At 40.3% G+C, this 124,601-nt stretch overlaps 5 protein-coding genes and 2 long non-coding RNA genes across 12 annotated transcripts; 3 read left to right on the forward strand and 4 right to left on the reverse strand.

Moving 5' to 3' along the window:
• Positions 1–4,047: 4,047 nt before the first annotated feature.
• LOC120725035 lies at positions 4,048–24,445 on the reverse strand. Its single transcript, XR_005694035.1, has 3 exons — positions 24,157–24,445; positions 20,746–20,750; positions 4,048–4,059 (listed from the first exon to the last, which is right to left on the reverse strand). It is a non-coding gene; the product is annotated as an uncharacterized LOC120725035 (long non-coding RNA).
• Positions 24,446–26,570: 2,125 nt separating this feature from the next.
• Positions 26,571–39,812, reverse strand: dusp10 (dual specificity phosphatase 10). Its single transcript, XM_040017653.1, has 4 exons — positions 39,536–39,812; positions 37,622–38,451; positions 32,341–32,709; positions 26,571–31,044 (listed from the first exon to the last, which is right to left on the reverse strand). Exons 2-4 carry the CDS (start codon positions 38,403–38,405, stop codon positions 30,779–30,781), a joined length of 1,419 nt encoding a protein of 472 aa, XP_039873587.1. The 5' UTR covers positions 38,406–38,451; positions 39,536–39,812; the 3' UTR covers positions 26,571–30,778.
• A 4,798-nt stretch (positions 39,813–44,610) lies between these two features.
• LOC120725303 lies at positions 44,611–45,933 on the forward strand. Its single transcript, XR_005694085.1, has 2 exons — positions 44,611–45,459; positions 45,543–45,933. It is a non-coding gene; the product is annotated as an uncharacterized LOC120725303 (long non-coding RNA).
• Positions 45,934–72,976: 27,043 nt separating this feature from the next.
• taf1a (TATA box binding protein (TBP)-associated factor, RNA polymerase I, A) lies at positions 72,977–79,677 on the reverse strand. 2 transcript variants are annotated; one of them, XM_040018093.1, is made up of 11 exons: positions 79,446–79,677; positions 77,851–78,024; positions 77,380–77,543; positions 76,981–77,094; positions 76,690–76,888; positions 76,362–76,483; positions 75,292–75,450; positions 74,925–74,991; positions 74,561–74,684; positions 74,313–74,467; positions 72,977–73,773 (listed from the first exon to the last, which is right to left on the reverse strand). In XM_040018093.1, exons 2-11 carry the CDS (start codon positions 77,975–77,977, stop codon positions 73,691–73,693), a joined length of 1,314 nt encoding a protein of 437 aa, XP_039874027.1. In that variant the 5' UTR covers positions 77,978–78,024; positions 79,446–79,677; the 3' UTR covers positions 72,977–73,690. The 2 variants fall into 2 exon arrangements, with proteins under 2 accessions (XP_039874027.1, XP_039874026.1); XM_040018092.1 differs by having other exon boundaries at positions 79,450–79,676.
• Positions 79,678–81,513: 1,836 nt separating this feature from the next.
• mia3 (MIA SH3 domain ER export factor 3) lies at positions 81,514–102,961 on the forward strand. 2 transcript variants are annotated; one of them, XM_040018225.1, is made up of 28 exons: positions 81,514–81,711; positions 83,340–83,473; positions 83,556–83,642; positions 83,730–86,592; positions 88,245–88,553; positions 89,263–89,393; positions 94,427–94,558; positions 94,776–94,797; positions 94,887–94,975; positions 95,067–95,144; positions 95,262–95,372; positions 95,461–95,532; positions 95,635–95,739; positions 95,835–95,957; positions 96,072–96,159; positions 96,273–96,337; positions 96,441–96,531; positions 96,696–96,834; positions 97,025–97,187; positions 97,297–97,332; positions 97,440–97,507; positions 97,842–97,927; positions 98,191–98,304; positions 98,822–98,881; positions 98,968–99,014; positions 99,128–99,196; positions 99,632–100,010; positions 101,735–102,961. In XM_040018225.1, the coding sequence occupies exons 1-28, from the start codon at positions 81,591–81,593 to the stop codon at positions 101,992–101,994; spliced, it is 6,042 nt and encodes a 2,013-aa protein (XP_039874159.1). In that variant the 5' UTR covers positions 81,514–81,590; the 3' UTR covers positions 101,995–102,961. The 2 variants fall into 2 exon arrangements, with proteins under 2 accessions (XP_039874159.1, XP_039874160.1); XM_040018226.1 differs by lacking the exon at positions 99,128–99,196.
• An 873-nt stretch (positions 102,962–103,834) lies between these two features.
• Positions 103,835–113,698, reverse strand: aida (axin interactor, dorsalization associated). 3 transcript variants are annotated; one of them, XM_040018238.1, is made up of 11 exons: positions 113,382–113,698; positions 112,581–112,647; positions 112,429–112,482; positions 110,884–110,938; positions 110,475–110,538; positions 110,063–110,166; positions 109,889–109,897; positions 107,281–107,403; positions 106,995–107,117; positions 106,159–106,276; positions 103,835–106,062 (listed from the first exon to the last, which is right to left on the reverse strand). In XM_040018238.1, the coding sequence occupies exons 1-11, from the start codon at positions 113,486–113,488 to the stop codon at positions 105,963–105,965; spliced, it is 924 nt and encodes a 307-aa protein (XP_039874172.1). In that variant the 5' UTR covers positions 113,489–113,698; the 3' UTR covers positions 103,835–105,962. The 3 variants fall into 3 exon arrangements, with proteins under 3 accessions (XP_039874172.1, XP_039874171.1, XP_039874173.1); XM_040018237.1 differs by having other exon boundaries at positions 109,889–109,900; XM_040018239.1 differs by lacking the exon at positions 109,889–109,897 and having other exon boundaries at positions 113,382–113,696.
• A 1,017-nt stretch (positions 113,699–114,715) lies between these two features.
• Positions 114,716–121,502, forward strand: rnf8 (ring finger protein 8, E3 ubiquitin protein ligase). 2 transcript variants are annotated; one of them, XM_040018229.1, is made up of 10 exons: positions 114,716–114,954; positions 115,176–115,304; positions 117,404–117,858; positions 117,964–118,171; positions 119,174–119,236; positions 119,350–119,439; positions 119,530–119,637; positions 119,758–119,962; positions 120,085–120,120; positions 121,090–121,502. In XM_040018229.1, exons 1-10 carry the CDS (start codon positions 114,829–114,831, stop codon positions 121,290–121,292), a joined length of 1,623 nt encoding a protein of 540 aa, XP_039874163.1. In that variant the 5' UTR covers positions 114,716–114,828; the 3' UTR covers positions 121,293–121,502. The 2 variants fall into 2 exon arrangements, with proteins under 2 accessions (XP_039874163.1, XP_039874164.1); XM_040018230.1 differs by having other exon boundaries at positions 119,758–119,969; positions 121,090–121,175.
• Positions 121,503–124,601: the final 3,099 nt, after the last annotated feature.

Below are 124,601 nucleotides of genomic sequence, written 5' to 3' on the forward strand. Positions count from 1 at the left end.
TTAAATGGCGTACACGTGGAGAGAGAATGATGCATATATATGCTGAAATGTGGAAAAGAGAAGCCACATATGGTGGCATAATCCACAAAAGTACAGCCTGTTCTAGAAAGTTTGAAGAGGGAAAAGTATCTGTGGCAACATTGCAGACTATCTTCTTTTGTCATTAATGGCATCATGTAGTTTTTTACAGTTATAACAAAGTGCAGCAATGAAATCTGGGGTTTTTTGTTGTTGTTTTATTAACCACTTCCTTTTATTACTTGCATTTGAGAGAGGCTGCGTGTGGCTTTGTTCACTCACTCATCCACTATATTATATCATGAGAGTATACAAACTAGTGAACATGTGCAGCTGCTGCGTAATTATGTGCTGGATCTTCCTAATGAGCTCTGTCTGTAAAACAATGGCAGAACATCTGCACCACATTTTAGGATGTGGGCACCTCATTGTTGCTATTTTGGAATATTTCTGATTAATTACATGTTGTAATTGACAAAGACAGTCACCAAAACTAAATGTTAAAAAAAAAATCCTCCTGCCACTATATCTGGTTTTATTTGTTAGATTTTACCTACTGAAGTCCCTAAAATATATATTTAGATTACGCTTCACTGAACTTTTTATTTTTTGAATTTTAAATTTAAATGAGCTCCTATTTTTGTGTAATTTTGTTTTTTTCTGAGCTAAGTTGTTTTCAACAATTCAATTTTTGAGATTAATAACATCTTGTTTTTAATTTTCAGTGCTGCTGCTGCTGCTATTTAAGAACTGCTTGGATTAAAACTTCCCTGCACAACGTTTTACTTTTTTATTCCTCTTCACTGGCTTTTTAGATAATCTGAAAATAAATCTTATTTTTAACACTTGTCTGCACACACTTAATTATATTTTGAAAATACTTTGTCCATAATTATATCCATCTTAAAAAAAACGTGATTTAAGAATCTAAAGCATAATAATTGTGAATTATTATCACTCCTTCAAAGCAAATACGCTTAAATAACTCTTAATGCAGCAGCAGGAGCTTTATTGTTGTTATAGCTGTAATGTGCAAATATTTCAGGAGGAGGAGTATTATGCAGACCAATCTCATCAGAGTTTTCTCTTTTGGTTTTTCCTGTGAGGATTTTGAACTGGATGCTTCAACCACAACCTTAACTGTACCTTCTGCTCTTTGCTTGGCCAGTTTTTCACACCACCTGTCACTAATTGATTAATCTGTCCACCCTACATGCACCACCTGTTTTGCAACTCGCTGTTGCCAGTTTGACTCGTTGTTCAGTTATCTATCACGTTTGTGTTCCACCTGACTTCTTTTTTTCACGTTTTTTCTTTTTTGGTTAATTTCTTTGCTCGTGTCTTGGTGTTTGTATCTGCGGTTTCCAACGTTAACTTTTTGGACTTTTACTTTTTTTTTCTGGTGTCCTGTGTTCAGGTCCTTTCCACTTCCTGCAAGAATCAAACAAATCCTCTTAATCCACATCTCGTCAGCTTGAGTTGTTTGTAGTCTTCTGCTATAAACTTGACCAAGTAGTTCCTCAGAGTTTGTTTTACATCCTTGGTGATCTATAAACATTTGTGTTGAGCCCCGGGACTTGTACTTTTTAAGATCTTATTACTATTTCTAATAATAACCACAGGCATCTCCATAAGGTATCAGTACTGTTACGCATATGAAAAGAGTTGTATAAAGCCTTTTGTCACTCCAGAGAGAGCTGAGCATTGATGCTAACCTTAATTAAGATACAAGTTTGAAAACTATCCACTATCCAATGCTGCTAAATTCATGGAGTGCTCTTTTAGGGATCAAAATCTTAATGATGTTGTAAAATAAGCAAAGCCACAGTAATTATAGCACAATGCCTCATACGTGTAGTTATTCTAAATCTGAGAAGGCCACAGCCTTGAGAGGCTTGTTGCCTAAATGAAAAAGGAGCAGTGAGTTATTTGCTGCCCTAATGAGCTCTAATAAAAAAAGCAGGATAGCCTGGATAGCCGCCACCATCACCACTTCCACTTCTCTTGTGTTAGCACACACGCACACATCCATCCTCTGTACCTCACTGCATCTGCTGCAGCAGGATCCCATCGGCTATCCAGTTACGGCTTGCCTGGCCGGGGGCTCGCATTAGTGGCGTAGGAGAGCTGTGAACAGGGAGTATCAGATGCTGTAATATGGAAATTCCTCTGTAATGCAGAGGCTGCGGGATTGTGCGATTACTTAATTCATTTAGCTGAGTAAATGTTACCGGTCTGCCAGGGCGCAGAGGGGATGTGGATTTAGCTTGTGTGTGTGTGTGTGTGTGTGTGTGGTGTTGGGGGGGGGAGTGGAGGCTCTGTCTCAGGGAAGGATGGCAGGAGTGTGTTTAGCTTTTCTGCGAGCAAGTATTGGCACGCATGTGCGGTTGCTGGTACGTGTGTGTTACGGGTAGATGGGAGTACAAATGGGGCCTCAGAAACAACAGGTTGGGTTTAAGGCTCCAGTTTCATGCATCCAGGGAACAAACCATTAAGAAAGAGCACTGAGCCCACACTCCTCCTCCAGTACCCACATGACCTATCCCAGATGCTGATTTGTGGCTCCTGACACTTTAATTCATCGGAAAACACAAGTCAGGACCCAGGAGTTAAGTAAGTCCATTAACACTATGCAGAAGTAATGTTTTCCAGTGCCGTGCCAGCCCTGCCACCCAGTATGATCAAGCACGGAGACTCAGTCATTTCACAGTGGGTGAATATTTCCTGGAGGTTTTACACTAAGGCTGCCGACAACATAATTTAAAGCAATGGTATTAGTATTTTATGAACAGTAAATTATCGTGTTATCATGGATGTTATACAACTCTTCTGGTCATTTTTTTCATTTTTTCTTTTGTGCCATCATAAACTCTTGGTTCTTTGTTAGATAGTTGTACATAAAAGTAAAATAAAGAGTTTCTGTTTTACTTTTATATTATATATATTTATATTATATTGATTTAATATGAAGAAAGTACAAATTTGGAAGGGTTTTTACTGAGTATACTAGCTGCATGTGTTTATTATTTAATATATAAACCTCTTGGATGGATTTGCAAGACCTGTAGCTATAAAGAGAATATAATTCAGCTTGCAGCCAAATTACGGTCATACCTCATTTAAAATATTATTTTCCTAAAATGAAAAATCTCTGGATGCTGAAATTTTGGACGATTAATGAACTGGTGCTGACAGTGCACAACATTTCAACACTTTTATTTTTCCTCTGAATAGCCATGATTGATTTATGAAGATGTGATGCGACCGCTCCACTCAATCTCTTTCCAGATTTTCAACACAATGTGGAGTCAATGAAGCATTTTTATCAGCTGTTGTATTGACTGGATTCAGCAATTCCCCATAGTTGCCCCAGAAAAAATGATTTCATTGTCCTCTAATCCATTATTTAACACAGCGATGTCAGCTGAGCTGTAAATGACTCAAAACACAGCTGCTGGGGAATGGAAAACTGGGGGCCAAACTCAACTCGAGCAAAATGGAAAAAGGTGGAGCCGAAAAGCTGTTAAAACTATCTGACAGATTCGATACGCTCTGCAATGTGGAACAGTATTATTAATTTGGGAACTGGGCCTGTTAAATCTATCATTCCATTATTCTAAGAGGAATCCAAAGGACATTTGCAGCCTCCAGTGCAGCAGCCAGCGAGCCCTATCTGTTGTTTTAACAGTTAAAAGTGAGTTTATCTTCCATTTTAAGGTGAGGAAGCGTTTGCAGTGCCACCCAATGGACATTTGGTACATTTTCAGGACTGGAATTAACAATCACGGGCTTTTAAAAGCCACATCGTCATCATCGTTGCAGTACCTTCCTGTCAGTTTGATATATCCTTTTTACACCTCAGTCTTTGACAAGGATTTTGCTCTCTTTTATCTAATTTTCTTCAGGAACAGCCAAGTTCCCTTACTTGTTTTTCTTTCTTCTAAATAAAACTCTTGGAAGAATGAATACTGGACCCAGAGGATTATGGAGACTTTGTTATTTCATCCATGAAGCATAAAAATGACTTTAGGGCACTTCATACTGGAAAGAGATGGTTATTAAAGGATTTAGTTTAAAGTAGTTGTACACCTCAAATAGTCTTAGGATTAAACCTGTTGCTTGTCAAGATATCATGCGTGATTTGTGTAGCCAAACCCTTTTTGGTTCGGATGCAGCCTGACTAATATCCTGAATTGACTAACCATTATATTGCTGTATCTCTGCAGTGTATGTCAGTGTGAAGTGTATTTATTTATTATTATATATTTATCTATTTAGTCTATTTATGTGATTTTTTTTTAAAGTGCAGTGTTTAAAAAGTGTTGTTCATACATCATCATAATATCAACATTGCAAAGGACCAGTGATGTTGTCTGAGCACTCAGTTAGCATTAGCCTAGAAACTAGCAAATAAAGTAGTTGCTATTAAAAACTATCACTAGCAAACCGACACAAGGAGCCTAAATCTTGCTAACAGCAAACTTAATTTGATAATGTATTTATTATATTGTAAATATTAATAAAGAAAATACTTTTGTTCACTTGTTCTAGAAGAGCTTTTAACATCAATAACTGTATTTTTTTTTTTTTTTTTTTTTTTTTTTTTAACCCCACATTGCAAAGCTATGACATTACAAAGACATCAGCTGGAGTGTTTATCCTGGACCAACATTATGATAATGCAGGAGCAACAACAACACAGGGATATCAGATACACCCACCCGGCGACAGTCTGAGATTTACCTGTAAATCTACACATAACCAAACCACTATCAAGTGCTTTGAGTGCTTAATATAACCATAACAAGGTTTATTCACACATTTGTTGCTAATAAAAATCATTATGAAAGCTAATTCAGTCATTGCCATGTTTTTCACCTTGATAGATACATTAACAACTTCATTTCATTAAATTTAAAAACTGGAACTATCTAAAAAAAAAAGTATTTTAAGCCTTTTTTAATATCTTGCTGGGATTTAGTTTGTGTTGTTACGTTGGAGAATTTTGTTGAATATGAAAACACCTTATGACATCCCTGGAAGTTTTACATTACATGTCTCAACCACCGGGCCTGCATCCTGCCCATTTGTCAAAAACAATTAATAAAATATGAAAAATGAACAGAAAGTTTGATTCCGTGCAGATAAAAGCATCAATAAATCTCCATAAACGTTTGTCTGTGAAACTCTTTAAAAGCTGATGTGGAGAACAGCGCAGCCTCTGCCAGTCTAAGCTCTGGTGGCCACTCTAAAGGAAAGTCTTCCAGGGAGCGTTGGCCTGCTGGTGTCCCCCTTCAATCTAGCTCCTTGCTTTGTGTATTGTGGTTCAGACTGTAAAGTGGTGGGGTCTCGCGGCAGTGCCAGCGTGAATCGCAGGGGGCACAGAAGTCTTGGAGGTCCTGGTTTTACAATGCAGCAGTTCACAATGTATACACCAGCCCCCACTGTGGTGCAACTGGAGTTTGTCACTTGCAGATTTATATTCGTCTCCATTAAAGCTCTTTTACAGGCCCACCGAGAATCCCAGAGAGGCAGAGAGTGAGAGAGAGCGGGAAGAACATAAGGAGAGGCATGAAATGTAAGAGTAAAACGAGGGAGACATCAGGAACAAAGGCACCAAGAACCGATAGTTTAATGACTGTGCGAGCTGGAGAACGTGTCCGTTTAACATGATCCTTATAGATCCATTTAGTGGCAGCCCTGTTACTGTGGAACCAAATCATTTATGCCTAAAGATTTCACATGTTCTCCTGTAAAAGTGAAGAACACCGTACCAACCAAATCTGTGATTTTAGGGAGGCATAAAAGTAATAAAAGTGACTATAAATCTGACAGCAAGAGAAAGATGTCTGATTGTTACCACTTTTACGATTTAATACAAAACCAGACAAAGAAACTGTGCACAGCTTTCTTGTCTTTTTATACTCCAGCCACTGACTGTTATTTGTCATTACAGGAATTTTCATGCAAATATTCATGTATTTATAACAAAAATACACTAAACTACATTATCAAAGAGGAAACTTTCTGTTAGTCAGACGTTCAGGCCTCAGACTGCTCTATGTGGGATATCATAGCAAGTGGACATCCCTAATATGGTCAGCTGAGGCACACTGCTCTGAACACAGAAGCCCCACCCACCTGCTGTTTAATCCTTCTGTTTGTGATGTGCATCCAATTAGAAGAGGGTTCGCTTAAAGGATAGGGGTAGAGTCCAAAATCTAATCTATGGAGATGCAAAAGAGCAAAGTAAACACATACACACATAAAAATACACACTTTTTTCTTATAGCACCTTTTATATTTTTTCTATTTAGTGGGATTGATTTTTAGTCTACTGCCTTAGTTAACTCTTTATATTTTGCAAACTACAATATTTCATGAGTTGTCTTTTTACTGCATTTGAGCTTTTGCAGCAATTTATTGAAACGTGCAAACAAACATAGAGGTAAACAAGGCAAATAGTAAATGAGGCCTAAAACCAAGTTTGTACGATTCTAACAAAGTTAAAATTCAGCATATGGCATCACCACCTTTGTTCTTCGACACAGTCTGAGCCTAAGAAAAGTTTTCTTGTCATTTCTTTAAGAAGTCTTCAGGAATAGTTGTCCAGGTTTCTTTAAGGACATTCAAAGCTGTGTCGGGTCTTTGCTGGATTTCTTTTTCTATTTATAATTAAGGACATGACTTTCAGAAACTTCATCTGCAGTCATGTGTTTTAGGCTTTCTTCTTTTGTTCTCCACTTGTCTGTTTCCTCAGATTTTTTAGGGGCACACTGCACACCATGCCACAATATAAAAAAAAAATTTTAGCTAAAAGTTTTTGAGGAATCACCCTGTTGGTGCAAAAATAGTACTTTATTCCTGTTAAACTGTGTTAACTTAAGCATTTTACATAGATTCAACAACGAAAAGGGGGGGGAAATATGTTTTTGTTACAGTCCGCCAGTAACAATGTGCCTACAGAAACCATTTAAAATTGGTTCTTTGCAAAGTTATCTGTTATGTGTAGACACAACTCTGGTTTATCCCTTGAGTTTATGTTTGTATAATTCATATATCTGTGTTAAGGGGCTTAGCAAACAGATAAACATTAGTCTGAAATGGTCGGGTGCAAAGACTGGACTGAACATTAGAGAAAAAGCAGCCAACGTCCAAAGAAAGCCTTTCAGGAAGAACTGTTGCTCACACCTATCTTTACAAAGCAATATATTCTACAAACAATGTTCAATGCTTTGTACAAATACTATACAAAATATTGAACTGTAGTTTATTGCCTTGCATTTTGTCAGTAGTTATTGGTAACATAATAAAAGTATGTAATTTTCACATTAAGCATCTGTAGGAGTTCCATGTTTTGCCAGTACTTATGGATGCCCAATACTTGTGTGCAATGAGAAGGGTTTTTTGCCAGTAGGCCCTCCTCAAGGCTGACTTTCTGGGTTTGCTGAATGTTAGGCTCCTGATACACAAATGAAGTTTAATTTATGTTGTCTTCTGTGGTAGCTAAAAGCCATAAGTATCCACATCCTCATAAAATTACCCTGGGAGCTTTCACAATCCTGTTTTCCATCCTGTCCAGTTATTTCTCAGTAGCCCTATATGTCTCTGTCATTACAGACCAAAGAGGGGAAAAAGCTTCTTTCTTACAGAACAGAACACAAGCGAAAGCTCAGATTTACTCTTTTAAAATTACAGATTTGTTCCTTTCAAATGTTTAATAAAGGTAATTATACCGTGATCACAAACAGTGATCCTAAATTCGTGCTGAAGTTCTAACTTAAAATGACCGGGACAGAAGAGGAATGAGCTTTTTATCAAGACAGGGTAAAAAGACAGCTTTTTTCAGCATAATTACATTTAATATTTTTCTTTTTATGGATTTGTAGTAAAGTCTTGGTCTACAATAAGTATATGATGCATGATTTTCCTACTGTATAAATATATCAATTAAAGACTCAGAAATCTATGTGTGCGTGGGGTCCTCTACCAGAGGCTTGAGAGCTTGAGGTTTCTGCACAGTATCTTAGCTGTTCCTAGGACTGCGCTATTCTGGACAGAGATCTTCGATGTTGTTCCTGGGATCAGCTGGAGCCACTCGCCTGATGTATTCATGGCTGTTTGTTGCCTCATCCTGGACTGTGGTGCTGACACTCACTAGTCCCCGGCCTCCTTCCTTACGCTTAGCGTACAGCCTCAGGGTGATGGACTTGCATGGTCAGGAGCTTCCAGGTCTTCATGTCAGTTGCTTCTATCTCCTCCTTTGGCCAACTTATTATCTCAGCAAGGTACCTGATCACAGGCAGGGCGTGGGTGTTGATAGCCCAGATCTTGTCCTTACCGTTCAAGCTGACTCCTCAGTACTTGCATGACCCTCTGCCATACTTGGTGGATGCAGTTTTTTTAGTGGCCTCTTCATGGTTCCCATTTGCCTGTGGGATCCCCAGGTACTGTCCTCTATGTCTGCAATGTTGCCTTCTGGTAGTTCAATCCCCTCAGTTCTGACTACCCTCCCTCTCTTTGTTATCATCCGACTACATTTCTCCAGTCCAAACGACATTCCGATGTCATTGCTGTATATCCTGGTGATGTGGATCAGTGAATCGATGACTCATTCACTCCTGGCATACAGCTTGATGTCATCCATGTACAGGAGGTGGCTGACAACTGCTCCGTTCCGTAGTCGGTATCCGTAGCCAGTCTTGTTAATGGTCTCACTGAGGGGGTTCAGGCCTATGCAGAACAGCAGTGTGGACAGAGCATGTCCTTGGCAGATCCCGCACTTGATGCTGACTTGGGTAATGAGCTTGAAGTTGGCCTCTAGTGTTGTCTGCCACATCCCCATTGAATTCCTGATGAAGGCTCTTAGAGTCCTGTTGATCTTGTATAGTTCTAGGCATTTCAGGATCCATGTGTGGGGCATTGAGTCACAGGCCTTCTTGTAATCAATCCAGGCAGTGCACAGGTTGGTCAGCCTAGTCTTACAGTCTTGGCTGACTGCTCAGTCCACCAGTAGCTGGTGTTTTGCGCCTCTGGTATTCTTGCCAATCTCTTTCTGTGCCCCGCCCATGTGCTGATCCATGTGACTGTTCATCTTAGCCGCTATGTACCAGATACTGGACCCCCCTTTTTTGTATATGAGACAGGAAAGTGTAATGTATGTAGACATGGTCGAGACAACCTTCTGGTGTTCAAGTGGAGCATCAGAACAGGGAAGAAAGGTGATTTAAGTGACTTTGACTGTGGCATTGTTGCTGGTGTCAGACAGGCTTGTCTGAGTATTTCAGAAACTGCTGATCTGCTGGGATTTTCCCACACAATCATCTCTAGGGTTTACAGAGATTGGTCTGAAAATTTGATAATATCTAATGAGCGGCAGTTCTCTGAGTGAAAATGCTTTCAATCATGCCAGAAGTTAGAGGTGAATGGTCAGACTGCCTCGAGCTGATATAAAAGCTGCAGTGACTCAAATAACAACTTGCCATGACCAAATTATGCAGAAGAGCATCTCTGAATGCACAGCACAGAAAACCTTGAAGCAGATGGGCTACAACAGCAGAAGCCCACACCGGCTGCCATAAGTTAACTGAAACTGAGGATACAAATGAGCTGCCCAACAGTGGACAACAGAAGATCAGACAAATGTTGTGTGGTCTGAAGTATCTCGATTTCTACCATGACGTTCAGATTGTAGGGTCAGTATTTAACATGAAAGCACATCCATCTATCCATGCTGCCATGTATCAGTGCTTCAGGCTGCTGATGGTGTAAGACTATGGGGAATATTTCCTTGGCATCATTTAAACACCACGGTCTGCCTGAGTATTGTTGCTACCCATGTCCACCCCTTTATGACCACCTGTACCCACCTTCTGATGGCTGCTTCCACCTGGACAACGTACCATGTCACAAAACTAAAATCATCTCAGACTGTTTTCTTGAACGTGATGTTGAGTTCACTACACTCAAATGGCTTCAACAGTGACCAGGTCTCCATCAAATAGAGCACCTTTGCGATGTGACTGAATAAGAGAAGACAGCTGACAAATCTGTAGCAACTGTTTGATGCTATCATGTCAATATGAACCAAAGTCTCTGAAGACTGTTTCCAGCACCTTGTTGAATCTGTGCCATGAAGAATGAAGGCAGTTCTAGATTTTACTGAAGAGGAGTCAAGTGAAGCTTCAAGTTATTACAGCTTTTTATCCTAGTACACTGTAAGTAGCATTTCTTTTTTTAAAAAGCCACCAAAGACTAATGAAAATAAAACCTAAAAAAAAGAAGCTATGTAGCAATTCATCAACACTGACTTTTTTTTTATGTTAACGCTGTGTTGTAATTATAAGCTTTTATAAGCATAAGCTAATTATAAGCAGCTATAGGTGTATTGTAAAAGTTTATCAATGTACAGTATAACTTTTAGTAATATTTCAGTCTGCAAACACAATATACTGAAGCGTGTGTGTGCAATGATTCTTTGTTACACAAGAGGGCGTTGTCTCCCTTTGTGAACTAATCATTGGCCTGTTACGGCCTCTTCTCCATGCAGGAGATTAATGAAAGGTGTATAAATTCACAATGCATCCCTGCTGCTTATGTGAAGAGGGGGGGAAAGAAAAAGTGGACACAAGCTGCATGCATATGGCGTACTGAGCATATGGAGGGGAGGTGTCTTCCCAGCTCTTCCTCCTCCACTCTTTCTGCTCACTTGTTCCCTCTGTCCTTTCTTTCTCTTGAAGCGAGCCACCTGCATTATGACAAAAATCTGCATCTCCATCTGAAGGGCAGGCGAGCTCCTGCAAAGGTTGCAGCTTAAGAGAAGATGGACTTCAAGTCAAATGAAAAGCAGGCAGGTTGTGTAGGAACGGCATGGGAAACTGGCTTTACAAAGCCCGCACTATCATCTGAGTCACATCAGACACATTTCCCCCAATTCCTGCAGACATTCTGCCTCCGTCCTGTCGCGATCTGAGACTTCATGCTGAATCACTGCGTCTAAACATAGATGCTCATTTGTCGCAACAGCATGGGTCAGGCAGTGCAGGCGAAAGGTGAACAAAGAGTCACGCAGTGGAGTTAAAAAGTTCAGCTGCCTGTTTTACAAAGCAAAATAGGCAGCCATATGGATGCCTTGTCTTTTCAGCTCAGCCCCCCTGAGAAATGGTGTTTGTCAGAGTAATAAAGCTGTCCCATAACCCCATAACCTCTGTAATATTCATGATCCAAAGTTTGTGCCTTGCAGGACAGCTTGATAAGTGTTAGACCTGAGTGTGTTCCCATGCTCAGCCATAACAAGTACATCGTCTACCTGGGTTACCACGGGCCGAGCTAGTCCAGACACCCAACAACGCACGGCAGTTTGTTAAAACACACTCCTCATTGGTTCATCTCAGGCACTCAGCGAGAGCTGTCTTGTCTGTTTACTGATGTCACAGGCTGGACGGAGCCCATAATAGGCAATGGCTCATCTCAACATTACGACCTGTTTATAAACGAGGTGAAAAATGACACTTTTATTGCCCCATGCAGCATCCCTCTGTCCTGCCGTGCCCCGGCCTGTTCTACCTTGTCCTGTCATATCAGTGGAGCACTTCTTAAAATAAGGATAAGTCAACGAGGGGACGGAGAGAGGAGCCTATACACACACACACACACACACACACACACAGTGGAGAGAACGGAGGGAGGGGATCTGGACAGTGACAGCTTTAATGCGGTATCTCATAAACATGCATTAATCAGAGCAGGGGGCTGGTATAACCGCTGTGGCATACAAAGAAGCAAGACAAAGAGAAGAAGAGACGGGTCCACCGGTGATTCACGCTTTGTGCCGTGGTCATCTCGCGTCCTCTCCAAAAAAAAGCCAGCGGGGTTTTGACAGCCACGACGAGGATGCGCGCAGCGGCAGCAACGACAGGCGTCATCCTCACCATCAATCAAACAGACTCAGAGATGAATGAGAGTTTATATAATGTATGGACATCAAACAGGACTCTGTGACTTTGAAAAATTACAATAATAATTTGTAATATATATATATATTTACAATATAATCACAGTTTATGATAGACCCAGAAAGATTAAATACTGAGTAAAGGTAAAGAGGTGGGGCAAAGAAGCTCTGCAGAGACAGCAGGTAAATACAGTGATAGCAATAATATAAAAGAAAACAGCATGTCCCTTTCAGGCAGTACGGTGGTTCAATGGTTAGCATTGGTGATGTGCAGAAGAAGGTCCTGGTTCAAATCCAGTCTGGGGCTTTCTGCATGAGGCTTGTGCACGCTGTATCGGCGAGCTCTCTTTAGGTAATCTGGATTCTGCCCACAGACCTGAGGTTAGGCTAACTGGTGGTTCTAAACCTGAATATGAATCGCTGTTTGTGTTAGCCCTGCAGTAGATTAGCAGCTTCTCACCCTATGAGAGCTGGGATAGGCTCAACCCACCGAGCCTCGCCCCCGTGACCCTGGATTCAATAAGTGGAAAAAGATGGATATGTCCATTTTGCATGTATTGATATACTACTCTCCCTTTATACTCAATATTATCTAAAATTAACCAAAAATAATATGTACATGCTTCACGTGATACTTACTATGTATTTAGGCTTCTCATGTGATATTATCCCATATTTGATATGATACAACCACCAGTCACAAAGGAAAAATCTGTATTTATGTGATTTGGCATGTTCCTGGAGGTGAAACCTTATATTTGCTTTGGTCTCTAGCAGATTGCTGCAGTCGCCTGCAGTTTGCATGCAAACACTCACCAGCAACTAACATGCAGTAGCAAAACTTGAGAAATTGCGACTTCAAAGTGAAGCTTGTGCCTCAGTGCTGCATTTCTAAAGACGTAACATTTACTCTAAAGCAAACAGTTTCTGTCACCGGTTTGCGCTGTACTTTTCATAGTTTTACTACAGTAGCTGGTGAGTGTTTGCAGTCAAGTCAGTATGCAAACTACAGGTGAAGGCAGCAAAATGTTCCCAATCAAAGCAATTGCAAGGAGGTTGATGCCAACTTGTGAGGAAGCAGTGACTAGTACTGGTCTGTAGGCCTTATTCACTTGACCCATGATCCAAAATGGCAGACAAGTTAGCGATCAGGTGTGTGGAAAACTTCAGTAGAGAGCATCTATACACCACCTTGACCTTTGCTCAGAGATCTGTATTTTATATCGGAAGTTCTCTAAATTCTTTGACTCCTTTGTGTCCTAAACCAGAAAGGCAGCAGATTTCCAGACTTTATTTCCTGAAACAAACACCAGCTTTCATAAATATACAACAAATGTAAACCACCTCATGAGAAGACGAATGCTTAAAATCACATATTTTAAACATATGGTGTTACACAATATTATATAAGAGCACAATCATAATTAAATTACTTCACATACAGATTTGCACTTTCTTTGCTAGTGCAAATTTCACACACAAATACACACACACTGCATTGGATAAGTGTTTTTTTGTTTTGTTTTTTTCAAAAGCTGTACTTTAGGCCACTTCTAACCAATGAACCATATTTCAATTTCACTCCTGCAGCGCAAACTGTTAGGAGTTGTCAGAGTTGTGTCAATAATGTCAGGTGCAATTTTATCAACTGAAGCACTGGATGCAGTAGTATTGTTGATCCAAGACTGTGTAGCACTAAGAAAAGGGTACACTTAGTTAAATTCACATTATTGTGTGCGCTTTTTGCTAATATTAAAAATACGTTTGTCTTAATGTGAACTCAATCACTCAGTCAGCTTCAGAGCGGCACATGCAGCAGCTGTTATTCAACCACATCTGTTAGGATGATTCAAATTGCAAATATCAGACTATCTAAGTTCAAAATCATCTAAAAAAAACCTGTCAGGAAATCCTCTACGGGTGTATTCGTGGTATTAAATTTGCACTACCCGAGCTGAGATGCTGTTTGCAGTTAGTGGCAGGTCAGATTAAAGTGGTACAGCTTAAAGTGAAAACAGGAGATTCAGAGATTTCTTTCCTAAACATTTACCAGCATATTTTGTGCAAAGACATACCGCTGGAATATTTCCCCTTTCTGTCCACCAGAGTGCAGCAGTCTCCTCTCTCATGTCTGTACAGCACAGAGTTTGGCTGCAGGGAGCTTCAGCAGCCCCACTGAGGAGCTCTGTTATGTTATCACAGTTTGGGCTATTTATAAAAGTCCTGATTCAGCTCCACTGATGTTTCCATCAGAACAAAAAAGAGAACCTAAAGGAATAAAAGACTGCTCAAAGTTACTCAGTGTAAGCATCCCTTAAAGACTAGTTCCTGCAGACTTTTTTGAATGGATGTTCATGGAGACATCATGGAGCACTGTATGATGTCTCCATAAACAGCATATGGCTCATGTGTATTTATGTTGTCATTGTGTTTCTCTCGTGTTGCTGATGTAAAAGAGTTCCGCTTAGAAGGCGTGTGAGACACAGGATCGAGATAGAGTCTGACGCTCCGTTGCTCAGTGCTGCTGTCTCCTGCCCCCTCCACTTTGTCTTCTCATCTGTGTCAAGCCTGTCCATCTTTCACTATAAACCAGTGCAGCTGTTAGAATCAGCGCTCTTCTTATTTCCTCCCATGTGACTCAGTCTAATGATCATATATGTTCTCCCCGCTGAGTCACAAGTTTGATTAATGCGGTAATATAATCTATATTTTCCCTATTACCAACAAGTCCAGTGAAAACACCAAACGCCAACGTGATCATCTTACCTACAAGTCAAGTTACAAGTCTGATAAAGCTTCTGGAGCCACAGAGCTTCAGTGTCTTGGAAAAAAACATTGCTCCGAGTTAAATGCTCCTTAATTACAGAGAACATACACACTGCATACACCAGCCCGCTGCTAAATCATAGCTGGCACACCATATTTGTAGCCTAAAATAACGCTTAACAAATGTAATTTCATAAAAACTAAACAAAGATTTGTGCCTTTGATGACTTCAGTTCTCTGAGGGGATGACTGGGCTTGGAGCAGGGAGCCACAGGCAGGTTGGGAAAGTTGGGAAGAGCTTAGAGTTGGACTAACATTCACTTTCACATACCTCCCAAGTTGCAGCCGAGTATGTCCTCTGTAAAACAGCCACACACAGTAACCTAGATGCACTCTTTACTTTTCTCAGTGCACACTTGAAGCAGTAGTTAGAGCTCATCCAGCTGTTTGTGGGTCAACAGCAAAAATTAGGAGGTGAAAATATGCTCCATGATGCATTCAGTGTAAATATCATTGCTAATTACACGTGACAGCCGAAGCCCCGCAGATGGACCAGAATAATATTTGATGTTGTCAAGTTCTAAGGTGGGTCTTTTTCCAGCTTTGTCTCTTTATTCTTGGACTGTAGTGGAGCAGTTTTCAAAATAATCATTATTATCCTTCTCTTGTTATTATTATTATTATTGTCATTATTATTATTATTACTGGCCTATGCTGGGAGTTGATGTAGCCAATCAGGTCATCTGTCTAAATCACGCTGTTTTATCTCCTCTCCCTTTAAGGTGACCTTCATCTGCTTTTAATTTTCCCATTATCAGCTTGTCAGTCATGTGTGAAGCACTTTCAGCTGCACTAAACAAACATGTTTTGGTGGGGTCTTTTCATGCTGAAGCACTTTTATAGTTCATCACTGAATCTGACAAAAAAAACAACGTCTAAAAATGAAGTTTCAAGTACAAGTTTAGTCTGGTTTCAGTCATGGTGTAAAATAGGAATCTAATCTGCTACATCACTGCCTAAGTTTAGCTGTAGATATACAGTGTGATCGTCTGCACCATGTCTGGAAGTGTTTTGGAAACACCCTCTGCTTCCTGTCCCCTTCATTATATAAGGAAATCGCTGTGACCTCGTTTGACTGCGGCCTCTGCACACCGGCACATATACAGTTATTATTATTGCTCTTTATGGTTTCTTTTTGCATTCATGTTTTCCTATTTCTTTGCCCCCACCAAGCCCTCCTCTCCTCCTTTCCACCTCGGTTTTGCTTTGTCTTTTTTAATCTTGTATTTATATTCTTTTTAGCTGCGCAAATAAAGTAAATAAAGAGCTGAGCGGGCGCACGTGTCTGAACCAGTTACTTCGATCTAAAAGAAGAGAGGAGCTCTATTCAAGGACGGGGCTATGAATGAGTTTCCAGTTACCATGGAAAAAATGTACCTCTGTCCCATAACCAAAAATGAAGCCTGATGCAACTTAATCCAGCGACAGCATGCCTCGATGCCAAGCAACATACCGTGTTACGGCGTGTCACTTCAAAAACAGAAGTGGCCTCGATTGAAAGAGCCAATGAATGATGAATTTCCTGTAAGTACGGCACTTCTGAAAGGGCACAAATCTGGATCGCAGATAGCCAGACAGATAGACAGGAGCGACGACAACAAAACGGCCCTACTTTCATCATCCTGCTGCTTTTCAGGCTTCGTGATATTTTATCCCATGTGATTGAATTGCATGGCTAGTTTATTAAACTCTGCAGCTGTTGTTTGTGAAGGCACCTAGGAAACAGAGGTAATTGATGGACCTATTGAGTTACACTCGCCGCATATGAAACCTGCATGGCTGAGAAAGTCAAGGATACTAAAACAAGCTCAACTTTGCACCTTAGCTCACTGTCTGCAAACAGAACCTGCTGAGTTACTACGAGTTGTTATGAGATATTCGGTGTGTGTATTTGCCCGTGCGTGAGTACCGAAAGGTCACGCTCTATTAATACTCAGATTCTTGAGCTTGCTGCCTCTGGTTGCTCTGCGAACAATGGGCTGAATTTTGTCAGTGCGCGAAAGATTTGACTTCCACATGCTTGGGGAAATTATGTATGTTTTTAAAGGTTATGTTAAAAATAACACCTCGTGGGAATAAAAAAGCACTCAAAGGTCATGAAAATGGAGAAAACGTCCAATTCAGAGCTCCTGTGTTGGAATTTCTGTCCCATTTTTACACCAAAGGCATATTTAATTTGTAATTTTGGTGCCCAGACCACCAAATGGAAAGTTGGTAATTCAACTGATATCATCGTCATGAGTGTAATTATGGAGCAAAAGCCTCCAAACAGGAAGAAACAAGACAAAGGAAACTTTCTGGAAAAAATTCCAACATACGTTTGTGTGTCTTAAAAACCAAAAGGTTGCGTTTAAGTAACACCTGTAAAGTATAGTTCAAATCTTAAGCTCTCCAGATATTCATTCTCTAGACAACTGTGCAATAAAATCACTTTCAGCGGTAGCACAAGCTCAAATGTGAGCCTCGAACATGAGTCAAAAGTCGTCAACATCACAACAATGCATCTCTGAGCACTTAGAAGATAAGTGCTCCAGTAAAATAGGGGTCTAAATTACTGTTTTGGCTTCCTGGGCCCCCCACATTGCAACATAATAGGTGGGTTGAATGTGTCATGAAGACTGTGGCGGGGGGTTTCCCGGGGTAAAAAGTAGAAGGAAAGATGAGGAGGAGGAAGGAGGGAGGTAGGAGAGGGGGATGCTTTCTCTCTATGGTGGTAAGGGGAGAGGAGGGCCACGGAGCAGGACCAGACAGCTTTCAAGATGCTTACAGCAGAGATAGGGAAGGTTCAGACTTGCACTGGGTTTAGTTGGAGAAGAAATTACATTGAATATATAGGTTTGGGTTTAAGTTTCTATTTTACATAATAAAAACTCACTTAATCCTGAGGGCTTGTTTTAATAAAACATACTTAACTATTTAAAAAAAACGTATCTTATCTGTAATGTAGGAAGTTGCTTCATTTTGGTCAATGAAAATAGATCAGGGTGTCAGCGGTTGCCTGGTTTTTCATGTGTAAAGCTCATGCTCTATTAATAATCTGGTGAAATTGCACGTTTGGTCATTCCCCCTCGAGCCGCTGCTCTTCATGTGTGTGCCCGCTGACATATCGCATCTAAAGCGGGCACAAGAGAAGAGTGGCCATGTAGAAAGAAGTGATAACACAGCTGCAAACGCCACGCACATTTCCTGCTTTAGATTTTGGGGCTCGCTCTGCTTTATGTTACAGTCATCGTGGTATTATCAGTGCAACAAAATAGTCCAATAGTGCTTCTTAGAGGCTATTTTTGCAATCCAAATTTCATTTACGTTATTTAAAATTGACTGTACTCAAAAAGGAAGTGAGCGATTGAATGAATTTCCCCACACTGCTTTAATTCAGGATAAAGCTTCTCTCCCTGCTGTTTTACCAGCCTTATATTTGAACAGTTACAAAAACTGGATGAGTAAATTTTTGCAACACAATACAAATAATAAAAAAGAAAAGATTTGACAGGATTTACAGGAGTTGTACTCTCCAGAAAACCACTTTTGCGGCCTTCTGTTGTAATCCGGAGAAAATGAGGACTCATTATGAAGCACACCAGCAAGAAAAGCATGTGTTTGTGAACTCATTACGTTGTGAGGCAACAGCCATCCCACACACCGCTATTGTTTGGTTTCAGTCGAATTCCACATTGTTTACAACCGCAGTTCAACAATTCCAAATCCCGATGTGAGGTCACGATTTTCCTCCTCTCATCTGCAGTGTCATTCTTAAAGTTAAATAAATGATGACATAATGGTCCCTTTTTTTTCTTCTGCTTTTTTTTTCAGCCCTGTCACTTTGTCTTAGATGACATCACTCACGTAACAGTTTAATGCAAAATGTTCATGCTGAGCTTTACTTTGGAAATAAGTAAACAAGCAGGGGGTTGCCCACCAGCTACAGACCTCTTTATTGTATTACCTGAAGTATTTGAAATAACTAAAAGCTGCAATTTTAAACCGTTAATTTATTATTTTTGTTAATATCTCTGTCGCCAAAGTGCTTGCTCATAGGGGGACATATGATTGTTGGGTTTTACTCTGTATATATTATTGTAGGGTCTTACCTTACAATATAAAGCACCTTGAGATGACTGTTGTTGTGATTTGGTGCTGTATAAATAAAATTGAATTGAATTGATCATCTAAATAAACATATCTATGCTCATTGGCCACTTTGTTAGGTACATCTGTTCAGCTCCTTGTTACAAATGTCTAATCACCCAGTCACATACTGTAGCGACACAATGCATTTAGGCATGTAGCCATCATCGAGACCACCTGCTGAAGTTCAAACGGAGCATCAGAATGGAGAAGAAAAGTGATTTAAAGGTGGTTGGTATCAGACAGGGTGGTCTAAGTATATAAAAACTGCTGATCTGCTGGGATTTTCCCACTCAGCCACTCTCTCTTTAGGGTTTACAGATAATTATCAGAAGAAAAGAGAAAATGGCCAGTAAGCGACAGTTCCCTGGCTGAATATAATGGTCAGAGGAGAACGGCCAGACTGCTTTAAACTGATAACAGCTTCTTGCAACCAAGGTGTGAAGTTCCAACATGTTGAATCTTAAAGGGGATGGGCTACAGCAGTTGCTATTTCTGTCCGATAAGAACAGTGTTGGTTTCACCAACAGTGGACAAACATTTCCTCATCTGCTGCCGCTTTCAGTAGGCTCAGAATTTGGCGTAAACGACATGAAAGCATGTTCATCTCAAACCGGTTTCTTGAACACAACAGTGAGTTCACTGTTCTCAAATGACCTAATAAAGTGGCTGAATGAGTGTACAAAACTAAACAAAAACACAATATCGGCTGAAATTCACTTAACAAAATGATGGCAACATAACCTGAAAATGAATTTGAACAAGATTATGGTGGCACTTTGATTTTATGGGCGACATACTTCTGTGTTTGATGCAAACTGTGGAAACATAATAGCTTCATTTTTAAGGGCAAAGTCAAAAAGCACTGATATCACTCAAAAATGTCAATCTAAGGAAGGGACATCATGATAATTAGTGGGAATCTGAGCACCTGTCACCACGCATGCCTAGATTAAAATTCGTATAGTTGTTGATACTGCCATTAAAACAGCCAACTACAACATACTGCATGCACCAACATCATCAGGAAATGATGGTGTGTGGACTCTTGCTCACTCCTAGGAAGTGGTTGAGCTGCAGTTGATAAAATTATGATGATAAAAGAATAATTTCTACTTATCTCAAGTTGAGAAATATCCTGCAAAAAATAAAAAAATAACGACAAAACAATTTAGAAAAACAGATTCAGAACAGAATGGCTGCTGTTTTAAAACCAGCTCTAAACCAATGAAGTGTAACGTGCACAGTGTGGTGGACTCATGACAAGAATGATTACTAGAGCCATGATTTTGTGCGATATACTATGGGGAATAACGCATGCAAGCACTGAAACAATTCAAAATGCGCATCAGTTAAAGATAACAAGATTATGTAATGGTGTTAATTAAATGCACTTTACCTTATGGCCATGTGTGACGAGTTAATCTCAGTTGTTTTTATCTAAATGACAAGTTACCGACTGTCATTGGTCAGATTTTCCAACTCAACAAGTCAGGGGAGGCTTTGATGTATATGTTTACTGAAACTGATAAGTCTACATGACTGTGAGTCAGCTACCTCAGTCATGCTGTGTCTCTATTGTAATTTCTGTCTTAACCTTATTATATTTTAAAATGATAAATCATTTCCATAAAATGTATTCTCCTGTTTCTTCTGCTCTTGGCTGCTCACTTATGGGATCACCACAGCAGATCATCTGCCTCTACCTCCCCTTATCCCCATCATCCTCCTTCACTACAGCATGAATCTTCTCTGAGGTCTTCTTCTTTTCCTCCTGCCTGGCAGTTCCATATTCAACATCCTGTGCCCAATATATCCACGATCCCTCTTCTACACATGTCCAAGCCATCTCAGCTTTGCCTCTCTAACTTTGTCTTCACACTGCTCAGCCTGAGTTCTCCTTCTGATGTACTCATTTCTAATCTTGTCCATTCTGGTCACTCCCAAAGAAAATCTCCACTTCCAGGTCAGCCTCCTGCCTTTTTGTCTCCAAACCATACATCATACCAGGTCTCACTATCTATCTTATAAACTTTCCGTTGGCTGCCATCGTTCTGTCACAAATCACCCCTGGCACTTATCTACACCTACTCAACCCTGCCACACCTTCTTCCTGACCTCTCTTCTCCACTGTATATTATTTTGGATAAAATCATTGTTAACTTCAACCGATCCTGTATGGAAATTTCATTTTTGATGACCTTTATGTCTGATTTATGCCAGATGCTCTTCCTGACACAACCCACCCTGTTTACCAGGGCTTGGGACCAGCATCGTGCCAGGATTCTTGTATTTAAGCTGCTGTAAATGACCAGTTGAACTATAACCTCTTAAACATGTCTCTCATGAATAATATCAAGTCATTTTAAACCAATCAGTTTCTGGCAAAGTCAGTTTTATAAATCCATTTTTTCAATTTGGATCAGAACTGTCATTGAGATTAAAGAAGTCTTTTTCAAGAGAGATCTGACCAAAAGGAGAAAGAAATTATAACATAACAATTCTATAACGTTATTTTAACTGGCCAAAAAGGACTGGATTGAGTGGAATAATGCAGAGTCATAACGATAGTTAGGTCATTTCTTTATTTTACATATAATTTTATATATAATCCTTTCATAGCCTGTTTACTACAGGCTATTTACCAATATAAGAAAAGAAAATTGGGTATAAAAAAACACATTTTTGGCATGGCAACAGCAGCAGAGGTACACTGGCTTATGCCCCCATGGCTGGGTTTTCTATATAAAATGTATTAAAAGCACTAAAAGTAAGATAGGAATGGTTCAAAACTGACAGCTGTTGCGTGTTGTGTGTGTGAGACACTATTGATGATGTCTATTGATGATTATCGCATGACAGTGTGTGTGTATATGAATCATGAGGCAAACTAGACCAAATACAGTGCTGTGAATCAATACATGCATGAATACGATGTGTTATTTTCCGATAAAGTGTCACTCTGCTGGGGGAGGAGCCTCAAGCCACCAGATACACTCCAAACATGGCCACAGCAGCTTCACGCAGAGACAGCGTGACATATGGTGTCACCACACTGAGCCCCGGCCTGTTTCTTGTGCAGTGGTCAGTTTGTGGCTGTGTAGCAACACATGACACTTCAAATGTCCGACACGTGCCACAAGCGATAATGAACCTCCGCCGCTCTTCGCTCTGCAAAGCTGTGGACTCAGCAGCTCCAGATGACAGCGTATTTATCTCTTCCCACTGCAGAGCCGGCAGTGTTGTTTGATATCAATTTGATCTTTGCAGAATAACATTTTTCTTTGTTTATGTTCACTCTCCGAGCTCCTTGTCCTTTCCCGTCTTTGGCTCCACTCCAGGTGGCATATTTGCATTTGCTTATTTGCAGAGACATCAATATGGCACTTGTGTCATACCTGGAGACCCTCTCTGTAAGCTCCCTGGTGCACAGGGGTGGAAATAAGCCATGACCCCTTCTCTCGCATTTTATCTCTCTCTGGCCCTCGCCGACCCCGTTTGTCTCCCCGTCTCACACTCCTGTTTGTGTCTCTGTTTGTGATGCAGGAGGATAATTCATACTCACCAACTAAGAGCTGACTGCAGAGAATCGGAGGCCAGAACTCATTTACAGCAGAAGTACATCACAGTGAGTGGGACAGCTCGTCCAGACTAATCTACATCACAGGTATAAATATATATACGCTGTGCTGCCAAAAGTTTGCAGACACCAAAACTTTACACCCATAAGTGATCGTTGAACATCTAATTCCAAAACAATGACCTGCCAACTGCTCAGATTTAGATACAGGAGATGGTTTTTGATGTTTTGCACACTTCTTTATGAACATTATGAAAGCCCACTGTTTTCTAAAAGAGGATTTCATTTCATTTTCACGAAATATTGTAACCCAAACTATTACAAATGTGCACCGGTGTACAAATCTATGTGGACATAGACATGGCAACTCTAAAAAAAAACATCCTTAAAGCACTCATGAGCAGAGCCTGAGGGGGAGAAATGCATATTAAAGGCTGTAAATGAATAATTCACATGTTCAAAAAATCTGCTCATTTACTTGTTTATGGAGATATCTGAAAAGCTTGATACCACTCTCATGTCTGCACTGTAAATTTTAACTGCTGTCTAGCTTGGTTCAGCATAAAGACTGAACAGTAGAAAACATTAATGTGAATCTGTTAAAAGATAATCAAGCTACAAAACTCAATAATTATCCTGCACAAAACCGCTAATCAGGAACCAAAAAAATCAGTCTTAATAAGGTATTCTGTGCAGACAGGGATAAAATCCATGCCTATTCTACTAAAAAAAGCATTTTGGTTTTTTGGCCTGAGTGAGTCAGCGAAAACAGTGAGTCAACAAATGTTTGCCTGTATAGATGGCAGAAAAGGTAAGACTGCTTTGCTGTGTGTGCAGCTGAGGAATTGTTCCTTCTGCTATTGTGGCTCTGGTGTTGATACCTCAGAATGGTGTACACTGTTCACATTGTGAGGCTTTGTTTCTTTAAACGGTGGCTAATGCCCTTCAGGATACAGCTGCAGAAGATTTCCTCATCAAGTGTTTGTGCAAGTAAGGTTTGAGGGATTGAAATGAAGAAGTAGATTTGCATTCTAATGGCAAAGTCATTCTAGGGGGGGTGCAACCTCCTAAACCTCTCTGGTTTCCTGCTGATTGCATTTGCAGTAGATGCAGCAGCCTGCTAAGGGTCCTGAACGCTGAACCCATCCGACCACTTTCAGTCACAAGGCACAGGTGGTAGGCAACGTGTATCCAAAAAATTGCAGTCTGACTCAGATTGCCGTTTAATTTAGAAACACATCGCCAACACACTGGAATCAGAGAGCAACTCGTCTGCGACACATTCATTTCCAGAAAGCTTTTCGTTCAACTGGTTGCATTCTGGTTATATTCTGTATTAAAGCAAACCTGCCTCATTTGTGGAGGAATTTATGATTCTCTCGAGTTTGTTTCATCACGCTTCCCAACTTGACCCCAAACTGACAGCATACTGATTCCATATTACTGCTGTTTTATCACCAAAGTTGCTTTAAAGACAGGAGCCCAATGCGAGCGGTCTCGATCTGGTCCCTGTCTTCAAAGCAACAATTTCAAAGGCAACAAGATCACTCATTTTCAATTCATTTCAATTCAAATCAATTGTATTCACATAGCACCAAATCACAACAGCAGTTGCCTCAAGATGCTTTATATTGTAAGGTAAAGAGAAAACAGAGAAAACCTCATCAACCAGATGACCCCCTTTGAGCAGGCACTTTGACGACAGTGGGAAGGGAAAACGCCCTTTTAACAGGAAGAAACCTCCTGCACAACCAGGCTTAAGCAGCGGGGCTATCTGCAGTGACAGTTGCGGGTGAGGGGAGGAAGACACAGCGGTTCTAGTGGACGTTAGCAGTGGGAAGTTCAGCCAAGAATTCTATCATATTTCATGACTGTTTTTGCAGACTTTAGAGTCACTGAAAGGAGAAAACCTGGTCACAGTATCAAATTAATACACCAAATAAATCCTTAAGTACAGTTATTTTTAGGAGAATCAAGCTGTTCACCATTCTTTCATACTTTATGCAATCCTTTTGCCTGCCCATTAGCTCAAATCCATATTGTACATTTAGTGTAGTTTATAATAAAGTTTGCTGACCGGCAGCATTTTATTCACAAGGTCTCAGCAGAGTGCTGCTGCAGTGACATTTAGGTGAGACGTCACCCAAGTGCAACAAAGGAAACAGTTTTGATTGTAACCAGCGCAGCCGTCCTCAGGGTTGGAGTTCCTCTCTGGATTATGTCACCTTCTCCTCTGACTGGGAAGTATGCACACACTTGACTGTGCGTGTATGAATGTATGTGTGTGTGCACCTGTGTATGTGTGTGTGTACAGGAAAGGTAGGTCCTCCTCTCAGGCCCCCTTTGCCTAATACGTCCATGCAGGGCTCACTGGAGAGCGGCGTGCAGCAGCACAAAGATCAGGGCTATTCTGGTGCTGCCAGCCGGCCCAGTGCTGATAGGAAAGGATTAATGAGTCGTGGCACTCATCGTTCGTAATTAGAAACAACACTAAAAACTATTTTTGTTCTTGTTCCTATGGAGAGATCTTGACCCCCATTCCCCACTAGCCATGAGGCAGCAGCCGCCTGTAAAGTTGGAGTAAATTTAGGCTCATAACTCCTGTAGCTATGTGACACATGGTTCAATGGAAGGGAGCGCAGATAATTCACAACTCTTGCCGTGTATTCCTCTGGGTGCTCAGATGTCAAGACAGCATCTCCTGTCAAGACTTCTTTTTCTCTTTTCTCTTGTCCAAAAATTATGATTTATTTCTTTTGTGCTTTTTAGTTCTCAATAATTATTAAACCGGCATTTTTTTTTTGTGGTCGCTTTGGAGTTGTAGACACAACATTTACATTTAAATACACTTTCTGGACACTTTATTAGATACACTTTGCTAGTATCAGGTGGGACTCTTTTTGCCTTGGGGGCACAGGTGCTGGAGGTCAATACTGACACAATAACATCGCACAGTTGCTGCAGATTTGCTGGCTACACATCAATGATGTGAATTTCCCATTCCACCACATCCTACAGGTTCTCTATTGAAGTGAGATCTGGTGACTTTTGAGGCCATTTCAGTGAAGTGAACTCATTAACTTCATCATTCATGGTCAAAAAAACAGTTTGAGGTGATTTCAGCTTTGTGCCATGGCGTGATATCTTGCATGAAGCAGCCATCAGAAAATGGATACACTGTGGTCATAAAGGGATGGACATGGTCAGCAACAATACTCAGGTAGGTTGTAGCACTAAGTAAAAGTGTGCGCGGAAAAGATCTCCCACACTGTTACACCTCCACTACCAGCCTGAACAGTTGAGACGAGCCAGGATGGATCGATGCCTTCGTATTGTTACGTGAACCTGGGAGCAAAAATAAAGACTAAGACCAGGATAAGGCACTATTTTTTCTTCTGTTGTTCAGTTTTTTTGAACCAATTAGAGTTGGACCAGCCCATCTGGCACCAACAACCATGCCACATTCACAGTCATTTAAATCACCTTTCTTCCTCATTCTGATGCTCAGTTTGAACTTCAGCGGGTCATCCTGACCATGTCCATTTGCCTCAGAGTATTGGGTTGCAGCGATGTAATTGGCTCATTCGATATTTGTGTTAATGACCAGTTAAATGTTTTGTTCACAAAGTGGCCTGTGAGTGTAAGTAATCAATAGAGCAAGCAGCTGGATGTCTATACAACTCACAGATAGTTATGAACATTAGCCAATTCAACTGGTCTCTCAGTCTGAAACTTGGCATCAAAATATCTGCCTGCTGCGGTCGTAAATGAGAAAACTGCATCAAAAACAGCAAAGCTGTGGGCCATAAAACCAAAACAGTCAGCTGCAAAATGCTAAAAGTCCTCATCTAGCTGAGGGGAGTGTCAGGCAAGTCAAATATTACACAGAAATTTGACCATTTTTTCATATAAATAGCTTTAAATGCAACATGAAACATCTGTCACAGATTTAATAACAAATTAAATTAAATGCCAGTAAAATATATTAGAAACTGGCTGTCTTTCATCTTAAGTGGCTGAAGAACTGTTGAGACGGTAAGGAGAAAAACATCCAGTACACCAAACAAAATTTCAAGCCTCCCTGTTTATTTCAAAGCTCACGAGTAGGGATTACAAAATTACAGTGCTTCAATTGCAACAGTTCAAGGAGTAGTAGGAGGAGAGTAGGAGAGATGACAGACCAGTCGAGGAATTTTGAGCAAGTCATGCAAAAAGGTGTGGGAGAAGGCCTCCGTTATAATAGCACCCTTTGTGGAAAAAATAAATCCATCTGTCCATAGGTCAGTGCAAAAATAGTAATGAATATATGCATACAAAGAAAATAGATATATATTTATATACTGTATATATTTGAGTGTTTACTATAGACACAAAGAAATATATAGAGACTTGTAGAGTGAAGCCCATTGTCACCGGAGCCTGAGCCCAAAGCAGAGACTCTTAAACAAGTCTAGTCGTAAAGAGTGCACATCAAACGTGACAGCTTGATATTGTTCTAATACAGAACCATATTTCCGAATAAAAGGGAACAGACCCAGATGCCTTTTCGGAGCTGTCAGTCTGGCGATGACCTCTACAGAAAGAGCAATGTGAGAAAAAACAGACAGCACCATAATGACTGCGAGTGTCCCTCACAGACCAGGAGCACACAGCATGCTTCGTTTCCGATCGGAGAGCAATGTACAGTATGACGGTTACATTATTCAGTCAAATAGATCGTTACATTTAAACAAAAAAAAAAAGCCATGTGCCTCTGCGATTGTAAGAATCAGCAAATGGGATGAAAAGGTATACTTTTCCTTTACAACAATGGCTCAGATAATAAGCTCTCTCTTTTATCTTTTTATTTCTTTTCTCTTTTTATTGGCAAATGGTAGTCACCAAATATAAATGCACATCTACAAACGTGTGGTAAATGGTTATTATTATTATTATTATTATACCTTTTCATCATAATCAGATATTGTAAAGCACCAGTAGACACCAGTGACAACAGCAACAACAACAAAAAAATACATAGGACAGACATTTTTTTTTTTAAACTTCTTTGTCGGTGAATCACACAAATCTCACTTTTTGAGGCTGCAAACTTGTTATTCATGCTCGAAATGTTCACAGAGACCTCGAAACTATCAAACAATAGCTGAAAACAGCCCGTTATATATTCGTTCGTTTTGCATAGCATGAAGTTTCACATGAGGGATTTTTTTTTCAAGCTTATTGTCGTGAATGTTGGTTTGTAAAGCCTTACTGAGTACACTGTATGCGTATTCACTTTGCTATGAAAACGTCTCAATCTTACCGACTGAACTTTTTCTTCAAAACTGAATAAACAACAATGAAAAAAAACCTTTCGGGTTTGGTTTTAAGATATAATTTGTTTACAGACAGTGGACTGCGAAGCAGATGTTTTTTCGACACTGATACTTAGCCCTGTGCTTCTTTGCATGCCTTTTATTTCATGCAGACAGTGGAGAGCTGAACAGAAACCAGAAGAACATTATGACTATAAAGAGAACTGGGACCGTAATTTGTAAGGAAGCTGCTTCAAATCAGCTCGGGAAGAAGGCATAAATCACTGGCTGTTTGTTTTAACTTCAGTTGAAAGATTACATGCTCTTTTATGTACTGGGAAAACTTTGAAAGCCCTTGGGTTTATCAAATCTAAACCAATTAGGTCAAAGACGCATGGTTTCCACACGATAACAAGGCAATTTTTCTTTGTTTGAAAAGGAAAGTTTAAATTTTCCAACAGTGTTGATCTGCTGAATATTTTATGACTGTGCACACATTTAGCTCTAGACGAGGTCTTTAGTGACTGATCGGTTCTATGAGTGGAAAGGCTTAAACCGCAGCTCATCCCACCTGGGTAGGTAAATGCTTCCTTTTTTACTATGAGCACTCAACAGGTGAGACAATCGAATGCGCCAAGACAAATTAGGATGAATGCAAAATTCAGCACGTGCAGCGGCAACGCAGCAATCTACAACATGGATGAGAGCGAAGTCTACCAAGTAGAGTCTTAATATATTTGTTTTATGGGTCAGGGGTGAGTATATTAGTGAAGCAGTGCATATAATCGTGCCGAGTTCATTTACAATTAGATTTCCTTTCAAATGCCACCACTTGGTTGGACTCGCACAAAGAGCATTTTAACCTCCATGGGTTTCTTCCTAAACGCCCGCACGTTGATTAAGAATGGCAGAAACAATCTTAGAAGAGTGATGTCTACGTAGCTCCTTTCAGACACTCACGTTTCTATTAATCTGACCGCTTTGCAACAGTCTTGCATGCATCCTAACAGACAGGCGTGTTTCTCGTGCAACTTTGCGATCTGCCTCAGCTCACCAGAGAATGCCCCGAATGTCAGAAAAATGGAAATAACATTTTATCTCACCAACTCAGCATCTAATTAACGGATGTAATTAAAACATTCCTCTATGATGCATTTGCTCTTCTCAATGAAAGACAGAGAGAGAGAGAGATCTCCTTCTCTGAGCCTGTGGCAGGGACGGGGCGCAGCACTCTCAGCAGCACCCTGCAGCACACACACAGACGCGCAGAGAGTGATAGAGACCCTGCTCTTGGTGGCAATGGCGACGAGACGTTCAAAAGTGTGCCATCTCTCGATTAATAACTCAATGAGAACGATACCCGCCACACATGAAAGACGTGATCAGTGTGATCTTCTTCACTCTCTTTGGCCATGTCTGCATGAAGCGGTGAGAAGCATTAACTTAAAGATGTTATCCGAATGACAGAATGCCATCATTTATACAGGTTAGCGAGGCAACGTGAAGTCTCTCGTGTCTGAAGAGCTGAGACAAAGGAGCGGGGCAGTTTTGCCTGGGAGCTAACATTTGACCTCTGCGTGTTCTGCATTCGTGCGTACATGTTAAGAGTGCCATGCGCAGGCCCACTGGTGACGCATGAATTAAGGCATTGATAGAGGCACTAGAGCAGCACGTGACAGCAGCGCTTGCCTATGCAAGGAAGAAGAGCTCACTTAACTGTAGCTTCGTGACAGGGAGTTGCACGAGATTAGACGATGGTCACGCTGCTACCACACCACCACCCTCACTGTCACATTAAACTGTAACCCACGAGTGGAAGTGCATGGTTTTTTTTGTACCTCAACTTAACTTTGCTACCTTAGAATCGGCTGAACCATAGCTCAAAATATAGGGCACTGACAAGAACATAAGATGAGGTCACAACGGGGACTTAACAGTACAACAGAGCAGGCTCACGGATGAACTGGAGCGAAAAAAACGACTAGGAGACAGAAGCAGGCAGTGATATTCCTCCATTGTGTTCCATTAAACAACTCCAGTAGCCCTGTTTGACAATATTCACTGTAATTTCAAAGTGTTCCTTCAACTGCCAGCAGCCATGCATTAAAAAAAACAGAAAAGAAAAGCTCATATGGCTGTCTATTACTATGTATATTGCTAAAAGATATGCATATGTAGATGCAGGAATGGGAAATGAAGATAGTGAAGAAAACGCACTCAGTATGAATTTTGTTTCAGCGGACAAAAACCCCCATAAGCCCCCACCCCACCCCCCATCTCCTACCTCTGCCTAAAATACAGCATACTTATGCACATTGAACTGAACAACAGTAATTTACATTAACATCAAAACCGTTGTTCAGCAAAGAGCTGGAAATATTTTTGTATTATCAAGTCCGATATATACACATAAGATCAAGGTCTCAGTTGCATTCCACTCTGAAATTATTGCACAGTAAGCCGCTGTGGGCTTGTCATGGTCACCCCCATAAACCCCTGTATAAAAATAAAACAACATTAACACACCAAACAAGTCTTTATTTGTTTTTTTTGTTTGTTTTTTTTGGACAGGCACTGCCGTGGCCAACCCCGCCTGAGTCTGCAAACATAAACTGTGTGCCACAGTGTGAGCTTTAAGAGTTTCTTCTGTCAATATCTACCCCTAAGCGCACAGAATCTCTTTTCCAAACAGATTTCCTTCTCCGTCATTTAAGCTCCTCTGCAGTCACAAATGGAAAGCTCGCCACCGACCGCTTCCTGTCTTTCTAGCTCTCTCCTCTGGGACTTCAGCCAGGTCCAAACAGTGGGGATTTTTGGCATTTCTCTTCGCCACTGACCCAGAGCTTTGGCACTCTCAAGAGTCAAGAAAAATTCGGCGACTCTCACACTCCAAATTGGCTCAGATCAGCCAGTCTCCGCTGGCAGATGGAGACTTGGTACAAGTGCGAGCATTGGAGGGGGAGTGGTCAAGAGGTTAATCTAGACGACGGTTTCCACACCAATCAACTTTGGCGTGAGGATTCGTGGCGTTATTCCACTGTTGAGGTCGTCCTCAAACTCCAGCAGCTGGCCCATGAAGTTAAGGTTCGGGGAGATGATGGGCCTCCTGGTTTTGACAAACTTGTAGGCGTCCGTCATGGTCATCCAGGTGTGCTTCATCAGGTAGGCGATCACAATGGTGGCTGAACGAGACACGCCTGCCTGGCAGTGGATCAGGAGGCCCATACCCGCTTGGTGTGCTTCCTCTGCAGAAAGAACATGGAAACAGTTAAAGCCCATGAGGAAGTCCAGTCATCACACATGATTGGATAATGAACCTTCCTTTGTGGCTTCAGGTGTTCAGAGAGTAAACCTTTCTGAACTTTAGATTGCAAGGTTTTGTTTTTATCTACTTCAGTCTTTACACCCTGAAATGCTACTCGGAGCTACCTTTAAGGCTCTTTTCTGAACTGAGGGGTTTCTGTCATCTTTCAGGCCTTATTAGAGAACAAAATGACTAGATTTGCATAAGAAGTTACTGAGGATGGCCTCTGTCTATGCAGCTACCCTTGGAAAGACCCTGAATCTACTCTAATGGTCATCAAACCTCATCTTTATTGATATATACAGAGGTTTAAAAACTCGTCATTAGGGGTACAGGGCAGGTCGTCAAATGTCGTCTTTATGAGGAAAGAGTTAATACTGCATTACAGCAGCACATCAACTACAGATCTAATTCACTGGATCCAACATGCCAGGACATGGAGCTCTTTTGAAACCTTCAGTTCAGCTAAGTGGAGTTTTTGATTGTGAGTTAGATCTAGGACCTTCCTCCCTTCAGGCAGCAAAGAAATTTCAATAGATCAGCTCAGACTATGTGAGCCATCCAGTTTAAACAAACTTTAGTCATCCATATGAGAAAAAAACAGCACTATTGTTTCCTTACATAAAATATCCCTTTGTGTTCCTAACATTAACATTTTTAATTGCGTGGAGGGGACTGGAGTATGTATAAGATAAGGGAGAGAAAAAAGGTGAATGAGTTCATCCTTTTTACAAATACTTCAACCCAAGACTAAACAAAAACTCTTTTGAATCCGTTTAACAATGCCGAATTTCTGAGGTTTTGTCTATAACCTTCAGAAAATAAAGTGAATGCATTCAAAGGACGTGAGAGCGAGCTGCTCTAAACCAACTATTCCAGTGTCAGAGGGATGATTCATGACCTTTCCTTTTTTAACCAAGCGGTTCCTGCACTAGAATTTAAAGAAATAAGTGTGAGTCACGAGAAGATTTACAAGAAAACACACAAAAGGAAGTACTCATTACATACAGATTATTTTTATACTATGCGCGATAACCTCACATGACACAATGTGAGCTCTTGTAATGTAGACAGTTTATGAACCAACATTTTTGTTTGTTTAACTGCTGACAGCTCTGTGCAAACAGCAGTGAAAGTTTTATGTCATGTGACTTTTTAAATACGCCAGCTTCCCAGTGAGATGGCCGAGCTTGAGAGTCCAAATGTGTACTGTGAAGCTAAGAGGTGATTTTCATACCAATGAATTCAAACGCCTCCTCAAAGTACTGCCGCAGGTTCTGCTTGTTGCTGTCGGTGGCAGGCAGGCGCTTGTAGACAAAGAGGCCCGTGTCATAGTGGTAGAGCGGCAGGTGGGTGGTTACATTTAGGATGTAGCCGATGTTCAAGCGCTGCAGCAGTTTGATGTCCTGAGCGTCGTGCTCGTTCCCCAGGTAGAGGAAGGGCAGGATTGGCGTCAGCTCTGCGTTCTCTATGTCCGGGGTGGAGGGCAGGGAGTGAGGTAGAGCCCCCGTCAGGCCAGCAGCTGCGCCCGTGTCCAAGCCTTCGTGAAGGTGCAGCGAGTGCTCACACAGGTTTTCATGGCTCTGCCTGAAGCTGCTAAGGCCTCCTGTGAATGGAGAGAGAAAGGCTGATGTAGGGCGGGTTTAATGCTTCAAAAAAAACGAGTTAAACTCTCAAACAACACTTTTTTCTTCAGTTTGTTTTTTCTAAATCCAGACTGGACCCTTTTGGTGTCAGCAGATAGAGCATGAAGCTGGCATGGCACGGGTTAAAGGTTCAATTCCCACAGGAGCGCAGTTTTGCTAAAAATAAACATGCTTATGTGTCTGACCACCACATGACACACGAAACAGCTAAGCAGGACAACCAAGCTTTGCATACACATCTGATAAAAGCAGATAAAGCTCTGAAGCCCTGAAAACATTACAAACCCCAGACGCCACTGTTATATTTGGTTCTAATTTGAATGCTGCATTTAGATAATAGGATGAAGCCATTGGCCAAGTGAACTTGCTTTGAGAACTAGACCCAAAGTTGCCTGCGGGACATTTTCCACTAGCTCATGTACACACAGGCGCATCTGTTTACCTGTTAATGTGAAGGTAAATAGGTGCACTGAGTTTTAAATACACTATTCACTTCACTTCTCCAAATAACCGGTTTGCACCTGTTTGCACCAGTGATACCATCAGCCAAAGGTTCCCTTCAGCACTGGAGCTCTGGGGAGGGGTCCAAGTATCAGTTCATGTATTGTTCACAGTGCAAGAGCTGACATAATGCCATGTGAGGTCATCGCACAACCATACAACTTCCCCTGTGGTGGAGAGCAGGTGACACTCCTGTCAACTGTCGGTTTCCATCGTGAAGCAGCCCCACTGTTAAACAAAGACATCACCCTAAACGTGGTATGATAGTCGCCAAGCCCTCATTATCATGGTAGTAATTACACTGTGGTAAATATAAGAAGGGGAAGTGTTCACAGGACCTGCAACAACAAGCTCAACGCTCAAACACCTTGGGGAATTTCCACTGAAATGGAGTTCATTTCCAGATTTTTTTTTAGAAAATGCCCAAAAAAGTGACCAATTTTAATAATAAGATGAATAATATTCATGATGTTAATGTTTTTATGGGCTTTTTCGGGGGTGCAGGTAAAGCACTTGTATCGGGTGTACAACTCTTGTTATATAGATTAGAGAAATCACAATATTTTACAATTATTTTTTTTTAAAGCTATATTGTATCTGTATTTTTATGGCCATTTAGAAAAACCTTGCCTAAAGAAATAAAACTATTAGGACATTTTTTCCTCTCACTGATTATTATCTCTCAACAGAAAGACTAAACACATATTTATATCAAGCAAAGTTTATCATTTAAACATTCTCAAGAATATAAGCCCTGTTCTACTTTTAGCTCTCCTTTTGGTCTCCACCAGCTCATGAAGGAGTTATCCCTTAGCTGCTAAATGCACTGATGCATGAAGACTGAGCATCAGAATGGAAAGGAAAGGTGATTTAAGTGACTCTGCACGAGGCATGGTTATTGGTGCCAGAAGTGAGTGTTTCACAAGCTGCTGATTTACTTTGATTTTCCGACAACTATCTCTCTGGTTTACAGAGAATGGTATGAAAAACAGACAATATCCAGTGAGCGGTATCTCTCTGACTGAAAATGCCTTGTTGATGCCAGAAGAAGAAAGACCGTACTGCAACAGGCAAAAATGAATGAAATACCCCTTTGTTACAACTGAGGTATGATGAACACCCTCTCCGAATGCACAGCATGTCAAACCTTGAAGTATGCAAACAGCAGCAGAAGACCACACCAGGTGCCACTCCTGTTTCCAGCTACAAACAGGAAACTGAGAGTACAATTTCCATGGGCTCCCAAAATTGAACAGATGATTGGAAAAAAACACTGACTGGTCTGATGAGTGTTGATTTCTGCTGCGGCATTCAGATGGCATCCCGAGAGTTTGGCATAAACAACATGATGGCATGGATCCTTCCTGCCTCGTATCAATGGTTCAGGCTGGCGATTGCTGTGTAATATCATGATGGATATGTTCTTGACACACTTTGGGCCCCTTAGCTCTAAGTGAGCATCATTTAAATACCACATCCTAAAATACTACTGTGAGTTGTTGACCATGTTCCTTAATGACCATCTTCTGATGGCTGCTTCCAGCATTATAACGCGCCATGTCACAAAGCTAAAATCATGTCAAACTGTTTTTTTAAACATGACAATGAGTTCACTGTATTCGAAAGACCTGCACAGTCATTGGATCTAAAGCCAGTAGAGCACATTTGTGAGGTACTAGAACATGAGAGTCACACCATGGATGTGCAACAAATCTACATCAACTGTGTGATGCTGTCATGTCAATATGGACCAAAATCTCTGAGGAACGTTTCCATCACATTGTCAAATCTATGCCATGAAGAATGACGGCAGTCCTGAAGGCAAAAAGGAGGTCCAGCCCACTACTAGCAGGGTGTATATATATATAATGGCTATGTATCATAAATGGGCGATCGTGGCTCAAGAGTTGGGAGTTCGCCTTGCAATCGGAAGGTTGCCGGTTCGAGCCCCGGCTTGGACAGTCTCGGTCGTTGTGTCCTTGGGCAAGACACTTCACCCGTTGCCTACTGGTGGTGGTCAGAGGGCCCGGTGGCGCCAGTGTTCGGCAGCCTTACCTCTGTCAGTGCGCCCCAGGGTGGCTGTGGCTACATGTAGCTTACCATCACCAGTGTGTGTGTGTATGGGTGGATGACTGGATGTGTAAAGTGCTTTGGGGTCCTTAGGGACTAGTAAAGCGCTTTACCTAAATTTGAAAAATTCCAACCTGTAATCTGACCATTTACTTTTACCTCTACTGCGCAGAGGTAACTCATTATTATTATAATAACAGCGTTCTTTTGACTAACCTTATTGGGAAGCTGATTTCAGTTAAACGTCAAAATAAAGCCACATTACGGAAGCATTAGGGAAGGTTAAAGGGAAAGCTATCCATCACGAGTTGGTATAGACCAAAATTAACACTAAAACAGGGGTATTAATGTGCAGATGACAGCGTTTCAGAGTCGCTTTCCCAGTTTTAGAGCAAAAATTCAACAAAGGCTCTAAAACATTGGGTGATATACACATTCCTTTGCACACAAAAGCAAAATATTTAGATGTAAATAAAAGCTGCCTCTATTGCAATTTGTTGTGACTCTATTATTACTCCATTAAACATTAGTAACAAGCAAATATCTGCCATTTTAATCTATATTTGGGAAAAACAAATTTAGCTAGCCGCACAATGCAAATGAGAATGTGAACAATACAAATAAGTTCTGGCTCAAACTGAATAAGCATATTTTTATTCTCAAATTCAGCTTTCATAGTAAACCGAGAACAGCAGAACCCCCAGAAGAAGCACGGTGCCGTGAGATGAAGTCTGCCAAGTGTGACTGTCTGTCATTATCTGCGACTAAAACTGACAAAAGTGAAAAACACGAGAAGTGTCTCGATCACTTTCATAAGCCACTGGCTCAGTTCCTGTTCAGAAGCTACCGCTTCTGCCTCGCAAGGCCTCTCGCACCACAGACCTGCTTTTTTCCAGCCCTTACCCTAAACCCTCCAACACTACTGACATGCTGTTTATGGCAATTCTGACGGATTAGGTGTAACCTATATCTGCTTTTAGCTGCAGCGGGGCAGGGGACGGAAGATCTTGTGTTTCCAGTGAAGTAGAGACACACACCGTGGCCATATTTACAATAAATCATGATGGAGACATGTTTGGTAGCTCTAAAATAACAGACTCTGGCTAAATTATTCAACAGCATTTGCACAAGTATGTTCCAGATGTGTTATTTTTACTGCTGCCTGAAATAACACATTTCTACAAATAATTTAAGGAAGTAAAGAATAATGATGGCTGCACATTACAGCAGCAAAGTCCTTACAGCAACAAAAAAAATGTTCACGGTTTTTAGTGAAATATTACATAATATAAAACATGCATGTATGCAGAATGGAATAAAGGCTCCAGGCAAGAATGCACATGTGACGAGAAGGCAGAAACTAGCCATCGCCGATGCTGATAAAAGTAGAGGAAAGTGAGCCTGTGCTATTTGATCCCCTTTAGCAGAGAGGATGCTCGGATTTTTCAAGAATTAAACCAGAGGAAGAAAGAGCAAGACAGTCTGCCTGTTCCTCCCACTGAGGCAGCTTCAGACAGACACCCGTGCAGGATGAGAGACTGAGGAGAAGCCTCGTCTATCAAAGTACACAGGAGGACCAGAGGAACAAGTGAAAGCAACAGACGAGAAGAGACGAGATCAAGGTGCTGTGATCTTACGGCTAGGCTGTGACTGGGAGGCATACAGGAACACTCGCAGCCCAACCCCCAAACCCACCAAACACGACATACTTCTCCAGCTTCAAACACACCAACCAAAGATAGAAAACATGGCAATGACCCAGGGACTGCTATCTCACCAGGCTGCCTTATTTACTAACAGCTGCTTCTAGCTCTCTGCAAAAAACAGAAAAATAAAATAAAAGGGGAAAAAAAGGTGAGAGCGAGTCATATAGAAAGCTCTTAAAGAGCGTGTGCATATGTTTATGCATGAGCGCGATGCAGGCAGTGGATGCAGAAGCTGTTATCTGTGGTGTTATAACTGCTGTGAGGCTTAAGCCCACAGCTCACTGGGTGATAAAACTAAAACGCTGTGGTGACAGGCAAAAAAAAAAGAAAGAAAATCAGCTGGCCCGAACAATAAAGACAAAAGTTTAGGAGGCTTTAAACACACTATTATTCTACCACATTTGTTTCATGTTAGTTTATATTGCGACTAAGCTTCTAGCACTGATTAAATCAGACACTTGCTACAGAGTCCCTCCAAAGTCAGGCTAAACCCCATGAAATTGCGGTTTCTACCCCCTTTTTGTAAATGAAAGCCCTCATTAGTTGCTTGTTTTTCACTTATCTCCCACTTTGATGCTTCTACTTCAAGTGTTACCTTTGAGGATGATTGGGTCCTTGCCCTCCCTCCTCAGTGATTCCAGGACCACATGTAGAGGCTGAGTGGATGTCAGCCGGTTCGGGTCTGTGGTGCTCTCATCATAAACCACAATCTCTTTGGAGAAGATGCCCTTAAAAGAGTCCTTGCCCTCACGGCAGGAAATGAGGTCCAGCACAGTGATCTTGCCCTGCTGCAGCCGTCTCCGGCTGATCTTGTCAGAGCAGTTGATGTGCACGGCCCCCCGGATGTGGCTCTTGTTGTACTCCATGAAGGGCCGGCAGTCAATGATGACCGGCACGGGCCCCACAGGGTGACCCATGGGACAGCAGGTTATCCGCTTGGCCAGCTCATTGGGGTGGATGACCCTCACGGTGGCTAGGGCCTTCGGTGTGCCAGGGGCGAGACTGGGGGCACTTAATGCTTCATGGCTGCTGACCATTGGGGTAGGGGGCCCGGCGTAGCTGAGATTGGGGCTACTGGCGCTCACCTGGCTGTGGCTGAGGCTCTGGCTGTCCTTCTCATAGGTTGTGACAGAGCAGCAGCTGGCACTGCTGCATCCACACGACAATGAGCGCGTGGAGCCCTTGGATGAGGGCATATACGTTACAAGATTGGCCGTCGCCCGGATCTTCACCACGGTGGTGCTGATTACGGTCTTGTCGATGCTGCTGGTGGTGATGGAGTCCAGGTAGCTGGTGTCCAGGCGTAGTTGGAGTTCCTGAGGTCGGATTGGCCTTGGCAGCGCCACCACAATTCTGTCGTCGAGGGGAGATGGAGGCATGGGGAGACCGAGGACTGGACTTTCACGGAGAACTCAACAAGTCGCTCTGTGGAAAGGATAAGTTTTTGAATTAATCCCGGCTGCGAGAAGACGTCCCCTCGTCTGTCTGAACACCATGCAAACTAGGAAACGGCTGCAGAAGCCAAATATTAGTAATGTCAACACCTGCAGGGCGACACCCAAGTTGGTGGGAAAATTTAGGTGTGACAGACCGGCCACTAATAATAAACAGTTAAATCATCAAGACTCTCCTGTAACTGAATCACTTTTGGGTGTAATTAATATGAATCATCCCCCAGATACCGCACACACGTGAGTGATGCTTAATTTTTCATCCCAACTCTGGTGTGGCTGATTCAAAAACAGGAAGAGGTAAAGAGAGAAAGAAGAAGAAAAAAAGATAAAATACTGCATCAATGCTACGCTGCAGTTTTGTCTCACCCAAATGGAAAGACGGGGTACCAAAAAAGAAGGGTGGCATTTCCTTTGGATCAGAAGCCTGAGCATTTTAAAAGCATGTCATCTTGGCATATTATGTAAAGACACCCGCCGAGCTTTGCCTGTCCCGGCCGCTGCCATCCTTTATGCACGGTGCAGGTTCAGCAAAAGCAGAAATCATTCATGGCCAAATTCATTGAAAAAACCGGCATGAGAACGTGCCGAGAATGTGATATGGCTTTCAGGAGGAGACTAACTGATCAGATGAGCTGCAGACTGAAGGAAATCCAATTTCACACCACCGCCGTGAATAATTTCTAAAAAGATTAATACGGGATGACTGATTTAAACAAAAAAATAAAAAATAAAGAAAAATAAGGTACGGATTGTAACTTTGCCGCATTTGTCAGGACTGAAGCCCATTAAGCCTGCGGGGCTTATAAAATAAGAGAGAATTTATAATACACACACACACACACACACACACATACATACATACACTATATATACATATATGTAGATATATATATCTATATATATCTATATATATATAGATATATATACTCAAAATGGTTCCAGCAATTGAATATTCCGCTTCATTAATTATGGAATCGCGTGAAATCTCTATGACCGTGCATTTCAAGAACAACTTGTGCCACTGATTCCCAAACTTGCTCTGCGTTTCTGCTTACCGGTGAGTGTCGCGGTTGACCGTAGACGGATTTATTATCTCCGCTCCCCGACAACGTGGCCTCCATTCAGTCCGTCCCAGTGTTGTGGCACGGCAACATTTTTTAGTACTTTTACCCTGCTGTCCAGAAATAATATTGAAGGAAGTCTGCCAGCCTACAGAAGTCGCGCAGTGGGAATGACGCGAGTACGAGCCAATGCGCGACTTCATTAATATTACATCTGATCCTCCTCGTACATCCAGGGCCGGCCCTGCGGTGGGAGGGATTTGGACGAGCTGCTTGCCTCTCTCTGTGGCTGGCTGAGAGGGGAGGGGGAGCGGCTGTCGCTTCAACGGCCTCCGGTCCGCGCGTGCAGATGATGTCACTGGCAGCCAATCAAAAGTCTCTCCAGGAGGCTCGAGGAAGAAGGCAAACAGCATTAATTGAGCTTTATTGGAGTTTAATAGAGTGTTTAAACCGTAGGAAAAGGAAAAGCTGATTCTTTTCTCAGATTATAGTGTTTTATAGTGAAGAGCCTACTGAAAGAGAGGTTTAGGTTATGCCATAACATCAGTTTTTTTTCCTTTTAAAATTTGTTTGCTGTGTTGCTTCAGTTTTTAACTGACTTATGCTTGTTTTGTGTGTTTGATAGAAGTATTTTACTTTATATAAATTATTTTAAAGCCTTTGTGTGTCATCATTTGTCTAAAATCTACATTCAGTGACCGCTTTGTTAGGTTGGAACCTCTTTTTATCTTCAAAACTGTCTTAAATCTTTGTGGCACAGACTCAACATGATGTTGGAAACATCCCTCTGAGATTTTGGTCAGTTTCTGAAATGCTACCATCCCACAGCAGTTAAATCACATTTCTTCCCCATTCTGATGCTCACTTTGTACTTCAGCTAGTTGTCTTGGCAGGATTGGCTAATTAGATTAACACATTAATGAATCAGTAATTTCACTTTTATTTTAGGTGTGTTAAATATATTTTGATGTTGTACTTACGTAGAATTATAACTGACTTAAGTTAAGAATCTAAATATTTCTTTCACTGATTTTTAAAGTTAATGAAAAGCTGTTTTTAGGATCTTGTGCCCCTGTCATGTTTCACACACACTGTCTATAATGAGGGCACAGGGCGTCACATGTGATGTATTTCAGATCAGATGTTCTCATTTCTGGTGGGGCCCCCTGTGCCATCCCATTTTAAAAATCCCAATAACGCCCCTGCCGTGATGGCTGTCTGTTCAGCTGTTTATCACATAATTTAATTTAAAAAACACACCCAATCCTCCACCTTCCCTGTGTCGATTTAGTAGGGGTGTGTATAACTTAACGTTTATACGAATAACTTTCCAAAACCAACAGTTTGACAGTACCACACAGTTCATGTTGTGATTAGCCGGCTGTGGTGGTAATAAAGCAGCCAGTTTTGTTTTCTATTCTGCATAGAAGTATTTCTGCTAGTTTTCATATGAGTAACTAAGTGCAAAAATATAAATGTCTTCCTGGTGAGACAGACTGAAGACGTACACAGTTAGACCAAAATATAAATAACACTGCATCTTCTCACTGATCTCCATTGTGGTCAGTTAACCTCTCATATGAAGTGTTTCGTTTTCTAGGAAGCCCCGCCCCCGCAGTAGACATTTAAATAACAAGAACAACACCTGTTTCCTACTGCAAGTCATGATGTCTGTTTTGAAAAAAAAAGGCCTATTGCCAACCCAGAAAGGCTTCAGCGAATGCTACACAACTGCCAGAACTGGTTTACTGAAATAGAGAATGAACAGATAGTTTGTCCACGTCTTGGTTTAGATCTTCATTGTAAAAAAGAATGATACATTGTTTCTTTCTTTAGATTGACACATTGTTCACCATCGTCTTCCACCAAACATAAGTACATTTTTAAAAATGTTTTTATTATTTTATTTTGGCCCCATATATTGGTCATAAACTGAGCCTACCCAAGTCACAGTATCTTTCACATCTTTATTGAAAGTACTCACTGAACTGTTGAAAGTGCCACAGGATAAAATAAGTGCCTCTAACACCTAGATTTAACAGCCTTTTTGAGCCTCCTATAGCACCAGTAATCACATACAAAGACAACAGCCTAATTTTAGGCCCTTCTTTTTTACATAGCTGCTCCCGAGTAGCCATAGTCACAGCATGTTGGTCATAATTGGCTCAAGCCCAATCAAGTTTAAGCACTGGGCCTCTCCAAAAGTGTTTTTAAGTTTTCTCTTAGATCAGGCACTACACTATGACCACCTTGCCTAATACCTCGTTAGTCCATTTTTTGTTGGCAAAACAGCCGTGACCTATGAGGCCTGAACTGCAAGATGTTAGCAACACATCCTTTCGAGGTGGGTTGTTTGTCCAGCACATCCCACAGACGCTCAAGTGGATTGAGAGCTGAGGAATTTGGAACCAAAATCAACATCTCAAACGCATTGCTTTGCTCCTCAAATCATTCCTGAACCGTTTTTGCTTTGTGGCAGGGTGCATCGTTCTGCTGAAAAAGGCCACAGCCATCAGGGAATACCATTTCCATGAAATATTGTCAGAGTAACATCAATAAGGTTTCCCAGCAGAACATTGCTCAAAACATCACACTGCCTCTGCCAGCTTGCTTTCTTCCCATAGTGGACCCTGGTGCCGGGTTTTCCCCAGGTAAGCAACGCACCTGGCCATCCTTGTGTTGTAAAAGAAGACCAGTGATGGCTATAAGCTCGTTGATTTGCTCATTGCCTCCGATATGTGGTGATGGTTTGTTGGATAGCAGAAGCTTCTCCGGGGTAGTCACCTCATCTGCTTAATAATTTGCATAAAAACCGACTCATAAGAAATGTTAAGAAGCTCCAGTGACTCCTCTAATTTGCTCTTTGGTCTTTACTCAGGCTCGCTTTACATCACTGAGGTAGGGCACACAATTCTGTGGTGAGTAGCCACAGTACTAAATCGTCTCCACGGTTTTTCTGACTCAACTAATCATCATTTAAATTCAGATTGCTGTGTAAAAAGTGTCTGACCTCAAGTCTTCTGAGAACAGCCATTACATTTAATAATTTTACATCCCTACAGTGCACCAAAATGGCCGACTTAGCTTAGGGGATAACTCAAAAACCATCTTCAATGTCCACACTTTGCCTAGTTTTTCGGCAGTTTTCTGTATCAGTCAGCAAGTCACTCATGCCACCAGTCAGAAAATTATTTCTTGCCTTTGTAATCAAATATCCTAGAGCTGTTTATGTGTCCTAAGTACTGTTGGTGCTATACTTAAGGAGTTATGTACACTCATCTAACATATTTTGTTTATCTTTCTGTAACTCTGGGGACCAGTTTTTCTAAAAGAAATGTCTTCAAAGGATATTCTCATGTCTTATACCAGTATATAATATAACGAAATGCAGTTTGCATCCATCCAGAAGTGCTTTAGTGATATAGATATATTACAATATATATTAGCAATAATATAGATATGTGAGTATATTACAGAAATGGGTCTATTATGGTATGTTATAATGTACACGGTATGAAGTATGTTGTGAATATTCTATAACTATAAGTATGTACAGGCTGTAGTGAGTACAAGCTATGTACAGGATATGAACAGGATATAAATATGAAAAACTATACAGAATATGAAATAAATAACTTTACAGAATCTGAGATATACAGCTATACAGAAATGGGAACTATGCAAGTTGTAAACAGTTGTAGGATTAAAGATTATCGAATGTACAGAATGATTATTTACACAGAGCTATACAGTAGTGCAGTTAAGATAAGTGAGGGTGTAGATAGTTTCTACAGAGGTGCTAGTGCTAGTGGTTGTGAGTGGTGGTTCAGTCCATGTTATTATTGTGTGTTTGAGGGTACAGTTGTCCATTGTGTGTGTGTGTAGGTGGTTGTGGGTGTGTGTATGTTCAGTCCATGAGTTTAACGTGGGTCAGATGTCAGGAGGCAGAGTTCAGGAGTCTGACAGCTGTGGGGAAGAAGCTGTTCCGGTACCTGGTGGTCTTAGTCCGGAGGCTCCTGTGGCGCCTCCCAGAGGGCAGGAGGGTGAAGAGTCCATGCGATGGGTGACTGGGGTCTTTGATGATTTTCCCAGCCCTTTTCAGACACCGCTTCCTGTAGATGTCTTTTATGGCAGGAAGTGGTGCTCCGGCGATGCGCTGGGCAGTTTTCACGACCCTCTGCAACGCCTTCCGGTCCGAGGCAGAGCAGTTCCCGTACCAGACTGTTATACAGTTGGTCAGGATGCTCTCGATGGTGCAGCGATAGAAGTTCACCAGGATGTCTGAGGACAGGTGGTTCTTCCTCAGAGTCCTCAAGAAGAAGAGGCGCTGGTGAGCCTTCTTGACCAGCTTGGAGCAGTTGGTCGTCCAGGTGAGATCCTCGGAGCCCACCCACCCTAATAATTACACTTAATTGCTCATTCTTGTTCTACAGATTGGAACACCCCTGCCTTTCAAGTTCCCATGTTCTCCAACAGCATATGATCATCTTCCTTACAACCCTCCCTTACTCAGAGGTAGATATATTTAACAGCCCTATAACCATAAGTCATGATCTAACAGGGAGTCTGATACAGAAATTTAAATCCAGATGTACAACATCGAACATAACTCAAAGGATATAAAAAAAAAAAAGCCATCCAACATATCGCTAAAATCAAGTTAAACCAACTTACTAGTGTGGGCAGATGTTTAAAGATAGCAGACCCAGTCCTTATTCCATTCACCCTTTTCTAACCTTTCTAAACTCCTCCTTTGGGCTCTGACAGGTGAATATCTCCACTCACCCACTCATGGACTCACGCAGTTGACATTAAAGCTTGAGATTGTTGAGCAACTCTCCTTTCAAACACGAAATGCTTGAACTGTAACTGAATCTCAAGCCATTTATGAATTAGGTGAACATGTTTTCAGGGGTAAAGGTTACCAAAAGGGACAGAGGTGAAACATACTCTTTACAATGAATGCAATGAATGAGAACATTTGTAGGTTAATAGACTCTAAATAAAAGAAGGAATAGGGGTCTAAAAAATCAGGCCAAGTCTAAAGTGCCTTAAATTATAAGTGTCTTAAAATACATGTAGTTTTAAACTTGGTTTCCTTGGTATGTACCTGAATTTGATCCTAGAAAACCTATATGTAGACATATATTATATAACGAATATTTAGCAAAAGTAACACTCACTCCTTTGTGTGATGCTACATGAAGGCTCCAGATTGATCTACTAAGTATGTAATAGTATACTTTCAATGTGATCACATATAAATGTAATTTTCCCTGGATCAGACCACAGATAGACTGAACTTCAGTGCTAAAACACAGCAGAATAAAATAGATTAACCTTCTTGTGTAACGCAACACAAGTGACCTGTATGCAGAATGGGGTGGCAGTATTATTGGTGGCAATAAGTAGGTGTCTTTGGCAGGAGTGTTGTTAAGCAAGTGCCAAGTTGGCTGGCTGCGCAGCCCCTGAACGACGGGGACCTATGTTGTGGTGGAAGGGTCTCGTTGGCTTCGAACCCCAAATATAATCTGAGCACTCTATTTATCCTCACTGGCAACCTGAAACAACGCAGAGCATGTATTATCACTTCTATTATTAGCAGTCTGTGCAGTTATTTATAAATGGATGCAGATGATCAAAGCTGATTGGCTTCCCAGTGACTCTGTCAGGGTCCCTGTGCCTACCCGGTCGGCTCAGTATGGCTACATATGTTTTTATTTTCTTTTTTGTTCCTGCTCTCTCCCTTCCCCTCTTTCCCTCCTCCCTCTGCCTGGGCGGAGCTCACCTGTGGGCTCCTGCCCTTGGCCCACGCACCTGGTCGCAATCACGCACCTGTGGCTCATCACGAGAGTGTTCCAGCTCCTTTATAAGATGGCAGCTCTGCGTTTCTCGTTGCTGGACCGTTGCCGACCCTCGTCAGTGTAACCCCAGCTCAGTTACCTCTAGAGTGTTTTTTCAGCGATTTACCTTTATAATCCCTTCGTGTCTCTGTGTACAGATTCCCTGGACCAACCCCTGTGTTACCTGAGTGATTGGAGTATGAAGAGGAGCGTGAGGAGTGGACGGAGTGAGTGTGTGACTTTCGGCGTCTTTCCCGTTCGTGTGTGGACCCCCGGAGCCCGGCTGTCCCCTCACCTTTGTAAATAGATCACCTGCTGTATTGTAATAAAGACTCTTGTGCTTTCAAGACCTAGAGCCTGCACGTGAGTCCATTCAGTCCCGTTGTGACAGACTCCTGTTTCACTGTGTTTAAGTGTAAGTGAACCAGCACCCCAGGCCAAACTCAGAAGACCATTTTATTGGTATCATACTATAATATTATGTTAATGTAAGCACTCTGTTTAGCAAAGCAATGTGTGAAGATGAAATAAAATGGTTTATCACACTAACTTGTTTTTAGCAGATATGTACTACTGAATCATTTGTGTATTTCTCACAGAACAAGCCGGTACACTCAGACTGCTTATGAACACCTGGTAAGATTAAAACTATCTGCTATTTTATCTACCCTTTATTTATACAGGGCGGGTTGGCAGAACATCCATGTTTATTAATAGCAGATCCCTGGTAGTGAAATAATAAAACAAGAATAGACAGTATTAAGAATCCCTGAATTATTATTATTATTTTTTTTATTTTTTTTTTTTACATCAACATATATATATGTGTGGTTTAGAAAGATATTGAGATGGTTCTGGGAATACCGAGTTTTTCTAAGTAAATTGAAGAAATGGGCTGAAGGAGTTTTCCTTTAAAAGCAAAAGAAATCATTAAAAGACCCACTAGACTGCCTGAAATTTGCTTTCTCATGAAGCAAGGCAATGCCAGCAAGTAAGTTTGTAACGCTGACATTTACGTGGTCGTAGTATCTAAAATAAGAGCTACATAAAGTTTAGAGAGCTGTGCAAAATATGTGGGCACTTCGGGTGCTTGGATTTTTATCCATTAATGATTTATTCACTGTAACGACAGCCACAAACAGAAAGGGAGCTTAAAAAATCTAAAAAAAACTGGGTGAAAGTATAACAAGAAGAGCTAATGAAGGCCAGTCACATTTTACTGGTATTAAAATAAGATGTTAAATGAGAAACAGGAGCTTGGAACAACATTTTAGGAACAACTTCTGGTGGGAAGTCAGACACACGATGTACGTGACTTGACCAGTTATGTAAATTTAACCAGTTCTGGCGGTTAAATTTACATAACTGGTCAAGTCACGTACATCGTGTCAAGCTGACACCAAGATTCTGTCAGAGTTTTTCGGTCTACACCAACACTGTTTACATGATCAAGCAGCTGCAACGAATTACCAGGAACCAAATCTATACCATCAAATGTTCGAAAGCGATTTCCTAAAAGTGTTTATGATCAGGAGCTTCTGATAATGGCATGTAGCGAAGTAGATTTTAGATGCTGGCAGGCTAAGGGGAAAGAATGTTGGTTCCTAGAAACACCCAGTTTATTCAGCTGAAGAATGAAAGATTTCAAATGACAGATTTCTGAAGCGAAACATCTTAATGTTTGCCTTTTTTTTTTTTTTTTTTAAACACACGTATTTTTCTGAATGTTTTCAAGTAGATAAAATTGGTCTCAGAGTTGTTTTTATATTGTTTTAGAAAGAGTGGCAAGTATTTGTGGAACATATCAGAGAATATATATGTATTCTCATTGCCCATGTTTTATTAAGTCTTTAGTTTTTAACTTTTCATGCAAATATCTAATTAACTAGTCCCATGTCAGCAGCTCAGTACACTTAAGCATGTAGACATGGTCAAGACAACCAGCTGAAGTTCAAACCGAGCATCAGAATTGATTAATTAATTCTTGAGAATGTTTTCAGTATTTTGTTGAAACTGTACCATGACGAATTTTTGCAGTTCTGAAGGCAAAACAAGGTCAAACCCTGAACAAGCAAGGTATGCATATGCAATAAAGTTGTGTGTGTATGTGTTTCTGTGTGCAGAGTAATATGGTGGATGCTCATGTGATAATTGAAACCCTGAAGTCATCGTATGTACAAATAATCACTGTAAGCACAATAGGTAAATTTTATCTAAAAGATACAGTAGACTGTGGTTTTAGTCGCCTCTAGACTTTCTGTGAATTTCACCAAGACCATAATCTGCCTTTCTTTTGAGTGTTCTGAGTAGTTAACCAAACCAGGAAAAAGTTTGCTCATGCTCATACTGCAACGATCAGATACGGCACTGCATAAGTGCTCGTATAAAAACATTTCCCCTTTATGTTAAATATGACAAACGTGTCAAAAGATGTGTCAAAATTCACATCAGCAGCTCTGTAGATATAACACCTCACTAAGCTAAACTAAATGCTAAAACAAAGTGTGAAAAAACTAAACTAGAAAACTAAGTGAAAGGACAAATCTGAGGAAACACAGTTTATTAGGACTGAGGTATGTAAATCACAGTGAATCAAGTTGTCGATATTTTCATATCTGTACTAAATATTCTAAATCTTACCTCTGGCAAATACCACCAATACAATATGTAGTAAAGCATGAAACTACCACTGAAACTAATGAAAAATAGACTTGAGATTAAACTATTTTAAAACAATAAAAACCAAACTGAAAAAAATACATCAAAAACTGCACTGATTTTAACTTTATTATACTGATTTGTGAGTGTGTGTGTGCAGACAGCTGCAGACACGAGGGAAGTGTTGTTTTTATTATACTTTTTCGTAGTCTGATAAATGGATGCGTGTGAGCTGATGTACATTAATACAGAATCTGTAGGTAAGGGCTTTCTGGTTTGTGTTTGTACTTCCTGTATATTGACCAATTATAGTCTTTGTTTGATCCTTGTAAGGGTGTACTTAGCTTTTCACAGCTCTGCATAGAATCGTGTGAAAAACACCCTTACTGCTTCAATGAGAACTGAGAGCATTAGTAACAAAAAATCAAATGCACTTGTTTAATTGAGCATCGGCATCAGTAAGTGTGAGCACCTCTAGATGAAGTTTTGGGAATTTGTTGGTCTGGAGAACTCAAGTGTGTGTTGACACAATTTCTTAAGGTCATACTATGCAGTGCTCAGAAAACTGCAAAACAAAAATCAAGAGCTATATCCTAGACTCTTCAGGCCTCAGTTACCATGTTAAATTTAAAATGTTCTTGAACAAGTGTGGCTTGTTGGGGGAGTTGCTAAAAAGATGATGACAGCATGGCTTAGGTTTGCAAAGTTGCAAATGAGCAAATCACAAGACTTCTGGAACAATGTCTTTTCTCAACGCCACGTTTGGAGGAAACCACACACAGCATATCAGGGCAAATACCTCGTACCAAATGTCACACTCAGTTCCACGTGACCTGGACACCTTGCAATCAAAGTCAACCACAAACTCCTCTGTATGCCAAAGTATGCTGAAGTCAAATGTGAGGCTAACTGCCCAACAGCTAATGTTTTGCTGAAATCGGGTCATGCAGCAGGACAAAGATCTTAAGCAACAACAGAATGACTGAAAAAGGAAAGGCTCAAGCTGTTCCAATGGTCAGCCAAAGTCTGAAACTCAACCACATCAAAATGCTGTGGAAACCTCAATGAACTCAAGTAACATCACCAAAGTGGAGTGGACTAACACTCCTTCACAATGGTGTGACTGATAAGTCATATAAAAAACAATTACTTTATGTTATAGCTGACACTGAATTGGGAGTGTACTTAGTTTACCACAGGTTTGTACAGGGTCGTGGGAAAACTGGATGCTTGAGGTTTTGACTGAAGATGATCAGACATCATCTGACAACAGTGTAGCTTTTGCTTCAAAGTTAATAGGTATAGGGTCATAGCTTCATTAAATTAAAATTCGGATTCCATGATGACCCCAGGCAGAAACTCTTTAGGATCACCAAAGCTACTGCAGTTCATCCCATCCAGCGGTTTTTGAGAAATGTCTCTTTAGCTGCATTTTTGATAGTTGTGATGTAATTACGCTCTCGAAAAATCTTTCTGTTGCAAAAACCACTTATAGAAAAGTTCAATACAACCTCCCACAGTCACTGGTAGCATTTAGCCTTCAGGTTTTTGCTTTTACATCTGTCCAAGTCATTCATTTTCATCATTTCATAGACATTTTCTATGCTGCTTACAGCATCTGTCTTTTTACATTTACACAGTTAAATCAATATCTCTAATCTCTCAAACCTGTTGTCATAGGAAACTGGCAGCAGGTGGATGCTGCTGCTGCTGCTGCTGCCTCTGATGATGTCAATGACGCGGTGAGATTTGTTTTTTTCTATTTCGTTTTGAATGCTCAGCAGGACGATAAGCTAATGTGGCAACCATTTTCTCTCTTTTGTGAGATCTTGAGCTGGATTATAATAAACTGCCTTCCTTTCATAAATGTCACACCATGGAAAACATGACAGTGTGTGGCTTCGTGTATCTGTTGTGAGATAATGTCAAACTTTGATCTCAAACACAGTGAAGTGGTTAGGCCTTTTTTTTTTTACACTCAGCATGGAAAATGTGACTGATCGAGGTGCAGTATTCACTGGCCCAGATGAAAGACCCAAACCACTTCCTGTCTTCAGCAAGGTGCAGACTCAGAGACACATTTAGCGCTAAACAGGAAGATCTCAACCTTATGTAACCTTGGAAGACACTTCTCACACATGCATTCATTTAGCAAAGACACGAGAGAGAAGTGTTTAAATTACAAATTAGCCCATTTACTAATTGCTGTTTTTTAGTCTTTAACATGCAAAACGCTGGCCTCTCCCTCTAGTATTTCATCCCATCTGGCTATTAACTTTATTCCTCTTTTAATGCTGAGCATTTAATAAATGGAAAATGTTTGCTACTGATGGTTTCTAACAGGGAATGGCACAGATGGGCTTACTGCAGACTCAACAGCTTGAAAAGCAACATGTCCAGCAATGGCAAGCAGGGACACTGCCAAAGATTCAACAGCCTGTCAACCTATATGCTTCTTCACTTTGTGCATATTTATCAGCTTCTCTTCCATTAGGCTGCAACGCAAACAACACACAGCCTCAAACATATCTTACCTCTTTAAGCTTAATGGGCCAATTATGACTCTCACCGTCACTGGAAATCGTTTTCATTAGCTTCATTAGACAGTTTAATTGAATGAGCAAGATGCTAACCAAGCACCAACGCCGGCTTTCCAAAATCACTCTCTGCTCATCGTTAAGGCTGTGTGACTATCAATGCACGAACTGTCTGAGCTTCGAGGGTCCAACAAAAACAAAAAACAAAAAGAAAGAAAGAAAGAAAAAGAAAACTGTCAGCCCAGGCTGTCGATGCATTATGGCGCCTCCCTCGGAAATACTGGCACGCCGTGACTGCCTTTGTTTACTTTCGGATTTTGCTGGATGGAAATTCGGTTTCCTGTCTAAACTTTTGTACAAACTGACAGTATGTGACAAACAGGAGTTTCACAATTCAGCATGTATTTTAGTTTAGCAACACCACGCACTGAGAAAATCCTAAAATACTTGCGTGTGATAAGATCAGTGATACAACAGGGTAGCCAACACTGGTAAACACATTTTAGAGCTGAGGTGAACTGTTAGTCGTCACTTGGCCAGCATAAAATCAGATTTCACCCACCAGTTTGAAGCTGATAGGACGTCCGATGATGACACGACAGAAATTAACACATGAATTGAGTGGCATTTAAAACGATTTGAGTGCCTGTTATTTAACTCAACAAATACATTCGGGTTTAATGTTTGAACTTTAAAAGAATACATCTTCTAGCCTAAATGACTCCAGCTGCTTTAAGAAGTCAAACTTAAACCAGACACTTTGGCTTGATTCAGTCAAACTGAAATGTCAGGGTTTTTCTCATTTCCCACTGTAATTGAGTTTTGACAGGCTCTTTCACTGTTTCACATCAACTACAGCTTCTTTGCCTCTTCTGTAAGATGTTTCGCTCCAACTGCAAATCGGTGCAACAGTTTAACTAATGTCTTCTTTGAATTTATTGTTAGAAGCTCGTCTGGAGAGGTAATCTAAATGCAGGACACAGGAATCCTCGCAAAAAAAAGAGGGAGTACATGACTGTGAAGCATGACTGTCAAAGCTAGAGGCAAGCCTGGAGACACAGTGGGTGGATTGAAAGCAATCGAACAAAGGTGCAAACAACCAGGCACGGGTGAGGCAAGGACAAAAACAGGACGTAAACCCGAACTAAGCTGAGAAAACTCAAGTAAAACAGAAAGTAACCAACTAAGTAATTAACACTAGCACTGTGCATGAAGCTAGAGAGAGGACGGGGTGGTGGAGAAAAGCAGAGACACAAAGGGGCGCAATAAACCCAGCAGAAAACAAGGACCATGATATTGATACTTAGCTCACTCATTTTTAAATACATATACTTGCACTCATGAATCAAAATTTTCACTCATGAACTTAAACATCTGAGAAAATAACTCAAAATGTCTGGCAAATCTTTTTTTTCTGCCACTCGAACAAACTGTAAAACGTTTTGGGGCTTTCTCCACCCATAAGTAAAGATCTGAGGTAATTATCTGAAAAATTAATCCTACTTACTCACATTACTGAGAAAATAACTTGAAGTGGTTGTTTGCACTTAACGTGCTGGAGACTTGCAGCTATCTGGTCGTTAAGTCTGACGTCACTAGCCGTGTCTGGGCCTAAACTCCGCTGCAGGTCCATATATCAAATGATCACTATGGCATTACTGAGAGTTGAAAAACTGTCTAAAGTCTTTCATCTTTAATAAAATGGTCAGCGTTCTGCTCTACCAGGTGTAACAATTGAGTTTAACATCCAGGCATCCATGAAAACGGAATTTATGACATTTAACAGAGTTAGAAGTTAGCCGGAAGTTAGCTCGCTAGCTTCTATCTAAATACAATATAGCATGTCCTGACTGCAGGGTTTTGGAAACAAATTAAAACGTACAGCTCTGTTATCACTTCCAACATAAATGAAGACAGAAAACTAAACAGCAGTGACGTTTGTAGGGTTACTGAAGTTTGGCTAGCTGGTATATAATGATGCGCTACGTGACTGCTAGCGACACAGCTATGTTAGCATAATATAAACAAGCTAACTTTTTTTCCACTCGATAAAAGTTAACGTGAGTGTTCTTGGTGGTCAGGAACAAATGTAATCGCATGGCAGGATGCTGTAAAAGGACCAAACTTCAGCCAGGAGAACAACTGAGATAATCCATCCACAATACGAGGTTAGTCATTCATATACTGCTGCATGGGCTGGGCTGTAGTTACATCCTAAGGTTTTAAAAACTGAGCTTAAATAAACGATTAGCGGTAATAAAAGCTGAGGGAGGTCAACAGTGATCACTGACTGTTTTAGGAGCTTTTTGAGATTAAATAGAAGAAAATACATAACATTAAACATGTTAACAACACAAAAGCCATATTAAACGCAGACTACTTTAGGCCCGGAAGTAGGATTCGTCACGTCATCACTTAACAACCAGATAGACTAAATATAAATACTGAGAAACTGGAAACAGGGGACATTTGCTTTCAAAATAAATGTAGGTCAGAATTTCAGGTTATTGTATAAAATTTTGACTTACTAACTCAAACTTCTGAAAAAAAAAAAGACTAAAAATTCAGAAAGATTACATTAAATTTCAATTTACCTCTGCAAATCCGGGGGGAAAAAATCCTAGTCGGTGGCAGAAACGAGCTTCCGCGCATTTGAGTGTTTGCAGACAAGTTTTTGTCTTCTGAAACCCTCTTTCAGCATTTGTGCCATTTCAAATATATCCACTGTGTGCTATTTTCATCAGAATTAGCAACTTTTTTTGTTTTATTAAAATGTATTCAACTTTAATTAAAAAGAAACACTTAAATGAGATATTATCCCAGAGTGATGTGTTGGTTTAGTTAAAGATGACAGAAATTAAACACATTAAATCCCCAAAATAACCAAGCTCACTGTGTCAGCGTGTTTAAATTATAATTAGAAATACATTTATAACACATTTCATAAGTCATCTTGTGATGCCCACCTCTGAGGGGAGTTCCAACTGAAGGCTGAGAACTACTGAATTAGCCGATGACTGCATGCAGTGAAAATAAAAAAAGAAATTTCTCCTGAAAGTGTTGCCTGAGTGAGGAGGGCCGTCACTGTGACGGATTACCAGAAGAGGTATGGTTTACACCGAACAATAACAGCTCCATCACCAAACTCATAACAGCCCTATTTTCTCTGAGTTGGGCTAGTCTGCTCAGTATTATTCATTCAAGCTGGCATGTCCCTCCGCCTGAGGAAGGGTGACTCATCCTCACGGTCACTTAGCAACTACCAAATATTGTTTAGTTAACAATCAGAAAAATTTAAACATTCGCTCTCACTTGCTCGCATACACACTCATGCTTATAATCTGTATTATCAAGGAGGGAACCTCACTGTCTCCGATACACTGTAGTTCTTTATGTGTAATATAAAGTATTGGTCATGCTTTCTCAATAATAGAAAATACTGTCATTCTGCCTGCAGTGGGATCCCAATTTAATTGTGACCTTAACCCAGGATGGAAGCGTATCATACACATGGATGGATTTACACGGCTGGGGGTTTTGCATAATGTTCCCTGATATTTATACCCATCACCCTCAGTGAGCGTGTGTTTAATAAACGTCCGTGTCCTCTCAAAGGTTATAAACCAAACTTCTCAGCCTTGACCTTCAAGTGGAGAAACTTATCGGATGCACTCGCTGCCCTCGACCTCTGATACAAACAAAAGGATAAGACAATATAAATAACAATGACTCTCTGCGCCCGCTGCTCATCGTGTCTAAATAGCAACTGTTTCCAGGACAGGGGAGGTCACCTGCTGCATGGCTCTGTGGGAGCCAGGCCCTTTTAGCTCTTAAGAGGAGGTTGAGCTTTAGCCTCTCTTGGCAGCTGCCCCCCCCCCCCAGCTCTAGACGATTACTGCAACAAACAGAAAGTGATATTCTGTGAGTTTCTAGTATTAATTTCTTTGTCTCTCCAGGCTCACTTGCACATACAGCTCATGTTAACTGCCCATCTTGCCTATTTTATTCTACACAAGCTGTTGCAGCTGTCAGAAATGTAAAACGCTCCACTTCCTGTGTGACTGAGGGTGATTTTGCTGGGAAAAACTTGCCAGATACCAGGTGTATAGAATAGCATATGCAAAACCTTTCCTGAGTAGGCTAATGAATATTAAATGTTCAGTGAGAAGTAAACAAGCGCTGAACTTTGTTTTTGTATTTTCCTCAGGACATTGTTAATTCTCTTGGATGTTTGAGCTTCACTATGCAGAATGATGCACTGACAGTTAAAGCGAGGAAGCTTTCATAAACATGCCACGGATCGTTTTTTTATTCACCAATTACGTTCATACAGAGCGCAGCGAAATGATGTCACCACTGATTTTGTGCTGTTTAAGGTAGTTAGCCAAAAACAAATGGAAGTTTGCATTTTAACTCGATTTTAGATTTAAATCAAAACTGTTATATGTACAGTAGGGATCAGAAGTTAGATCCACTCATCGTGGGCATGTCATGGTAATTTGGGGCTTTTATGATTTCTTTGAACTGTTCTTTTTGCAGTGTGGATTTGTTGTTCAGCATATCTAATCGCTTTAAAAAGGAGAAGTGGGTGCACAAGTGTGTATTTATTTTGGATTTTCTCTAATGCCCACAGGGTCAAAGACATACATACAGGATCAAATATATGATATTTGGTTAAATGTCCCTTAGATAGTTGCACCTCAACCAGATGCTTTTAGTAGCTATCGACAAGCATTTAAATTGAATTGAATTGTTGCCAAAGACCTGGCTTTTAAGCTTAGCCCACAAATTTTCATGTAGGGTTGAGGTCAACCATTTTGGAAGTTTAATGGCCCATTTGGGGTGGCTGTAGCTCAGAAAGTCATCTACTAATTGGAAGGTTGGTGATTCGATTCCTGGCTGTTCCAGTCTGCATGACAGTGTATCCTTGGGCAAACCCAAGTTGCTCTCTGATGCATCACTATCAGATAGAAAGCACTTAGCTAGAAAAAGCATAGAAAAAAGTGCTGGTGTGAGTAGATAAATGAAACATGTTGGCTTGAGTGGTAAAGCGCTATATAAGAACCAATCCCTTACCATTTTTAAAGAACTGCAGATTCCAGGATCATCAATTTAATCAAGTGTACACATTAGTGGCGGTGTATTGTTATTTGTATGGTTATTTCTGACCTTGTGTGGATTAGAGGAAATCCAAAATAAATTCAGACCTCTGCACCCAATTGTTTTTTAAAGTCATGAACTTCAACAGCAAACAAAAAATCGGATCTACTGAGAAATATATATCATGGCATGAAACTTGACATGACACATCATCTTGTGTCTGAAGACGTTTCGTTATGAGTGTGACTCTATGTGTTGTTTTCAGGTTAAGGAGAGAATTTTAAATCAATCAGATGCCTTCTAGTATTCTTGGTAAGATAAGAATCAAATCATCTAAAAGGCCTAAAATTTAAAAACAGCACAGTTCTTTATGTGTTAGAGGTATGACACTGAAAAACTATTTTGAAGGCAAAAAGCTTCTCAGAGCTTATCTAAAATTTGAGTTTAAGGCAAACACCTACGGGCAAATTCAAAACAATCCTAGTTCACAGAAAAATTACACAAGTGTGAAGTACAAACCCGTAGAATAGATACTCGTGTACTCATGAATTCTGGATTTCCAATGAATTTGGGGGATCTTCTAACCAGGTAAATGACTTTCTTGTGAGACTAACACTTAAAAAAAAATAAAAGAGGATTATTGCGTTTTCAGTCATAATGTGACCGTCAGACTCTTGGTAAATACAAGAAAGGTTACATACACTGTGTCCCAAAGCGCTCCTGTAGGAAAGAATTGGGATGCGTTATCCTCCAGCCAGGTAGGAAAATTTATTTGCATGTGGTGAAGTTTCCTCTTTTATCAACACGGTCTAAATTAGGTCAGCTCGATACATGACACTGACATCATCACAAATGCTTTGCATACACTGAACCAGTACAGCAAGTAGTTCCACTAGTAAAGATTCTGGTGTCAGGTATCTTCTGTTATGAAAACATGCAGTGACCTGGGCGTTACTGACTTTTAAAGAGTGAAAGATGGGGAAAAAACTCACGCACTGGCTAAGTTGCTGAAAATAATGCATGTAATTTGTTAATTTGTCTTTGTTTTTGTGTTAGCCTTGTTAGCCAAAGACCCTCTTAAATAAGTTATTCTGGGTTTCCTGACCACATCTGATCAATGGATGACTTTTACCTTTGAGCATGATATCTCCACTAAAAGCTATCTTTAAAGATGGGTTTCCCCACATGACCCCATGACCATGCTTATATCATGTGATGGCTACTGAGTAAACTCAGTCCACTGATAAAGAAGCTGTCTGTGTCTGGTTATTGGACTTTGAGCTTTGGTGACTCTTTCTTGTTTTAGTTCCTTTACCACAGAGGAGGTACTTTCAGTGACACATGTGTCTGCCTGTGTCACTATCAATAAGATTACAAAGAACCTGTGTGACAGAATTTCATGAAACTTGGTGGAGAGGTAAAAACTGAACCAAGGATGAATCTTGTAAATTTTGTTGCAGATAAATGTTTTTCGAATTATGAGACACAGCATTGGCCTTCTTGGTATACACTCTCTGAGCTGGTTGTCTAAAATGACCATTCCTCGTCATTTCCAATTAAGCATTACAATAATATGTGACTCAAGTGTTTTTTTTAACAAGGCCATTTCTGTATGTTCTTCCCAAGAATGCTCTCTGCCATGGTCGCACTCCCATCATAAAAAAACAAGCTTGGTTTATCCTGCCTATCTTGGTCCTTGACACTTAAGACATTCTTCATCCCAAGAATTTAAATTCCTGTTTAAATAATGTTGAAAATTGTTAGGCTAGCGCTCACCTGTTGCTATGTAGTCTGTGTGAAATATACACACTAGGAGCTTTCTTAGGCACACCTTGGTATTATGGTACTGGAAACATTTCTCAGAGATTTTGGTCCATATCGACACCAACAACCCCAACAGCCGCAGTCAAAGTCACTTAAACCGCCTTTCTTCCCAATTCTGATGCTCGGTTTGAATTTCAACTGGTCATATTGACAATTTTTACATGTTTCAATGAATTGAGTTGCTGCCATGTGATTGGCTGATTACTGATTTGATTTTAACATTTTTCTGTCTATCAGCATATGTAGGATTAGTCAAAAACTAAGCCAAACTTCATATAACTTGGTAGCAAAGAGGAACATCGTTAAAGGAGAATATTGTGAAATGGTGTATTTGTCTTGGTATGAGTACCCTTCTAGTCCACCGCATGTGGGATTTAAGGCAATGAACTCAAACATTTACGGTAACTTATTTACTGTTCCTTTTGTGAAATATCAAATTGTAATAATGACTTTATTCTGCAACCTGCAGCCTCCTTCGGTAAGCACTTTTAAAAGATCATGTACTCGATTTTTAAAAAATATCCTCCTGGGAACACATCAGAAGCCGCTGCTATCTTTGTTCTTGTGTTTTCTCTGCCTTTATCCGAGTCTCCTTGGGAAACTAATGATGTCCTTTCTTGCTCTCCCTTTGTTCACAGTCTGACAAAGTGGAAGCCTACAATGCAGGAAAGCTGATGAGTATGCAAATGACTGGAGACAGAGAGACAAAGGGAGAGAAATGAAAGCAGAGAGGCAGTAGTGGAGAGTGATATGTGTCATTTGGTGATGTCATGCATCCGAGCGTCCAGGGTGACAGCGGCGGTGGTAACAGCCTGAGTCAGAGGATGACATCAACGCTACAAGCTGTCAGACAGGTTGTGAAAGGGCTTAGTCTCACGCTCCCATTGTCCCTTGGTTAATGCTTTTATTCAGGCTGCCACCGGCCTTACCATTTGTTAATCTGGCCTAACACACACTTAAACACAGGACAAAGACACACAAACAGCAAATTTAAAGGCCAGCGTAGAGAAAGGCTAGCGGTGAAATGTCAGCCTATAACACACCATCAGAGCTTTTTGAATACAAAAGAAGGAGCACACAGTTTTGAGTGAGGTCAGGCAATGAAAATTTACTAGCAGACAGATTCGGTAGAGTTTACAAAGCTTGAATTGATTGCCTTACCGTGAACAAACATAAAGGCAGAATTTTACTTTTACTTTTTCTTACTATTGAACACAGTGAAAGACCACAACTAACATTAAACTGGCCATTTTAAAGCATGTCTTATTTATATCTCTGTGTCACAGAGCTCCAAATGAATCAGAAACACTATTAGACTGGGTTAGTTGTTCCTTCATTATCACAGACATAGGCAGTTTATCTGCAGCCTACATGTGGTACACTCTCTTTGTGTTCTGAGAATGTGTTTAACTAGAACACAGAGTATTTACTCCCATTTGAGGAGAACTTGTGAGTTCTGCGAACAGCTTTTTAAATTAGTTTTCAGGAGGAACAAATGGACTGTGGGGCTGTGCGCCACAATCTTGATGTGTTAACAGATGGACAAACCTGTTGTTTGTTTTGCTCTTGTTCTGCTATTCTTGGAATTTGCTGACAAGAAATATACAAAACAGCACCAAGATATCCATTAAGACAAAAGGACATGGGTAAGAATTAAAAAAAAAAAAAAGATCTGACATACTAAACGTTTTATTGAAGATGCAAAATAAGAAATATCTTTCCTCACTCTGTACTCAGACTTCGGCTTTGTGTTGTAATGATATTTTTAAAGGGATCATATTATGCTAAATATTTTCAGCCCAACATCTACTCTTATAAAAGTGGATGCTCATACCGAATAGTTTTTAAATAATTGGGTCAGTGTGTGTACAAGCAATCCCTGTGAGACAAAAGCTCTGGCTATAGTTTACTGCTGTAAACACTCAGATTCAGACAGGTTTGTTACACTTCAGTAAGAGAAGCTATCTTTAACATGACCATCACAGGTACAGTGCACAGTAGGCCACCATTTGATGTTCATCAAAAAATAAAACCAAGAAACAAATGTAAACCTCATGATGGTACAAGATGAAAAGGAGTTTGTTCTAGTAATATTTGAGGAAAAAAATACTACTGGAAGTGGTATTAGAGTGTTCATATTAATGTGTGTGTAAAAAATCTCTTTGCAAGTCATTAAGCTGGGAAGAAACAAACGTAAACATCATGATGGTACAAGTCAAATTCTATCTCTTGGTTGTAAAATAAATAAAAAAAGCCAATAGCTGGTCATTTTCACCCCTGCAGTCATGTTAAATATTGTGAAAATGGGCGTCCGTCTTGTCCTGCTGATCATGTCACTGCAACCACAATCTGCACAGCAATGACCGTGGGTGGAGACATGCTATTGAGACACCGCTTCCTTCCTGTCCCTTGTTAAGTAAGCTAAAAGAGCACATAATCTATAAATTGAAAGTAGCTCATTGGTATTGACAGATAACCAGTCAGCAATCGTTTTTATCTAGAAAATGACTCATACACAGCAAACACCCACCAAAGACAGTCAAAAATGTGGTGGGTGAGTTCCATTTTAGGATTATGGATGTTCCTAATTTGCTAATCTTTTAACCAACAGAGAGAAAAAATTAGACTTGTCTAAAAGAGAGAAAACCTGAAGAAAATTGTCAAAACATATATTTGGTTCATAGTTTAGGACAAATATAAAACCATATATCACATTTATTGTTAATCAAACCATGTTTTAGATGTTGCTGAAATGCGTAGCAGTTTGCACCATGCATGAAATTGCAAACACCCACAGTGCCAGATCAGTTTGGGTAACCTTAGCAGTGGGAGTCACAGTTGCCTTGGTTTCTTGGTTATATTCCAGTTTATTGTGATAAAACTGACATACAACTGTTCTTTTGTTTACATTTTTTTTTAAAGAGAGAGAGAGACATCAAAGTACTGCAGAATATCGCAATAGAGAAAAGGCCCTTATATATATATTTTGTTCTAGAGCTTGCATCGCGCAATAACAGCTTCCCACTGCACCATTTAAGGTGTAGTAAGCACACCAGCCATATTTATTTCATAGACTACAGTTTGTTCATGTACATATGTCTTTTTCACACAATAAGGTTATTTGTGGAGTTCCACAGGGTTCTGTCCTGGGACCATTTCTGTTTACATTCTACATGTTTCCTTCAGGCAGTATTATTAGAAACCATAGCATAGATTTTCATTTCTATACAGGTGACACCCAGCTTTATATATCCACAAAGTCAGATGACACACACCAATTGGCCAATTAGAAACATAGCGTCTAACCCGATATCTACTCTGGATGGGATTACCACTTCAACTAGGGGTGGGCGATATAAACGATATACGATATAAACTATATAAATTTGGCCAACGATAAAGATTTTGACTGCAGCCCATGTCCAAATTCATGGGCTCCATCCTCCTGAGGACCCGGCCTTCGCGGTCTACGTGGGCCAGGTCCTCAGAAGGTTGGGTAGGCCGGAAGTAAATGGCTGGGGAAATTGGACAGTCCTCCCTTCTGATTAGCGTCACCGCTGTCTCGGTGGAGTTTAATAAACTCAGCCATCTGCTCCTTGCTATCTAAAATATAACAGGACACTGGCGTAAATTGTCGACCGTCTCACACTTCTATTTCAGTTTTCTGTTTGACGTTTAGTCAGCTGTGTAAAAACCAAGGAGGAACCCACCCAGGGTTAATAAAGTTTAATTTTATCTAATCTAATCTAATAACTTTAATCTCAGCCAAACCGATTTACTCACGAACAAACAAAACACTGAAAAAAGCCCAAAAATAACATTTTTAGGTTGTCTAAGTGACTTATATATATTAAAGGGCGACCGTAGCTCAGGGGGTTGGGAAGCGTATCTGTAACCAGAAAGTCGCCGGTTCGATCCCCGGGCTCTCTGTCCTGGTCGTTGTGTCCTTGGGCAAGACACTTTACCCTACCGCCTACTGGTGTTGGCCAGAGGGGCCGATGGCGCGATATGGCAGCCTCGCTTCTGTCAGTCTGCCCCAGGGCAGCTGTGGCTACAACTGTAGCTTGCCTCCACCAGTGTGTGAATGCGAGAGTGAATGAATAGTAGCATTGTAAAGCGCTTTGGGTGCCTTGAAAAGCGCTATATAAATCCAATCCATTATTATTAATATATATTACGTTTAACCCGAGTAGCGAAAGTCTGCGGTGATCTGAAAATGACGTGCCGGGAGTTGTGCCGTTCTCGGCGGCTTCAGTGACCCTCGAGCTCCCGGCTAGCTATCGAGCTGGTGGGTAGCAGACATCTCCGAAAACGTCAAAGCACTTTTGCAAATATGTGATATCTTGATAAACCGAGCAGATATTTGATGTTTACATAGCTACTTTCTCGCCTAAAATATGTTAAAAGTTTATTTTGTGACCCAGAAAGATTAGTATGAGTAATTTTAAAACTTAGTAGCGGCCGCCATTGTTGGAAACTGGAGTTTGGCTGGGCTGCGCTATGAATTCTGGGATATGGTGGGCCACGAAGGACACACCCGACCCATTCTTCAAATTCGGGGAAAAGGAGGACGCATTTGTCGGCTGCATTTGTCGGAGTCTACGAATTTGGACAGCCTTCGGCGCGTCGCTGTGACGTAATTGGTCTACAAATGCGGCCTCAGGAGGATACAGCCCATGAATTTGGACACGACCGACAAGTATCGCTCTACCGCGATAGCGCATGTTGATGATGTCATCAAGCTGCGCCTGTTTTGGTCGAAAGCATCGCAGCGGTTACAACCGTTATCATCTGCAAATTATGCCGGGCGACAGTCATAGCAAAGAGATGAAGCACTTTTGAAATATGGGGAAATCCAAAAACTGCGCTTCCTCCACTTCTGTAACATTGATTCATTAATGTTGAGTTCTCTCGCAGCTGTTCTATTCCCATGTTGCTGCAGTATATTAATAACTAACCTTGTATTGTGGATGAATAATCTTAGCTGTTCTCCTGACTGAAGTTTGGCCCGTGTATAGCATCCTGCTATGCGGCTGCATTTGTCCCTGACCACCAGAACCCCCCACGTTAACTTTTATCGAGTGGAAAAAAGTTGGCGTTCATCCTCCAGCTTCACTGTGCTAATGTTATGCTAACATAGCTGTGTCGCTAGCAATCACATAGCACAACATTATATACCAGGTAGTCCAACTTCAGTAACCCTGCAAACGCCACTGCTGTTTAGTCTTCTGTCTTCATTTATATTGGAAGTGGTAGCAGAGCTGTACGTTTTAATTCGTTTCAAAAATCTCTCAGTCAGAACATGGTATGTCATGTTTAGGTGGAAACTAGCGAGCTAACTTCCTGCTAACTTCTAACTCCGTTAAATTTAATAAATTCTGTTTTCATGGATTCCTGGATGTTAAACTTAATTGTTACACCTGGTAAAGCAGCAACGCTGATCATTTTATTAAAGATGAAAGAATTTAGACCGTTTTTAACTCTCAGTGTTCATTTGACTTTGGGACCTGAAGCCCACGGAGTTTTGGACCCAGATTACTCCGCGAAGCTCCTCACTACGGCAGCCATAATGCTCTGACAATCCATCAAGCAGTACGGCTTACCAAAGTTGTACTAAAACATTTTTTAACAGATTTCGGCACGCCCAAATTGGTTCGAGGTCAGTAAGCACAACCAGAATTCATACATAAGGCACACTCTTGATTTTTGAGAAAATTAAAGGATTTTAAGTGTGCCTTACAGTGTGGAAAGTATGTTATACAGAAGAAAATAATATATCGTGATATATATCGTTACAGCACGTGCTTCAAATTATATCGCGATATGAATTTTAGGCCATATCGCCCAGCCCTAACTTCAACAGTGTGAGAAATCTTTCATGGTCATTTATGACTGGGACATGTGCTTCAATGTGCATTTTAAACAAATATGTAAGACCGCTTTCTTAAACTCTAAAATCAGAAAAATGCTGTGTCAGAACAATGCTGAAAAACTAGTATGGACTAGTATTCCTGGTGGTGGACTAGCAAAGGCAGCAACGTCTAAAAGTTTAGTTGACTTGTTGCAGCCATCTGTACTCTGGATTTTTCAAGCCTCGCTGTCAACACTTGGTTCATCTACATTTCTTTCTTTTTTTTTTTTTATTTGGAGCTAGAAGAGACTGTATTGAGGTTGATTAGTAAGCTGCATCCATACACATGGAAAATTGTTATGGAAAATTTCATGCTCCAAAACTGCAAAAGCCAAACAGGTTAATCACAGTACAGTCCGTATGACGGTGGAAGTTAACATTACAGACCAAATCTATAAACATGTTATAAACAATTTCAGTGTCAGAGTCTGTAGCTTGGTTTTGAAGACAGTCGCAATAGGTCATTAGAGGAACTGCATTGAACTCCATTTTTCAGACCTGGACTTTTCCTACTTTGTCCCCACTGACTTACTAAAAATAACGTCACCAGCATTTTAGTATTATTTCTGTTCAAGAGCAGGATATGATGACATGTTGTCCACACAAATTATGTAATTTATGGTTCAAATGAGAAAGCCCTGAACAGCTTTAATGGATGTATTTCCACAGTTTTCATATATTTGCTTATAGTTGGGTTTTTTGGGGGGGGGGTTTTTACTAATGCATTTAATAACTCGTCACCGCAATAAATATCTAAATGACAAATTTTAACTGATGTCACTGTTGCATAATCTGGAAAAAAATCAACCACATTATCTCCATTAACAGCCATCCAGATGTGTGTGTGGGGGGCAACGGAAGTGTTGTTTCAAACAATGATGAGTAAAGGAGGAAATGCAAAGAGACAGACAGGCCACACGCTCTGTCTCCCACATTCATTCGAAACGCAGCAGGCTTTGTTGTATTTCCAACCACACAAAGACCATCTATGCAGTCTGGGTACACTAACAAACAAGGCTTCTTTGGGTCAGGTTGAGCTTGTTGTTTGTTCATTGCTCATTGTACTTACACAGAATTATAGATGAGTGGGGGCAACGTGAGTCAGTGGGCACATATACACCTACATGAGTCATTGTGGCATACGCAGCTGACAGGTTAGTTTCTGGAAAATTATTTCAAAGAACTATTCAGCCTACCTTGAGTTTACACCTGTAGAGTTTCGGGGGAATGCACTGTGTGGGAAGCGTGCCTCAGCTGCAAGCTGCAGGCTTGATAAATTTGTGTTTGGCTGTGTTGGTGGATGATATCACCTTGATGACATCACCACTGAAGTAATATAAATATTCATTATGTTTTCTTTATACTTGAGAAAAAAAGAAACATAATGGGTGGTAAAAATCGAAGATTACATGTTTACTGAAATCCAGAGTCATTATCCTTTTCAGTTTAGCCACAACACTCATCAGAAGGACAAGAAAGGGGCATAAATTAAAAGATTGTCATTTAAAGACTCACAAAAGATGCCCACATATGGAAAAGATCTTATTTGATCTTCCAGATGCTTTACTCACAGATTCTTCCATTTGAGTCCTCTCAAATAAAAAAAATTGAAGCTAAACTTTGAAACAGCAGTTAAAAGGTTCAAACAGTGTGCTACAAGTACATGGAGCGACCTGATGCAGGACTGAATTTATGTCTCTCAAGCAAGAAAGTGCTTGAGATTTGGAGTATACTAGACGTTTCTAAAATTAAATGGGTCACAAATTCATTTGGTTACAATAACAGTAATACCATAAAAATCAAGAAAGGAAAACATGAAACAAAAAAAAAAAACATAGGCACAGGTTTTATAATGTCAACGCATGAACAATACCAGGATCTTAAAACTGTGGCTGCTAAATGAATATTATTCATTTTAATGTGTGTTTCTTCTACTGTGATGGGTTCATATGCTGCTGCCAGAATGCTGTATTATAAGGTAAGGTTTTGTCTCCTCATAATAAGTAATACTATTTGGAGTATTCAGAGAAAACACAGTTACATGAAGTCATCTGTGGCTCTGGAAAGACCTTATAGGTTGTTACAGCATATGTGGGACTGCATTTTTAGGCACAGCACCAGCAGACCTGCTGTAGGCTGAAACTTAACTTACTCACAGCAAACACTCGATAGGATTTGATCACAAACCCATCAGGTAGAACGCAACATCTCTTAACATATTTAGATATGGTGTGAAACCTACAATCTACAGGTAGAACAATCTGTATGATGTTATTTAAGTCTGGCACTTGATGTCATCCGTTGGAATGTATATCAACCAGGAAAACTGATTATTTAATCTAAACCAGGGGCCTCAATTATTATCAGCATTTTTGATATGGCCTGCCATAGCAAAGCAAAGTAAGAAAGGTTAATTCAAAGACCCACTCTGACACATTTCCTTAAGTTATGATGGTAGACTTTGAACTGGGAAAAACGAAGGCGAAATTGGTGATTTTTCTCTAAAGACATCTTCAGCTGTTTCTCATCAGCTTTGCCGATTGATGGTGCATTAAATTCAAAGGTTTTCAGACTATATTTTTATTCCTTCAAAAGAAAGGGCATGATTGGGAGTTTATTTTTTTTGTAGGTCATCGTGTAATAGTTTTTCTAGTTCATTCTACTTGAGATCAAATTGAGTTGTATATGGCCCATAAACTAAAACAGGTTTGACACACTGGTTTAGATTTATAGTAGATTCATAGTTGTGTGTGGTTTGTTAAAATATTCACTTCTTTCTAGATGCAATAAAGATATATTGTCACAGCTGTCTTCCATGGCTTAATAATTGATGCCCGCCTGGAATTCAGTTGTGCTCTCTTTTTCACATTTCTGATCACTCAGGAGTTTTTTTCCCCCCCACCCGTTTGTGCTCCAGTTGGCCAGCCTCTGCAGAGCTTGAAGGAAAGTCACAACATTTGGACTACCACTTATCACACTGAGGCACACAAGAAATTAAACCTTCATAGCCTCAGGTGAATGCTCTGCTGGTCAAGGCACTTTGCATTTTGGAGTCATTACATTGCTGTTCTGCTCAGATGGGAAAACAGCAGTTGTCCACATAACTCTATGCACACACAAAATTTCAGAAAGAAGCTCTGACGATTTATCCCATTTGAGCAATTGTTCGGTGAGATCAGGCATTAATATATGTATAGGAATAAGCTGTTTATTCCAAGGCCAAGATTTTATTCCCAGCTGGATAAGTAGAGCAATCTTAGAAGTCAAGAGGATCCGTTTGTGTTCACCAGCCTGATCTTTTCTCACAGTCTGCACAGCAGAGAAAGCTCTTGGTCTTGGCACATACACAGAGCTGAGCGCCTTCTCCCCAGAAATCAGCTCACAGTTTTTATTCTCCTAATACATTATTGAAAGCTATTTTTGCAGCTGCACTCAGAGAACAAAGGTATTGCAGTTGTCACTTTCAACTTCACAGACAGAACAGGGAGGATATTTTGGGAATCTTTTTTTTTTTTTTGCCTTTTTTCTCTCCACAAGTTCCACAAGACTTGCCTCCCCTCAAGCAATTTTTGTCTAAATATCTGAATGTATGGCGAGTGTGTCGAAACACTCTTGTTATCATGCTGTTCAAACGGGACATCTTAAGTCTGGAATACACCGGCTATTCTGCTACAGAGCAGTTCATCATGAGAGGATTTAAAGTCAGCACAGCACTGACTCTGTAGCAGAGTAGCATAGATTGCATGCATGGGTACAAATGCTGCTGAGATAAAGATAAAAGTATTGTGCAACCAGTTGCTGGTGGTTGCTCATGTGAAATTGGTCACAAGAATCTATACACCACGACACAGCGCTGGTATCCTCATTGCGATTGCTTTGGCCACTAGCAGGATCCCACGGTCACCAGTAGTTTGCATGCATGAGGCCAACTTGTTTCCAAAAACGGCGGTAGTGAAGCGGTGGTGAAGCTTAAAAAAGTGCAACGCAAACCGGAAATGAAAATCGTTAGATGCAAAGTAAACGTTCCCTCAGCTGTATGGCACAGCTTTTCAACAGGTTAGAGAATACGACTTTTTGTAAGTGACTGCAGGGTACCAGCAAGTTGTAGACCAGTCTCTAGACCTGTGTGACCGAGGTCTTACTAAGGTGCATCCAAAGACCCTACAGGTGCATCACACAGACACCTGTTAATTAGTGCTAAGCATCGCTAACCAAAATTGGAGCACAGACTTTGTGAATGGGGGTGTCAGTACAATTAACCAAACAACAGGTCGTACAATCAAATTATCTGTGGCAAAGCCTCACAAACAGCTAGGACTGTATCCACCTCTTTCTGCAAGAGTCACTCAGCACACACGTCTAATAATCATAAACTGAAACATTAATGTGGAAAAAAGCTACAGAAATAAAACTATGTTTTGTACCACCAGCATCGACATTACAGAAAGGTCACTGTGCCTCCTCAGCTGAATTCGTGTGACATCATTTTACTTCTAGTTGTAACAGTAAGCCCTTCAGTTTTTGCAGTAACGACCATGATCATATGAATTATTCAGTTAAGAATAGCTTTACTGTATCAACAGCGATCGTGGTAGCATGACTGATTTTGGAATGGATGAGTGCAAGTCAGTCTTTGGGAATTACCTATCATGTGTTACTTTGGAACTAAAAGGAGGGCATTCATCAGCTTGTGATGCTAGCTTTAAAGCATGAGCTCACTTGAAAATTGCAAAACAAATGTAAATGTGTTGGGAGATATTCTGTGCTCACAGTCAGTGATCCTAACTGTCCGAGTATGTGGTGAGTTCATTAATCCTTTTCTGTACCCTGACGAAATGTTGCTCCTCTTTTGTATACTACGCAGTCTAAAACAGATATTTCTGTACTTTCGTAACTGTTGCCCCATTTCTTTATAAGTGTAATATGCATGTATGACTGTTACCAGATTTATCATGTGGTTTAAAGTAGGTTGTACATGCTCAAATTGCTCATGCACCCTATAGAGGTGGGTCAGTGTTTAGGTTTTAATTATAGACTATGGGACTGCCTCTCGCAGAACTGTTTTAAAAGTATATTTAATGAGTTATTTTTACTGTAGATTTTAGTTTATATCCTCTGTTTTGTTACCTGTATGTAATCTACCAAATTATAAACATTTCTGGTGCAAAGTTGAGTATTTAACCATGGTGCTTTACAGGCCATTTGAGGATCTGTAGTCCCCGAGGTCATTCTTTTACTTTACATTTTCTCTTCCTTCGCTGTCACACTTAAATAAAGGCGTAAAACGCACAAACATAATCTTTAAATCTTTTTATTCATGAGCTGATTTGTATTCCCCTTTAATTTCTTAGTTTGATCTTCTGTCGTATTTTGAACCACGGCGTTTACTTCGTTTTATCTCCTTCCTGCTTGTAGCACGCAGCGCTGGTGAACACATCAGTATGTTAAGTCCAAATTGCATGGCCGAATTATCGAGCTTTCTCCCTCCATCTCCCTCTTTTGCTCCACTTCCAAGCCCTTTCCATACTTGAAATGTTTTGCAGGGTTACTGAGATGTTACACTGTCACTGTGCAAGTCTGGATTTTAAGTTACAAATCCTCAGAGCCCTGAAGACCAACCAAGCGAGACTCTGAGTCACCCAATGCAGTGTGTGCGTATGTGCAATTGTGTGTGTAGCTTTTGTAGAGCAGGGAGTGAGGCTGTACGAGATGGGAAAACTCAATGTCAGCCACACACAGCAAAGAACCATCCAAGGCCTTTAGATGTCAAGCACAAAATTAAAACATCTCTCTGAGCGCCGTTTGTGTGTATTTGTCCCAGAAGCAAATAGATTCAGCCTGCAACCTGCGTGGATGATTAATTACACAAACAGTTATTATGCTTGTCAGTTCACAGTGGGGTTAGGCCAAAGACGTCACTAAATTTCTCTCAGGGCTAAACGAGGTTTTAATGGGTCTGTTAGAGTCATCAGAAGAACCTATGGAGACAGGATTTTTTTTTCTTTTATTTTACCTGATAGATTTTACAGTACCATTTGTCGCAGCAGCCTTGGAGTGCACTCCCAGATGAACATACATCATTGCTTCATGTAGGCTGAGAACTGGTGGAGCTGGTAGAACTGGCGGAGCTGCTCAGCGGCCAGTAGCTCTATACTTACTTCCTCCTCCTACCATTATTCTTCAAATGTGATTTCATTTACATCAACAGCCACTAAGCCAACGTGTACTGAATGATTGTGTTTACATCAGCGTTAACTTTGATTGCAAATTTTTTTGATTTAGTTGCAGTCATAGTCTTTTGACTAGAACATCATTTAGTTTTCTTTTAGTTTCAATCGACTAAATATCATAAGATCATAGTAGACTAAATCTAAAGTTGATTCAGTTGAATAAAATATAAAGTGTTAAAGTTTGTCGTGGTTTTACCAGTGTGAGTTGCTCCATATGATTTAGAAAGCGTTTCATTTTCCTTGATATCAAATGTGAAATGTGTCCATGTGTCTGCTCTTGCCTTCTTCCCAAGCACTGACATTTGGTTGTATTTTTCATGAGAAACAGGGGGCAAGCGTGTTAGCAGAACCCTCCCACCCAGATCAAACTGTGCGTGTCTAACCTTACCGCAGACAGATAGCGATTGACTGGAGGACTTCCGAGCTTGTGCCGCCTTTCTACACAACCTAATTGGTTCTGATTGGATCGTCTCTCCAGAATGTTTTCATTTAATTTTTATTAGTTGACGAAAGTGTCAGTACCTTTCATCATAGTTTTTGCACTCATGCATTCATTTTTATTTAGTTATGATCTTGTTTTCACTGAAAAAAAAGAAAACGCAATTGATGAAAAATATGACAAAAATTATTAGTCAACAAAATTAACACTGGTTTAAATAAAGCTGAAGTCTACATTAACACCAGTATTGGAAAATCTTACCCATAAAAAACTTTGTTACTTTTCTTCTGCTGCTTGTAAGTTCAAGTCCTCATCCGCTTGCCTATGGTGTTTCACAAGGTTCTGTTCTAGGGCCTCTACTTTTTCTGCTGTTTATATCTGCTCCCTCTTCAGGACATTTTTAAAAACTGCTATGCACTGCTAAGCAGGCAACATTCAGTTTCAACACATTCCGTTTAGTTTTAAGATATTTCTAAGCAGCCACCCTATGATAGCTGGGATAGGCACCAGCTCCCCCACAACCCTGAGAATATGTGGAAAACAGTGGATGGATATTTCTGAGCTTCGGATCTTGCAAAGGTGCTTAGACACTTTTAAAAGTTTGATGGATAAAATTTTTTTACAACTTAAGAAAAAATAGATATCCTTGTTTGTATCTCTCACAGATTTGGTATTGGAAACTCCAGGTTCCTTTGCCACTTTTGCTATATCTTCTATCAGGAACCTACAGGTAACTTTTAACTCAGTTTTCACTTAGGATACTCACATTAAAACCTCTGGTTTGCTCTTATTTTTATCATTTAAGGAATATTGCAGTTGCCATGCTCTGATCTAGAAATTGTTTTTCATGCTTTTATTTCATTACATTGGGGTTACTGTAATTCATTGTTAACAAAGCTTCCTTGGAACCTCTGCAGGTCAGTCAGAGCACTGCTGAGAGGCTTCTAAGTACTCACATGTCACATCGTTGCTAATCCAGTTGCATTACTTCCCTATTAATTATAATTTTGAAATTCCCCAAAAAAAAAAAAATTAATGTTTAAGTTGCATTTTGTACACAGCTGAGTGTCTGTACCATTTAGATGTCTGTTAGGCCTCCAATCAACAGAGCATTGCTCAGTGGATGAAGGTGAATTGCTTGAAATTAGGCTAAATTCAAATCTTTAGAGCTAGAAACAAATACTGTTCAACAAAATTGTGAAGTAATTTGTTTTTAAAGCTACGACTGGCTGAACGGATTTATACCAGAAAATGTCCAAATATCTAGTGATCAGCGAGCATAATTCTGTGATATTTCAGACTGTTTAACATTAATGTATCTACTGTTGCTTGAATCATTCTAATTTTGTTGAAATGACTGGGAAAATAAGTTGGAAAAGAGCATGAACTCCCCTCCAGCGTTTCAAAGAATAATAATCAGTGTGTTTGTTTTCAGGCCTGATTACAAGTAAAGACAGAAATCAGCCACCTGGTACAACCACTTCACTGTATTAGAAATCTCAGTCTAGAGCTACTTGGCGCCTTGACCTCATCACCCTGCATATTCATCACACTGGATAATTAGGACTGCATTCTTGGAAATATGTGATGTTTTGCAAGAACTACAGATTTATGGGTATAGCATCTGAACATCGATATCAGCTTTATTTATGGTGGTAAAAATGTTGCAAAATGTACACGCTTGTAGAATAAAATGTGAGAACGTGTTAAAAAAAACTTTGAAATTGTAATTGAATATTTTCCCTTGTAAAAATGCTTCAGACGCTTGTGTTTAAGTTACTGTAAAATAAGTAAATATCAGTAAATATGCCATTTACTGAAGGTGGTGGAAATGTTGTGGTTATATAAATTGTTTTGGGTAAATGTTAAAAAAAAAGAATAGGGCATGGAGAGTTTTAAATTCAGTTATTATTATAATAAACATTGACTTTTTTCCAGGGGGGAGAGGGATACATACTATAAGAAAATAAAATAAATTGCATTGGATCAGCCAAATTATTATTTTGTATATCAGTACTGGGCCAGTGCATCCTTATTAAGCACCTCAAAGCACCGGGTGTGGGATTTAAGTGGTTGATTTAGCCTTAAACAGGAATTTCCTCTTGGATACTTCATCCATAAAATAATCATCCACAGTTTATATGCTGGTGTGTAACACGTCACAATAAAATGACAATATTTTGATGATGGTTTTATCTGTACTGAGCTTCCTGTCTTGGCAAAGCACACAGAAACAGTGCAGGGAGCAAAGCTGCAGGTTTTAATAACGGTGTTTTGAACAGTCGGGACAACCCGCCTCAGACTCTCGCAGCTGCTTATGAATTGGTCATAAGGATGCTTTCTGTTTGTTACTCTAGATGATCCCTAAGTTGGGACTGCTCCAGCTGCTAAGATTTAAGGAGAAATTAAAGTCAGAAGAGACCAGGTGCATGAGAACAGATGAGAAAAATGATTTGTTGGGGAACAATTCGATCCCTGGACAAAAAAAAAGAAAACTGCCCTTTTAACCTTCAACCAAAGTCCCTACAGAGCGTCTCCAAGGCAGAAAAATGACTGCTTCAGCTGTGAACATCTGCGTAGATTAAAAAAAATTTGAAAAACACTGAGGGGGAAAAAAGCTTTAAAGAGGTCACAAACAGGACAGAGACCAAAGAAGTGACCGTTTACTGACTTGATTCTCCTTGCTACTGCCCGAGTTTTGAATTTTCGAACAACATGTCTTACGTATTCCCAGATCCGTTCTGCAGCTGCTCCTGTGGTTAGGCAAGTGCTTTGGGCTCTGGTTTATGTAATGACTGCAAAGCAACACACATATACAGTACGGCTGACTGAGCTGCTGCATGGCCAACGCTGTGGCAAGCCGAAACAGAATCATTACAAACACTTTCACTTATTAAATTGGCATGCTGCTGAATGCAAGAGTTTATTTCATGGTTCAGTGCAAAGGAGTCAAGAGCAACGCCAGGATTTGAAGGCCAGAAACATGCCCTGATACTAGATTCATAGGAACAGAAGTATTTATCTTTATAGACAGAGAATAGAAAAAATGAAGCACTAGGAGTTTAAGTGGAGCCTTTTGATATGAAAAGGTTGACGTGGATGAATTCGTTGTATGGGTGTAAATATAAACACAAGTCAATTATAAGCAAACTCAACACACTTTTGCATTAAACGACTAAAAAACGGAAGAGTGTAGCAGCAACCACCTCCCAGCGAGTCTGTCTTCCTTAAACGTCCTCACAACACGCTGCTCAAAGGTTTGTGATGATGGGTCTTCTGACACGTCAACAAAGCTGTCAGAGAGAAACTCCTCTGAGCTCTGTGCATAATACATACACTACTAACGCTTATGAATTTAACACTCAAAGGTTTGCTGAGGTCAGAATAAAACAATGTTCATAGAAACCATAAATCGGACATGAACACTAACAGTCAGAGGTACACTTTTCAAAATTAGGTGATCATACCCTCCAGATACCCAGTGCAAAAATGCAGAACAAGAGCTCCACACAGTGGAGAAAGTAAATCTAGGCACAATTTGCTCACGATTTTGGGAACGTCACAGTCTGCCGGAGGACCTTTAGTTAACATTTAACAAAATGGAGCTTTAATATCTTCTTCCTTTTCTTTTCTTTGTCTCAGCTTTGCCCTTCACCTGTGAGCCATTCACGCTGTACTTCAGTGGTCGGTCTGTGAAAAGAAAATACACAAAATACAAGAAGACAGAGAGTAAATGTACAGCTTTTACTGTGAGCTTTTAGCAGCAATGGGAGACATTTGCAGTAAAACATAACAAAGTTGCTGCTGTTTTACATAATATAAAACATTTTATTGAGCAGAATGTGGGGAGGGGGATAGCAGAGTGATAGTACACTGACTTTGTCCTATTGCAACATTTATAGCAGATTATAGTGACAGTGTCGGCATGCTTGATAATCTCATTTTGCACCAAAACATTTTGTCGTTTTTTGTTGCTATTATACTCAACATTTGCCAGTAATTATTCGCACAACTACCTGGCAATCCAAAACTGTAAACTATTTAAGTCACTATCGCAGTAAACTAACAAAAGCAGAAAATATTAACATTTTAGAAAACTGAGCAAGATTGCTTTTTTCATTTTTCCTTTAAAAACTGTGATTAAATTAGAAAAATGACTAATTAGCCATGAGATCTATGTCAAGACATCATTTTCAGAATTAATTCCACTAAAATGAACACAAACCAACCTGGGAAAAGGATTTTTGTCAGCGAAGCTTTCACTTCAAAAAGCTCGGGGTTCTCCTTCGAGTCTTTCGTGGCATGGAAGCTCGTCAAGTGCAGCGCAAGCCACCAGTCTTTTCTTTCAGCCATCTTTTCACAGACAATGTTCTCCCAGTCTACTCTGTTAACATTACACAACAGTAAGAAACAATAATAAAGTATGATCTGTTTCAAGCTGAATTAAAAATATAACTTAAAAAAAACCCACACATACTGATTTTGAAGCTTTTGGATCACTGCCTTTAAACGGATCCACACTTCCAGGTTGCTCCCCCAGCAATTGAAGTCCAGCATTTCCAGGACAACTCCCAAAGCTTTCTGGGTGTCACTTTGTTTCTCTTAAAGAGCAAAAATCATATATTTTTTTATTACAAGAGAGAAAGTATGATTTAGAGACACGGCTCTAACCTTGGAGAAAATCAAACAAAGGAATTAACATTACCTATTTAGTACTGTCAAAACAGAACAGCTAGCTGTAAATAACTTTTCTATACATTTACTATCATCAATTTTGCAGCAAGACTGAACTTTATTTGGCCAACGATAGACATTTAAATCCATATTTAATTCCCTTTTACCCGACTGAAGCAGGAGAGAGCTATACTCCAGCATCAACTCATGGCTGGGGACCAATGCATGGAGGACCTACAGCAAAACAAAAGGACATTTTAAGCTTTTGAAACTGAACTGGATACAGTGTGTCTTTTCATTTTTGTCCACATAGCTTTAAATCTAATAACAGCCAATTTAAAACCTTATTCAGTGTGAAGTTTAACAGGGATCACTCCAGTTTTCCCTCAATACACAAATACACAAACTATAAAATATTAATCATTAATACCATTTGAACACCTAGATTCCAATTTAAATTCCATTTTTTGAGACATCTTTAAAGCACTGATTGAAATAGTAATTAGTTACAGTGAGTTTCATATGCAGCTTTACCTTCAACACTTTCATCAGTCTCTTCTCCGAAGCACCTTGTCGCTTTAAATACTGGTAGAGGTAGACATGCGCATTGGGATTGGGTGGGAAATTGCTGTCATACGCATAGTCATTCAGGACTTGCAGAGCCTCCTTATGATGCTCATAAAACTCGAGCATCTGCCAAAAAAATAAAACAACGGTCATGTAATCAATGCTAATATTTTCCTTACACTAAACAACAACAAACCTATAAACAGGGCAACATGTGACAAACAGAAAGAGGCTAAAGTACCAACTCCACTCACAGGTGTATTTCAAACACTTTATCTTGTATCCACTTCAGAATACCAACATTTTTCCTCTCAGGTTCGGAGACCTATTGATTGTCTATCCAACCATGTGGTTACGTCAGTGAACAAATCTCGCCCTGGTTTCACTGAGTGCGCTGTTGCCAGCTCCTCCGTAATCTTAAACTCTTTTTTATCCCATGTAAAGAGAACTAACTGGGCTATGTCACTGATATCAAAGCTCTGGTCCAGAGCCAAGGAGAAAAAGTCAAAACTGTCTGCTTTGTTTTTCAGCTGTAGCTCCAGATTTCCCCACAATGTCCTTGATCCATCTTGTTATGGATGTTATGTTAGCATGTCAGAGTCCACCTAACGTCCACCAGAGAATGCCTTACAGCTTATTTTGTAGGAAAACGCAAAGCTGGTCAAACATGGATGCTGGTAGCATCCATAAGCTCTCGTATTTCACAGTGTGATTAGTAAGTAAGTATGTCTGTGGAGGTTCTCAGTCATCCAGGTCATCGTAGTCTAAGGAGCTCGGAAAGAAAAGCGTCTGCACTTCTTTAAGTTGCTTGAAGATGTTTCACCTCTCATCCGAAAAGCTTCTTCAGTAAGTAAGTAAAAGGTTATTTATATAGCACTTTTCACAGACAGATGTCACAAAGTGCTTCACAAGAGAGGTAACAAAAACACAGTCATAAATACATCATGATAGGCTTCAGCGCCCCTGTGATCCTGAATTGGATAAGCAGAAAAAAAAATGGACGGATGAAGGAAACGAAGGAAGGAATGAGTGTTTACCTCAACATATCTCAGTATGAAACAATCCCAGACGCCTGGATTTTTCAAAATCTCCTCAAGATTCACTGACGCTTGCCTGAAGTAGTTTTGCATGGTTTGATTGGAATCAGATTCATAATAATCTGAAAAAGAGAGCACCAAACATCAAAGATGTGAGCCCAGACAGACATTTTTCCCCAACATAATGAATTCGAATTGCTGTCAAACACGCAGTTCCCATGTCTGACCTGTAGGTGGCAGTGTGACTTCACACGAGCCTCCTACACGCCTCTTACTGAGAAACCTAAATAATGCATGTTCTGGGCTGTTATGCTGCACGTTGCCTTACCGCTGCTGGAGCGTGTGGACTTTTTGTCACACCAGATGATATAATCCAGCAGGCCCCTGTACGCCTGGATCAGTTTAATATTCTGAATCTGAGCTGCTGTCTCTTTCCCGTGCCTCCAACTCTCAGCGCTAGCAAGATGCCGCTTTGCATCTTCAATCTGCTGGTGGAGCAGGAGGTGGAAGGAATGTTCCAGAGAAATCTAGAAACACAAAATGACAACACCTCATAAGAAAAAAAAAATGCAGATTCACATGAAAACTACACTGCGGCCACTTTTATTAGTTGAAGTACCATTAGGTAATGTCTAAATCCCGAATGCTTCATTCGCTCATAGATGGTGTTGTAATCTTCCATTGTTGAGTTGGGATGATGGTGAAAGATCTCAGTGGCAGTTCTCCAAATAAACTGAAATTTCAAAGAGAGCATTAAGGTCAAGGATGAAAATGAATGCAGTGTTTAAAGCTGAGTGTTTAAACAAGTCTTCATTAATTCTACATCTTGTACTCCTGCACTTTGACTAAACAACTGTAAAACTATTAAGTTTAGGACCTTTATGGAAGTAATTCCTCTTTTACAGCCTGGTAGGGAAACCAAATATTTCATTCATGCTGTGGTGTACAACTGTGTGCAATTATGTGGCTTATACGTCCATATGAATGGATATATGACCAAAGGAATTATAAAATCTACCTCCTTAGATGGCTGCGCTGTGAAAAGATTTCTGTCTTCTAAAATTTGGGGGTAGTACACCATATATTCTGCTGCCTCCTCCCATCTGTGGTGCAGCATGGCTTCTCTGATGCGCTCCCGACACATGCTGGTGGTCCGGCGAAACCCATTCTGTTGAGTCTGATCTGAAGATGAAAGGTATGAGTTCCAAACCTCAGACAACATTGGATTTGTGAGGCTGATAGAAAGATTTTTGATACCTTTTAAATTTGTTTTAATAAAGAAACAAAATATTTTTATTTCACATTAAAGTGAAGAAATTATTTCTTAATTACCGCTGACTAAACTTTTCTATAATGTAAAATCCAGGACTATGCAGAAGCCGGCAAACAGTGTACCATACATTGATCAGTGAGCAATAAGTCTTGCATCTAATGTGTCCTCTGCTGTCTAACAGAAAAATTTATTTATGGTAAATTCTGTACAACCCACCTCCATAAATGGGTTTAACCAGAGGGAACTTTGATTTCTTCTCTCCTTTTGAAGAGTTGTCCTCTGAGGAGTCAGAGTCATTCTCTAAGTCAATGTGAGGCTCCAGCTCTCTTTCTAAGTCATCCATAATCAGCACAGCAGTTAGACTCAGTCAGGATACTTTAACCGGCTCATCTGCAAGAAGAAAATTAGTAACAAATACATAAATGTATTTTTCTTCCTTTTTAAAAGGTACGTATTATTATATAAGACAAAGCAATCAAAAACAGGCACCATTAGTGTCACTGTTTCATGAAAACTTATTTAAAGATATGCATGACAACAAATTCCAATTACACCACAGTGCTACTGCACTAAAAATTGTCTATCAAAATGGTAAATGAACTGGTTCTTACATAGCACTACTACTCTATCTGAGCACTCAAAATGCTTTACACAACTTGCCTCATTCACCCATTCACACAAACACTTTTTCTATGGTCTTTCCCCGTAAGTGCTTTCTATCTAAACTTCACAAGCATTCATACTCTGATGGATGCACCGGAGAGCAACTTGGGGTTAGTATTTTGCCCGCACAACGCTAAACCAAACCATATCATGCAAAAATCTTAGATACTTTGGATTCTCATCCACATACAGAAAGGTATCTGATGGCTCCCAAATTTATTGTGCAACATGATAATTACTCCAAACATGCAGTGCTTAATTAATTTATGTTGTAAAAAAAGAGAAAAAAATGTTAGAAATTATCAAAAACTTGTTTAAACTAAAAAGTACATTTGTTATTTATTAGTCAAATAACAAACTGAATTCACTTTGTATACCCAAAGTTGAGCTGAGTTATTTTCTTCTGGTTAGGAAGTAAACAGAAGTAGTAAATAGCTGTAATTTGACATCGTAATCAGAAAATAAATATCATTTAGGGGGGCTGTGGCATAAACCCTAATAAATTTGTTAAGCACTGTATATTGCCAGAGTCATTTTTGAAAGAAAAAAAAAAAGCAGTCAATCTGGGCTTGCATACAGACACAAGATCAAATCAGGCAGCTTGAATCCACTGTAGAAATGTTTGGAACAACCTACCCAGTAGCTTAAAAACGTTGGGTATGAGAACATAGAAGCATTACTGCTGTTTTAAAGACAAAAACACTCACTTTAGGACTTTACTTGTGTCTGTGTATTAACTTCCTGAGAAGGTAACCGACAAAATAAAAGTATTCAATACTTAGTAGAGGCTGAAATATTTGCACAGTACTGCATTTAAACAGGTGTGCTTGCCAATAGTTCAGTGATGTGTATTAGAGCAAGACCGCTTCAAAACCTTTCATAATATAATTGGTCACTTTATACTAGAGTTGGCAATGTGCAATTGATAAAACTTTGGACATCTACACATGGGATATACCAGTGTTATTACAGTCTTGTTAGTGCAGAGCTATTCTTTGCAGCTGTATTTGATGCTAACTCACTAGCTTTCTTCACAACGGCTTATTTAGAGGCCAGCGAAAAACTACAACTTTAAGTTTTAAGATATCAAGAAATGAACATTTTTCCACAAAAGCAACAAAGAAACGGTCTGTTTTCTTCTGACTTACCCACCAGTTTTAAGTTTGCTCAGACTTTTCTGGAGAAAATTGTTTATCCTCCGTACCGATGTTAACAGCTACCTGCATCAGAGAGCTAACGTCCTATCCAACGAGCATTGCTGTTGTTACTCTTGAAAATTAATATAATGCAACGGATTGCTATGTTGTTGATTACTGTGACTTTCACACGTTGTTTTTGACCGCCATGCTTTAGCAGCTAAGGAAGTACAGTAGGAAGCTACGGTGCCATTGGCTGCTGTACCCGGAAAGGGCGGGGCAAATACTTTTCTCCTTCCTCCTCTGAATTGAAGCGAAGAAACCTTTCAAAAATGACTCCTACAGATATTTCCGCTTTTGTGTTTCTATAAAATGCTGCGTTCAAGAAAAAAAGAGGAAAAACAAGGATAAGAAACCCTAGACACAAATCAGCATTGTTTACCCTCTCCACTTTACTTTCTCTACGCTTTTATTTATATTAAACATGGGCAGTGTATAAAATACATTATTTTGTCACTTTTTACATAGCTCATGTTATTCACTTTTTTTTTGTTTATTTTTGTTTGTTTGTTTTTTTACCATTACTCCAAAAATATTTAGCTATGAAATACTGAACTTTTTACTCCAAACCATTTATTTTAAAGATTTAGTTCCTTATTATCTTTCACTCAGAAGGATAGCAGCAAGAGTAAAACGGCAGGTTTAGAATATGTTAGTGAGATCTGCTATGATGTATGGTTAGGAGATGTTGGTCCTGACAAAAAGACAGGAGGCAGAGCTGAAGGTTGCAGAGTTGAAGATGCTCATATTTCATTGGGAGACTCTAGATAAAGTTAAAGGGACAAGGTTGAGATGGTTTGGACATGTGCAGAGGAGGGGCAGATATGCTGGACAAGTGATGTAGTGAGTGACAAGTGAATGTAGTGAGGGAGGACATGCAAAGGGTGACAGAGGAGGATGTAAGGGACAGGATTAGATGGAGCCAGATGATCCACTATGACAACCCATAAGGGTAGGATTATAACTATATTATACGGGGTCTAAATTTTTCTTTTACCTCTTTTCAGAATAGTTACTTAGTAGAAAACAATTATCAGGATCTTGTGTAGTGCCACTTTTCCTCAGCAAAGAGGCTCAGTGGTTAGTGCTACTAAAAACCTGGCAGGGCTCTTTTGTGTGGTGTTTACATCTTCTCCCTGTCATTGCACAGGTTTGCTGTTAATCTCATTAATTTCCATCATCGGTTAAATAAATGCTCATAATAAAAATATAATAAGATGCCATTTTTATGAGGGCAGAGGGATTCACATGAGCCTGAAAATCATGCCCAGTGTTCTCTCCACTCTATTTATTTATTTCTTTTCAAATAATAGATTTCCAATGGGCGACACCGCCTTTGTTTTTTACCCTCTCTGTGCCAGCCTATTTAAAAGATCTTGGAAACATCCCTGCCAAAGGCAAACAATGGAATCTATTAAGATAGTAAGATGAGGACAAGTTATCAAGACACCAATATGAAGGAGCAATCCACAGCAGATATATTTGTATATTAACAAAAAAAACCCAAAAACAACAACAACAAAAAAAACAACTACTACAGAGATATTCAGCATACACAAAGCAGTGATGTACATGATTTTCCCAGCCGGCAATAAAGTGTAAAGCACAACTGCAATGCAGGATCATCCTCATTAATCACAGCACAGATACTGCTCCTAAGCGCACATATGCAAAGTTAACTGAGGCACATCAGTTAACTTTTTATGACGGTCATTTCGTGCTAAACGATAAATCAAAAGCATTTATGCATTAGTTATTCATATACCATTTTTGGTTGTCTTTCAACAAGTATGCATGATAAGGAAACCCTTTTTTTAAATTCGGAGGAAAATATGCACATGCACTAGACTAAATGATAAGCCTCATTTATGACTGCATCTGCTTCATTTTTTCTTTTCTTTTTTTTTTTTTTTTGGTGTTGTTTTTTCCCCCACCACGGCCACATGAAGCAGACACATCCAATCATGCATCCTGTGAAAAGCGATCCTGAGCCTACACCCAGCCGGATCTGCTGTGCTGACGTGTCGGCTCCTGCTGCCCAGTGCTCATGCTCCAGCAGCAGCAGCGGAGTCAATCCAGTCAACAGAAACTGCCAGCATGGCAGCAAAACACGTTTACCGACAGGGCTTTTTATTACTTTTATTTAACTTTATGTCAGCCGCAGCCCTGGAGAGAAGGTTCTCCGACATTAAGAGATGCGCCGATAAGGAGTGCAGCAGTAAGTCCGCTGGCTTTCCAACTATTATCTCAAGGGGGCTTCTCTGATGCGTCTTCGCACCATCCCGATACTACAGCCATAAACTGCCGTTATCTCTTGACCTGTTGCCGGTCGATATTTGCGACCTTGATCTCCTCTTGCAATTGTTGTGATGCTGTTTACCTGTGTGATGCCCAGTGAAAACAGGACAAGCAAACATTAACATTAATCATTTGGCTGGGTAGGATTACTGGTTTCGATGCAGCCCATGTTGGCTGGGTGCCTGTCAGCTTCGGCCTGCCTCGCTCCCGGATAGTGGAAGCTAAGGTTAGCAGCTAATTAGCCACCGGCCGGCTCGCTCTGCTAATGTTCGGGGTAAAGGTGATAGGTGAAGTTAAAGCCACGGTGTTTATAGTGTTCATCCACATTTGCCTCACTCTCATGTGGATTTGTGGGATTGGGCTGCTTTGCCACAAATCAATATGCTTCTGTAACGCTTCTAGCTAGCAAAGTTTACATTTTTACCCTGCCTCCTGACTCTTAACCTCTACATTCAGTGCAAGACTTAATAAAGGACACGCAGCAGTTTTACTTACAATACAGAATATTCATTTAGCAATTGTTAACCACAACCGCAAAGTCATCTATAGGTGATAAGAACGTATTTTTTATTGTTGACTTATCATCAGGGCTAGCTAATTTTGACTCATAAAACAGTAAATATCACACACTGTAACTCATAAAACACAAGTCAGAGCTGAAACTCAGCCACTCAGAAAGAAGTCTGAGTGAAATACAAAATTTAAGACAGTGGTTAGTAGCTAATACTTGAATCATAGTTAAAGCTTCACCTTTTCTGCTTTTTGTGCATCAGTTTTGGACTTATTTTTCTAATGCACGTGTTGTTAAAGTGGCAACATACATTTCTGTTATTTAGCTTTACATCAGTTAAGTATGTTGTAATTAAAATGTAATTGTCCAGTGAGATGTGTGGAATAAATACCTAACAACATAACAGGAGAAAACTGCCGACAGATAAGTACAAGAATTACTGACCCTGTATGCTATCATCCCTCTTGTTGACTGATATGCACATTCAGCTGTAAGTATTAGTTATTGTTTATGTTAAGATGTCTTTGTTTCTCTGACACAACAGGCTGTAGGAAATGACAACAAACCAAAATGACTGGTTTCAGCTAAGGGTCGAATGCTTAGTATAAACATCAGCTTTAGCCCGGTGTTTTACATCTGGTGCATCCAAGAACCCATCCATCCAGTTTCTTCTGCATATCCAATTCAGGGTCATATTTGGGGTGCAGTCCATTCCAGATGGTCTATCGGAGGCCTGACGAACCATTCACACTTATGGCCAATATAGAATCACCAAGTGGTTTACATGTTGGCTTGTCAAGCAAAAGATTGCTGGTTCAATTCTAGCCTGCGACGCAAATAAACCTGGGGGTTTCTGTCATCAGGAAGTAGTTTCTAGAAAACTCACCGGACAATATGAAAGCACCACACAGCGGCCTTAGCCTGCAGTGGATTCAAACTCAGCTTCTTGGTGTGAGGTGACTTGAACTAAGCCCAAAACAAATAAAATCTTTGAATAAGTCATTCTTACCCTTTGTTTTTTGTTTTGTTTTTTTCAGTGCTGCTGTGTCGGGGGAAAGCTGTGAATGATTTCTCAGGACCTGATTGTCGGTTCTTGTCTTTCAAGAAATCTGAAACCATCTATGTATATTACAAGCTGTCCGGAAGAAGGCCTGACATATGGGCCGGAAGTGTAAGTATACTATAGCACATATTTATTGAGCTCTGGATTTAATTTGTGTAGTTAAAATCCTGAACATGTTCTCTCGCAATAGGTTGGAAGCCACTTTGGCTATTTCCCAAAAGACCTTCTGGCAGTTAACCACATTTATACTGATAACGAATATGAAGTTCCAGCTGAGGTATGGAAATATATAAGAAGATAATCCACGTGTGACTACCACAGATAGTAAGATGTAATTTTTAATTTTTTTTTAATCTCTTCTCAGGAAACAGATTTTGTCTGTTTTGACACTGGATTTGACAAGTTTGATAATTATGATGTAGATTTGCTCCTTGGCTTGTCAGCAGAGGAGAATGATAGCGAAAACAACAAAACATCTTACCAAGTCCAAGCAGCAGAAGCAATAGAAACAGGAGAAGAAGTAGCTCAGAGTGAAAAACAAACTGAGCATCATGATAACTTGGAGGAGCTTCATAAAGCCCCTGATGATCAAAGTGCCTCTTCAGCCGTTCTTGATCAGCCAGCTGAACCACTTTTACAAAACACAATGGAGTCCAATGCAGAAGTTGCACGTGATGCTACAGAAGCTGAAGAGGTTAAAGAAAAACATGTACCAGAGTCTGTCCCTGAAAACTTGTCAGAAAAGAGTGAAACCAAAGATACACCCGCAAAATCGGAAGTGGAGTCTGTGCCCAAAGATGATTTTGTTTCAGAAAGCGAACCAGTCTCGTCTTCTGAAGGAGTTCAAATCCCTGAGTTGAAAACGACCATTGGTTCAACTTTTGATGCCATCGTCACCGATGAAGAAATCACCGAGAAAATTACCCCTTATGAAGAAGAGGAGGAGAGTGTAGACGTGGAAAACCATCCAGAAAGTGGCACTAATGTTAAAGAAGAAACTCCACTGTTCTCTTTTTCAGAAGACTCCATCAACACTCAACCATCTGTGGAAATCCCCAAGTTAAAAACGACCCTTGGGACAACTTTCGATGCTGTGATCACAGATGAAGACACCACCAAGAAAGTTACCCCGTATACAGAGGAGGACAGTGAAGATGTGGAAGATCATCCCGAAAATAATAGTGATACTAAAGAGGAAACTCCACTGCTGTGTTTTTCAGAAGAATCCGTCAACACTCCAGCATCTGACTCTATTAAAAAGCCTGAAACTCCACCAGCGACACCTGAGGATAAACCAAAGACAGCAGAGGAGAAGAACGTGTGGACATCACTCGGAGATGCTGTGTTTTCAGCTGTCACTGGAGTAGACATAACCACACAAGAAGTGAATTCAGAAGAAGAGGAAGATGATGATGAGCGAGTGCCAATCCCTAAGTTAAAAACTACCCTTGGGACAACTTTTGATGCTGTTGTAACAGATGAAGAAAGCACCAAGAAAGTTACACCAAATCCAGAAGACGACAGTGAGGATGTGGAAGATCAGCCCGAAAATAATAGTGATACTAAAGAGGAAACTCCACTGCTGTCTTTTTCAGGAGAATCCTCTAACACTCCAACACCGGAGTCTCCTAAAAATCCTGAAAGTCTGCCATTGACACCTGAGGATAGACCAAAGACAGCAGAGGAGAAGAATATGTGGACATCACTCGGAGACGCTGTGTTTTCAGCTGTCACTGGAGTAGACATGACAGCAAAAAAAGTGAATGAAGAGGAAGATGAGGACGAGGAAGACGAGGAGGAAGAGGATGTAAAAACCCATGATGAATCACTCTTGGTAAAATCCCCAGAGGACCCAGAGAACATGGAGCCAGTTCTTCAAGATTCTTTGAATTCTACATCTGATAATTCTGATGTGAATGAAAGCACCAGTGACTCAGAGAAAGTTTTGTCTGATAAGAATGAAAATGATGTAGAAGTCACTGGACGTAAGGAAGCTCAGGATGAAACCAAAAAATCAGCAGAGGATCAAATAGAGCATCTAACAGAGGGGATGAGAATATCCACGGAGCCACTGCCACAAGATAATAATTTAGACAACCATGAGGCTGAAGTAACACATATAAAAACCACACATGAAGCCACTGAAGACAAAGACGAGCAGGAGGTGCCCAAGGATTCAGAGATTGCTGAAGACAAAGACGAGCAGGAGGTGCCCAAGGATTCAGAGATCACTGAAGACAAAGACGAGCAGGAGGTGCCCAAGGATTCAGAGATCACTGAAGACAAAGACGAGCAGGAGGTGCCCAAGGATTCAGAGATCACTGAAGACAAAGATGAGCAGGAGGTGCACAAAGATCCAGATGTCACTGAGGATAAGGCAGCAATACCAGACAGTATTACTGCTGCAGAGCAGGAATTAGACAGTGCAGTGGATGAAAAAGAAAACATGACCGAAAGTGAAAAACACCTCGACTTGTCCACTAATGAGAGGTCCAGTGACTCAGACCTCAGAGATGATGATAACGTAGTAAATGACAGCCTGCCTAATCAGATACCTGATGATTCAATGACAGATTTAGGAAGTAATAACAGTCAAGCAGAATTACCTGTTGATGAGCCAGAGATTCAGGATGCACTACATACAAGGGAGATGATGGAAGAAGATGAGACTCCAGATGCGGAGGAGGGGAACAATGAAGAGAGAGAAGAATTACTTGAAGATGAAAACGCGCTTTTGTTCTCGCAGTCAGAGAAAACCTTGTCTGAAACAAGTCCACCTACCGTGTCACCTCCAGAGCCAGAATACAGCGAAAGCGTAATGAGACTGACTCTGCTGTGGGATCACTTCACAGAGGAGAAGATGGAGCAGGTCCAAAAGCTTCTGGGTCTAAAAAATCTCTTCAAACTGGAGGCCATGTTCATGGATCTGGACATAGAGTTTCAGGCTACCCGTCAGTCACAGACGGGTACTACAGAGGATGTTGAAAATGCGCTTGAAGGCATCTTGGAAGCCTCTGAGAACACTATCTTGGACGAGATTGAGAAGATGCTTGATAGCCGGGACACTAAACACGACTATGATCACCATACGGACACAAGTAATTTGGACGAAGAAACAGAAATACTGGACGACTTTCAGGAGCTGGCTTTCAGCCTGCGGCAAAAATATTCAACAGCCAGTGACAGCACGCCTTTAGCACTAGAACTGTCATCAGACACTGAGAAAGGTGGGTTTGATCTGTATTATTTGAAGTATCTTGAGTACATAAAGGCTTACACGTCTCTGTGGTTGCTTATTCTGCTTTAAACACTGACAGTTGTGCTATTAAATATGTTCATTGCATCAGTTTATAATCAAAGTGAATGCAGAATTTGATACTGTGACGAAGCAGATATCCAGCATCTTGTTTCCAGATAAATAGATAGTGTCGTCATCACTCTAAAAGGGAGTTCAGTTCACACCCAACAGTAATGGAGCCGTTGAGATAGGATTTCCTGCTTTTCTTACCATCCTAACAACAATTAATTGTGGTCACAAAGGGAAAGAAAAACATGTTTTCTTCTCATTCTCTTTGACATCAGAAACTTCCCCCTAGGTTTTTTTAGTGTAGTCAGCTAGTCAAATCAACTTTTTTGAGGTGAAATTTTAGATATGTTGACTATCAGTGAACACAGTGATATAAGACTCTGACCTAAATTAAAAGGAAATGTTCATAATTTCATTACAGAAAATTAAAGAAATTACTTTTTAAAAGGTAAAAAAATAGCAAAAAGGCCCAAGAGTTTAGTGAACTTACCTCAAATTGCTTATTTTATTCAAACTCCAATCCAGAAAAAACACTCTTAAAGCTATTTTACAACAATAACAGAGGAGAAACTATTCCAAACTTTATCTTTTCTCTCACTTTGTTTGCTGTTTTGTTTTTCTGAACCAATGGTTTCATTTTTGGGCAGCACGGTGGCACGGTGGTTTGTACTGTTGCCGCACAGCAAGAAGGTCTGAGTTCAATTCCCCCATCAGGCAGGGGTCTTTCTGTGTAGAGTTTGCATGTTCTCCCCGTGTTTGCGTGGGTTCCCTCCGGGTACTCCGGCTTCCTCCCACCGTCCAAAGGCATGCAGCTTGTGGGGATAGGTTAATTGGATAATCCAAATTGCCATTAGGTGTAAATGTGAATGTGAGTGCGAATGGTTGTCTATGTCTATGTGTTAGCCCTGCGACAGACTGGCGACCTGTCCAGGGTGTACCCCGCCTCTTGCCCTATGACAGCTGGGATAGGCTCCAGCGCCCCCCGCGACCCTGAAAAGGATAAGCAGATGGATGGATGGATGGTTTCATTTTCACTCAATATACCAATTTAGGTATAGCTTAAGCATTAAGCAGATGGTCACCGTAGTGGATTTTCTGGGGTTATCCCTATCTATTTGTTGATGTACTTCTATTTGAGGAGGTCTGAAAACACATTAGTCTAAGTCAATCTTTTAGGAGACTGATAACGTGACTGTCCAGTGATGGCGCTGGGTATTTTGGCTCTTCAGTGGGCCACAAGGACAGCTCAGCTGCATGCTGATAGTGAAGAGACATAATGTGTTTCTTTATCTTGAGAGTTGACATAGGAAAGGGTTTATGAAAATCCATAAGAGATTAGAATTTCAGAATAACTCTAACCCTTTCTTGTAATGTTAAAAATAACTATATTTCATATTACTAATGCATTTCACTTGAATAATTCTTTTTTCACAAAGCCAAAATGGATTTTCATGATAATGAATTTGTCTTTGCTCTGCAGATGTCATGCAATCTAGAGGCTAGTTCTAGATTTAAAATGTTTAATCTTAAAGTTAAGCATTATTGGGGTTTTCCCCTATGTTTCCATCTCAGATGAACAGGAATTGAATGTTAAAGAAGATGTGCCACACATTGCTGAGGAAGAATTGGACAAAATACCAAAGGCCGAGAGCGATGACAACCTGACAATAACGGATCCTGAAGAAAAGCCAGCTGAGGTTGAAGAGGAACAGCTGGTTAGACCGGACGTTAGCGTGGAGGAAGATGGTGGACACTTTAATAAAAACAAAGACAATCCGCTGAGCTTCAGCACATCTGATGAGATGCAAAAGGTGCCTCAAGCCACCCTGGAAAATGCCTTCGACATGGGCCTTGGTGTTGAGGTTGAACACTCACCCTCAGGTTGGTAATGTCTTTAGAGCAATGGTGTAATGGAATTAAATTGCAGGTTTCCACCAACAGTTATAATATGTAAGATTACATAGAGGCTGTGTGGTGTAAATAGTAATACAGGTTCCCCATTGAAATTGTGCCTTGAACCTTAGTGTGCCATGGTCACAAAAAAGGAGCAGAAATGTTTGATTCCTAATAAAATGGGGCGATCATGGCTCAAAGAGTTGGCAGTTCGTCTTGTAACCGGAAGGTTGCCGGTCTCGTCGTTGTGTCCTTGGGCAAGACACTTCACCTGCCGCCTACTGGTGCTCGCTTCTGTCAGTCTGCCCCAGGGCAGCTGTGGCTACGACTGTAGCTTGCCTCCACCAGTGTGTGAGAGTGAATGAATAGTGGAATTGTAAAGCGCTTTGAGGGTCTCGAAAAGCGCTATATAAATGCAATCCATTATTAAAATATCATTGCTTTTGTGAAATATTTAGAACATGTAAACGCATTCTGAGAATTTTGGACTTTGGCTACAATAAAATAGGATAATCTTGAGGTCAGAAAATCAGTCACATTAAGCTTCCTCTGGTTTTATCATATTAAAGTTACACTATATTAGTTGCATATGGTTTTGCCTTTATGTTGATACTTAACTATATTCTGTAATAGAAGAGCTTTACATAATCCAGCAATAACAAACAGACTTACTAACTGTTAAATTCTGTTTGATAAGGGTCTATGGACTCCATGGAACCAGTGTCCGAAGTGCACGAAGAAGAAGTGGGGTTATTCTCAACAGGGCTTGTTTACATGGGCTGCATCCTTGCAGTGATCACGAATAAAACTGCAGAGTGGACCACTGTGGTGAGTGTACCACCATTGCATACACCACATCCTGTATACATTAGATTCACCACTAATCTAATTCACTAATCTAATTTGTGAAATATTTCAGCAACATCCAAATTAATCTAAATCTGTAATCAGTCTCGATGATCTGACAATAAAAACGTCAAAATAATGTCAGATTTTTCTGATCTTTCTCTGTCATGTGCAGGGAAGAAGCACAAACATGCAGATTTTTAAGGAACAAGTTAAACTAGGAAATTAGTTCTCTATCATCTCCTCTGTCTGCGTATGCTGAATATCTGTTGCTGGTTTGAGTGCCGCACAGAAAAATGAATAAACAAATGTTCCCTTGATGGCTTCTTTAAAGAAAGTAGGAAAGAAAAAACTTATTATATACTTTTTAACACTATCCCAGGACATCCTAACATCACTCATAGTTCATAGGGACATACTACATACTATACTTGAGTATGCTGCTATTGACTCTTTTTGGCGTGGTTTATTAGATTGGATGATTGAAGTCTGAAGAAACAATTTACTCATTTAACATACAGAGGCCTCGTTATCACGCGGAAGAACAACAGCCACGACAGCTTGGCACCTCCAGCAAAACCCAAAACATTTGAACCACGCTTCAGAACAGATTTTCAAAACATCTCGGCTTCGGAGGCTTGACACAGTGTCGAAACGTCTGTTTCGAGCTTCCCATCCCTACCAAAATTTTCTATTTTATTTGAACTTAGAGTGGCTTAGAAATATTACTCGTAAATGAGCAGTACACAGTCCAGCAAAGTACTGGCCTCTCTGATATCGTTCCGCACCATATTTTATGTTGCTAGGGTAACCAGATCCGGGCAAACTAAATGTGATGAAAGGGGTTTGTTTGCGAAGACTCTGTGGGACGTGTTGCCAGTGCTGAGAGGGATTTTGATCTAAATTAAAACATGAATACACACAATACTGTGCAGGTTACAGGTTTGGCATTGATCAGGTCAATCACAAATAAACTTTGATTTACTGTAATTTAGTTAAACTCAATTACTATAGAATAGACATAAAGAGAAATTGAATTTTTTTATGGTTCTATGTGGCAGTCTTTGTGCAGTCTTGCATTTCCTGTTTGCATCACTGTAACTGTTAAAATTTCCACCTCTTATCTCTGTGGTAATAATTTGGGGATTTTAGTAGGGAGGCATTCAAAGAGCGAATGGATCATAAGATCACTGTTTCAAGACTGGGAGGAGACACAAAGCTATCCTCAGGGGTCACAAGCTAGTGGGAAGGGCATCCGGTGTAGTATCTGTAACAAATCAACATGTGGTTCCCTCCTGTGTGGCAACGTCTTGGGAAATAAGGGAACAGCTGAAAGCATGAAAGTACTTTCAGCAAGGAAGCATTCATAGTTCAGCTCATCAATTTTTAAACCAAAATGTTTCTTGTGAGACTAGTGTCATCAGGAGTGTGAGACTGTACAGCATTTTTATATCGAGACAGTGTCCCGCATTTTAAATGACTCTAATTTACAAAAATGGACTTGTGTCAGAACAAAACAACTCAAAGAGAACTTGGATGCATCCCTGCTAAAACCCAAAGATGATTAGCAGACAGAAAAGCTGAAAAGACAGCAACTGCAATGACAGCTGTTGGAAGCATGTACAGAAAACTGTTCCATAGGACCAATTATGAACTTTTTTCCATTTATGCTCATCACTAATAAAAAAAACCCCGGAGCCTCAGCTGGAGATGACAGAGTTAAAGATGCTCAGATTTTATTGGAAGTGACCAAGATGCTCAGCAGGATATCAGAGGGTTGGTGTGATAGAGTAGAATTCAAGGAATAGGGTGAAATGGAGGCAGATGATCCACTGTTTTGTTTATAAGTTTGTTTTATAAGAATCACTGGCGAGGACTTTTGTAGAGCCAGCCAAAATGTAGGGCATTGTCGCAATATTTGGGGCAGACGTCACAGACTGTTGTCTTGCTGCTCTGAAAATAGGAGGGGATGGATCGATCTAAATATTGATTATATAGATACCGGCGTTGGTACTGGTATCTGATCAATACTTTTGTGATAGGATTGATCCTTTAGTTTATCTCCTCTGAGTATGTCGCTTCAGTTACATCAAACAGTAAGCATGTCTGTTCAAGCATCCCCACAGCCCTGTCCACACTTCGCTCATCTTCCTTCTTCCAGTTCTGCCGTAATTGGTTCTCATGTCACTCAATTTAACACTTACTTCAGTGTTAAATTTTACTGAAACTGAAAAAATATATCCTGAACATGAAAATATTTAAGTAATTTAAGTATAGTATAAGAACCCTTTTTGGTTCACTATCAAGTCATTTTTATTTATTAAGCACATTTAAAATAACAGGGGTTGACAGAAAGTGGTTGCCAGGAGGGCACATTTAAATTCCAGCGCTTCAAAAAAAAAGACAAAAAGTGGGAAAAACAGTCAAAGGTGCACTTGTGATTTGTTAACCAATTAATGCAAAACTCACAATTATTTGTCATAAAAACGTATTCAGATTCACCTCATAAATCATTACATGGGGCTCTTAAAAGTACTGAGGCAGGCAAAGCTGGGTCTGTATATACTTTATATAATAGTATACTTTATACTGTATACAGTATAAAGTACTGTATACATTATACAGTATAACATTATACTGTATAATGTTGAATAGATACCAAAAAATGCAATGTTGCATTCCACTATACCACATTTTTCCGCATGAATAAACTCTTTTCCCCACATATAGTTTTTGGGGAGCTGGAGACTTGCATGACTATAGAGACTTTTGTTCAGCCAGCCAAAATGTGGGACAGAGGATTAAAATCGTGTGGGTACACTTCTGGTCGCCCTACATAGACGTCGGTCTTACTGCTCTGAAAGTGTGGCGCATTATGTGAGAACTCAAATTTCCAGTTTTCGCTGAACGCCCCCTCCGGCCCTCCCCCTGCCTTGTTGACTGTCGCGGTACAGGCTGAAGTTCAACACAGCCGGTGCTGAGCTGGCTGCTGGGGCTAATGGCCTTATTGTGGCATGTACAGGCAGATAATGTGTTGTTGAGTTAGTGTAGCCTTTTTTGGTCGCTACAGTCGTTATCCATAATCAGAATCACCAACTCTGCTAACGACCGTAGCTTCACGATAACGGCTGTGAATGGGATTTGACGGGTGATCTTTAATTACCGTTAGCAAGTCGTTGTTACCAACTCCTATCTCCACTATTTTACGTTGTCCATTTGTCTAACGACCGCTTATTTGTCTTTCATACGCGGGAGACATTAACGCTCCTGAATACCGAGCGTTTGCTTAACGATACAGTTACTTTGTGGATAGCTAACGTGCTAGGCAGCTAGCTGATACCTGTCAAACTAGCATCTGGCTAGTTCCGTTCTTGTTTTTAAACACGAGAATGGAGAGGGAGACATTATCCCTGCCTGTCATGGAACCGGAGAACACATATGTAGTTCTTGTGAAGGAACTGCAACATGTAAGTATTCATTACAGTATTTTAAAAAAATGCCAGACTGACACCTATATGAATATTATTATTTACGCTGTCACGGCCTGTGGGGTTAACCATGACGTGTTAATTAGCAGGTGGCTGATGGATAATGACTTGGACGGTCCCTTGTCCTAAATCTACTCACCAAACTTGCCTTTAGCATTAGCAGCAGTCGACCGGGTCTTGTACATTTGATTTCACCGTCCTGTGCCCTTTTCATTGCTATCTAACTTTTCTTACAGCCCAGCCTTTGTTGAATTTGTATTGAACATTTAGAACTGAAAAGCAGTAAATTGAAGAGAGGCTTTTAATATTTGCCATTAGTATTAAGGCAGCTGTAATCCCTGTATTTTATTAGAGCCACGGAGTGAGAGCATGTATGTGTTTGCTACTGTTGTCTCATGGGGAGTTCAAAGGTTTCTTTGTGATTGGACTAATATGCTCAGGTTTGGTATGACTGGGCATAAATGAAGGTAGTTTAACTATAAAGTGAAACCCACCTAGCTTGTGAAAGAGAAAAGCTTGTAGTATGAATTGCTCCCTAATCAAGTAATGTATGAAATGCTACATCACTTCAAAATGTATGTATAGAACAATGTAGAAAAACACGTTATTTTTATGTTAATAAATAACCAACAGAATTATTTTGGTGACTAAACTGAGAGTGTAGACTAATCTTTTTGTGTTTTTATATCGATCCTGTGTCCTTTATCACATACACTCAGCTGCCACTTTATTAGATAAATACTTGGGGGCTTGGCAATGTTTTCCAGTTTTCTGTTGTCCAATCCTGCGGAGCTCATGTCAGTCATATCATTAGTTTTCTGTTCTAGCTTACAAGAGTGGCACTTCTGCTGCTGCAGTAGCCTTTCAGCCTTAAGATTCGTTGTGGGACAGAGATGCTCTTCTTGCTAATCTTGGTTGTAATGAGTGCTTATTTGAGTTACAGATGACTCTTTACTGAAGTGTCATAGTTTGGTAAATGTATGCACAGTGTCTTAGTCTAACGGTAGATTTAATTTGATGTTTAATCAGAGCTTCTGCAGTGTTTTTATTGTATATTGTCTAGTTTGTTTTTCCATTGGGCTTTTTTGTTTATTTATTTTACAGCCAGATTTATGGTCATAATTATTTTGACACATTTTGAAACATGGTAACTCTCTTGTCTCTTTTTAATTAAGTGTCTTTGAGCTAAATTAAAAAAAAAAAAACATTTTTGTAAACCAAAGTATTCATGCCATAGCCTGAACTTAAACTTTTACTGAGAGGAAAAAGTGATGTTGTGATAGGCAAAATGAGAATATGAAAGGAAAAGTGCAATCAAGTTATAAGACAAAATAAGAGCATCACTATGAAAATAATTTTCAATCAATTTCTTTTTCAATCTTCTTTTCACCACTGTTGAAAGCTGTGTTTGTAACTAGAAATCGATATAATTGAATTGCATAGTGCTAGTTTAACCATCTGTTTCCAGTTTAATTTTGTTCTCCAGAGTTAAAGCTGTGGTTGTGGGTTTTTTTTTTGTCTCTTCAGATGATTTCATTGCTGCCAGAAGAGTGGAAGCCAGGAGAAACTTTGTTTGGCTGTCCTTGGCAAGCTGTTGTCATCACTGCTTTGGTTGGAGTATTGACCTTCACCCTCTTCTTCTGGAGGACTGTGCTGGCAGTAAGTGTTGTGATATTGCTGCTCTGTTTATTTGGCGCCAGTAAAATGCCAATATTATTTGTATGAGCTTTGATTTAATAAGGCTTTGTATCCCCCTGGGTTATACTCCCGTTGGATTGAGTTATACACAGTATAAAATCTTCCATATTTAGGTCATTGTTGGATGATATTATACACTGTAAGATTTAAAATAGATTTTTTAATTTTATTTTTAAAGATAAAGAAGAAAGAGTACCTCGGTAAGTTTTCAGTTATAATTTTTGCACAACATGACAAAATGCATATGTGTACGGCCTCATTGATTGTGTGCTTTGTGTTATGGGAAAAGTGGATGAAAAAAGACTCAGAGAGCAAATCCAGGTGCACAAAAAGGAAAAGGATGAAGCTCTTGCCAAAATGGCTGAACTCCAGAAACAGGTGAGCCCCAGAAAGAGAAATGTTGTTGAGTTTCTCCTGGACAAAAACAAACAAAACACATCTGATTCATGTTTTCTTCTTTTTGTAAAAGACTGAACAACTGAAAGAAAATCAAAAACAGTCAAAGGAAACTGTTAGTTGTACAGTGAAAAAGATGCAAGAGCTAGAGGTAAGCAGTAAGACTCTTTCTCATGTATTTAGTCTTACGTAACTGGGTTGAATCTTTGACACTCAGTTATTTGTTGAAGGGTTGTTGTTAATTTTTTTTTTTTGTTACTGTTTGCAGAGTAAAGTCTTACAGGCTGAAACATTGAATAAACAGATGGCAGAGGAAAAGGATAAATACGGACAGCTACTGGAGGAAGAGCGGGCAAACACTCTCCAAAATGAAACAAGAGTAAGTGTTTCATTTGCTTTCTGCTCGTTGTTCTTTTCGCTGATTCATGCTGCAATTATTTATTTATTTATTTATTTATTTTTAACAGATTGAGAAATTAGAGAAGTTAAACGAGAAGCTACAAGCTAACAGGAAAAAGATTCAGGAAGCGCTCTCTAAGGTACAAATCCTTTTGGGATTTTTTTTTTTTTGCAAACTCTGTAGTGTTACTGTGACCTTTTAGCTTTAATTTATCTTATAAACTGTTTTCTTTCATCCATAGACTACTGTTCTCCTGGATGAAGCCAAGATTCGGGAAGATGCCCGAAACGTTCAACAAAAATGTCTTGAGAAAGAGTTTGCTGCGTTAAAGGACGAGAACAAAACAGTAAGACAGATATGGATATTTCTCTTTTATATTGTCATTAATCTGAATATCTAATCAGATTTAATTTATGCTTTTTACCCTGTCTCTTCTAACAGCTGAAGGTCAACATTAAAAGCTGGGAGGAAAAACACACAGAGCTTAATGAGAAGATTAAAGTCTATCAGAAGTCCCAGAAAGAACTGGAGGACTCTGTGGTGCTCAAAGATCACAATGTGGAGGTCATTTTTTTTCACTAACTACTGTCATAACTCTTCCTGATTTTTGTTATTATTTATTTATTTATTTATTTATTTATTAAATTGTCTCATTCTTGCACAATATGTCCACTTCAGGTGCTGTCTGAACTTCTGTCTGACCTGGAAGCTTGTGATTTACAAAAAGGTGACACCAAAGTTTTGGCCAATGGTGAAGTAGCACCTGGTAAGTTTGTAGTTTATCAGAATATTAAGGGATATCATAAATGTGTGGATGAAATATGGCGAGTAGTTTCATTAACCGCTGTTTAATAATATAGTGTTTTGTTATTCTTTTAGTGTCTCTTACAGACAAGAAGACGGCCGTAAAGAACAGAATCAAACAGATGATGGATGTTTCTAGGGTGGGATATCAACAGATGTTGTAAAGCTTATTATATTTTAGTTTATAGAGGATTGTTCGGTTTCTAAATGTTATTGCATTTTCTTGTTTTTTTTTCCCTACAGGTTCAGACCACTCTTGCTGTAGTTGAAGAAGAGCGGGATCGCTTCATGACAAAACTACTGAATGAAGAGAAGTCCAGGAAGGCAATGGAAGGTACATTGTGAATTTGTTTAACGTCCTCGGGATTCCCATACACTTGTTTGCCATACACCTAGGGGTCATTTTTGACCCGAGGACAACACAAGGGTTAAGAAGTTGTGTAATTCAGTTGGGTATCTGCATCCTACTAAACTCCTTTTTGTTTTATTTTAAAACAGAGCAACACCAGGAGCTTGAACATGCAATCTCAACCCTGAAAAGTGAGAAGAGCCACATTGAAAACCAGTTCAAGATCCTCCAGCAGAAAAACGAAATCATGGTCGAAATGTATCAGCAGAAGGAAAATGCCCTGCAGCAGTAAGTGAAGTCTTCAGCAGATTCGAAATTGTTACTTCCTGTCGTGAATGTCTGAAAGTCTTCTGTATTTTTGTAATTGTAAATTTTACTTGCTGTCTTTACACCATGAATGATGATGATGAGTAAGTGAAACCTCTCATCAGTCGTGATTTGTAGGACTGGGAGTTACTGTGTTTCTCTGCGCACACAGGAAATTAACGAAGGAGGAGCTGGAGCGGCGCAGCAAAGAGAATCTGCTGTCGGAGGTTGGAGGGAAAGCTGTTGAAGCTGAGGAGCAGGTTAAAATTTTAAGGCAGCGCATTAATGAGATGGAGGACCAGATGAAGAAGACTGAGGAAGTCTACAAAGAGCAGGTAGACTGTGTGTTTGTTTGTTTTTTATCTTAACGTTTTCAGATTAGCCAACAAAATAAAAACATTACTCCAATCTGAATCTTGGCTGAATGGGATTTTCTTTCTTTAGATCAAAGAGCAGGAGAACAAAACTCACTCAAACTGGGTATGTTTCCACACCGTTTATTTACAGATGCGATAAATAATTTATTCAGTCTGCGTAAGATTAATATTGAGCTAAAGCATTACTCTGCTTCTTTGTGCTGCCTGCAGGTGAACGCTCGTAATGCAGAGCGAGCTCTAAACCAAGAGAAGCTCGAATCATCGAAGCTTCGTGAAAAGTGAGTTTTGGCAGTTGTTAAAGCTTCCTTGTTGTTTTGGAGTATCAGAAATTTTGTTTGTTACTCATAATGAGGCTGTTTCTATACAGGAAGTTGCGAAAGCCTGAAAATGTTTAGTCGTTACCTCACATCATAGCTGTTCCTATTACTGCTTAATGTGACTTCAGGCTGAATAGATTGGAGGCTATTGATTGTTTGTTTGTTGTTAGACAAACTGTGAAATTATTTAATGACGTCACCACTGGCTCTGTTACATTTTCATCAGATAATTAAAATTGCCGTTAGTCACAGCCCAGTTTAACTGCATCTGAGCTGTTTTTCTTCCTATTCACAGATTGGCTGTACTCACCTCTCAGCTCAATGAGCGCCGCGCTCCTCTCTTCAGACCAAACTCTGGTCAGCCTGCAGGCCCTCGCCAAGGTAAGCAGGCACATCTCACCCTCTATTTTATTTCCATCAGCTCAGCTGTCATCCTGAAGAACCACTGAAGATGATACTGTTTTCTGTTGCGGGGCAGTGGGGCTCCAGTTTTGCCTCATATGTGTTCTGATTGTGTATTTGTCCTGTTCATGTGCTTGATTTTTCTTGGAGACCCTGAAGTGACCCTCTTTATTGCATGACTTGTGTTGTTTTGTCAGCTGCAGTTCCTTTCTTTTGGTAAATTGACGGTTCAATTGTAACAGGTGACTCATACGGGCCCTCTCCTGTGAGTGGGGGTGCACCATCCCCACCTATAATGATTGAGGGTCCCAGGCGTCCTCCTTCTGCCCCAGTTGCACGGAGAATTGACCCGTTTGGTGAGTCCAAGTGGATTGCTTCCCCCACTTCCTTTTTACCCAAGTGGAACATCACTCTCCGTTACAACCTCATCTCTCTCCTCTTTCCCTCCTGACTTTATTTTTCTTTTCAGCTCTCTCACCTCAAGTTTTCCTTTTATATTTTTTCCTAGTGTGTATTGCATCCTGATTCCTTCGGGTACCAGCTCTTATTTTCCCCCTCCCTCCCCTTCCAGTTGGATCATTTGCTTGTTTCTGTTGAAATGTGCTTTTGCTTTTGTTTCATTAAAAACAAGATTAGATTGTGGAAGAAGATTTGCTGAATTTGTATGTGTGAATAAGTTTATTCTTAGAAATCAAAGATGATTTCATTTAAATGCAAGGGTTTGGGTTTTTTTTGTACCTCTGATTTATTTTTTTTCCTAGGGTGTACAGTCTCTTTGTTTCCTCCTACTCTGTGTGTTGCGGCTGTGTTTTCCCTGCGAAGGGGCTCCATGGAGTTTTGGTTATTCATAGGTTTGTGTTTTTCTACCCTCAGGTCCTCGCCCTCCATCAGATCCCCATGGTCGTTACCCTGAAAAACACATCTCTGGGATGGGTATGTCCTCTGCAGTTTGTGCATTTCGAAGGTTTTGTGTTTATTTTGAACCTGTTATTAATGCAGTGCTGTTTCCCCTCTTTCAGACATGATGGGCCCACGTAGCTCATCTCCAGCCAACTTGGATGCATCTGTAAGTTTCTTTTTAATCATATCAAACCCATTTTTATGTGATGCCATCTCTCCTTTCATGTGTAGACTTAGAGCTCCTGCTGCATTTCCACTGTTTGTCCTAATCTGAAACAGACGCAAGCAGTAGATCCACAGATAAAAACAGAGACTAAGGCTGAGATCACCACAGAGAATCCAGAGGCAGTGAGTACAGATGCTGTCAGTCCAGGTGTTGGTGTGAAGGTGTTTGGAAGCACTCCACATCCTCTTCCCTTAAGCTGGATTTGGATTTGGAAGGGGATCAAAGGCTCTTCTTTTTCTCTGGGGCTGACTAAACATTTTTTTAGGCTTAGTGTGTTTTTCATCTCACTGCACTGAAAGAAAAAGCAACTCAAAAATGTGTCTTGGAAATACTGGGGTTATGAAAAATTGCAGAGTTATGTGTGTCATATATCAAGATGCTATGAAAGTGGCTTGTTTTTAATCCAAATAACCATGGTGTGTGGTTAGTGGTCATGTGATTAAACCCTGGCTAAATGCACTGTGTGGTTTCTGGATCACTTCACTGCATGACAAAGTGTTAGCCTATACTCTAATGAAAGTTGTCACTTCAAATTGTCATGTTTGTTTGTTTTCCAGGGTCCAGGATCCTTCATAGCATCACCAATCAGGGACTCACCTGGACCCATGGTCCACGGACCTCCACCTGGTCCTGCACCCTATGATCCAATGCTCCCTCCTGGCCGTCTGCCACCACCCATAGCTTACAGACCACCGCGACCTGGCCCATATCACCTCCCACCTGGCCCTCCTCCTCTTCAAGGTCCTCCCCTACCAGCTAATGGACACCCAGGTATGCCCCTGCCTGGACCAATGGGAGGAGAGTTTGGACCCCCCAATGGACTTGCAATTCCCCCCAGGCAAGGCCCTGGCCCAGGCATTGATCCCCGGGGTCCGCTCCCACCGCAATTCCGTCCCCCTCCACCTCATCACTTTGGACCGATGCCTCCTCCACATGGTATGTTCAACTTTTTGTTATATTTATAACACTATATTTTTAGGTCCATATAAACCTGATGTGGACCTCTTTATATGCCAGACTTTCTCATTTTAGTTTTAGCCAAAATGGGAAAAGTTCATTAAAATGTTATAGTTGTACTGAGTAGGGCTGTAACTAATGTTTATTTATGTAGTCGACTAAGCTGCCAATTTTTCTTTGATTAGTCAACAATTATTTCCATAACTCTTATCTCCACTTCCTGTGTGCAAACCTCAGGCTCTAGGCTCACCATGTTGTCTTGTCCCTCAACAAATTAAAATGACCCAGGAAGCATGAATTTGAAAATAATCAAATATATTTTCAACATTACTCAACAGGACCGTCAGAATAAAAATGAAATAAGTAAAAAAAAAAATAACGCGCAAATAGGAAACTAAAAATGGCTTTTGTCCATAAGGTCAAATAAAGATTAAATCAAAAAGATTTTTCTAGTCCAAAATAACACATTTCAAGATGTTTCAGTTCATGAATTCATGATTGCAGTGGACATATCTTTGAGATGATGTCCCCAGCTGTTGAAAACCACGCTAAAGATGCTCTCTGTCATGACTTCAGCCATTTGAGAGGTGCATGAGCCTCTTTACAGGACAAATTCATCTATACGACTTTGCTTAATACTAGTAAAATAGAATTGGAAAACTGTCATTTCTAGTAAAACACAAACTCTGGGACATACTTAGATCAGTTGAACTGCCAACAGACAGTCTGTTGTCATCATCTTCAGTATTCTTCGGATTCAGATTCCAATTCATCATGCAGAAGAAGAGCAGCAAGCTATTAGACATGATTCACAGTGGAGTTGAGTGAGGCCAGATAGATTGAAGTAGAGGCAGTGTTATGGTAAAGCCCGGAAATGGACTCCATTTGTAGCCGCTTGCAATGCTTAAAATTTGATGAAGAGCAGCCATTCATAAACAAAGCGGATAATAGCATGATGGTAAATGAGCAGAAAGTAGTGCAGTGTACCACATGATGAGAGGAGTTACGGCTTTAACAACAAATATATATATATATATTTTTTAATGTTTATACATGACATTTTCTCACATTTGCCACCATTACTTTCTAGTCATACAAGCCAATCTTACTTGGACTTAAAAAATATATAATAAACTGATCAGGGAAGCCTTTCATATAGTTCGCCTTACCAACTCTTCGGTTTTAACTAGTTTAAGGTGGCATTCTGGCTTTCTAATAGCTCAGCTTTTGGCAGATTTAGATTCTGTTTGTAGCAGCTGGGGGGTTCCTTTGACTTACGAGATGAATATACACAATGCTTATCTCTTATTAAATAATGCCAACTTTATGCTTCCCTTCTAAAAATGGCAAATAACATAATCTGCTGCTGTGGTTTTCATCCTGGCTGACTAACATGAAACAGGAAGGGCCGGGGCGAGCTGGTCAGCAGTAGCTGAACTTTCAGAATAGGAGGGAGGGGACTGTCCACAAGTAAATGAAATGCAGATGCTAATGTGGTGCTGATTTAAAAATGAAAAGAAAAAAAATTGAGTTGCAGAATATATTCTGGTCCCTGTTCATCTACTTGGGCTACTAAAGTCTGTGTAAGAAGACCCTGAGGCAGAAGAAGGCAAAGGCTTCTTTATTTCCTGAAAGAAGTACAGACCTGGTCTTTGGTCTTTTTGTCTGTGTGACCATCATTTCCCTGCGATTTTCCTGTTTAGGTGTCCGTGGGCCCATGGGACCTCGTCCACCCTTCCCTCCTGACATGCGCTTCCCATTACCACGTGACCACCCTGGCCAACCTGTGGACCTGCCTCTAGGTCCCCCGCCTCATCCAGCACATCCTGGTGATGCTTATGGCCCGCCTGCACCCGATGCCCTCCAGAACTCTGTAGCCGCTCACAGCGTCCCCAGACAAGACCTGCACATGAAGCAGGAGGCCCCTCAGGACTCAGCCAGGCCAGAAATGGTCAAGCCTTAAATATGCCACCAGCTATGGCAGAGGACTCAAACACCCCCGTTAACTAAACCTGTCACAATAACAACCCAGATCCAGTACAAACAAAGATCATGATTATTTTCATAGTCCAGATGCAAATGTTCTTACAGCGAGGCCCGCAGATTAAAGAATGATCAGTTATGTCTGAAATGTGAGCTGAAAGGGTTGCCACTTTTCTAAACAGCCTGTGCAATAACACTTCATTTTATGCCAGATTTTCATTTGTGTTGATCTTTAAGAAAATTATATAGCTATGATTTTTAAAGGGGCAGATTTTTTTTTTAAAATGTCATTTCCTGTGGAAATTGTTTTTTAAAATGGAGAAACAGGAGGGAGGTTTAGCTTCTAGCATTTCAGGAATACCATTATTTTTCCCAAAGCTCTTGCTTTACGTACAAATTTCAAAGCAAATGTGTAATTTGACGGCCAGATGTATAACTTATTTTACTATGTTGGTAGAACTTTTATTAATAAAGAATATAAAAGCTGTGTGTGGTATGTTAATACTGAGGATGTTTTTATAGGGTGTGCGATGAAGAATATATGTGAAGAAATAAGGCGTACATCTGTGCTGTTATACAAACACGTTGGTCCAAAAGCTGCTGTTTTGTATTTACTGTCTACTGCTCAGTGATTGTGCTGTTGGTGGGACAAGGACAAAAAAGCTGCTCGGTTAATCTGATTTGCTGAGCTGGGAAGTCGTTCCACCAACATGTTAATGTGCTTTTAAGTCAGAATGTGAAAACATACAGAGACAATGTGTTTGCATTTTTATTGCTCAGAGTGATGATGACAGTTTTTGTTATTTAATTACCTGGGGTTTCTTTTTCTGGTTTACAGCTAAAATGTAACTTTTGTAGCTAATCCAGGTCCCTCTATGTGGAGGGAAAGTGTTACAACAGAATGCCATAATTCAAATTAAAAATGAGGGGAAAAAAATTATTTGAAATACGTGAATTTGCTCCATTAATCAAAAACGTCTCTTAGTTAACCAAATATTTACTTTGACCCGTCGTGTGTCTGAGTATGACGTCAGTAAGTTGGCCACCTGTGCAACAAAAGTTTCTCAGACTTCCCAAGACGTTTTTTATGCTCGAGTGGGAGTTCATGTGAGTTTTCAGTCTTTTTCCGCTTACTCCACTACCAAAAGAATGTGTAAGGAGTAAATACACACACTGCTTCTCACTGTCCTAGAAGACTCTCATTCATGCTTCATCTCGGATTCAGCGCTGGCTTTGGGCCACTTCTGCCTTTGTGCTCTGAGGATTGTACGCTATGTGATAGAAACTAGGGTGTCTTGTGGGCTGGATCTGGCACTCGGTGGTAGATTTCTCCAAGTAGCCCCTCCTAAAGCCATTGATGTCAGTGGTAGTAACATTGTGGTGTTGGCTTTTTGGTGGAAATTCTTGGATATGGTGTTACTGACCACCACCTTACAAACCACATTTACCCGAATATTCAGGAAGCTGGAATACCCAGAGATAACCTGCACAGAAAGTACCCTGGCCAAAGCAGGGGATTTGAACCAGGAACCTTCCTGTTTCCTTTTTTTTTTTTTTTTTTTTGGTTTGTAAATCTGACAAAATGTTAAAGAAGCAAAACACGATGCCTCGGCTACATAAAGTAGTCATACATCCATGCTGATCTGTGCTAATTATAACTCAATTTTCTGTCTTTACATCATCTTCACATTAAACATTTTTATTCGTAGAGTTTGAAATACTTAATAGCATCACTTCTTGATATTAACTTTTCTATTTCAGTATATTAATGTATAAACTTTTCCTCACTTGAAAAATATCAGTTCAAATAAATCAACACATTGCCTCATTTGTAGTTTATTAGAAATTAAACACGCCGTAAATGTTTGATACAATTTCCTTCATTCTGCCAAAACGAAAACACTCCACAGTTCTCACTCCTGCCACATCAGAGCACTTCACACATACACACGGTTACTGTATATTCATCAGTTAGTGTATCTTACAGTTAATTTACAGTCCAGATTTTTTTTGTGACATTACAAAAATAAAATCTAAAAATCAAAAATTACAAGACGTTTTAGTGAAGAACATCTATAGAGTCAAAATGGAAAGAAAGATGTGAAAAGCTCGAGAAAAGAAAGAGGTCTCTTTAGAATAAAAAGAAGAGCACAAGGGCATGAGAACAGTTCTGAACGTAATCCCATTCACAGAGCCAACACGAAATCTGCAACGTAACAGTGGATTAAAACCCTCTGTGTGGTTACGACAGCACGTGATCCAACACTGCGTATCGGAAACCGGTGCTAAACATCCGCTTCATGGCGAGACACTTCCACAGTATGCAGACCGTGCTGCATCCCTTTCCCTCTACGTTTCTAAATCCACACTGACACGTGGCCACTGTCAGATTTATAGGGACATTAAACGTCTCCCTTTGTGATTTTTTCTGAAAAACCCAACCGTTTTTTTTTTAAAACCAGTATCACTTTACATGTGCTACAAGTTTAAAAAGAAAAAACATTGATTAAATTGAAGATGTTACCTATGATGGCCCCACTTGAGTCATTATAAACCTGAATGTGACTACTCACTAAACCAGTATGAAGTGCAGACTGAGTTTGCTTAGTGTTTAATTACAAATGAAAATTAAAAATGTACTTTTCAAATGATATGCACGTTTACTTCCGATGGCACAATTCTTGCATGACTTGCACTTCGTTAGGTACACTGGTTCAAATGCTGGTGAATGGAATGGCATGCTTTGGGCCCCTTGGTACCAACTGAGCATTGTTTAAACACCACAGCCTACCTGAGTATTGTCGCTGACCACGTCTATCCCTTTATGACCAGTGTTCCCATCTACTAATGGCTGCTTCCAGCAGGATACCACACCAGATCACAAAACTTAAACCATCTCAAACTGCTTTCTCGAACATGACAACAGGTTTACTGCACTCAAATGGCCTCTGCAGTCCTTAGACTTCAATCCAGCAGAGCACCTTTAGGATGTGGTGGAACAACTCACAGGCATTTGCATCGTGGATGTGCAGTTGAAAAAAAAAGAAAAGAAAATATAGCCTAATAAAGTGTCCAGTGAGTGTAAGTTTAAACAGATACAGTTTGACATTTTGAGCGGGGAAACTTACAACATGTTACTTAGTGAGCTGGCGGCAGCTGAATCTGTGCAAAATAGGCCACCTTTAATTCAAAGCTGCTAAATGTCAGGAACTGTAAATGTTAAAGCAGGAAACAAAACTGTGAGACAGAGTCTGCGACAGGCAGTAAACAGATTCTTTGTCAGGTTAGTGCCCCTTTAAATTTCTGTTAATTCACTAGTTTTAAGACAAAATGAGGAAACGTCAGGACTCGTCGCTCTTGCGTCTGTTATACCTGTTTTAGATGTGTGATTATGAACCGTTCATAACTAAAAATGATAAAAGTTTATTATTGTAGTGCACTCCGGACTTCATAAATACACCCGGATTACAAAAAGCACTTATTTTGTGGCTCAATGGAACAAGCTGTCGCTGTTTTGTCTTTAATTTATTTCATGTCTTCCTTGGTTTGCCGAACTTAAAAGTCTAAACTGAACATTGAAGGATTCAGATGCAGATGCTCACGGCCTCTTCCTGACCCCCCCGAAAAAAAGAAAAAAAATCAGTGAGCTACGGAAGACTGAGATGAGGTGGTTTGAACATGCTACTTCTGGATTCTGGAAAACTTGGTATTTCCTACACTTCACAACAAAATCAAAGACTTTAAAATCTGAGTGTGAGCTGACGCGACAGGAATCCAGCTCCGTTCACTTTACTTTCTTCAAATACTCATGGAAAAAATAAAAAAAAAAATACCACAGGTTTTTTGATGTTGTTTTTTTAGTATTGCTTGATGCGATGAGGGGGAACACCACATTTTGCTGGATGTGGATGTGAGAGAGGCCTTCGAAGGTTCGAAGCGTGGTCCGACTTAGCTGTCTTTGTGTAACGTCTGATGAAGATGGAGATAAAGTGGTTTCTTTGTGAGAAGCTGCAGTTTCTTCCTCTTAAAGTCCGTGGGCTTCTTGTACCTGAAATGAAACACAGGAGCAGTTTTCACTCCACAATCGAGAGAAGATTTTTCTCCAGTTCACGCTGGAAAACGCTCATTGGACGGTGAGACTCACAGCTCAATTACGATGGGCCCGGGTTTGATCTCGTCCATTTCCATGAAGGCAAAACACTTTGTGCTGGTGAACCTCTTTTTGGGTTTGTAGTGCTTGAATTCAAAGAAGATAGCTGCTCCTGGAAAAAATGTAAACGTACCTCAAATGTTAAAGGAGGATATGAGAGAATATGTTTAGACAGACAATTCCAGTCACATTAAATCAGGAAAAATACTGGTGCTGGCCAGAGGGATACACCTATTGTATCAATTTCAAATTCCCCTTGTTCCCAAGTTATCGCATTCACAAGATTTTCAGAAAACATAAGCTCTGACCTTGAGATCGAGTTAACTGAGATAAGAACTTGCATGAGATTTTTTAAGCGATACACCCATGGTATCAATTTCAAAATCCTAGGTGACAATATTTCTAAATTTGCAGCAGGTTGCTGTCTCTTCCCGGGCTTGGTTGTGCGTGAGGTTTCTTCCTGTTAAAAGTGAGTTTTTTCTTCCCACTGTCGCCAAGTGCTTGCTCAAAGGGGGGCGTTTGATGGTTGGGGTTTACTTTGTGTTACTGTAGGGTCTTTACCTTACAATATAAAGCGCTGTGATCTTTCCTGGCTCCTGCACAAACTACACAGACATCTCTTTATATCTGCTACATGTGAGAAGGACTGCCTGGAGTTTTTGTTTATGTGTAAAAACAGCTTTATTTTCACTGCAGGTTTATTTTCTAGTCGTCCGCTCCTCCCCGCAGGAGCTCTGTTGCCTCTACTCGGAGAACGCTGAGCAAAAAAAAAAAAAAAAATCACACAAATTACTTGGCATGCTGTGAACCCAGCGTGTGCCGGGGACTACCTTTTGGTAATTTCTCCACATGTCTCTGGATCTCCACGTCCACACTGAAGTGAATGTACGTGTCTTCCTTTCTGGTGGCCACGGGGGTATCCTGCACCGGGTTCAGATCGACACCGTTTACATCTGCAGCCACAGGAAAAGGCGGAGAGGTTTTCATGTACAGGGGACAGAGAGCGTGGGAGTACAGCTGAAAAGAGGGTGTGTCCAATCTGAAAGCAGCAGCTGTGAAGGTTATAAAAGCAACTCCAGGCCAGCCTGCTGAAGGCGTGCACTGTGGGATCTGTACCTTTGACACTGATGGTCATGTAAGGATCAATGCACTGTCCGGCGTCCTTTAACCCAATTTTTTCAATCCTTATTGTAAGTAGCGTCATCCCAGGCTCTGAGGGTAGCCGTGGTAACAAGGTACCTATAAAAGGACAAAGGTCAGAAGATATTAGCAGTTAGAACTGGTTTTAAAAACTGGTTTCAAGTTGGGGATTTTGGCAAACCATTTTTACACATTTTGATCAATCCATAGGAATGATGCGTTTAATCCATGCTCCTTTAAGTCCCTATCACTTCCTGATGGATATCTGTCTTTGGGGCTTTGTCTACAGGCAGTTTGCCAGTGAGAAGTTAGTTTACAGAGGTTTAAATCTCTTTAGCTAAATAAAGTTTGAACTACAGCAGGAAACAAAGCTGGTGAGAGGAAATAAAGTGAACCAAAAAAATATCAAAGCTGTAGCTGTGAACCAAAAACCATCAGCTGAAAGAAGATAAAGACACATTAAAACAGAAGGGAATACAACACAGCCAACGAGCCAATCAACAGTGGAAATAGGAAACACGTGACCAAATTATGTTGTCGTTTTGACCCTAATTTGGGGGCAAAGTTTCCCACCGTACACTGTGGAGTTTAATGGATCTGACTGGCAGTCCTGCACATGTGTTTTAAGCCCTTGTGACTACTTAAATCAAAGTTAAGGCTCGTTTAAAATTGGGGCTGCAAGTAATTGCTGGGATTTGAGCCAAGAAGTCTGCTGCTCCTTGTACATTACTCACATTTATATATAGTTTGAGCTATTGTAAGCACAAAAATATGGGTTCCTCTATTCGCCCCCATCCCGAGAATCTCACGTACTTTTGGTTTCATTATGATTAAATTGGACACAGAATTTATCGTGCTTCTTTTCTGTTGGATCAAATTTCGCAGCATCCTATGTGAACACTTTTAGAAAAGGTCATCAATGACTCTCACACACTCATCATGGGCATGAATGCCGTGGTAGTTTTTTGGCTTTTTAATAGTTTCTGTGAACTGTTTTTTCCAGGATAGAATAATAGTGCAGCATACAGCTTTAATAACACAAGTTTTAATATATTTTGCATTTTTTTCCTCATCTCCATAGGGTCAAAGGTATACAAACAGGCTCAAATCTATACATACATCCGCATACAATCAACAATGTCTTTTAACTTAGCAAGGCTGAGGCCTTCTAACTTCTCGTTAGCAGTTGTTATTGACTACAACTAGCAGAAAATCTTTGCCGGCATAAAACAAAGATTTGTTTGACGGGACTCATTAGATTGATCAAGTTAAGAAGGTCTCTTGGAGAAATTTCTAAACAACTGCAGATTCCTGGATCAAACAACTTAAAACCAGGAACCAATGAGGCGCAAACTTCACATGAACTGGAAACGTCTGAAACACCAGCATCTCTGTCCACGGTGACACAATCATCATAGACTGAGACGATGCTGACCAAGAAAGAAGCTCCTGCTCCAAAACCCACACCTTCAAGTTCAACTGAAATTTGCACCACATGAACAAGCCAAATGCCTTCTGGAGAAAACTGTTATGGTCAGACGAGACAGAGATTGAGTTATTTGGCCACAATGACAAGAGGTATGTTTGGGGTCGTAACGGTGAGGCTTTCAAACCAAAGAAAATTGTACCGACTGTCGAGCATCACGCGCTAGGGCCTCCAAATCCTTCCATCTAACCTCAAATCAGCAGCTAGACGGTTGAAACTTTGTCACAGTTGGGTGTTCCAACAGGACAATGTTCCCAAATGCAAATCAAAACTAGGAAAATGGGAAGCAGGCTAACATTAAGCCCTTAAAATAAACTTCCCTATTTTTGGACTACGCTTAAAAGCCAGCTCTCCTCCAGGAAATCAAGCAATTTAAATAAACTCTACTAATTCTGCTGAGAAGAGTGTTCAAATATCCAATTAGAATTATGCCAGAAGCTTCTTGGTGGTTACCAAAAGCGTCTGCTTAAGGTGCAACTTAAGGGACATTTAACAAAATGTCATTGTAGGTGCATGGACCCTGTGTGGATTCGACAAAATACCAAAGAAATAAAAATTTGTGCAAGCAATTCTTGCTTTTTTAAAGTCACTAAAGCTGCATGCTGTACAATCCATCCACCCTGGAAAAATAACAGGTCAAAGAAATTATTAAAAGCCCAAAATTACCATGGCATTCATGCCCATGATGACTATGTATAAACGTCTGACCACAACTGTATATTTAGAGTTTTCGAAACCTCACTTTGGAATGATGATGGAACAAGGAGATGTTAGGTTGGGTATAACACATCCTCTGAGGACAGAAATGATCTCAGAGCCAAATCATCACATTTACCATAAAGTACTTAACTCTAATAAAGGAAATATTTCTGATTTTAATAAATGAGCTCTGAAAAAAAATCTGTTTGGCCAAAGCTGATGGAATCAGGCTACCTTGATCAGTGGAAAAGCTTTCTGTTGGTGAAAGAGTGAATCATTAACTTCACCTTCCAGTCACATATACGCATCTAGTTCTAAAATTAACTCTGAATGAGGCAGGATTATTCACAGTCATGCAATAGAGGACAGATTCAGACACCTTTCATTCATAAGCTGTACCTTGCAAAGCTGCTAATGAAGCAGGCGGGAATGAGCGGTGAAGCCATGCACGGCACCAACAGAAAAGACAAAAAAAAAAAAAGCAAACACACACGGTCAAATGATCCTCCAAAACATGACAACATGTAACAATGACATGTGAACTCAAGCAGGTGATAAACAGGTGTAACACACCAGGAGCTCGTGGCGGAAAAGCTTCTGTTGAACCTGCTCCCGCTGTGGCATCCTCCTCCTCTTCCAGCTCGAGGTTCTCCTCTTCACCTGGAGCAAAGATTTTCCTGATGGCAAGGAACACAAACCCGCCCCCCCCCCCCCAAAACACCTGATTCATTGGACTGATAAAGTTTACATATCCCTGTAAGGAAAATATTTAAAGCGTGTGACCCCCTTCACAGACACACTTTTTTTTAGAGACCTGAAGATAAAATTATCAACGCTTGTGTGTGATTACATGACTCATGTTGATCTATTAGTTATTCTTTTATTGTATTAATTCACAAAAATCTGTAAATCCACTAATGTTGAGAGACAATGACACATGCAGCACGAGCCCAAAGCAGTAATAACACCAGTGATGGATTTTTACCTTAACGGCACCGGCTGAACATCGAATGGAAACTCTTTGTTGTAGGTGAGTACATTTCTAATTACTGTTGAAGAAAAAGGAGTTAAGTTGATTATATCACTATTAAAACATGTCAGAATATCCAGTAAATTGTCCATCAGTGTTTTTCCTTCATAGAGAAATTGTTTCCACAGGCCAGAGCAAAAGGAAAAAAGAAAAATCACCAGATCAACATTTTAAATTCGTGTTTCATTTACTAAAGTGTAATAAACATTTGTTTGCAAAATGCCCAGAAATGCATGTAGAGTTCTGTCAAATAAGGCCACACAGTTTCAGCACCTTTACTGTACACACACCAATCATGTTTTTCTGCAGAGTCGCCCCTTAGAGGCCCATTTCGAGCCAGGAAAAAACCCAGTCATACACTTACTGGTTTCCAGTTTCTTCAGGTCTTCTAAGTTGAACTCTTCCTTTGACTGAGTGCACTGAAGAAACCCAGACAAAAGATATGTTCAGTATTTGTTTTTCCTCAGGAAAAAATGTAATTTTTTACAGCGCTGTGCAAAAGTCTTGAGCCATCCCTAATTTATTCATAATGGGAAATAGAAAAGTGTGTAAACATACAGCATACAAGGCAAAAACAACTCTAACGAGCTTGAAAGCCAAGATTTATGATCACTTTTATTCATCATGAACTGACGTCTCTTAGTCAAGCTTTCTTATGGTTTCTTTAGGTAGTCTTCAGAAACAGCTCTCCAGGCTTCTTGAATGACATTTACAGCTCTTTCTTGGAAGTTGGTCGTCTTCTGTTCAATGTGAGACGATCTCACACTTATCTCACATTAATGTTGAGGTTCAGGCTCAGGGGAGGTCAATCCATGACTGACAGTGACTCTTTGTGTGTTTCTCTATTCAGGAATACTTTTCCTGCATTGGCAGTGTGTTTGGGCAGAAAAATAAGGCCATTATCAAACACTTTCTGGACGGACCAGAATCTGATTGTACTTTTCTGTGTTCTTATTCCATCGATTTTAACAAGATCCGTAATGCACGCTGGCAGAAACGCAGCCCCAAATCATTACAAGGTTTTACAGATGGGTGTAGACACCGTACCGCTACATCTCTCTCCTGACCCCTTCTATACTTACAGATGATGATTTGAACCAAAAATGTCAAACTTGGATTCATCACTCCATAAAACCTTTTGGCACTGATTTCGAGTCCAGTTCTTGTTTAATTTGGCATCCCTCAGCCTTTTCTCCCCGTTTCCTTTCCTTAAGAACGCCTTCCTGACAGCCACCCTTCCACTGAGACCATTTCTGATGAGGCTTTGTTGAACAGTACATGGCTCAGCTGAAGGGTCAGATGGATCTCTCAGGTCCGTGTGTCAGGTTTTTGATGGATTTTTTCTGGTTTCTTAAGGCTTTGAAGTACTGTTTTGTATTTTAGGCCTCTCACTTCTTTTCTTCTATACTTGACACTTTTCCTTATCTTATTTTAAGGACACCTTTTCAGTTAATAGCTCTTTGGGAATCACTTAGTCCAACAATCACAATTTTATGCCTTTTAAAACTCAAAGTGTCTAAAGATAACATTTTAAATCGTTTATTTGCTAAGTTGCCTGTTATGTGTAGATACAAGACCGTTTTATCCCTTGAATTAGGTGCCTTTTTATGCTTGAATGAGTCACTGGTTAGTGTTAAGTGACTTAACAAGGAAAAACTTCCCTTTGGAAATGGTCAGGTACAAGGAGTGGACCTGACCATTGGCCAATGTCCAAAGACAAACTTTGAAAGACCTTCAGAAAGCCTGGAGAACTATTGCTCAAGACCACTTTCAAAAGTGTTATATGCATAAGTAAAACTGCTGATGCTCAAATTTTACTTTTATATAATAACGATGACCTCAGCATCTCTGAAAACCTGGATACGGCCTCCTTTTTGTAGCTACTAATCACGCAGACTCCTATACAAACCTGCAAACTGGCACTTCTCATCTCCAGACATGTTGCAATCTTTGCCAGAGTTTTCTTTAAAAGAAAAAGAAAAAGAAAAAAAAAACACTCGTTAGTTTAAGTAAAGTGACAGGCACTCCGGTGCAGAAGCTGCAGGCGGATGTAATGATTACCTTCTGCTCTTCGGTGAAGTCTGATGAATTTGTTGACTGGACTTCTTTTTGCAGTTGTCTTGCCAAACTAAACGAACCCACATGAAACACAGTTAGACGCGTTAATGATTCACTGCAAGACCCTGCAAGACTCCTAAAAGGTAAGGTGTGTGTCTGTGCGCCCCCCTGCGGACAGTAGAAGCGGCAGCAGGGATCTAGATTTTTGCATTGTTAGTGCAGTTTTAAATAAACTATTAACTGGGAGAGAAGCTGGGCGCATTTTAAGGAAATTGCAAAGACAAAGATCTGGTCTGAGAAGCAGAAACCATTCCTCACTCAGCAGATGAAACCCACCCATAACAATGAGAGGGTGTGGCTGACTGTTTCCCAACACTCTGAGGAATACTGGCCCGTTTCTGCATTGCATGACACATAATGAAACAGACTGCTCGCAGCTCCGACCGATTTTCCATGACAGGCTACATGGACGGACTCTCCCTTAAACTCTAAAGTGCTGCTGTGGACGGAGCTAGGATGCATCAGGCAACACATCTGCTCCCCACTGCAACAACTGCCACATCACGTCATGGATGGTAGGGTTTATTTACTGCTCCGAGAGCTGACTGACAGCACACGGGCTAACTTCTTGCACCTACTGTCTCCTACATACTTCCCTGCAGATTTTAGGGACAGGCGACCCAGAGAAGGGAAAAATAATAATAAAAAAAAAAAGAAGAAGAAGAAGAAGCACAGCGCCCGGACTGCGTTCGGGTTAAACCAGCGCTGTGGACACACAGGACACACATGTTGAATGCAACTTACATTTGGTACTCATCTATAGCCTCCACTAATTGTCCCCACGAGTCAAAGTCTGTGCCTTTCTTAAAACTGGCGTGCCATTTCTGAATAGTCTTGTTGACATCAGACATGTTGGCGGGGCGGATACTCGCGGCGCTCTCAGGGCAGCATAGCCGAGGAGGAGATTCATCTACGGGGCTTCAGCGGCAGCGGAGTCGTCGGCCAGGTCATCTGCTGTCCAGAGGCGCGCGGATAGACCGGTGACACTCCGACCAAGCCCTTTCTGCCTGCTCACCCTAATATCAGCGCATCCGCAGGAGAAAGGAAGTCCCGCCTGGAGCTCGTGGTGCGCGCGTTTCGGGACTCGGGGTCGCCCGAATGGACGAAGAGCACCGCGGCGCGTTAGAGGTTTGAGTGCTGCGGGGAGAAAGAAGAGCTATTTTATTTAAAGGTGCAGGGATTTTTAACAACTGTATACACCAGCAACAGTTACGAAGCAGGACTACAGTTAAAATACTGCAAAGTACCAGTGTTCATGTTTGGCTGTTTGGGTTTTTTTTTTTTTAATGTATTCTCCACTTTTTCTTTTCTTTTTTTTCTTTTATTTTTAGGTATAAGGATCTTTCACTACACTGTTTTGAATTTTAAAAAACAGTAAACACAAGCTCCAACGAAAACCCCCCCAAATAATATTTATAATAAAATACAATATGACTGTGACTGTTTTATTTATATAGCACCATTCCTTACACTTATACTCAATGTGCTTACCAAAAGAGATCAAAACAAGAGAAATTATAGACGTCTACAGTGTCTTAAGGCAATACAAAATGCAAGCTAACGAACACAAACTTATTATATGTAGGAATAATTAAAAGGTTTCAATTTAAACATGTGTTATTACAACACTAACAGGGTCCACACGATTACCTTTTATTATAAAATTTAAAAGTGTTATTTCATTTATTTATTTATTTATTTATTTATTTATTTATTTGTCTTGATGGTTGCTCAGTCATGCAGGCAATGAAATCCCAGAACTTATTAGCAACTCTATAAACAGTATATTCGCATTATGTGAATACACTGTTTAGAATGAAACCTGCAGTCAGCTAAGACTGAAGTTACTTGAATGAGTGACGAAACGTTTCCCGCACGTAAAACTCTACGTCTTGTTTTGTCCCTACTGTAATATGTTCATGGACACCGTAATATTTCTACTTTGGGTCTGCAAAAGCTGAATAAATTTTGAATTAATAAAAAAAAACAAAACTAAATGATTTTAGAGGGATCCAAGTAATTCATGGGCTGTCCAAAGATAAGTGTTGAAGCACATCTGTGGCCTTTATTTTGAAAGAAATCGAAATGCCTTCCGGTTTCTCCCAGTATGTCGGGATGTGGCGGAGGAGCTGAAACAGCGCAGCTAGTGGTGTCCTTTCGGACGACTTGGCCGCTGACAGAATGAGATAAGATGGATAAAGAGACGGCGGCGGATTGCTGTGCGGCTGAAGACGATGAATATCCGGACTCGGAGGTTTTTTGTCTGATGAGAGTCGGGAGAAACTCAGACTGGCTTCGCTTGTTCGAAAACACAGAGGTGCAGCTTGCTAATGTTAGCTAACGTGCTATATTTATACTAACATGAAGCTTGCTGAAGTTCACGGCAGATTCCAGTTTACATGTTGGGGGAACATTACCCCCCAATTTATGGTTAATAATTAAGAAGTGTTTTAAGCTGAAGAGTGTCCCTGTCCGTTTTTATAAAACCGGAGAGATGCAGACTGGAGCTAACTAACATGTTTATTTTTGGCTGTGCAGATCACCATTGGACGTGGTGTGGATGTAACCTACCAACTACTGTCTCCCACCTGTCCCCTGATGATCTCCAGACTGCACTGCACTTTCAGGCAAAGTGAAGACGGCCACTGGACAGTGACAGACAAGAAGGTGACAACTAGCTTTATTGTGAAATATATTTTACAGCTGTGCTAGAGGTCTTTGGTACAAGTCCTGTGTAGGGATGGGCAGCACTTTCTCTAAGGGAGGCATGCTGACGTGGATAAAGTAAATAGAGCCACATGAAATTAAAACATGATGCGCATATTACTAAATTATGCCAAACCCCATTAGTTTGCGAATATCTAAAAGCTAAGAATGGGTTCATGTTTTAAAACCCACCAGTATTATGTTGGCATTTGGTGAAGTTTTGAGTCAGTCTGGTTTACTGTGACATAAAGCCATAAATACACTTGAGCATCAGCATTGTCAACTTTTTTTTATGTATTTATGTGTTCATCACAAAAAAATGATGTCAGGGAATGCCAATTTTGCCCATTTGTGTTGTAGGAAGTTTATGTTATTCTGTATATCTTTTCGTGGTATTTATTTGTCACGCACATCTTTATATAATAACGGCAAAATAAGTATTGCAACAAGTCAAACTGTGCAACACATACCACAAATTATACATAGACAAATAGCAAAAGTTTCAAACCTTTATAACTCTAGAAACATAAGATGAAAGGTGAACATCAATACCATACTAATCATATACTGTTTTATGTTCTGAGGTACACTAAAATGCAGAAGGCCAAAGGTTCAGGACCTTCAACAGCAACATCAAATCACATTAGATGTTAGGCAATGAAAATGTGAAATAGATTAAGTTAAACCGCCAATATTTTATCATTAGTATTTAATGAACATTTCCCCAAAGATTGTTAAGACAGTGTGCATCTTTATGCAAACTTTCCATGCTATGGTATTTTACTTGTAGTGTAAATTACTTCATTTGCAGTTTTGTCTTTTTCTTCCTTACTCAGTGAATGAAATCTAGTCTGTTTTGGCCTTTAACAAGTGTGTTAAAGTCCGGTTCACTGTCAGCACTAAGGTGGGATTTGATAAACTTCATTAATAAGAATGTCTGTTTACGTATGAAGTTAGATTCAAAGAGGACCAACATCTTCTGTGCATGCCTCCTTATGTGTTGAAAGTTCTCCTTTTTGAGAGAAGAATTCAAATCCAGCAGTGATACTGACTCGAAGTTCTCTGCAGTAGGGAATCAAAAGTGCAACAAGCATCAGTAATGTGTTCATTTTTAGCACTGACTTATGCAACACATCCTGGTGTACAATACAATGGAAAAATACCAGTTCCAGTTATGGGTTCATTTCAGTGTCTTTATCTGGGATCTGCTTAAAAAGTCCAAAATTTCTCTCTGTCAGCTCTCTGTTGTAACGCCTGTCGGTTTGTTCCATTTCAGCCTCAGCCTATCCGCGTGCAGTTCATGAATAAATCACTGTCCTTCATACTTGCTTTCATTTTGCTTTCTGAACTCAACTATGTAGTCTTTGGTAATCTCATGTACAAAAATTAGTAACTGCTCTGTCGCCCATCCCTTTTGTATGTGTCTCTGAATGAAGCTGTGGTGGGGAACGTTAACGTGGACATGACCTACAGTCTGAACGCCAGAATGACATCATTGTAAAATGTTGCATGTTTGAAAAGAGTTTCAGTGTCCTGGACACGAAGGAGTGGAATCACCTCCTGAGACGGCTCCTGAAATAGTTTCAGTGTGAGGAAATATCCTTAAACAGTTTACTCTCCACCATGTGTAAATGTCTTGGAGACAGGATATTTTAAGTAGTGTAGGCTTGTTGTGTGAACATCCCGTACAAGACACATGGACTACAAACAATCCACGGTACCTTCGTGACATCTGTCGACCACCTCTGTCATGCCACCACATGAAAATGACTCCTGTCTCCCAGCTGGGATACGGCTCTGGGTCACACCAGATGCTACAAAGTCCATGAAATTTAGTGGGTCGCTTAATATTTGCATGTGTGGCCTTTCAGCCGTGTGATGAGTTTGTATTTATCCATAGATGCCTTTTTACAGTCCTGTTATTTCCAGCAAATGGCAATATGTCTGAGCTTAAGTTTGGGCATTTGTGACTTTAAAGTACATTTAAATTCTCAAGTTAATTCAGTTTTAAATATGTTTCTGTACCAGTGTATTATTTTGGTTCTGTTTTTTTCCCTCAGAGTCTTAATGGTGTTTGGGTGAATGGAACTCGTCTGCCTTCCGATGAAGCCCATCCGGTCAGGCTCGGAGACTCCATACAGCTCGGAGTTCCTGTAATTGGAAACAAAGCAGAGTTTGACTATGTCGTCGTCCAGAAGCCCCTCAGAGACATTAAACGCTTCCTGGCAAAGAAACTGGTAGAGCGAGTAACTTCAAAATCTGCTCACATATCCAAGAAGCCCAAGAGGAAATTGACCATGGAAGAAGTGGAGCCATCTACCTCGAAGCCCAAACTCTACCGTTGCTCTTCTGCAGACAAGTCCTTGGCAGTGCCCTGCCCTTTATCTCCGCTAAAAGGTCAGCAGCGACTCAGTCACATAAAGCCAGAGGGAACCAGACCTGGCAGAGATGACCGTCAAGCAGAACGACCTTCAGATGGCTCCAGTGCTACCCGTGACTTTGACAACTTGCAAATGTAAGCCAGAGTAACAGCAAGATAAGAAACAAATGTACCCAGTAATAAAAGAATGAGTGAAAAATACTACTCTGAAATTTTATTTTCCTTGTTTATTGTCTGCAGGTACAGTCAGAACATTCTGCTCTTAAGGGAGCAGGTGGATAACACCCAGAGGCAGGTCGCCTCCCTGGAGGGGGAGCCCCGACAGGCTGACCCGCTCAGAGAGGAGCAGGTCAGGGAGCTGCGGGGTCAGCTAGATACACTCAGAGCTAAAATGCACAGGATGGAGACATTAGAGAAGTCTTTTAGTGAGACTAAAAGGCTGCTAGAGGTGAGTTGTTTTTTGTTTTGTTTTGTTTTGTTGTAGTGTCTTTTATGTACAGGAGTTCCTTCATTAGCACCCATTTTAAAAATAGCCTCTGTTTGTTGTCTTGTTGTTACTTTTTTTTAAAAAGTTCCTACAAGTGACAGTTCATGCTTGATTGGCACTGCTTTGTAAGCTGCTATTTTAAATCAAATCTGTCATTAAATTCTAGTTATTTGACAGCCAGCAGGCCTCTGGTGTGAGTGTCTCTGACCAAACAGTCAGAAACAGACTCATAAGGGTGGCCTGAGGGGCTGACGTCCTCCGCTGAGGGCTGTGCTCACTGCCCTGCGCTGTGGTGCCCGATTGGGATTAGCTATAGAATACCAGAACTGGTAGGCCTCTCCTTTTCACGGATGAGAGCAGTTCACCCAAAGCACGAATGATAGACACTGGAAAATGTTGTGCTGCCTGTAACATTGTTTAGCACAACTGATTTGGTGTTGCGTTCATGATGGTCTGTGGAGGCATATCCATTGAGGAACATAGAGGCCTCTACGCTCACATAGAGGGTAAATACAGCCTCTGTGAGAAAGTAGATGCACAGATATTGGGATGATATGCTGATACGCTTTCAGCATGTTTCATGGTGATGAGCAGTTCTACAGCAGATGGACAAAAACTAGTCTTGGATGTTTTTCCCACTGTTAATAGTGTTATTATATTTTATCATGATTGTATGTGAGTATGCATTCATATTGGGGGGTTATGTGTCTTTCTATTCCTCTGCAAAGTGCTCTGAATTTCCTCGTGTCTGAATGGTGCTGTACAAATAAATCCAACTTGACTTGTTGCAATAGCACCACACTCAAATTCAGTGAGCTCTCTTGAAAGGTCCATTCTTTCACAAATACCAAAGATTAAGCAGTGTAGGCCCAATACTTTTGCACCTATAATCCAAAGAATACAATTTTTGCATAAATAATTGCAAAACTCAAAATATTCTCTTTCACCCTTTTATGCTTGTAGGAGCAGAAAACGCAGCAACAAGAGGAGCTTTTAAAAAAGCAGCTTGAAGAGGCCCTGCAAGAAGTATGTCGGATCAAACTAATTTGTGTGCAGTAGCTGTTATTATTTAGAGTGCTTGCATTTTGGTAAAGCAGAATACATTTTAATATGTGAATTTGTTTTCCACAAATCCTTAGCAAAAGAAAGTGATAGGTGAACTTGCGCTCTCCCGACAAGGCTTTGAAGAGATTCTCTTGGCCAAAAACAAGGAGTTGGAGGTGACAAAGGTATATTTAATTAATGCATTTATTTTTTTCCCTTCACATATTTCCACCTGCTTTTGCTTTCGGGGATTCACTCCATTTCATCTGTTACAGGAGGAAAAGGAAAAGGCAAGAGCCCAAAAAGAGGAAGTAGTTACACAAGTGACCGAAGTGCTGGAGAATGAGCTTCAGTGCATCATCTGCTCAGAGCTCTTCATTGAGGTAGAGCTGATCACAGTTTAAAAGCAATTATTATGAAACTTATTATACGTTGTTTTGTGTTTGAGCTGATTTGTATACTAGACGCCTCTAAATGTCATCACCTTGGTTGATCCCCTGCAGGCCGTCATTCTGAACTGCGCTCATAGCTTCTGCTGTTACTGCATCAATCAGTGGCGCAAAAAGAAAGATGAGTGTCCCATCTGCCGGCAGGCCATCCAGTCTCAGACCCGCTGTCTGGCGCTGGACAACTGCATCGACCGTATGGTGGAAAACCTGAGCCTGGACATGAAGGCGAGGCGGCAGACCCTCATCTCTGAGAGGAAAGGTGAGAGGTGCGTTAACAGTGGTGTCCTACATCAAATACAGTCAGAGATGCATGTGTGGCATTATGACGTCTGCTTTCACTTACAAACACAAACCACTCAGAGTAAGTTTTCCTTGTTTCAGATAAGCGAGCTGTTGACCATGAAGTCATCAGATCAGGTCAGTGGAAAGCAGTGAAATGTTTCCTTGATGCTGTTGAGTCGGTCGGGTTATTCAACGGGGAGGAGTTCAGTAGTGTGTCATCTGTGGGTGTCTGTGGATTTATATGCTGATGTCACTTTTTAGTTCATAGTGAAAAAGAAAACTTTGTTCAGTCCTATGAAAAACTAAGTGTACCCCATGATTCAGTAGCTTATAGCTTGTAGTCATTTAGCAGCAATAACTTGAAGTAACCATTTTCTGTAAGACTTTAAGTCTCTCATGTTGTGGAGGAATTTTGACCCACTGTTCTTTACAGTGTTGTTAAGTTTATTGAGGTTCGTGGGTATTTGTTTATCCAAAACTCTCTTAATGTCCCACTGTAACATTTCAGTTGTTTAGGTTTGGACTTTGGGCTATTGCACCTTAATTGTTCTTTTTCAGATACAGTTTGTTGTAGTTTGCTGCTGTGCTTGTGATCATTGCTTGTTGCATGACTCAGTTTCAGCCAAGCATTAGCTGTCAAAAAATGGCTTCGTATTTCACTCTCGATTGCCTTGGTACACGGAGGATTCATGGTCGACTCAAAGACTGCAGGGTGCCCAGGTCCCGTAGCTCTAAAACAACCCCAAATCATCACCCTATAGCACCAGGTGGGGTTGTGATGAGGAGAGGTGGATTTTTCAAACACAAGATGGCAGCACAATGAAGCATTTTCTCTGTATTAAAATTGCAAAATAATTGAGCTTTCCTACGAAGGAGCTACAACATTATGTATAGTTGAGTTAGTCTATTAATGTGCGGTATAGTGGTGGTGAAAATGAGCATCGTCTGGTCCTGATGTTGGTGGTTTTAGTTTTCATCAGGTTTGTTTCCAATTTGAAAGACAGAGCAATGCTGATCTCATCTTTTTAAAGTCTGACAAAGAGCTTGAGAGTCCCTCGTGAAATGTTTGCAAAATGCAACTTTTTGCCTTTTTGTGTTTCACAGCAGCTGAATCTGCAGAGGTGATGGTGATCCCCGATGATGACAGTAGCAGCAACAGCGACAGCAACAGCGATAGCAGCATGGTGTCCATAGATAGCAGCCTCAGCTCCGTGTTGTCTGTGGACACGGACAGTAGCATCCATTTGGAGTCCAGCTCTCCGTACAGTGGATACTCTGATGACAGTTCTGATGAAGATGAGGATTAGCCCCTTTTTCTCCTCTGGGCTGTAATATGGAATTAGACTTTTTTGCTGTTGAGTTTTGCTTTTCCATGGAATGTTCCCGGGACATTTAGGATAGAGGATGCAAAGTTTGGTCCAGGGAGGTTTATGTTTAGTTATTTTTTTTGTAAAATAATCATTTGTGTTGTCTTTATTTTCAACTAAATGAATAAAGTTTATTCATATGCATTTCAAGTTCAATTTCTGATTCCTTATATTTCAAGTAAACCTGGGAATTCAAACTTTTGTCAGTGGCACAGAAATCCTACTAGAATGTTTTCTGGGACTCAGTACTAGCCATGCTTCATACTTTAACTATAGTGATTTGTCTTTTTATATGGTGCCACCAGCACTAAGGGTAATCCTCTCATTTTTCCTTAAGTATTTTGATTCGTCCATTATTGACCAAACACTTGCAAATTTAGAGCTCAACCAATAGCTGCAGGTGTACTGCGTGTGTTTAGTGATACACGTTTTACTTCTTTAACATTTACTGGCCCAGGTAACTAAAAATTCTGCTGTGTTTTGAAAGTCGTCACCTTGGTGTTGAGTTACATTCGCAAACAGCCTCACAGTTCAAACAATGTGTTTAAACTGTGTTTAAACAACAAATGTTTAAAGCTGGTACCACAGCAACATCAGTCCCTTATGACCAGACAACTATTGTGTTATCAAAAGCAGATAAAGGCAGAAAAAGGGGATCTAGTGGCTCTTTTATGCTTTGGAAAAGGGATGTTTAATTAGATTAGAATAGAAATATCCCTTATTGTTCCTCATTGGGGAAATTCAGGTGGTCCAGCAGCAAAGTGATAGGCAGATGGAGCATTCAGATTTAAAAAAAACAAACAAAAAAAACCTATTCACAACATAATGACAAAAAATACTGTGGAGTTATTAAGTTATTTTAAAAAAATCCATCTTGTATGGTCCCTCTGTGCCTGCCTGGCTTCTTTATGGGTACTCCGGCTTCCTCTACCTGTCTAAAGAAATGCATGTTATCTTAATTGGCTGACTGTGAATGGTGGTCTGTCTCTCTATGTTAGTCTTGGGATTGGCTGACAACCTATCAGGACCCTGCCTTTCAAGTGGGATAGAGTCCAGCCCCCTGTGACCCTGAATTGGATAAGGGGAAGAGAATGGATATATACGGATGGATATAAATCTCCTATGATGAAATATTTCTATGCTGATGGGCTGCAGCACAGTTTATAATGTGGTAATGCTGTAATAGTAACACTTTCCAGAGCTACTCTCATTTATTATAGCCTGCCATGGTTTCTGGCTGTGAGTCAGGGATTAGAAATCAGGAGAAGATCTGCTAACTGAACCCCAGTAAACTGAATCTTATATAGAAGTGTTGAGATCAAACATAATCTCCTTTGTCAGCTTTGTTGGTTCAGTTTGTTTTTCCATTAAAAGAAAAAGAGATAAAAGCACATCAATGCTGGTTAACTAGCATAAACCCATTAAGCTTTTTGTTCTTCAGTTGGAAAACATCCTCCTGCATTTAATAGGTTAACAAAACTAACAAGTCTCAGTGTGTTAGAAAAAATAAAGGCAACATGTTTTTAAAGCGACATACTGTCATTTGTTTTCTGTGGCTCCCTGCCTTCAATTCATGCCCTGAGTCACCTGGGAGTCGCCCTGCCTTGCAGACAGGCTGTGGAGCTGGGAGGCTTGCAGAAAAGTCTGGCAGCACTCCACAGTTTACCTCAGCTCTCACTGCTTCAGCCTCATATAAACAAACAACTGAATGACTTCAAGTCTTAACATAGTGTGGGAATTTTCAGCAGCTTCGCATGATTCATAGTTGCTGAGATTATGTTTCTTTTTTTAAAATTAGGATGTTTACATGGGCTGTTGAAGCGCACAGGGCAATATTTAAAGGGTACCACTTCCAAAAGGCTTTATTGTCATCATGCCCCTTGACCATTAGAGCTGTCATCTGAAAAAGATCATGAGATCATGAGTTACTTCACAATGTTACACTTCTAAATCTACCAGCGGTGGGCGTCACATTTAAAAATAGATTTCCATCTTAGAAAGAAGCACTTTATTTTGCTAAATCCTTCTATCCTTTAGTAATTAGACACACGCTCTGTTGCCTGGTAACTAATGCAACAGCTCCTTGGGATCTGAAAGAAAATGAAAGAGAGATGGCACCGGCTGCTCCGGTGCTAATGCACACAGTCCTCAGACTGCAGACAGACAGCTTTGATCCTGTGTTAACTCCATGGCCTGGCTTTGGTTGAGGTCTTAATTGCACTATAATCACTTCATCTATCTAATGCTCCTGAACTTAATCACTTATTATCCCTGAGAAACAGCAATTATTCAGGAAGATGTATAAGCAAATATCCTGCCGCGCTGCACTATTTGTTAGGGGGGAGAAGGTCGATTCCAATGTAAATATTCACACATTCTTAAATTAATTATTATTATATCTTAAAAATAAAATACTTACATTGCCCAATGCTTGGATGGTCAATGCATTACCAGAAAGTAAAAGTAAAAGTACCCAGGCATGTTATTCTTTCTTTTGCATCTTCTGATTCGATACCTCTGGCAAACAGTAGGGTTGAATAGCTGGTGGGTGGGGCTTCTATGCTCATAGCCAGAACTGTGTCCATAAGATAAACATTAGGGATGCCACTCTTCACTGTCATCACAGAGCTAAGAGTTAAAAGTAATAATTAAAATCGTACTTACTTGCTCATACACTCTTTACTTTTAATTTTGTCCTTGTTTATTACGATTTTAATAAATTATTGGAAAAGTTTTTGGTTTTTCTCATTTCTCTTGTTTGCTTCATGCCAAAACATCAGAGATGCCACTCTGATCAGTAAACATGTGCACCTCTTATGTGGTGCAGTGACAACCCCTCCCTTCGAACACTGTGATTCACTCCACAGAGAGCACTGGGACAGCAGCCTACAGAGTGAGTTTGCCTTCTGTGCTGTGGATGCCTGATGTCACGCCAGTCCATTAAAGCCGGAGTACGAGGGACGCGTGTGTCTGTCAGACCGCGTTACACGAGGACGACAGTGATGGACTGCCTCGGGGCTACAGTTGGAGCCTCTCGTTCCTCCATCCGAGCCGCCATCCGACTCCTGGAAGCAACCTCATGATGCCAGTAACAGCTATCTAACTGTTACTCAGTCACGCTCTCTCTGCCCAAGCATATGGGGAGCAGAGTCAGGATTGCAGCATCATGTACCTGCTTTCATCCATGCTTGAATGTTACACAACTGATGAAAGCTGATGAAGTCCACAGATGATTAATTCAAGGAACAA

Source organism: Simochromis diagramma, unplaced genomic scaffold (genome assembly GCF_900408965.1).
Source record: "Simochromis diagramma unplaced genomic scaffold, fSimDia1.1 OVJJ01000802.1, whole genome shotgun sequence".
In the NCBI taxonomy this organism is placed as follows: Eukaryota; Metazoa; Chordata; class Actinopteri; order Cichliformes; family Cichlidae; genus Simochromis; species Simochromis diagramma.

Excerpts from the sequence above, each read along its gene's own strand:
- mia3 (XM_040018225.1), top strand. The coding sequence starts at position 81,591 with ATGGCAGCAAAACACGTTTACCGACAGGGCTTTTTATTACTTTTATTT. Across the intron at positions 86,593-88,244 it reads GTCATCAGACACTGAGAAAG|ATGAACAGGAATTGAATGTT; the intron begins GTGGGTTTGATC and ends TTTCCATCTCAG. Across the intron at positions 95,145-95,261 it reads AAAAGATGCAAGAGCTAGAG|AGTAAAGTCTTACAGGCTGA; the intron begins GTAAGCAGTAAG and ends TACTGTTTGCAG.
- rnf8 (XM_040018229.1), top strand. The coding sequence starts at position 114,829 with ATGGATAAAGAGACGGCGGCGGATTGCTGTGCGGCTGAAGACGATGAA. Across the intron at positions 115,305-117,403 it reads GGACAGTGACAGACAAGAAG|AGTCTTAATGGTGTTTGGGT; the intron begins GTGACAACTAGC and ends TTTTTCCCTCAG. Across the intron at positions 119,963-120,084 it reads CCTCATCTCTGAGAGGAAAG|ATAAGCGAGCTGTTGACCAT; the intron begins GTGAGAGGTGCG and ends TCCTTGTTTCAG.
- taf1a (XM_040018093.1), bottom strand. The coding sequence starts at position 77,977 with ATGGATGACTTAGAAAGAGAGCTGGAGCCTCACATTGACTTAGAGAAT. Across the intron at positions 77,544-77,850 it reads GGTTAAACCCATTTATGGAG|ATCAGACTCAACAGAATGGG; the intron begins GTGGGTTGTACA and ends TTTCATCTTCAG. Across the intron at positions 74,685-74,924 it reads CTCTCTCCTGCTTCAGTCGG|AGAAACAAAGTGACACCCAG; the intron begins GTAAAAGGGAAT and ends TTGCTCTTTAAG.
- dusp10 (XM_040017653.1), bottom strand. The coding sequence starts at position 38,405 with ATGCCTCCATCTCCCCTCGACGACAGAATTGTGGTGGCGCTGCCAAGG. Across the intron at positions 32,710-37,621 it reads GGACCCAATCATCCTCAAAG|GAGGCCTTAGCAGCTTCAGG; the intron begins GTAACACTTGAA and ends CTCCATTCACAG. Across the intron at positions 31,045-32,340 it reads GGAGGCGTTTGAATTCATTG|AGGAAGCACACCAAGCGGGT; the intron begins GTATGAAAATCA and ends TTCTTTCTGCAG.
- aida (XM_040018237.1), bottom strand. The coding sequence starts at position 113,488 with ATGTCTGATGTCAACAAGACTATTCAGAAATGGCACGCCAGTTTTAAG. Across the intron at positions 110,939-112,428 it reads TGAGAAGTGCCAGTTTGCAG|TGCACTCAGTCAAAGGAAGA; the intron begins GTTTGTATAGGA and ends GGGTTTCTTCAG. Across the intron at positions 110,539-110,883 it reads CCTGAAGAAACTGGAAACCA|TAATTAGAAATGTACTCACC; the intron begins GTAAGTGTATGA and ends TTTCTTCAACAG.